We start from the raw sequence: 144,179 nt of genomic DNA, 5'->3' as shown, positions 1-144,179 counted from the left end.
CTAATAAATTTGCAAAAAATTCTATAAATTTCATTTTTTTTCTGTCAAGATGGGGTGCAGAGTGTACATTAATGAGGAAAAAAAACCTTTTTTGAATTTACCAAATGGCTGCAATGAAACAAAGAGTGAAAAACTTAGAGGGGTCTGAATACTTTCGGTACCCACTGTAAATCTCTATTATGTACTAGTGTACAGTGTTCTAGTTATATCCACTGTTCACAATGTGTTGCTTCTCTTAGGGGCACTTTGCACACTGCGACATCGCAGGTGCGATGTCGGTGGGGTCAAATTGAAAGTGACGCACATCCGGCATCGCATGCGACATCGCAGCGTGTAAAGCCTGGATGATACGATTAACGAGCGCAAAAGCGTCGTTATCGTATCATCGGTATAGCGTCGGCGTAATCCATAATTACGCTGACGCAATGGTCCGATGTTGTTCCTCGCTCCTGCGGCAGCACACATCGCTGTGTGTGAAGTCGCAGGAGCGAGGAACATCTCCTACCGGCCTCACTGCGGCTTCCGTAGGATATGCGGAAGGAAGGAGGTGGGCAGGATGTTTACATCCTGCTCATCTCCGCCCCTCCGCTCTGATTGGCCGCCTACCGTGTGACGTCGCAGTGACGCCGCACGACCCGCCCCCTTAACAAGGAGGCGGGTCGCCGGCCACAGGGACGTCGCACGGCAGGTGAGTGTGTGTGTGAAGCTGGCGTAGCGATAACTTTCGCTACGCCAGCTATCACCACATATCGCTGCTGCGACGGGGGCGGGCACTATCGCACTCGGCATCGCAGCATCGGCCTGCGATGTCGCAGTGTGCAAAGTGCCCCTAAGTCTATTAGTAAAGCACTGGTCCTGATAGTTTTAGTATTATACTCATTAAAGGGAACCTGTCAGGTCCCCTATGCCCTGCAACCTAGCAGCATTCACATCTGTATGACTAAATTGTCTGCGTAACCAGCCCTGATGTTATTCACTAAAATACATTTTTTAAAAAATGATTTATGAATGCTGCTGTTCCTATGCTAATTAGGGCCTTTACTAGTCGCAGGGGCGTTAGTTCCCCTGCCTAGTCAACCCTCTTTCCATGTTATTATGTCCCTGTTGGCGTGATAACATGATTTCCCCAATCCAACGCCACCAGTTCCTGGAAATCTTGCGCATGCCAGCGGCTTTGTTAACTCACATTGAGGGCTGCTTCTCACTTGCGAGTTTCTCGCAGTAGAGCAATGCGAGAAAAACTCGCATTGGAATCGGACACATGTTAGTGAATGATTCAGCTCTCATCTGCGATTTTTTTCTCAGTCCAAATCGGACCGAGAAAAAAATCGCAGCATGCTGCTTTTTTGCGAGTTTCTACTGCGAGTTTCTCCAATGCAAGTCTATGGGAGCATGTAAAAAATCGGATGTCACGGGACGGCATTCACACCATCTTAGTGACATCCGATTTTCTAAATACATTTCTCGCATGTTTCCTAAAACACTGGAAACGAGCGATGTCTCCCAATGTCTGTCAATCACTATTCCCTGTCAGTCGGTCTCTCCCTCTCGGTCTCTATTCTCTCTCTGTCGGTCCGTCACTATCTCTGTCCCTCTCTCACAGTCTGTCGGTCAGTTTCCACCCCTCTCTCATACTCACCGTTCCCCGATCCCCCGGTGCGGCGCTGCACGGCTTTCTCACTGCTCCGGCGGCTTTTACTATTTTGAAAAAGCCGGCCGCTCATTAAAGAATCTCGTATTCCCTGCTTTCCCCGCCCACAGGCGCCTATGATTGGTTGCAGTGAGACACGCCCCCACGCTGAGTGACAGGTGTCTCACTGCACCCAATCACAGCAGCCGGTGGGCGGGTCTATACTGTGCAGTGAAATAAATAAATAATTAAAAAAAATGGCGTGCGGTCCCCCCCAATTTTAATACCAGCCAGATAAAGCCATACGGCTGAAGGCTGGTATTCTCAGGATGGGGAGCTCCACGTTATGGGGAGCCCCCCACCCTAACAATATCAGCCAACAGCCGCCCAGAATTGCCGCATACATTATATGCGACAGTTCTGGGACTGTACCCGGCTCTTCCCGATTTACCCTGGTGCGTTGGCAAATCGGGGTAATAAGGAGTTATTGGCAGCCCATAGCTGCCAATAAGTCCTAGATTAATCATGTCAGGCGTCTATGAGACACCCTCCATGATTAATCTGTAAGTTACAGTAAATAAACACACACACCAGAAAAATCCTTTATTGGAAATAAAAAACACAAACACATTCCCTCATTACCAATTTATTAACCCCGACAAACCCTCCATGTCCGGCGTACTCCACGGACCTCCAGCGTCGCTTCCAGCATGAAGGTGACAGGAGCTGCAGAAGACACCGCCGCTCCGGTCACCTCCAAGCAGCAACTGAGGTGAGTAGCGCGATCTGCTGAGCTGTCACTGAGGTTACCCGCTGTCACTGGATCCAGTGACAGCGGGTAACCTCAGTGACACCTCAGCAGATCGCGCTACTCACCTCAGTTGCTGCTTGGAGGTGACCGGAGCGGCGGTGTCTTCTGCAGCTCCTGTCACCTTCATGCTGGAAGCGACGCTGGAGGTCCGTGGAGTACGCCGGACATGGAGGGCTTGTCGGGGTTAATAAATTGGTAATGAGGGAATGTGTTTGTGTTTTTTATTTCCAATAAAGGATTTTTCTGGTGTGTGTGTTTATTTACTGTAACTTACAGATTAATCATGGAGGGTGTCTCATAGACGCCTGACATGATTAATCTAGGACTTATTGGCAGCTATGGGCTGCCAATAACTCCTTATTACCCCGATTTGCCAACGCACCAGGGTAAATCGGGAAGAGCCGGGTACAGTCCCAGAACTGTCGCATATAATGTATGCGGCAATTCTGGGCGGCTGTTGGCTGATATTGTTAGGGTGGGGGGCTCCCCATAACGTGGAGCTCCCCATCCTGAGAATACCAGCCTTCAGCCGTATGGCTTTATCTGGCTGGTATTAAAATTGGGGGGGACCGCACGCCATTTTTTTAAATTATTTATTTATTTATTTCACTGCACAGTATAGACCCGCCCACCGGCTGCTGTGATTGGGTGCAGTGAGACACCTGTCACTCAGCGTGGGGGCGTGTCTCACTGCAACCAATCATAGGCGCCTGTGGGCGGGGAAAGCAGGGAATACGAGATTCTTTAATGAGCGGCCGGCTTTTTCAAAATAGTAAAAGCCGCCGGAGCAGTGAGAAAGCCGTGCAGCGCCGCGCCGGGGATCGGTGAGTATGAGAGAGGGCTGCTAACTTCAGTCACTCGGGGGATTAATGGTCACCGGTGAGCCCTTCACTGGTGACCGCTAATCAGGACGCGGCACAGACAGAGCCGCAGCATGACAATGAAGTCGGGTGAAGTTCACCCGAGTTCATTCTGACAGTGCGGCTCTGTCTGTGTCTGCTGTCATCTGCCATTCAGCTCTGCTACATGGCTGTCTGTGTCTGCTGTCAGCGGCCATGTAGCAGCGCTGAATGGCAGATGACATAGTAAAAAATACGCATTACACACGCATTACACACGCTAGTAAAATCTCAGAAATAGCATCGCACTTGCGTTGCACTCGCACCTAACGTGAACTAAAATCAGCCGAGTATTTTTCAGCCCAGTCGGACCGATTTTACTCGCATAGATGTGTTTCCACCCTGAGCCTCTGAAGCTTGGTATACGCCTTCAGGCTTCAAAGAGGCGCACTGTGCATGATCAGAAGTGCAGAAACCCTTTCCTATACGCTGCATCCAAAACGCTGTTATTCCTGGGCATGCACACTGACCTGTAATCCCTGGTGAAAGCACTCAGTGTAGAGCGCAAGATAAATATTAGTCACACCATAGTGCAATCTTTGGGAGACAGAATTATCAAAATCTATAGCAGCTGAAGAATTGGCTTTATATATTTACTTTTTATGCTGTACACCATACGGTATTAGTGATTAGGCACCTTTATTCTTTTGGTCACTACAATTACAGTGATACCATATGTGCCATGTCACATTAGCAGAGCCCTTGAGGTGCCAGAACAGCAGAACCCCCATAAGTGACCTGATTTTACAAACGACACCTCTCAATGAATTACTCTAGTTGTGCAGTGATCATATTAACATCACAGATGTGTCAGAGAATTTTATACCCTTGGGTGGTGAAAACAAAATTACATTTTTAAAACAAAAATTTAGTTTTAGCCCCATATTTTACATTTTTACAGGGGGAAATGGGTAAAAGTGACACCAAAATTCATCACACAATTTCTGCTCAACATGCTAATACCCCACATGTGACAGTACAGTACTGTCAGTACTTAGCCACAAAGTGAGACTCAGAAGGGAAGAAGCACTATTTTACTTTTTGGAGTACAGATTTTTCTAGAATAGTTTCCAGACTCCATATATACAGTTATATGATAAAGTATGGGCACCCCTATTAATGTTAACCTTTTTTCTTTATAACAATTTGGGTTTTTGCAACAGCTATTTCAGTTTCATATATCTAATAACTGATGGACTCAGTAATATTTCTGGATTGAAATGAGGTTTATTGTACTAACAGAAAATGTGCAATCCGCATTTAAACACAATTTGACCGGTGCAAAAGTATGGGCACCCTTAGCAATTTCTTGATTTGAACACTCCTAACTACTTTCTACTGACTTACTAAAGCACTAAGGGTATGTGCGCACGTTGCTTTTTACCTGCTTTTTACCTGCTTTTTTGCTGCTTTTTCTTCTGCGCTGTTTAATGCCAAAATGGATGTGTTCTTCTATTCAAGCAAAGTCTATGGGAATTTGGGTTTCTTGTTCACACTATTGTTGTTCAAAATGCTGCCTTTTTGTGGCAGAACTTTGGTCAAAAACTCAGCTTTGCAGTGCAAAACCCAAATGGCAAAAACAATTGACATGTTGCTTCTTTGAAAAACTGAGTTTTTGACCAAAGGTCTCCCACAAAAAGGCAGCATTTTGAACAACATAGTGTGAACAAGAAACCCAAATTCCCATAGACTTTGCTTGAATAGAAGAACACATCCATTTTGTCATTAAACAGCGCAGAAGAAAAAGCAGCAAAAAAGCAGGTAAAAAGCAGGTAAAAAGCAACGTGCGCACATACCCTAAATTGGTTTTGTAACCTCATTGAGCTTTGAACTTCATGGGCAGGTGTATCCAATCATGAGAAAAGGTTTTTAAGGTGGCCACTTGCAAGTTGTTCTCCTATTTGAATCTCCTATGAAGAGCAGCATCATGGGCTCCTCAAAACAACTCTCAAATGATCTGAAAACAAAGATTATTCAACACTAGAAGGTGGCCCGATTCTACGCATCGGGTATTCTAGAATTTACGTATTGTGTAGTTAATGTATGATTTTTGTTATATATATATATATATATATATATATATATATATATATAGATGTTGTTGTGTGTAGTTACCAAGTGTTTGTGTAGGGGCTGTACATGTTCTGGGTGTTGTCTGGGTGTAGCGGGGGGTGAGAGCGGTGTTGTTTGTGTGTTGCGTTGTGTGTCGTTATTTGTGGAGCGCTGTGTGTCTGTATCGTTGTGTATGTGTGTTGCGCGGTTTGTGTGTGTGTGTTTTGGGGGGAGGTATGTTTTGTGCAATGTGTGTGTTGTGCGGTATGTGCGTATATTTGTGTGTGCCGCGGTGTTTGTGTGTTGGGTGTTGTGTGTCTGCGGCATTGAGTGTGCGTGTGAGTCTGAGTGTGCGTGTGAGTCTGAGTGTGCGTGTGAGTCTGAGTGTGAGTCTGAGTCTGAGTGTGTGTGTGAGTGTGCATGTGAGTCTGAGTGTGAGTGTGCGTGTGAGTCTGAGTCTGAGTGTGCGTGTGAGTCTGAGTGTGAGTGTGAGTCTGAGTGTGAGTGTGCGTGTGAGTCTGAGTGTGAGTGTGCGTGTGAGTCTGAGTGTGCGTTTGAGTCTGAGTGTGAGTGTGCATGTGAGTCTGAGTGTGAGTGTTTGTGTGAGTCTGAGTGTGAGTGTGCGTCTGAGTGTTAGTGTGCGTGTGAGTCTGAGTGTGCGTGTGAGTCTGAGTGTGCTTGTGAGTCTGAGTGTGCGTGTGAGTCTGAGTCTGAGTGTGCGTGTGAGTCTGAGTGTGAGTCTGAGTGTGAGTGTGCGTGTGAGTCTGAGTGTGCGTTTGAGTCTGAGTGTGAGTGTGCATGTGAGTCTGAGTGTGAGTGTTTGTGTGAGTCTGAGTGTGAGAGTGCGTCTGAATGTGAGTGTGCGTCTGAGTGTGCGTGTGAGTCTGAGTCTGAGTGTGAGTGTGTGTCTGAGTGTGCGTGTGAGTCTGAGTGTGAGTCTGAGTGTGAGTCTGAGTGTGAGTCTGAGTGTGAGTCTGAGTGTGTGTCTGAGTCTGAGTGTGTGTCTGAGTCTGAGTGTGCGTGTGAGTGTGCGTGTGTGCGTGTGAGTGTGCGTGTGAGTGTGAGTGTGCGTCTGAGTCTGAGTGTGAGTGTGCGTCTGAGTCTGAGTGTGAGTGTGCGTGTGAGTCTGAGTGTGAGTCTGAGTCTGAGTGTGCGTCTGAGTGTGCGTCTGAGTGTGCGTCTGAGTGTGCGTCTGAGTCTGAGTGTGAGTGGCGGCCAATCCGTGCGGGGGGGCGGATCCGAGGCGAGGCGAGCGGCCAATCCATGCGGGGGGAGGAGCCGAGGCGAGGCGAGCGGCCAATCCGTGCGGGGGGGCGGGGCCATGGCGAGCCCAGCGGCCAATCAGCTTTGTGTCACCGTAAGGACACAATTTTGGAGCAAGACAGACAGACAGACAGACAGAATAAGGCAATTATATATATAGATAGTTGTTCAGGGGAAGGATACAAAAAGTATACAAAAAGTTGTCTCAGAGATTTAAACTGTCAGTTTCCACTGTGAGGAACATAGTAAGGAAATGGAAGAACACAGGTACAGTTCTTGTTAAGCCCAGAAGTGGCAGGCCAAGAAAAATATCAGAAAGGCAGAGAAGAAGAATGGTGAGAACAGTCAAGGACAATCCACAGACCACCTCCCAAGACCTGCAGCTTCATCTTGCTGCAGATGGTGTCAATGTGCATCGGTCAACAATACAGCGCACGTTGCACAAAGAGAAGCTGCATGGGAGAGTGATGCGAAAGAAGCCCTTTCTGCAAGCACGCCACAAACAGAGTCGCCTGAGGTATGCAAAAGCACATTTGGACAAGCCAGTTACATTTTGGAAGAAGGTCCTGTGGACTGATGAAACAAAGATTGAGTTGTTTGGTCATACAAAAAGGCGTTATGCATGGAGGAAAAAAAACACGGCATTCCAAGAAAAGCACTTGCTACCCACAGTAAAATTTGGTGGAGGTTCCATCATGCTTTGGGGCTGTGTGGCCAATGCCGGCACCGGGAATCTTGTTAAAGTTGAGGGTCGCATGGATTCAACTCAGTATCAGCAGATTATTGACAATAATGTGCAAGAATCAGTGACAAAGTTGAAGTTATACAGGGGATGGATATTTCAGCAAGACAATGATCCAAAACACCGCTCCAAATCTACTCAGGCATTCATGCAGAGGAACAATTACAATGTTCTGGAATGGCCATCCCAGTCCCCAGACCTGAATATCACTGAAAATCTGTGGGATGATTTGAAGCCTGCTGTCCATGCTCGGTGACCATCAAACTTAACTGAACTGGAATTGTTTTGTAAACAGGAATGGTCAAATATACCTTCATCCAGGATCCAGGAACTCATTAAAAGCTACAGAAAGCGACTAGAGGCTGTTATTTTTGCAAAAGGAGGATCTACAAAATATTAATGTCACTTTTATGTTGAGGTGCCCATACTTTTGCACCGGACAAATTTTGTTTAAATGCGGATTGCACATTTTCTGTTAGTACAATAAACCTCATTTCAATCCAGAAATATTACTCAGTCCATCAGTTATTAGATATATGAAACTGAAATAGCTGTTGCAAAAACCCAAATTGTTATAAAGAAAAAAGGTTAACATTAATAGGGGTGCCCAAACTTTTTCATATGACTGTAAAGCCTAAAGGTGCTAGAAGAGCAAAATTTCCCACAAGTGACTTTATTTTGGAAACTATACCCCTCTGGGAATTTAGCTACAATTTTGACTTCATGGGTGTTTTCCAGAAACAAAAACAAGCAGTGGAAGTTGCTGAGTGAAAATTGCAAATCGGCCATTTTAGTGCTATACTTCTGGAGAAACGCACCCTGTAAAGGGGGCACTACTCACTACAGTAATGCCAAAAGTGGACGCTAAATATGGTTTAGGTGCATTGTGGGACTCAGAATGGAGGGCGGCATTTGGATTTGGGAGTGCTGATTTTGCTGGATTTCTTTTGGGGGAGACATAGTGCCTTTTCAAAGTCTTCAAAGTCTTTGTGTTACCAATAATGTAAAAAAAAACCCTATATTTCCATTGACAGATGGCAGATCTGAGTGGGGACTTGTTTTTTTTTTTGTTGTTTTTTTTTGCGGATTGAGTTGAAGCTTTCATTGGGAATTTTTTCTATAATATTCGGATCACATTTATCCTGTGCTTTATGCTAAGCACTAACTTAGGGGTACTTTGCACGTTGCGACATCGCTTCTGCCATATCGTCGGGGTCAAATTGAAAGTGACGCACATCCGGCGCTGGTAACGATGTCGCATGTAAAGCCTAGATGCGCCGATAAACAATCGCAAAAGTGTCGTAAATCGGTGATCTGTGTAGCGTCGGACATTTTCAGAATGTCGCACCAATAGGAGATACGACGTTGTTCCTCATTCCTGCGGCAGCACACATCGCTGTGTGTGAAGCCGTAGGAGCGAGGAACATCTCCTTACCTGCCTCCACCGGCTATGCAGAAGGAATGAGGTGGGCGGGATGTTTACGTCCTGCTCATCTCCGCCCCTCCGCTTCTATTGGCCGCCTGCCGTGTGACGTCGCTGTGACGCCGCACGACCCGCCCCCTTAGGAAGGAGGCGGGTCGCCGGCCAGAGCGACGTCGCAGGGCAGGTAAGTGCGTGTGAAGCTGCCGTAGCGATAATGTTCGCTACGGTAGCTATCACAAGATATTGCATCTGCGACGGGGCCGGGTACTATCGCGCTCGGCATCGCTAGCATTGGCTAGCGATGTTGCAGCGTGCAAAGTACCCCTTAGGGGTTTCCATCTAAATCTCAGAATGTCGTGATTCAGGTGACACCCCCTAGTATTCCATTCACTATAATGAGGGAGCACAGTTACACTGGGCTCTTTTTAGTTTATGTTCAGCTGTATCCTTTTCAGAAGTGCACAAAACTTGTTAACTGTACTTTTATGCACCACTGAAAAGATGGACACTGCCGGATCATAGGTAGACACAGTCCAAAATACGGAATCTTCTGTCAATGAGTCTGTCTGATTCACATGTAAGCGCTCAGCGTAGAGCACAGGAAAAATGTTAGCCAAGCCTTACAGCAATCTTTGGGAAGTAGAATGAATAAATCAGCAGCAGGTCAAGAATCACTTTCATTTATTACGTCAATCAACGTGCGGTATAAGTGATCAGACAGTTCTATTCTTCAGGGAGATGTAAATGCAGTGATACCAGATTTTTTTAGGTTTTTTTATGTTTGGCTACTATCACACACTAAAAACGTTTTTTTTTTTACAAAAAAAAAGGGTTTGCATCAACATATGTTGAGAGCTATTATTTTTCTAGATTTCTGCCGACAGTTATGTGAGAGCTCGTTTATTGCATGACGAGATGACATTTCTATTGGTACCACTTTTGGGCACATAACATTTTTGGATAATTTTTTATTCCGATTTTTTGGCAGCAGAATGAACATGCAAAAGCAATTCAGTATCTTTTTTTTGTAACACCGTTTACTCCTTAGTAGAGGTAAAAAGACAGCTTTATTCTTCAGATCACTGCGATGAAAGCAATACCACGTTTATACAATATTTTTAATGTTTTGCCGCTAATCTAATATATAAAGCTGAATGTGTGTGTGTGTGTGTGTGTGTGTGTGTGTGTGTGTGTGTGTGTGTGTGTGTGTGTGTGTGTGCGCGCGCGCATGCATGTGCATGTCCGGGATTGGCATCTGCACCGTCGCAGCTACAGCCACAAAATTTTGCATACTCACACTTCTGGACCCCGAAAGCGTTATAGGCTATGTTTTGAGGGGAAATTTTAACCCCGCGCTTTACAGTTATTCACCAAAAAACCTGCCTCCATTAAAGCGAATGGAGCTGGGAGCCACAGTTCAGCCAGAACTTCAGAAGAATGCGCAGCCACGCCCTTAAATGGAATGTTGACGTGTCACAATGCAGCCAGGGAAAGAGACAGACAGGGAAAGAGGCAGACACAGACAGGGTAAGAAACAGACATAGACAGGGAAAGAGACAGACACAATGAGACAGACACAGACAAAGAGACAGACTGACAGGGAAAGAGACAGACAGGGAAACTGAGGGAAAGAGAGAGACAGGTTAAGAGACAGACACAGACAGGTAAAGAGACAGACACAAAGAGACAGAGACAGACACAGGGAAACAGACAGACAGGGAAAGAGAGGGAAAGAGACAGACAGGGAAAGAGACAGACAGGGAAAGAGAGGGAAAGAGACAGACAGGGAAAGAGACAGACAGGGAAAGTGACAGAGATCGATAGACAGACAGGGAAAGAGATAGATAGACAGACAGGGAAAGAGATTGAGACAGACGGAGAAAGAGACAGAGACAGTCAGAGACAGACAGGGAAAGAGACAGACAGACAAAGAGAGAGAGAGACAGAGAGATCTATACAGAGGGGGAGGGAGACAGACATTATAATTACATTTATATCTATTTGTTTTGTGTTTTTTGTGTGCAGAATACATTTTTGTTAATACATTCTATTTTGTTAACAGCAGTTATTAACCCGGTCGAAGCCGGGTAGTACAGCTAGTACACAATAAAAACATTTTTTAGAAAAAAAAAATGTTTGCATTGCTTTATTCTCAGAGCTATAACTTTTTTTTATATTTCTACTGATAAGTGGCGATACAGCTCTGTTTATAGCAGGACAAGATGATGTTTAAAGCAATATTATTTTTATTTATGTTAAACTTTTTGATTGCTTTTTTCAGTGGTATGATGAAAAAACATTTTTTACCAAATTTTTATTTATTTTTTAAGCTGTTCACTGAAGTGGTTAAATAATGTGACAGGTTTATAGAAAAGGTTATTCTGGATGTGGCAATACCAAATATGTGTACTTTTTTTGTTTTATTTTATTTTTATATAGATAAGTGTATTATTCTGTATAATGTTTTCGTTTGTTTTTTTGTGATTTTATTTTTTTAATATTTTACTCTTTTTTTTTTTTGCTTGTTTTTAATCTTTTTTTTTTTACTTAGTCCCTCTATGGAACTTTAACTTTTATTAGTTTGATTGCTGGTATGCATTGCCATGCAATAGCTTGGCAATGCATTATACTGCCAGTGTCAGATTAGCAATCGCATGTCAGACCTTGCTGCTGGCTGGGTCTAACAGGCCACCATACTTTTTTTAAAACTGTTTATTTTAAAGATTTTTATATCAATGCTAGAAAAAAATAAAAATACGACAATAACATAGATAATACGGGAAAGACACGAGAAAAGGAAAACCAAGAAATAGGCAAGGGGTGTCTGAGATATAGTGAAAAGGAGAGAAGCTGTTTCTTGAGCTTTCTATCTCTTAATCCGGCCACATAGAGATCCCACAATGCTGATACCCGATGGAATAAGTCCATTTGGTTGTTAATGCAGGTGGTTAGGTATTCCACTATTCTCGCCTCATTTGTCCTTATCCGTAGGTCTTGATATGGAAGAGCTCTGTTTCCAGCGCAATGCAATGAGACATTTTGCCGAGGTCACTATACAGTGTGCCCACCCATATCCTGTCCAACGCCATTATTTGAGAACGGCAGCAGCTATAGGCATAGAAGTGGTGTCTAGGTATAGTAAAGTAACCATGTGCTACGCAATGAAATCACCTATAGCACCACCTGGTGGAAAACAACGGAGTTAACATTTTTATCTTGAAAACGGAACGAGATAGAGAAAAAATGTGAATTAAAAAATTGTAGGGCATCATCAATTCAATACGAATCGACACCTTGCATACAGAAATGCTATATGAAACCCATGACCCCCCCCAAAACATTGAATGCTGGTCATGCATATGGCGCTCATTTAACTTTGATGCTCAAAGTGGCCACCGTCAGCTGCAATGCACATCTGGACTCTGGACAGCATACTGTATCTTGCTGCACATTGTGCAATATGGTAGGTGATACGTTTGCACAAGCATCTGTGATACGTCGTCGTAGGTTCTGCAATGTTGGTGGAGGGGTCGCATACACCTGCTGTTTGATGTGACCTCACAGAAAGAAGTCCAATGGGGTCAGGTTAGCCACCATACCCAATGACTTGTAGGAAGGTCTCCATGAGGTATCGCTTCACGTCCGCAGCCTTGTGAGTTTTACACGTTCTAATCATAGCATTTCTATATGCAAGGTATCGATTCGTATTGAATTGATGATGCCCTACAACTTTGTAATTCACTTTTTTTTCTCTATCTCATTCCGTTTTCGAGATAAAAATGCTAACTCCATTGTTTTCCACCAGGTGGCGCTATAGGTGGTGTCATTGCGTAGCGCATAGCTACTTTATTATACCTAGACACCACTTCTATGCCTATAGCTGCCGCCGTTCTCATGTTAATGGCGGTGGACAGAATATGGGTGGTCACACTGTATGTAGGAGTAACCTGGCCGAATCCCTACCCATATTCCCAGGGTGGGATATTTAGCAGATAAGTAAACGGATCTAATGGAACCCTCTGGCCCAGTACTTGGTATACAAGATTACGAACCTCAACCCATAATCGAGAGATAATCTCGCAATCCCAAAATATGTAGGGCAGAGTCCCCACTGCTCTTAGACATCTCCAGTATTGGTCTGATGAGAGTGCATTCATATTTTGAATTGGTTTTCTTTTTGTATATAGAGAGGTCTTAGCTGCCTTTGTCCATATAATTTGCCACACAGGCATGGGATTTCTCTACCCAGATATGATTCCTAATTGGTCATATAGAAGTATTTGGTTATATTATGTGAAAGAAGTATGTTATATATGTCTGAGATTAAACCTATCGTTGAGGTTACTTTTCTGCAAAGGCATTTGAATGGGGTTGGTCTTGAAAACATAGTAAATTTTATGGATGTCACAGTGAGGTGCCTAATATACGTAAAATAGGCTCAGGAGGGAATCTGAAACTTTTCCATCAGGGTCGGGAAGAATAGCACAGAATTAGTGAGTGCGTCTATTATGATTGCAAAAGAGAAGAGTCAGGCTTTAATATATGCTGTAGTTACCTTTCACATTGAGCTATCTTATCGCAATGGAGTAAAGAGAAATAGAGTCATTGGGGGTTTAGGGGAAGTGGAAGACTTTAGTGGCTAATATCCAGTTATTTTTTGTGAAGGCCATGGGTCCCAGCAGGTTGATATTTTAAAGTTGGGCCACAGGAAGGCGTTTGGATGAATTGTAGCCAACCAAATTTTTTCTATTTCTGATCACTTGCTATTTGTGTCTAGGGTAGTCCAGGTTGGAATACATCTAAGGTGGATTGCAAGGTAATATTTCCACATATCTGGGAAGGCAAATGTTCACTTTTCCATGGTATCCAACAAGACCAAATGGAAAATTTCATTGCGTTTATAGCTTCACAGGAACTTGTACAGATTGAAACCTCCTAATTGTTGATCTTGATATTGCAATTGGTAATGTCTAAGCAAATATAAGAATTTTGGAAGAACAGTCATTTTTAATGGCGGCTGCCCATCCAAAACAGGCAAGATGTAGCTTTGACCATTTAGATAGTAGAGCTTTTAGTATTTCAAAAAAAGCAGGGAAGTTGTGTCTATAAAGTGTATCATATGATTTTGTTAAGTATACACCTAAATATTTTAAATTATGATCTTTCCAAGCAAATTTAAACGTTTCTTGTAAGGGAGATAGAGCTGCAGGTGTTAAGTTAAGGGGTCAGGTATCATTTGATCTTGCTGCAATAATGACCCTCGGCTCTTCCATGATCATGTCACGGGAGTGCCTGAGGGGAGTGAGAAGGAGCCCACTCTCTTTCACAAACTTCTATATGACTGAGCGGCTAATGATAGAGGCATATTGAAGATAGCAAAGGGATAATATCAATGGGACCTGATCCATTCAGGTCCCTATGATGTTTCCGGTCAGAACTAGCGTTCTGCATCGGAATTCCTACACCTGCGGGACTCTGGAGGTTGCAATCCCCTCATACCCGCCAACTGTGAAAAACAACAGTGCTGCACAAAGCCCAGCAAGTGCCGACGTTTATCTACAGTGGGCGGTCATAAAGGGGTTAACAATGTATAAACTGACTTGCGGAGTGATTTTGAAATCAGCAACATGAAAATTTCTGTAGAGGTAAATATGGATTTTATTTCTTGATTTTCCCCATAGACTTGAATGGCATGACGAAAATCCATAGATGAAAAATGCATATGCATTTTTAGTGCCTTTTCACAGGGAAAATTAAGTAAAACCGCATGATTTTATTACGAAAATTTTATCAAAGCTAAGTAACTGGTAGTTTCTGAAGCCCGCTTTACACGTTGCAATTTCGCATACGATCTTGTATGCGATTTGCAACGCTCCCATCTTATGTGTGGCACGTTCAATTTGTTGAACGTGCCGCACATACGAGTAACCCCCGTCACACATACTTACCCGTCCATACGACCTCACTGTGGGAGGTGAACGTCCACTTCCTGGAGGCAGCCGGCCAATAGAAGTGGAGGGGCGGAGCTGAGCGGGACGTAAACATCCCGCCCACCTCCTTCCTTCCGCATTGTGGGCTGGGAGCTGCAGGACGCTGGTAAGATCTGTTCATCGTTCCCGTGGTGTCACACACTGCGATGTGTGCTACCCCGGGTACGATGAACAATCTGACGTGCAATTCTAGAGACAGGTATGATGTGTATGCGATGAACGTTTTAACGTTCAATCGCAATCGCACGTACCTGTCACACACTGCAATGTACTTACAATGCCGGATGTGCGTCACTTACGACGTGACCCCGCCGACACATTGTAAGATACATTGCAGCGTCTAAAGCGGGCTTAAAACAAAGCAGTTTTATTTATAATATGAAATAGCCAAAGGAGACAAAAGCCACAGCAGAAAAAAAAATCACAATGAAAACAATGTATAAAAAATGCACTCAAAATACTAAAAAAATGGAAGTAACTTGATTTAGCTAATTGGTGCAGAAATGCCAGAGAAACTCTGCAACATCAAAAAAGCCCCAAATATATAAGGTTGTCACGCTCGGATTGGTGAATGTCCTACAAATGGAGTGACAGATGCACATGGACCAACAACTGTTGGGCAAGATACACAGGTATCAATGGAGATGGTAAAGGAGAGAAGGACCTTGACAATAGGAAGTGGGGGATGGATCACCTCCTGACTCTAACCTGTGTCTGGTCCCCTCCCTTAACGTCTCTATATGAGTCCTTGTACTCGTCACTGTCACGTGCCTAGTCCATTACTGTCTCTCCATAGACCCTGGGATAGTGCAAGGCCAGTGAGTATGCTAGACATCACTACTACAGTAATAACACATACAGGAAAAGGAGGACAAAAGGATATACAAATAAACTTCACTGCTGCAGCCAGACACTGAGGCTGCTTCCGACTAGGCTCCAAAATGTAGCAATGCAACAGCTAAGCTTCAGCAGTGTAACACCAACAGCGCCTAGAAAATTTCCTCGCTCCACGGTGGTCAGAAACAGAATGAGATTCTGTTACTGGAATCAGGTGATGGATCATGTGACTATTTAAAGGTGATGAGAGTGGTCACAAACCAGCTGCACTTAAGGTGAACCAACCCGGAGCTATTAGCAAGGAAAATGTCATTAAAGGGGTATTCCCATCTCCAAGATCCTAATTCAATATGTAGTAGGTGTAGTCCTCTTTCCTACTGTAATAGAGTGTGTGTTGTATTTGTTCATGACTATTGTACTTGTTTTTATTATGTATACCCCTTTTCACTTGTAAAGCACTATAGAATAAATGACGCTATAATAATACATAATAATATCAGCAAAAACCTCTAATTAGAAATGTTGTATAGTTCTCCTGATTCACTATATTGCTTACCTCATATTCAGTACATTGCAGGACATTAGGCATCCATGGTTATGACCACTAGCAACTTATTAACTAACTGTGAGTATATGTGTGGTCGTAACCATGGATACCTAAGGTCCTGCAATGCCCTGAACATGAGGTACGCGATATAGTGAATCAGAAGAACTATACTACATTTCTAATTGGAGTTACAGTGTTTGCTAATATTAATATTATTACACATACTACATATTAGGATAGGATCATGGAGATGAGAATAACACTTTAACCCTTGCTGCACCAACAGAAAGCAAAACCCATTTAAAATCACAGAGCAATGTGAAGCTCCGGTCCCAGTGCTGTCACAAGTCTCTCAAGCATGAGAGACACTTGTGACAAAGGTGTACACTTGCGTGGCAGTATGTAAATTCATAAAAGGAGCATAGCGGTACAAAATGAAATTTGTTTTAAAACTCCTGATGATACAAGGTACCTTGTCTTCAATATATCTTATTAGTTGTTGGGACTTCATATGAATCCCTCATTGCTTCTATCTAAAAGCAAAGTGATAAGGAGCTCCAATTATATGGAACAATAGTAGGTATAAGACTATACCTTTATTCCACGGCTTACACACTTTTACACTGCTTATTAGTGTTGTACTTGACACACCAGAAAAGCCCACTCATCTAATTACCATTCACAAAGGTGACCCACCATAGCCAGTGAAAACCTAATTGGGTGTTTTTCAATGTGTCAAGGACAGGACCAGAAAGAAGAGGACAGCAAGAACTGAGAAAGCACTTAAACTGGATCTGTTGGGATTGGTAAGGATGAATATGATTTTTTTTTGAGAGGTTCAAGACTTTTTTTGGATAATTAGCTAAGAATCTTCAACTAAGGAGCAATAGTAGGGGCCATGCGGACCTAGGCCACAGTGTAGTTAGGGGATCCTGGCTCCTGAGACTAAGGGGTACTTTACACGTTGCGACATTGCTACCACTATATCGTCGGGGTCACGTCGTTAGTGACGCACATCCGGCGCCGGTAGCGACATCGCAACATGTAAATCCTAGGTGGAACAATGAATGAGAACAAAAGCGTACAATCTCGCTGATCTGTGTAACGTCGTTCATTTCCATAATGTCGATACGACCGTAGGTACGATGTTGTTTGTCGTTCCTGCAGGTCCATATGTCGCTGTGTGTAAACCCGCAGGAGCGACAAACATCTCCTTACCTGTGTCCCAACGGCAATGCGGAAGGGATAAGGTGGGCGGGATGTTATGTCCCGCTCATCTCCACTCCTCCGCTTCTATTGGCCGGCCAATTAGTGACGTTGCGGTGACGTCGCTGTGACGCCGAACGCACCTCCTCCTTGAAGGAGGGATTGTTCGGCAGTCACAGCGACGTCGCCGACCAGGTATGTGTGTGTGATGCTGCCGTAGCGATAATGTTCACTACGGCAGCAATCACCACATATCGCATGTGCGACGGGGGCGGGTACTATTGCGCTCGGCATCGCTAGCTGATGCTAGCGATGTCGCAACGTGAAAGTACCCCTAAAGCTAAAGGTTCCCTATACTAGTTAGACAAAAGTTGGCCGAACCTACTGATATTGGCGGGATCTGTCAACTGTCTAATATGTATGGTGGCCTTAAAACTCTCTACCAACAGATGATGTTGCGATAGAGAAATATCCGGTCTTCTGAATTTCAGTGGACGATCCTTTTGTTCCACTAAGCCATCATTGGAGTTTAGCAGCAACTCTCTTTTTGAGAACAATGGAGCAGTTGACCGAGCTGAGCGTTCCTGTGTATGGGAGAGACAAAAGAGTAGCCAACATTTATCTCATATGTATGGAAGCCTTAAAGGGGTTTTCCACTACTATTTTACCCCCTTTCAAGTGTTCTAACTTTTCCTAACAAGCAGTTTTCTAATATACTTTTATTACTTACGCTGCTCCTGGGAGCACATCTTTGTGTGGGTAACTGCTCTGCTACTTCCAATCAAGAAACCGGTGTCACTCATTGTAAGGTAAGCCAAGCCTGCTCCCATCAGTGACATGATCTTTTTATTTTGTCTGATTCCGGTTCCCAGATTGTATGAAACAGAGTCAAGTATAGGACCATACTATTTAACTGGTCCCTACTGGTCTCCTTTTCTTGGTGTCGTTCTTGACACACCACAAAAGCCTACTCATCAAATCACTGTCAGTTAAGGTATGCAGATGAGATCTGGCGCATAGACTGAAGATTACTGCACCAGGAGATTCCAAATAGTAGGGGTGAAAAATATCCCCTTCAAGAACCAAACTATTAACTATCATGAAAGGCACAAAGCATCCATATCAGCAAAAAGTACTTCACATCAAAACCGATATCCAATACAGTGAGACATTAGTTTGTAAATTGGCCAATGTACGTAAGCCCACAATCCTCATCACGGATCCTCACGCTTGCGGGTCCCTACACTGATAAATATCAAAAATAGCAACAAGAAGAGGAGATAAAAACTCCCCCAAAAATGTATTATAAAATGTACTCACAGCAAAAAAGGGCAACCAGTCCAGTTAGCCCAGGCCAACACATTTAATGCACAAACAGGATGCAGACAAGCCTCTCAACATGATGGACACTTCACAGGTGCAAGGTAAATTGCACACTAGTGGCGCGCATAGGGCACTGTTCACACTTGTATGCGCATGGTGTCCAGCCAGCAACCTATTACCACGCCCTTACTATTAGATAATAATAGTACTATTATCTAATAGTAAGGGCGTGGTAATAGGTGATGAACAGTGCCCTATGCACGCCACTAGTGTGCAATTTACCTTGCACCTGTGAAGTGTCCATCATGTTGAGAGGCTTGTCTGCATCCTGTTTGTGCATTAGATGTGTTGGCCTGGGCTAACTAGACTGGTTGCCCTTTTTTTCTGTAAGTACATTTTATAATACATTTTTGGGGGAGTTTTTATCTCCTCTTCTTGTTGCTATTTTTGATATTTAACAGTGAGACCAGTGAAAAATAAGATATACACACTATAGCACAGAGTCTAAAATAAAACAGGGCAAAGGGTTGAAAGTGAACATAGACCAAGAATTCCTTAAACGAGTGACCCTGCCAGGTTAACTCCTTAAAGATGACGTAAGTGGCTCTACAGATCCCCATCATCTCAACTAAACATCTCCAAAGTCTAATATTGCAATTTAAAAAGACATAAAAAGTAGGGTGCAAACGTTTTAAGCAGGTGTGGGAAAAATGCTGCAGAGTAAGAATGCTTTCATAAATAGAAGTGTTAATAGTTTATTCTTATTAATTATCAAAATGCAAAGTGAATGAACAAAATAAAATGTAAATCAAATCAATATTTAGTTTGACCATCCTTTGCCTTCAAAACAGCATCTATTCTTCTAGGTACTCTTACACAAAGTTTTGGAAGGAACTCAGCAGGGAGGTTGTGCCAAACATTTTGTCTAACTAACCACAGATCTTCTGTTGATGTAGGCTTGCACAAATCTTTCTTATCATTTGGTATAATAACAAACACACTCTGTTAATTTGAGATCAGGGCTATGTGGAGGCCATAACATCACTTCTAGGATTCCTTCTTTTTTTATGCTAAAGATAACTCTTAATAATATTGGCTGTATGTTTGGGGTCCTTGTTTTGCTGCAGAATACATTTGGAGTCAATTAGATGCCTCCCTGATGGTATTGCATGAAAAGTTATTCACACCCTGTTAGCTTGTCCGCATTTTTTTAACATTACACCCACAAACTTAAATGCATTTTATTGGAATTTTATATGATATATCAACAAAAAGTAGCAAGTATTTGTGAAGTATAAAGAAAATTACACATGGCTTTGTAAATATTTAAAAACTATCAATCTGAAAATTGTGATGTGCATTTATATTCAGCCCCCTGTAGTCTGTTACCTGTAAATAAATTCCTCAGTACCCTCCAGAAGTCATCAAATTATTAATTTTAGTTCACCTGTGTGTAATTACTTTTCAGTATAAGTACAGTTCTGTGAAGGCCTCAGAGGTTTGTATGATAATATTAGGGATCGAACAGCATCATGAAAACCATGGAACACACCATACAGGTCCGTGATAAAGTTGTAGAAAAGAGAAAAGCAGGGTTAGGTTATAAAAAAATAGCCCAAGCTCCTAACATCCCTCTGTTCAGCACTGTTCAATCCATAATACAAAACATGGAAGGAGTATGGCCCAACTGCAAACCTACCTTTGGCTGTCCATCTAAATTGACAACCCAAGCAAGGAGAGCACTAATGAGAGAAGCAGCCAAGAGGCCCATGGTCACTCTGAAGGAACTGCAGAGATCCACAGCTTAGGTGGAAGAATCAAGTCATAAGAAGTCCTGTATGTAATTAGCAGAATGCCATGTAGGGGACACATCTAGCATGTGGAAGGAGGTGCACAGGTCAAATGAGACCAAAAAACGTTTTAGGCGAAATGCAAAACGCTATGTATAGCAGAAAACTAACACTGCACATCAATCTGAATATACCATCCCCTCTAGAAAACATGGTGATGGCAGCATTATGCTGTGGGGAAGCTTTTCTTCAGCAGGGATAGAAATGCTGATCAGAGTTGATGGGAAAATAGCTAAATACAGGACAATTCTGGAGTGAAACATGAGAATGGGGAGCAGGTTCACCTTCCAGCAGGACAACAACCTTAAATAGTCTGCCAGAACTAAAATGTAATGGTTTAGCTCAAAGCCTATTCATGTGTTTAAATGGCCCAGCCAAAGTCTAGACCTAAATCCCATTGAGAATCTGTGACAAGACTTGAAAATTGCTGATCACAGATGCCTCCATGCAATCTCACTGAGCTAGAGCAATTTTCCAGAGAAGATTGGGAAAAACTTTCAGCCTCTAGATTTGCAAAGCTGGTAGAGACATACCCCCAAAAGACTTGCAGCAGGAACTTCAGCAAAAAGTGGTTCTGACTCAAGGTGGCTGAATACAACCATTTGACCAATAAGATCCAGCTACACCCATCTATTGTTTAAAGAAGTCTGTCCAAAAGTTGTCTTCATGGAAGTGTAAGTGGTGCGGGGCTTTATGGGCCCCGAACTGAATATATAAATGGTCTCAAGAAGACAATTATGAAAATAGTGTTGATGTGAAAAATGTCTTAATGCTTATTTTACGTATGTTGCCATCTAGTGGTCAATTTTTGGTACTGCTCCTTGGCAAGGTATTGGAGGTTGCCTAGTGACACAGGTATTGAGATGGTAAACAGTTAAGAATAATGGGAGGAGTTGGTTATAAGAATATAAGATATAGTTGGGCAGAGACAGAGGACAGTAGAGTAGTTAGAGTTAAGTTTGGAAAAGTGAGTGCGCAAGCCAGCTTTATACCAAAGGCCCAGAGACATAGTTTTTGTGGCAAGGCCTAAAACCTGTATTAGAGACTGCAACAGGACAGAACAACAGAGTACCTGTATCCCACTGTAATGCGTACCAGACTCCAACCCGGGCAACTTGGGTTGCGACTGTTTCCAGTAGTACTAGTCAGGCCTCTGGAGTTGGAGTTGTGGAGTCGGAGTTCATTTTGGTGGAGTCGGTATAAAATGGGCCGACTCAAATTCCTAAAATATATAATAAATTGGGTACAGTAGTTCAATGCAGAATCTGCTGAATATTTTTTCATAGTAATTTACGAAAGTTATGAAATGTCCTATAAATTGCTGTTCTATTCCTGATCTAAGGCTACATTCACACACAGTGATTTTGCAGCGTTTTTTTGAGGATACGTTTTTCAGCTGCAAAAGCAGATCAGCTTTTTAAAAAACTGCATCACCTGAAAGTTTTTTGAGCTCATATATAATGTTTTCAATAGCAAAAGCAGATTAAAAAAATATCGGACAATGCTTCAAACATGATAAGTACAATTAAACTGATGAATGAGAGTAAATGAACAACAGCTAGAAGAAAATTTAGGATTTAGTATGTTAGAGATGGAGCCACAGTGCTGTTCATGTAACTAAGGAACAAACAGATATGGGCGGCACAGTGGCTCAGTGGTTAGCACTGCAGCCTTGCAGCGGTGGGGTCCTGGGTTCAATTTCCACCAAGTACAACATCTGCAAGGAGTTTGTATGTTCTCCCTGTGTTTGCGTGGGTTTCCTCCGAGTTCTCTGGTTTCCTCCCACACTCCAAAAACATACTGATAGGGAATTTAGATTGTGAGCCCCGATGGGGACAGTGTTGCCAATGTATGTAAAGTGCTGTGGAATTAACAGCGCTATATAAATGAATAAATATATTATTATTATATTACAACAGAAGAACAGCAAAATTATACTTTAGGATTAGATGATCTTGTTGAAGCTGCTTCAAAACACTTTCATATTCATCACATACACTGTGTTGTACACACGCTGCAGCTGGCAATAAGAGATAGTCTGCAAGAGGGACATGCTGGAAATCTGATTGGAAAAGTGAGGAAATTGGTTATTGCCGCCAGAACCACTAAAATTGATTCCATCTTGAAGAGACGTGTTGGGAAAGGGGCAATTGGTGATCAAGCCACTCGGTGGGGCAGCACTTATTTAATTTAATGATTGAGCGATTGCTTGAACAAAAACCATTTCTGATACTTATAAATATGGCACACCCTCAGGTAACTCTAAATGAAGATCAATGGACACAGGTGGCTGAATTGAAGGAATTGCTTAATCACCCATTTACCATGACTAAAAAATTACAAGCTGAGGATTTAACTCCTGGCATTTTCATGAGGGAGTGGAAGAACTTGCTATCTTGCCTGTCCCAAAGAGGAGGTTTAATCGCAGATGGCATTTCTGCTTCAATGAAATGGAGAGACACACAGCTATTGGAAAATAAAATTCTTCTGGCAGCTGTTTATGTAGACCCAAGTCATCGTATACTGCTTGATGATCAACAGCTTACAAAAGGAAAAGAAGCTCTGACTGAGGTAGCATCTTTTAGGATGAGTGGCCTACAGGACTGCCAGGCACAAGAGGACTTGGGTCCTGACAGTGCTACTGCTGCCATATCTTCATCCTCATCAGATGAGGAGTTTAACTTTGACAAGTATTTGGATGACATGGAACAGGCAAAGCGTTGCCGCAAGGAAAAAGATTTCACTCCGTCTCCTATAGCAAGCAGATTGACCATATTTCAGCAAAATTTTTCACTTGCTCTCAAAGACATAGAAAACTTTAACCGTTCATCAAAACTGACTATGCATGAGGCAATTCCTTTATACCCGGAAATTGTTAGAGATGTTGCCCATGTGGTTACAGCTTTGCCTCTAACCCTAGTGTGGAGAGGTTGTTCTCTAGCCTTAAAATTATTAGGTCAGTTTTGAGGTCATCTATGAAGGAGGATCTGATGGAAGCAATTCTATTTCTTACAACAAATTCATAGACTGCACAAATGTTATTTAGTATGTTTTTGTTGAAAACTGTTTTTTTGCCACTTACATAGTTTATTACATATGTTATACACTGTGTGCAGAATTATTAGGCAAATGAGTATTTTGATCACATGATACTTTTTATAGATGTTGTCCTACTCCAAGCTGTATAGGCTTGAGAGCCAACTACCAATTAAGTAAATCAGGTGATGTGCATCTCTGTAATGAGGAGGGGTGTGGTGTAATGACATCAACACCCTATATAAGGTGCTTAATTATTAGGCAACTTCCTTTCCTTTGGCAAAATGGGTCAGAAGAGAGATTTGACGAACTCTGAAAAGTCCAAAATTGTGAGATGTCTTGCAGAGGGATGCAGCAGTCTTGAAATTGCCAAACTTTTGAAGCGTGATCACCGAATAATCAAGCGTTTCATGGCAACTAGCCAACAGGGTAGCAAGAAACATGTTGGGCAAAAAAGGCGCAAAATAACTGCCAATGAATTGAGGAAAATCAAGCGTGAAGCTGCCAAGATGCCATTTGCCACCAGTTTGGCCATATTACAGAGCTGCAACGTACTGGAGTATCAAAAAGTTCAAGGTATGCCATACTCAGGGACATGGCCAAGGTCAGGAAGGCTGAAAAACGACCACCTTTGAACAAGAAACATAAGATAAAACATCAAGACTGGGCCAAAAAATATCTTAAGACTGATTTTTCAAAGGTTTTATGGACTGATGAAATGAGAGTGACTCTTGATGGGCCAGATGGATGGGTCAGAGGCTGGATCAGTAAAGGGCAGAGAGCTCCACTCCGACTCAGACGCCAGGAAGGTGGACGTGGGGTACTGGTATGGGCTGGTATCATCAAAGATGAACTTAGGGACCTTTTCGGGTTGAGGATGGAGTGAATCTCAACTCCCAGACCTACTGCCAGTTTCTGGAAGACCACTTCTTCAAGCAGTGGTACAGGAAGAAGTTGGTATCGTTCTAGAAAAACATGATTTTCATGCAGGAAAATGCTCCATCACATGCATCCAACTACTCCACAGCGTGGCTGGCCAGTAGAGGTCTAAAAGATGAAAACATAATGACAAGGCCCCCTTGTTCACCTGATCTGAACCCCATAGAGAACCTGTGGTCCCTCATATAATGTGAGATCTACAGGGAGGGAAAACAGTACACCTCTCGGAACAGTGTCTGGGAGGCTGTGGTGGCTGCTGCACGCAATGTTGATCGTAAACAGATCAAGCAACTGACAGAATCTATGGATGGTAGGCTGTTGAGTGTCATCATAAAGAAAGGTGGCTATAGTGGTCACTAATTTTTTTGGGTTTTGTTTTTGCATGTCAGATATGTTTATTTCTAAATTTTGTGCAGTTATATTGGTTTACTTGGTGAAAATATACAAGTGAGATGGGAATATATTTGGTTTTTATTAAGGTGCCTAATAATTCTGCACAGTAATAGTTACCTGCACAAACAGATATTCCCCTAAGATAGCCAAATCTAAAAAAAAACCTACTCCATACAAGCATCTCTAGAAGTTCACAAATACTATATGACCCAGCTTTGCAGGACTCTATCGGCTCTTTTTCCACAACATCTTTCTCCACTAATGTGATAAATGAAGAGCGTCCAGCATCCTTAGCAGACCTACGGTCCCTTTTCCAAGCAATGCCCACTAAAAATGATATAGCTGCTCTGGCCAACCAGGTAGTGGCAGAATGTAAGCAAGAATTTGCCCAGCTACGGATGGACCTTTCCTCACTCACCCAAAGGGTGGATGTCCTTACAGACCAACAAACAACATCTCAAGCTGACATCCAATCTGTCCAAGCCACACTGCAGGTTCAATCCAAGCAGCTATTCTCTCTCCAACAGCACGTGGACGACTTAGAGAATAGAAATCGAAGAAATAACCTGCGTATCAGGGGTCTGCCGGAGTCAATTGCCCCTCCTAACATACCTTCAGTCCTTATTTCAATCTTTAATAATCTACTAAAAAGACCACCCGGGGCTCCCCTGGAACTTGACAGGGCCCACAGGGCATTACGCCCCCCGGACCCAGGGGACCCCCGCCCGAGAGACATTGTATGCAGGGTGCACTATTTTGCAGCAAAGGAAGCTATCCTTCAAGCAGCTCGAAAGAAACAGTCCCTAACGTACAATGGATCTACAATACGCATCATGCCGGATCTTTCGAGACACACCTTAGCTCAGAGGGCGGTTCTCAAACCCTTGTTGGATGTCATTAGAGAAAGGGGTCTCCCGTTTCGTTGGGGTTTTCCCTTTTCTCTGTCGGTACAAAAAAATTCAAGATGGTGGGTAATGCGGTCACCAGAAGACCTCCCATCCTTTACCTCAAACCTGGGTCTACCCCCAATCTCCATCTCTCAATGGCCCACCACCTTGCTCCAAACGTGGGTCCCAAGGGAACGCCCAGCCCCTCCCCATGCAAATCCATCCCCCGTTCATGCAAGGGGACTCCCCCCGAGAGAGACTCGGGGCCGGAGATTGGGCCGTCCGAGATAAATGTCAAGATATTGGGGACTACCCAATGTATCATAAACTTTAACTAGCTAAGTACATAGACTTTACTTTCTAACCTGCCGATTGCCCATGGCCCTTATTACTCAAACTTTTGATTATATGCGCCAGTGTTTATGGTAATCTCTAATGTTAACAGTATACTACGGAGCTATCAACGGTTATGTCTGATCTTTTTCTCCCCCAAGTAGGTCGGGACCCTCTGTCTTGCCCGGGTGAGGCGGACAAGCTCCCCCGGAACGTTTGTTCTCAGCTAGTGTATTGTGCGGGAGCTATACCCCTGCTGTTTTCTCTGCTTCAACTCCTATTCTTTCTACTCTTCATCTGCCTCTCACAGTTCACACTTCCTTCTCTCTCCCCAAATGGTGGCCGAGACGTGCTAGTCCGTCCTTATATCTCATGTACCTATAACACTTCAATCTTTTACAGATGGCCAACCTGACAATCGCCTCCTTCAATGCTAAGGGTCTTAACGTGCCGGAGAAGAGAGCACAGGTCCTCTACCACTTCCACAAGCACAAGGTGAAAATAGTATGTTTTCAAGAAACGCATTTCAAACAGGGGCACGCCCCTATCTTAAAGAACAAATACTACCAAACCTGGTTATTTTCAGATAACCCGGAATCCCGCTCAAAGGGAGTGGCGATTGCAATTCACAAGTCTCTTCCACACCAAATTATAAACTGCACATCAGACGGTACGGGACGGTATATTATCCTCTCACTGATAGCTGGAGACCAAACATTCACAATCATAAATGCTTACGCCCCAAACCAGAGACAAGATGACTTTCTGGCTAGCCTTGCCGACACTGCGACGCCCCTAATTAGAGGTACAGCAATTCTCTGTATTGACCTTAATGCTACTCTGGACCCTACATTAGATAACTCCAAGGGGAAGTCCAGCATTTCATACACCACCATCAAACGTATCAAAAAGGTTCTATTAAGCATCCAGCTGTTTGACACTTGGAGAATAACACATCCGTCAGATAGAGACTATAGTTTCTACTCGCACTCACAAGACTCCTACAGTCGTATAGACTACATCTTCATTCAGCACAATGCTCTCCCCTGGGTCCGACAGACTGGAATAGGCAGCATATTGTGGTCAGACCACGCCCCAGTATATTGTGAGGTAGAGGTTCCTTCCCTCCCAGCTCCTGCGGGAACATGGCGGCTTAATGAATCTTTGCTCATGGATGAGCTCTGTGTTTCTGATGTGCTGACCACGATCACTCAATTTTCAGAGGATCATTTGGCGGACGACACAGCCCCCCCGTTTAAGTGGGAGGCACTGAAGTGCGTCTTGAGGGGCACTTTCATCAAACATGGAGCCCGTATTAAAAAAGAAAAAGCCCAGAATCTAACAGAGGCCCTCCGCAGGGTCTCGGGGTTAGAGCTTGCTCATAAGCGAGCTTTATCAGCCACTACCTTACAGGCCCTCTTGCAGGCCAGATTACAGGTCAAGAAATTGTTGGATGCGTCATACCAGCGCCTGTTGCAAGTGGGAAAGGGGAAATTTTATGAATTCGGGGATAAGCCGGGCAGACTATTGGCAAATGCACTGAAGGAAGGGAAAGCCCACACTCTAATTCCCTGCATTAAAAATACAAGAGACGAGATGCTCTATGCTACTCCTGATATCTCTTCTGCCTTCCATGCTTACTATTCCAAATTATATAATCTGACCCCTCGGCTTCCTGAGATAGACCACGAGCCCCCTACAATGCCCTCTCCCTTTCAACCTCTTAATAAGTCTACAATTGAGGACCTCGAGAAGCCATTTCTACTTGAGGACATTCTGTCAGTAATCCGTGACACACCCGGTAACAAAAGTCCCGGCCCGGATGGATTCCCAGCCAAGTTTTATAAGACGTTTGCAGAACAGTTAGCACCCCTAATGCTCCTTTCTTTTAACGCTATATCAGATGAGATCCCATTCCCTCCCCACTCCACGACAGCTCATGTGGCTTTGCTCCGAAAACCTGGTAAAGACCCCACCGCATGTAGCAGCTTCAGACCAATATCGTTGCTCAATGTGGATTTGAAGATCTATGCTAAGCTTCTTGCAAACAGACTCAATCCCCTTTTGCCAGACCTGGTGCACTTGGACCAAGCAGGATTCGTTCCTGGTAGGGAAGCAAGGGACAACACCCTAAAAACCCTAGACCTGGTCCAATATGCTCACACCCAAAAAATCCCCATGATGATGTTATCGTTAGACGCCGAAAAGGCATTCGATAGAATTTCCTGGCATTCTATTTCTCAGACTCTGTCCCATGTTGGTTTTGGTCCAACCTTCTCATCTAAAATCTTGGCCTTATACTGCTCCCCGACCGCGCGTCTAATGATTAATGGTACCCTGTCGAGTCCCTTTGATATCCATAACGGGACTCGACAGGGATGCCCCCTATCCCCATTGCTCTATATCTTAGTCATGGAGCATCTGTTGTCGGCCATCCGGCTTAACCCCGACATACAGGGGATTAAAATTGCCACTCAAGAATATAAATGCGCCGCCTTTGCGGATGACCTACTTATTTATGTGCAAAACCCACTCACCTCCCTTCCATCCTTAATGCGTGAACTCAATCGTTTTAGCAAATGGTCCAATTTTAAAATCAACCTTGACAAATCTGAAGCCCTAAACATATCACTTTCCCAAGCAACAGTGGATGCTATAAAACCAAACTTCCCCTTCAAATGGCCACCACACGGCAGTATCGGCTACCTAGGTATCACTATCCCATCTGATGTAACCAGACTTTTCCAGCTTAATTTTCAAAATTTTCTCTCCAAGCTCGAGAGGGACCTGACTGTATAGCATAGAGGCACCCTCTCATGGTTCGGCAGGATCAGTGCCCTCAGGATGACAGCCCTGCCCAGACTGCTCTACTTACTCCAGACGGTCCCGGTATATGTCCCGGCGTCGTATTGGGTAAAGTTACAGAGCTTGTTTAATCAATTTGTCTGGTCCAAGGGACGGTCCCGACTCGGGAGGAATGTCCTAACTAGGACCAAGGGGGCGGGAGGGGTGGGGCTGCCTGACTGTCGGCGTTATTATCTGGCTGCTGCCCATGCCAGGGTCTTAGACCTCTTACATAACTCTGGATCGAAGCTCTGGGTTCGCCTGGCACACGACCTGTGCCCCTTATCTATTCTAACCCTGCCATGGAACTGGCCACTTCTTACCAAACATAAGATAGGAATGTCCTACACCACTAAACAAACATTACAATCAGTACACTCACTGCCACGGATTAAGCGCCTGCTCCAGACTCGGGGACCCCTCATGCCACTGACGGATAACCCTGACTTTTTACCAGGGGCATCGTCTAATAACTTTTTGGGAAGCTCAAAACAGAACCCCCTGAGACTGGGACAGGTGGCACCAGAAGGGGTTCTTCTCCCACTTCCGGACATTGTGGGGCAGAGAGACTTCAAGATGCGGTTCTACTTTGAATATGCCCAACTTAAACACTTCATAACCACACAGGGGCCAGACCTAGCTTGTCCCTCATCCCCAACCCCTTTTGAACTTATCTGTACAGGGACACCCGACACTAGACATGCAATATCAAGGATTTATGGGATCTTGACAGCAGCAGCAGAAACACCACTTCCTCGCTTCTGTACTGCTTGGGAGGCAGAGCTCGGCCAGACATTCTCCAGGGATCAATGGGAACGATGCTTCCGCCTGACCCACAAGTCAGCGGTCGCAACGAGAATGCAAGAGACTTGCTACAAAATTCTCTCCAGGTGGTACAAGGTCCCGTCATCCCTTCATAAGTGGTGCCCCGAAATCCCTGACACATGCTGGCGGTGCGGAGCACAGGGAGGTACCATGGCCCATATCTGGTGGTACTGTCCGAGCTTGGCGGCCTTCTGGAGCAAGGTGCTGGTGGGCATCCAGGAGGTCACAGGGATCTTAGTCCCCAGTCGCCCCGAGGCAGCCCTATTGTTTATGTTTAAAATACCAGAAAAGGTATATAAAAAATCTCTTACTGGACATCTCCTCCAGGCCGCCAAGACAGTAATCCCACGACATTGGAAAGACCCTACCCCCCGTCCATAGAGGAATGGGTGACAGAAGTAAACGTAATACACCGCATGGAGATGGTAATGGCTCAATCGCGGGGCCAGCTAGTGGAGGCCTCCTCTAAATGGTATCAGTGGGAATCTTTTCTCTCTGACCCAAGGTTTCTTGCCCTCGTTGACCCTCAGTAAACAAGACTCTCAGCTAGCCACACCTTCCATAGTCATTTTCATTCTTTTCAGGTTTACGCCCAACAGACGGGACGCCAGTCTCGGCCAACATACTCCTAGCCACATCTTTTCCCCTACGGTTCTCCCCCTCTTGTCTCCCCCACCCACTTCTGATCTACTCTTTTCCTTGTTCATCCTTCTTTACCTTCACTTTGGTTTCTTGTTCTCTATTAGTAAGTCATGTTGTTTGATTATTTCCTCAACGACAGCTGTAAAGATTACTGAGCCTGTGGCCTTTTGCCGCCGCGATGGCTCCTTGTTTATCAAATTTGTATTCAATGGTTTGCAATGTTGTTGTACTCTTTCCTTTGAAAACCAATAAAACTTTAAATTGGAAAAAAAAAAAAAACCTACTCCAACTTCAAAAAATATTAAGCTTTGATATTTATGAGTCTTTTGGGTTGATTGAGAACATAGTTGTTGATCAATAATAAAAATAATCCTCTAAAATACAACTTGCCTAATAATTTTGTACAGAGTGTATATATACAATATATAATCTATATTACATAGTGTATTACGTATTTGCAATTTATTAGTTTTTTGTATTCTAAAGTTGTATTCCAATAAATATATTTTATGTTCTATCTAAATATCTTGATTATTGTATCATAAAAATGATTAAATGTCTGATATTCACATTGTACTACAATACATTTTTCACTTAAATATAAGCAATATATGTGTGAGTTGGAGTCGGATTCAGAGTTTGAGTCGGTGCAAGGGAAATTGAGGAGTCGGAGTCCGAGTTGCAGGTTTGGCTTACCGACTCCACAGCCCTGGTACTAGTTCTATAGTGGAGGTCTGGCATTGACTTGGGCAAACAGGTCGGCACAGAGAAATCCAGTAGACAAGCTTAGTCCAACGGAGGTTGAAAACCGTTAGCTGTAGCAGGACACCAAGGATTGAAGACGACTGGCAGTGCGGAGACTCCATGACTTTAATGAGTTGATCCATGGTCAGGGGACTTATAGCTGCAATGCCCCTAAAATTCCACGGGGGAACACTATTCTCCTTAAGGAGACTTTGCAAGCCAGTCTGGCTGCCAGGTAAGGGGACTTATAGCTGCAATGCCCCTCTGGGAAATATTCAAATTGTCTCTCCAGTAAAGGAGACAAACTCTAGCACAGCGCCACCTATTGGAAGTAGCGATCCTAAAAGTCACAAGTGGATTTTCGACAATCCTTTGCAATATGACTCAGGATATATAAGCCAGATCAGAATCCCAATTTGCAGACACGGTGTTTCGGGGTGCTTGCCCCTCGTCAGTGCAAAGTATGGGGGTGTCTGATCTGGCTCATGAGAAAGCTATGTGGGGACCACGGGGGAACACTATTCTCCTTAAGGAGACTTTGCAAGCCAGTCTGGCTGCCAGGTAAGGGGACTTATAGCTGCAATGCCCCTAAAATTCCACGGGGGAACACTATTCTCCTTAAGGAGACTTTGCAAGCCAGTCTGGCTGCCAGGTAAGGGGACTTATAGCTGCAATGCCCCTCTGGGAAATATTCAAATTGTCTCTCCAGTAAAGGAGACAAACTCTAGCACAGCGCCACCTATTGGAAGTAGCGATCCTAAAAGTCACAAGTGGATTTTCGACAATCCTTTGCAATATGACTCAGGATATATAAGCCAGATCAGAATCCCAATTTGCAGACACGGTGTTTCGGGGTGCTTGCCCCTCGTCAGTGCAAAGTATGGGGGTGTCTGATCTGGCTCATGAGAAAGCTATGTGGGGACCACGGGGGAACACTATTCTCCTTAAGGAGACTTTGCAAGCCAGTCTGGCTGCCAGGTAAGGGGACTTATAGCTGCAATGCCCCTAAAATTCCACGGGGGAACACTATTCTCCTTAAGGAGACTTTGCAAGCCAGTCTGGCTGCCAGGTAAGGGGACTTATAGCTGCAATGCCCCTCTGGGAAATATTCAAATTGTCTCTCCAGTAAAGGAGACAAACTCTAGCACAGCGCCACCTATTGGAAGTAGCGATCCTAAAAGTCACAAGTGGATTTTCGACAATCCTTTGCAATATGACTCAGGATATATAAGCCAGATCAGAATCCCAATTTGCAGACACGGTGTTTCGGGGTGCTTGCCCCTCGTCAGTGCAAAGTATGGGGGTGTCTGATCTGGCTCATGAGAAAGCTATGTGGGGACCACGGGGGAACACTATTCTCCTTAAGGAGACTTTGCAAGCCAGTCTGGCTGCCAGGTAAGGGGACTTATAGCTGCAATGCCCCTAAAATTCCACGGGGGAACACTATTCTCCTTAAGGAGACTTTGCAAGCCAGTCTGGCTGCCAGGTAAGGGGACTTATAGCTGCAATGCCCCTCTGGGAAATATTCAAATTGTCTCTCCAGTAAAGGAGACAAACTCTAGCACAGCGCCACCTATTGGAAGTAGCGATCCTAAAAGTCACAAGTGGATTTTCGACAATCCTTTGCAATATGACTCAGGATATATAAGCCAGATCAGAATCCCAATTTGCAGACACGGTGTTTCGGGGTGCTTGCCCCTCGTCAGTGCAAAGTATGGGGGTGTCTGATCTGGCTCATGAGAAAGCTATGTGGGGACCACGGGGGAACACTATTCTCCTTAAGGAGACTTTGCAAGCCAGTCTGGCTGCCAGGTAAGGGGACTTATAGCTGCAATGCCCCTAAAATTCCACGGGGGAACACTATTCTCCTTAAGGAGACTTTGCAAGCCAGTCTGGCTGCCAGGTAAGGGGACTTATAGCTGCAATGCCCCTCTGGGAAATATTCAAATTGTCTCTCCAGTAAAGGAGACAAACTCTAGCACAGCGCCACCTATTGGAAGTAGCGATCCTAAAAGTCACAAGTGGATTTTCGACAATCCTTTGCAATATGACTCAGGATATATAAGCCAGATCAGAATCCCAATTTGCAGACACGGTGTTTCGGGGTGCTTGCCCCTCGTCAGTGCAAAGTATGGGGGTGTCTGATCTGGCTCATGAGAAAGCTATGTGGGGACCACGGGGGAACACTATTCTCCTTAAGGAGACTTTGCAAGCCAGTCTGGCTGCCAGGTAAGGGGACTTATAGCTGCAATGCCCCTAAAATTCCACGGGGGAACACTATTCTCCTTAAGGAGACTTTGCAAGCCAGTCTGGCTGCCAGGTAAGGGGACTTATAGCTGCAATGCCCCTCTGGGAAATATTCAAATTGTCTCTCCAGTAAAGGAGACAAACTCTAGCACAGCGCCACCTATTGGAAGTAGCGATCCTAAAAGTCACAAGTGGATTTTCGACAATCCTTTGCAATATGACTCAGGATATATAAGCCAGATCAGAATCCCAATTTGCAGACACGGTGTTTCGGGGTGCTTGCCCCTCGTCAGTGCAAAGTATGGGGGTGTCTGATCTGGCTCATGAGAAAGCTATGTGGGGACCACGGGGGAACACTATTCTCCTTAAGGAGACTTTGCAAGCCAGTCTGGCTGCCAGGTAAGGGGACTTATAGCTGCAATGCCCCTAAAATTCCACGGGGGAACACTATTCTCCTTAAGGAGACTTTGCAAGCCAGTCTGGCTGCCAGGTAAGGGGACTTATAGCTGCAATGCCCCTCTGGGAAATATTCAAATTGTCTCTCCAGTAAAGGAGACAAACTCTAGCACAGCGCCACCTATTGGAAGTAGCGATCCTAAAAGTCACAAGTGGATTTTCGACAATCCTTTGCAATATGACTCAGGATATATAAGCCAGATCAGAATCCCAATTTGCAGACACGGTGTTTCGGGGTGCTTGCCCCTCGTCAGTGCAAAGTATGGGGGTGTCTGATCTGGCTCATGAGAAAGCTATGTGGGGACCACGGGGGAACACTATTCTCCTTAAGGAGACTTTGCAAGCCAGTCTGGCTGCCAGGTAAGGGGACTTATAGCTGCAATGCCCCTAAAATTCCACGGGGGAACACTATTCTCCTTAAGGAGACTTTGCAAGCCAGTCTGGCTGCCAGGTAAGGGGACTTATAGCTGCAATGCCCCTCTGGGAAATATTCAAATTGTCTCTCCAGTAAAGGAGACAAACTCTAGCACAGCGCCACCTATTGGAAGTAGCGATCCTAAAAGTCACAAGTGGATTTTCGACAATCCTTTGCAATATGACTCAGGATATATAAGCCAGATCAGAATCCCAATTTGCAGACACGGTGTTTCGGGGTGCTTGCCCCTCGTCAGTGCAAAGTATGGGGGTGTCTGATCTGGCTCATGAGAAAGCTATGTGGGGACCACGGGGGAACACTATTCTCCTTAAGGAGACTTTGCAAGCCAGTCTGGCTGCCAGGTAAGGGGACTTATAGCTGCAATGCCCCTAAAATTCCACGGGGGAACACTATTCTCCTTAAGGAGACTTTGCAAGCCAGTCTGGCTGCCAGGTAAGGGGACTTATAGCTGCAATGCCCCTCTGGGAAATATTCAAATTGTCTCTCCAGTAAAGGAGACAAACTCTAGCACAGCGCCACCTATTGGAAGTAGCGATCCTAAAAGTCACAAGTGGATTTTCGACAATCCTTTGCAATATGACTCAGGATATATAAGCCAGATCAGAATCCCAATTTGCAGACACGGTGTTTCGGGGTGCTTGCCCCTCGTCAGTGCAAAGTATGGGGGTGTCTGATCTGGCTCATGAGAAAGCTATGTGGGGACCACGGGGGAACACTATTCTCCTTAAGGAGACTTTGCAAGCCAGTCTGGCTGCCAGGTAAGGGGACTTATAGCTGCAATGCCCCTAAAATTCCACGGGGGAACACTATTCTCCTTAAGGAGACTTTGCAAGCCAGTCTGGCTGCCAGGTAAGGGGACTTATAGCTGCAATGCCCCTCTGGGAAATATTCAAATTGTCTCTCCAGTAAAGGAGACAAACTCTAGCACAGCGCCACCTATTGGAAGTAGCGATCCTAAAAGTCACAAGTGGATTTTCGACAATCCTTTGCAATATGACTCAGGATATATAAGCCAGATCAGAATCCCAATTTGCAGACACGGTGTTTCGGGGTGCTTGCCCCTCGTCAGTGCAAAGTATGGGGGTGTCTGATCTGGCTCATGAGAAAGCTATGTGGGGACCACGGGGGAACACTATTCTCCTTAAGGAGACTTTGCAAGCCAGTCTGGCTGCCAGGTAAGGGGACTTATAGCTGCAATGCCCCTAAAATTCCACGGGGGAACACTATTCTCCTTAAGGAGACTTTGCAAGCCAGTCTGGCTGCCAGGTAAGGGGACTTATAGCTGCAATGCCCCTCTGGGAAATATTCAAATTGTCTCTCCAGTAAAGGAGACAAACTCTAGCACAGCGCCACCTATTGGAAGTAGCGATCCTAAAAGTCACAAGTGGATTTTCGACAATCCTTTGCAATATGACTCAGGATATATAAGCCAGATCAGAATCCCAATTTGCAGACACGGTGTTTCGGGGTGCTTGCCCCTCGTCAGTGCAAAGTATGGGGGTGTCTGATCTAGCTCATGAGAAAGCTATGTGGGGACCACGGGGGAACACTATTCTCCTTAAGGAGACTTTGCAAGCCAGTCTGGCTGCCAGGTAAGGGGACTTATAGCTGCAATGCCCCTAAAATTCCACGGGGGAACACTATTCTCCTTAAGGAGACTTTGCAAGCCAGTCTGGCTGCCAGGTAAGGGGACTTATAGCTGCAATGCCCCTCTGGGAAATATTCAAATTGTCTCTCCAGTAAAGGAGACAAACTCTAGCACAGCGCCACCTATTGGAAGTAGCGATCCTAAAAGTCACAAGTGGATTTTCGACAATCCTTTGCAATATGACTCAGGATATATAAGCCAGATCAGAATCCCAATTTGCAGACACGGTGTTTCGGGGTGCTTGCCCCTCGTCAGTGCAAAGTATGGGGGTGTCTGATCTGGCTCATGAGAAAGCTATGTGGGGACCACGGGGGAACACTATTCTCCTTAAGGAGACTTTGCAAGCCAGTCTGGCTGCCAGGTAAGGGGACTTATAGCTGCAATGCCCCTAAAATTCCACGGGGGAACACTATTCTCCTTAAGGAGACTTTGCAAGCCAGTCTGGCTGCCAGGTAAGGGGACTTATAGCTGCAATGCCCCTCTGGGAAATATTCAAATTGTCTCTCCAGTAAAGGAGACAAACTCTAGCACAGCGCCACCTATTGGAAGTAGCGATCCTAAAAGTCACAAGTGGATTTTCGACAATCCTTTGCAATATGACTCAGGATATATAAGCCAGATCAGAATCCCAATTTGCAGACACGGTGTTTCGGGGTGCTTGCCCCTCGTCAGTGCAAAGTATGGGGGTGTCTGATCTGGCTCATGAGAAAGCTATGTGGGGACCACGGGGGAACACTATTCTCCTTAAGGAGACTTTGCAAGCCAGTCTGGCTGCCAGGTAAGGGGACTTATAGCTGCAATGCCCCTAAAATTCCACGGGGGAACACTATTCTCCTTAAGGAGACTTTGCAAGCCAGTCTGGCTGCCAGGTAAGGGGACTTATAGCTAGCGGCAAGCACCCCGAAACACCGTGTCTGCAAATTGGGATTCTGATCTGGCTTATATATCCTGAGTCATATTGCAAAGGATTGTCGAAAATCCACTTGTGACTTTTAGGATCGCTACTTCCAATAGGTGGCGCTGTGCTAGAGTTTGTCTCCTTTACTGGAGAGACAATTTGAATATTTCCCAGAGGGGCATTGCAGCTATAAGTCCCCTTACCTGGCAGCCAGACTGGCTTGCAAAGTCTCCTTAAGGAGAATAGTGTTCCCCCGTGGAATTTTAGGGGCATTGCAGCTATAAGTCCCCTTACCTGGCAGCCAGACTGGCTTGCAAAGTCTCCTTAAGGAGAATAGTGTTCCCCCGTGGTCCCCACATAGCTTTCTCATGAGCCAGATCAGACACCCCCATACTTTGCACTGACGAGGGGCAAGCACCCCGAAACACCGTGTCTGCAAATTGGGATTCTGATCTGGCTTATATATCCTGAGTCATATTGCAAAGGATTGTCGAAAATCCACTTGTGACTTTTAGGATCGCTACTTCCAATAGGTGGCGCTGTGCTAGAGTTTGTCTCCTTTACTGGAGAGACAATTTGAATATTTCCCAGAGGGGCATTGCAGCTATAAGTCCCCTTACCTGGCAGCCAGACTGGCTTGCAAAGTCTCCTTAAGGAGAATAGTGTTCCCCCGTGGAATTTTAGGGGCATTGCAGCTATAAGTCCCCTTACCTGGCAGCCAGACTGGCTTGCAAAGTCTCCTTAAGGAGAATAGTGTTCCCCCGTGGTCCCCACATAGCTTTCTCATGAGCCAGATCAGACACCCCCATACTTTGCACTGACGAGGGGCAAGCACCCCGAAACACCGTGTCTGCAAATTGGGATTCTGATCTGGCTTATATATCCTGAGTCATATTGCAAAGGATTGTCGAAAATCCACTTGTGACTTTTAGGATCGCTACTTCCAATAGGTGGCGCTGTGCTAGAGTTTGTCTCCTTTACTGGAGAGACAATTTGAATATTTCCCAGAGGGGCATTGCAGCTATAAGTCCCCTTACCTGGCAGCCAGACTGGCTTGCAAAGTCTCCTTAAGGAGAATAGTGTTCCCCCGTGGAATTTTAGGGGCATTGCAGCTATAAGTCCCCTTACCTGGCAGCCAGACTGGCTTGCAAAGTCTCCTTAAGGAGAATAGTGTTCCCCCGTGGTCCCCACATAGCTTTCTCATGAGCCAGATCAGACACCCCCATACTTTGCACTGACGAGGGGCAAGCACCCCGAAACACCGTGTCTGCAAATTGGGATTCTGATCTGGCTTATATATCCTGAGTCATATTGCAAAGGATTGTCGAAAATCCACTTGTGACTTTTAGGATCGCTACTTCCAATAGGTGGCGCTGTGCTAGAGTTTGTCTCCTTTACTGGAGAGACAATTTGAATATTTCCCAGAGGGGCATTGCAGCTATAAGTCCCCTTACCTGGCAGCCAGACTGGCTTGCAAAGTCTCCTTAAGGAGAATAGTGTTCCCCCGTGGAATTTTAGGGGCATTGCAGCTATAAGTCCCCTTACCTGGCAGCCAGACTGGCTTGCAAAGTCTCCTTAAGGAGAATAGTGTTCCCCCGTGGTCCCCACATAGCTTTCTCATGAGCCAGATCAGACACCCCCATACTTTGCACTGACGAGGGGCAAGCACCCCGAAACACCGTGTCTGCAAATTGGGATTCTGATCTGGCTTATATATCCTGAGTCATATTGCAAAGGATTGTCGAAAATCCACTTGTGACTTTTAGGATCGCTACTTCCAATAGGTGGCGCTGTGCTAGAGTTTGTCTCCTTTACTGGAGAGACAATTTGAATATTTCCCAGAGGGGCATTGCAGCTATAAGTCCCCTTACCTGGCAGCCAGACTGGCTTGCAAAGTCTCCTTAAGGAGAATAGTGTTCCCCCGTGGAATTTTAGGGGCATTGCAGCTATAAGTCCCCTTACCTGGCAGCCAGACTGGCTTGCAAAGTCTCCTTAAGGAGAATAGTGTTCCCCCGTGGTCCCCACATAGCTTTCTCATGAGCCAGATCAGACACCCCCATACTTTGCACTGACGAGGGGCAAGCACCCCGAAACACCGTGTCTGCAAATTGGGATTCTGATCTGGCTTATATATCCTGAGTCATATTGCAAAGGATTGTCGAAAATCCACTTGTGACTTTTAGGATCGCTACTTCCAATAGGTGGCGCTGTGCTAGAGTTTGTCTCCTTTACTGGAGAGACAATTTGAATATTTCCCAGAGGGGCATTGCAGCTATAAGTCCCCTTACCTGGCAGCCAGACTGGCTTGCAAAGTCTCCTTAAGGAGAATAGTGTTCCCCCGTGGAATTTTAGGGGCATTGCAGCTATAAGTCCCCTTACCTGGCAGCCAGACTGGCTTGCAAAGTCTCCTTAAGGAGAATAGTGTTCCCCCGTGGTCCCCACATAGCTTTCTCATGAGCCAGATCAGACACCCCCATACTTTGCACTGACGAGGGGCAAGCACCCCGAAACACCGTGTCTGCAAATTGGGATTCTGATCTGGCTTATATATCCTGAGTCATATTGCAAAGGATTGTCGAAAATCCACTTGTGACTTTTAGGATCGCTACTTCCAATAGGTGGCGCTGTGCTAGAGTTTGTCTCCTTTACTGGAGAGACAATTTGAATATTTCCCAGAGGGGCATTGCAGCTATAAGTCCCCTTACCTGGCAGCCAGACTGGCTTGCAAAGTCTCCTTAAGGAGAATAGTGTTCCCCCGTGGAATTTTAGGGGCATTGCAGCTATAAGTCCCCTTACCTGGCAGCCAGACTGGCTTGCAAAGTCTCCTTAAGGAGAATAGTGTTCCCCCGTGGTCCCCACATAGCTTTCTCATGAGCCAGATCAGACACCCCCATACTTTGCACTGACGAGGGGCAAGCACCCCGAAACACCGTGTCTGCAAATTGGGATTCTGATCTGGCTTATATATCCTGAGTCATATTGCAAAGGATTGTCGAAAATCCACTTGTGACTTTTAGGATCGCTACTTCCAATAGGTGGCGCTGTGCTAGAGTTTGTCTCCTTTACTGGAGAGACAATTTGAATATTTCCCAGAGGGGCATTGCAGCTATAAGTCCCCTTACCTGGCAGCCAGACTGGCTTGCAAAGTCTCCTTAAGGAGAATAGTGTTCCCCCGTGGAATTTTAGGGGCATTGCAGCTATAAGTCCCCTTACCTGGCAGCCAGACTGGCTTGCAAAGTCTCCTTAAGGAGAATAGTGTTCCCCCGTGGTCCCCACATAGCTTTCTCATGAGCCAGATCAGACACCCCCATACTTTGCACTGACGAGGGGCAAGCACCCCGAAACACCGTGTCTGCAAATTGGGATTCTGATCTGGCTTATATATCCTGAGTCATATTGCAAAGGATTGTCGAAAATCCACTTGTGACTTTTAGGATCGCTACTTCCAATAGGTGGCGCTATGCTAGAGTTTGTCTCCTTTACTGGAGAGACAATTTGAATATTTCCCAGAGGGGCATTGCAGCTATAAGTCCCCTTACCTGGCAGCCAGACTGGCTTGCAAAGTCTCCTTAAGGAGAATAGTGTTCCCCCGTGGAATTTTAGGGGCATTGCAGCTATAAGTCCCCTTACCTGGCAGCCAGACTGGCTTGCAAAGTCTCCTTAAGGAGAATAGTGTTCCCCCGTGGTCCCCACATAGCTTTCTCATGAGCCAGATCAGACACCCCCATACTTTGCACTGACGAGGGGCAAGCACCCCGAAACACCGTGTCTGCAAATTGGGATTCTGATCTGGCTTATATATCCTGAGTCATATTGCAAAGGATTGTCGAAAATCCACTTGTGACTTTTAGGATCGCTACTTCCAATAGGTGGCGCTGTGCTAGAGTTTGTCTCCTTTACTGGAGAGACAATTTGAATATTTCCCAGAGGGGCATTGCAGCTATAAGTCCCCTTACCTGGCAGCCAGACTGGCTTGCAAAGTCTCCTTAAGGAGAATAGTGTTCCCCCGTGGAATTTTAGGGGCATTGCAGCTATAAGTCCCCTTACCTGGCAGCCAGACTGGCTTGCAAAGTCTCCTTAAGGAGAATAGTGTTCCCCCGTGGTCCCCACATAGCTTTCTCATGAGCCGGATCAGACACCCCCATACTTTGCACTGACGAGGGGCAAGCACCCCGAAACACCGTGTCTGCAAATTGGGATTCTGATCTGGCTTATATATCCTGAGTCATATTGCAAAGGATTGTCGAAAATCCACTTGTGACTTTTAGGATCGCTACTTCCAATAGGTGGCGCTGTGCTAGAGTTTGTCTCCTTTACTGGAGAGACAATTTGAATATTTCCCAGAGGGGCATTGCAGCTATAAGTCCCCTTACCTGGCAGCCAGACTGGCTTGCAAAGTCTCCTTAAGGAGAATAGTGTTCCCCCGTGGAATTTTAGGGGCATTGCAGCTATAAGTCCCCTTACCTGGCAGCCAGACTGGCTTGCAAAGTCTCCTTAAGGAGAATAGTGTTCCCCCGTGGTCCCCACATAGCTTTCTCATGAGCCAGATCAGACACCCCCATACTTTGCACTGACGAGGGGCAAGCACCCCGAAACACCGTGTCTGCAAATTGGGATTCTGATCTGGCTTATATATCCTGAGTCATATTGCAAAGGATTGTCGAAAATCCACTTGTGACTTTTAGGATCGCTACTTCCAATAGGTGGCGCTGTGCTAGAGTTTGTCTCCTTTACTGGAGAGACAATTTGAATATTTCCCAGAGGGGCATTGCAGCTATAAGTCCCCTTACCTGGCAGCCAGACTGGCTTGCAAAGTCTCCTTAAGGAGAATAGTGTTCCCCCGTGGAATTTTAGGGGCATTGCAGCTATAAGTCCCCTTACCTGGCAGCCAGACTGGCTTGCAAAGTCTCCTTAAGGAGAATAGTGTTCCCCCGTGGTCCCCACATAGCTTTCTCATGAGCCAGATCAGACACCCCCATACTTTGCACTGACGAGGGGCAAGCACCCCGAAACACCGTGTCTGCAAATTGGGATTCTGATCTGGCTTATATATCCTGAGTCATATTGCAAAGGATTGTCGAAAATCCACTTGTGACTTTTAGGATCGCTACTTCCAATAGGTGGCGCTGTGCTAGAGTTTGTCTCCTTTACTGGAGAGACAATTTGAATATTTCCCAGAGGGGCATTGCAGCTATAAGTCCCCTTACCTGGCAGCCAGACTGGCTTGCAAAGTCTCCTTAAGGAGAATAGTGTTCCCCCGTGGAATTTTAGGGGCATTGCAGCTATAAGTCCCCTTACCTGGCAGCCAGACTGGCTTGCAAAGTCTCCTTAAGGAGAATAGTGTTCCCCCGTGGTCCCCACATAGCTTTCTCATGAGCCAGATCAGACACCCCCATACTTTGCACTGACGAGGGGCAAGCACCCCGAAACACCGTGTCTGCAAATTGGGATTCTGATCTGGCTTATATATCCTGAGTCATATTGCAAAGGATTGTCGAAAATCCACTTGTGACTTTTAGGATCGCTACTTCCAATAGGTGGCGCTGTGCTAGAGTTTGTCTCCTTTACTGGAGAGACAATTTGAATATTTCCCAGAGGGGCATTGCAGCTATAAGTCCCCTTACCTGGCAGCCAGACTGGCTTGCAAAGTCTCCTTAAGGAGAATAGTGTTCCCCCGTGGAATTTTAGGGGCATTGCAGCTATAAGTCCCCTTACCTGGCAGCCAGACTGGCTTGCAAAGTCTCCTTAAGGAGAATAGTGTTCCCCCGTGGTCCCCACATAGCTTTCTCATGAGCCAGATCAGACACCCCCATACTTTGCACTGACGAGGGGCAAGCACCCCGAAACACCGTGTCTGCAAATTGGGATTCTGATCTGGCTTATATATCCTGAGTCATATTGCAAAGGATTGTCGAAAATCCACTTGTGACTTTTAGGATCGCTACTTCCAATAGGTGGCGCTGTGCTAGAGTTTGTCTCCTTTACTGGAGAGACAATTTGATCCATGGTGTCAGATAGCGAGGGAGAGGACAGTGGAACAGCAGCAATAGTACGAGGAATCATGCAGCAGTCTGCAGTAGAAGTGTTCTTTGAAGTCAAATGTTTCGTACCTACAATATTCAGGTATTGTGCCCACTGTAACTATGTTAAAGAAAAACTGTGCATAGCTATTAATAAATGACTGCTGAATAAGAACAATGCATCTGTGTCCATTAAAGGGAACCTGTAACCAAATTTTTGAGGTGTAAACCAAAACTAGCACCTTAAGCAGCACCTGTGCTACATTCCATAAAGGTGCATGTCATCCCTTGAGACACCCTGTACACCCCACAAATACCTTTTTATATTCTCCCATGCTCTATGTAAATCATTGGGTTTGGTCCAATGGGCGTCCTTGGTTGTGGCTCCTGTCCCTCCTCTCCGTGCTGATCGAGATCCACTTGTGGTGACTGACATGGATGACGCTTCCTGCGCCATCCATGTGACTGGGAAAAATCTTGTGCCTGTGCAGAGACATATTACCGGCTTGCGCAGGTGCACTACACTCTGCTCCAGGAAGAGGTGGATACATAGGTGCACATGAGCGAATTGGTGAAGTCTCTGCACAGGTGCAAGATTTTGTCCGCGTATGTGGATGACGCAGCAGACATCATCCACATACTCAGGCAAAATCTTGCGTCTCACCGGTTCGCGCATGCACACCTATGAAGTTGTTATGCAATGTTTGGTTCCAAACTCATTAGGTGCCATGGCAGCATAAAGGTCTGTTCACACTGCAGAGTCTGACAAGCAACTTGATGTCTCCTAGTTGTTCAGCCAGAGCTGGGCATCGGCTGTTTCTGCAGCGATTTCGGTCTTATTGTGATGACCCCATTTTGGTGAACTGTGGTGATCTTATTGTATTTTGTGGAAGTTTCCCGGTTGTCTGTTTACTTCCTCCCTTATATGTTATTTCCGCCGTGCAAGTATTATCGGTCCATCCTATCGTACCCCATGGATCCGGTCACTGGCCTTGCAAAGCAGCTGCAGGTTTTGACACTCCAGGGAGCGAGCTGAGAGGGGTGGTTCAGCTACAAGCCCAGTCTTCAACTACGGTGCAGGCTCGGTTGGTGGCTAGTGCTCCAGAACCCAAACTGCCTCTTCTAGAGCGTTTTTTTCTCATTCGCAGTCAGTTCGTCTCCTTTCATGAGGCCTGTAAGCTGTACTTCAGACTGTGTCCTCTCTCTTCTGGCAATGAAGCCCAGGGGTGGGAATCGTAGTTTCCCTGCTTAGTGGTGACCCACTTTTTTTGCCCTCCGATTCCCCTGTTTTTGATTCTGTGGATGTTTCCCCCCCCTCCCCGCTCAGCCTCTTTTATAATGACCCGATAAGGTGTCTTTGGCCAAGGCCAAGATCCGTTCACTGAAATGGGAATCAACGTATCCTGTACTCATAAGTCTGGTGGGGCATGCTTCTTCTGTGGTAAAAAAAGGACATTTCATCAATACGTGTCCTCCGGTACCTAAAAAAAGGCTGGTTGGTGGAAAACTGCTAGGCTCGGGAGGATTCCTACCTGTATCTACGCATCTCCTCCATGTTGGCCACTCAGTCTTTGTTACCTGCCAATGTAAATATAGAGGGTCAGGAGGTCACCATCAAGGTCTTTGTGGATAGTGGTGTGGGGGCGAATATTATTAATGAGCACTTTGCCCGCTCCGCTGGGCTAAGGGTGGATGTCCTACCCAATCGTATATGGATTGTGGCCATCAACTCGTCGCCTCTTTCCCAGTTTTTCAAGGAGTGCATCCGCTATTTGGAACTCCACATTGTGGTCCCCCATACTCAGCAGGTCACCTGCCAGGTGCTCAAGGACCTATCAGCACCACTTGTGTTGGGGTTCCCATAGCTCATCTTACACAACCCTGTAGTGGACTGGAAGATTCAGGATATTGTACAGTGGAGTTTGTACTGGGGACTGTTTCTGCAGTTACCCCCAGTATTCCTGAATCTTTGTCTAAAGGTCCCGTCACACACAACGAGATCGCTAACGAGATTGTTGCTGCAACACCGTTTCTGTGACGCAGTAACGATCTTGCCAGCGATCTCGTTATGTGTGACACCTAACAGCAATCTGGCCCCTGCTGTGAGATCGCTAGTGTCTTGCTAAATTCTACTAAAAAGGGGGCTGAAAGCCCGTACTTACGAAGCGCTCACTGATATCCTAATCAGGCACGAATACTAATATTCTTTATAGCAAGATACTATTTATTTTAATAGCACATGAATAGTTAATGGTACATAGGCATTTAGAATCTTATACAATAACAGAAATATGCATCAACATTACCGTTTGTTGTAGCAATCCTTTCACATCGGAGGGAACTCGAGTTAATGATAAAGGAATCAACATCATGGCATCTTGCATCACAGGAACAGTGCGTACACTTCAATGTCCTGGAAGGTTTCCCCTAACATTAAGTGAGTCCGGTGTATTTTTATAGGAAAACTTTGTAGGTTGTGTTTAAATGGTCACCAGCATGTGACAGCTGAGTCATGTTCATGTAACTTGACCACAAACTGCTGTGGGCACCAGCAGCTTCCTGCACATTTCCTGCACATCCTGCCAGTTGACCATAGTGTTAGTGAAATATTGCAATGAGCCGTAAATTTCATATGCAAGCTTCCTTAAACCTGTCTTTAAGCCAACCACAAGTTTCCGGTAAGTGGAACTGTAAATGTGACTTCCTCATTATCTTATTCCTTGGTCATAGTGAAATTGGATATCCAAAGGACATCTCTTTGATACTGAATTATTGATAGGTCAAATAATATCTGGGATCACTCCTATCTTTTGATTATGATCCCTATCTAATCAAATTCATACTTCAGTCATATCACATTGGTATCACAATCGGTCCTTGATCCCAGGGATTATTTTCCATCATCAGTATTCCACTAGAAGAAGATCACTCGGAATATACCATACCATGACCAAGAAATATTGTTTGCCACAAATTTTGTTTTCTTGGTTTGTTTAGATAAGCGTTGCACTTTCACTACTTTTGTACAGTATATTAAAACTAAAAGCAATATTATCTGAAAAGCTCCCTTGAACATCATGTGTTTTGGCATTTGCTCGATATTCAAAGGAATCATTACACATTACATTTCCCGATATGTTACTACAAGTTTCACTAGTCCCATTTATGAACATATTGGCATAAGGCCATAACATATCATGAATTGTCCTTTCCACTAAGCTGGGTTTAAAAGCATCTACAGTATTTATAGCTGTCCCAAAACTTATTTTTATATTCCCCATAGGGATGAATCCCAGGTTAGTCAGTCCAGTCTTATTTGTTGGTACCCAAATTCCTCCCTTAAAAGCCAGATATTGCAAATTAGTGACTGTTGCATTCAAATTGCCTTGCCACCATGGAAGATTGATCCATCCCACTACGGAAATGGGTACTGTAGTATTCTGTTACATCTCGTGGCTCTCCTGAGGCAAGGACTGAGGCAGTCTCCCATTCCTTGCCTGCCACGAGCGCTCCTGCTCAGCAGCGCCGAAGGTCTGCCAGACTGCGCAGTGTGCAGGAGCTACCTTCTCAGAGAGGCAGCAGAAGGGTGACACCTAGTGGTTCTCCTGTTACAAGGAGTGAAGCGGTCTCCCATTCCTGGCCTGCCGCAGACCCTCCTGCTCAGCGGCCCCGAAGGTCTGCGAGGTTGCGCAATGTGCAGAGGTTTACTGCTCAGGGAAGCAGTGAGACTCCCGTTATCTCTGCACATTGTGAGACCGAGGATCCCGCCTCTATTTCCCAGAGGCAGGAGGGTGAGCATGTGCAATGCGTGGTGGGTTCTGATTCGCCCACTGACGTCACACGGCTTGATGACAAGGCTGGTGACGTGGTGAATCCTGACTGGCCAGGCTGGGACGTCGTGGACCCTGATTGGGTCAAGTCTGTCATCTCCGCCTCGCGCCCGCCCTTGGGTGGAATGACACCTCCTTAAAAGCTCCTCCTGCCATCATGGCGGCGCGCGACCGTCCTTCTATGTTTGGATGTCTGGCAGCGTGCTGCCACGCCACTGCTCAGGCATTACTGTCTTCTGTGGGCTTGGCCCTTGCTGCTTTGGCAGTACCTCGTTTGCAGGCCGTGTTCCTACCTTGCTGCTCCGGCAGTACCCCCGTCAACAGGCCGTGTTCCTGTCCCAGGTGAGCTCCTCAAGTCTCCATCGGACTCACCTGGTTATTGAAAGCACACGTGCGTGGGCACCTCTGTGCTACCCTCGTGCCATATTCTCGTGACTTCCACTGGCACACGTGCGTGGGCACCTCTGTGCTTCCCCGTGCAACAGGTACACCGAGCCGTGAGATCTGTGCCATACAACCCTGACGGGTTAGGGCAGATCGGTGTACATAGATCGTCTGTGACATTCCAGACGATCGCTAGCAGCAACCCGCTCACTCTTCACCCACCATAGCGGCGGTCCCTTACACCGCACAGTGGACCTTGACCGGCGGAAGCAGTCCATTTCCCATCTTGGCACGCTTCCCCGGGTCCCCCTCGTAACAGTATTCTATAGACGAACACTTCGAGTGTCTTTATCAGCAAGATGATCAGAACAACTTTTCTACTTTAAGATTTCCTCCATCGGTACCGGGACATCCAGATAAGGGATACTGGTGGCTGTAAGCGAAGAATGTGTACAGATCCAGCAATCTGTGTGTTGAAAATGTGATGGTGCATCAGAAATTTATTCGCCATAGGTTCCTCCTGATGTAGACTTGTCCATCCAACGACCAAAGAGGCAAACATCAAACACAGGAATTTCTCCATCTCATCACTATCGAGCTCTTCCCAGTAACCGATACCATGGATTCCGCTTATTTACAACACCATCTGCAAATAAAGATACACTATTATTCTCGTAAATAACATTTTTCTTGTGGGACATATTCCAACTTCTCCACTCCTGGTCTCATTATCAGGAGAGTACGATCTTTTCCGACCGCTATTACCTCTGTCTCTGAGGGCGGTCCTTGGAGGTTTTGAATCCATATTTTTGCTCCTACATTTGTAATATTAGAGTATCCAAAACCTTTAGTACCCCGTATTGTTAATTCTGCCGGGGCAGTTCCTTCTCTTATTTCAGACAAGTTTATTGGAATTATTAACATCTGAGCCACCTTCTGGTGTTTCATCAATATCAAAGGTTCATTTCCCAAATTTAGCATCAGTACCTTGATTTCTCCCTGATAATCTGCATCTATTACCCCTCCCACCACTATGGCTCCTTTTAACACTAAACTAGGAGTGGCTATTTGACCATAATGATCCTTTGGTATCTGGCAACCCAATCCTGTTGAAATTGGTTTTACCTTACCTGGGGGTACCACGATAGTTTCCAATGTACTGAGGTCTAAACCTGCGGAATAAGGTGTCGCTCTTTCTGGTGTGCCCAAACAGCTGTACCTTGCCTTGTCAACTGTTGGACTGACTTGTCTGATGGTTGCTGCTTTATCTGCTTTTGAATTAAACAAACGTTCAAGTGAGTTAGTAGGGACATGAGCATCAACATGAAATACAGTGGTCTTGGTAGATTGAATAATCCCTTCAATGTCTTGCCACACTTCCCTGACCATCTCAAACACATTTTGCTGTTCCTCTCCCCAGTGGAACTCATATTTTTTCCTCGTTACTTTGTACAAATGAGCCAACATTTGTCCCAAATGAGGGATATGTTGTCTCCAAAAATCAAACAATCCAATATAAGACTGAGTCTCCTGTTTGGATTTAGGGACCGGAAAATTAATAATTTTCTGTCTGGCATTGGGCAAGATCTCTCTGTGCACCTTGTTCCACTGAATCCCTAGAAATGTTACCACCTGAGACGGTCCTTGAACCTTGGCATCACTGATTTCCCATCCTTTACTCCACATATGAGCAATTTTTACGGCAGCTTTTTCTGCCACATTCTGATAATGTTCCAATTTATCCTTCAACAGTCTGGTATTACATTCCATAACTGTTTTCAGGCCACCTAATTCTATCATCTTTTGTTCCATCTGGGAACTTTTCTTCTGCATCTTTAGATTACGCTCATGCATTACACTATATGCACTTGCCAAAATCCAGATGTGCCGTGCTAAAGACACTACATCACCTGCTTTCACAGGGACACTACCGAATACATTCACAACATCAGTAGCTTCACTACCCTTAAGCTTATCCTGCCATTGTTTGTGCCGTGCTAAAGACACTACATCACCTGTTTTCACAGGGGCACTACTGAGTACATTCACAACATCAGTAGCTTCACTACCCTTAAGCTTATCCTGCCATTGTTTGTGCCGTGCTAAAGACACTACATCACCTGTTTTCACAGGGGCACTACTGAGTACATTCACAACATCAGTAGCTTCACTACCCTTAAGCTTATCCTGCCATTGTTTGTGCCGTGCTAAAGACACTACATCACCTGCTTTCACAGGGGCACCACTGAGTACATTCACAACATCAGTAGCTTCACTACCCTTAAGCTTGTCCTGCCATTGTTCTACCAATCCACAAGACACTACATCACCTGTTTTCACAGGGGCACTACTGAGTACATTCACAACATCAGTAGCTTCACAACCCTTGAGCTTATTCTGCCATTGTTCTGCCAATCCACAATTGACCAATTCATGTGCTATAAGATTGTAGGGAGCCTCAATCCAGCTCGGGATCTCCACAACAACCTCCTTAACATTATCCTTACGTTTTCTGAACATTTTGACACTATGCAAAAAGATTGAAAAAATAGTTGGAATTTTGCCAAATATATGTTTTTAATTTCTAAATTACAAAAATTCGTTAATTACTTCTTATAGAAGTAATCCTGCCGACTACGCCAATTTATGTCTTGCTAAATTCTACTAAAAAGGGGGCTGAAAGCCCGTACTTACGAAGCGCTCACTGATATCCTAATCAGGCACGAATACTAATATTCTTTATAGCAAGATACTATTTATTTTAATAGCACATGAATAGTTAATGGTACATAGGCATTTAGAATCTTATACAATAACAGAAATATGCATCAACATTACCGTTTGTTGTAGCAATCCTTTCACATCGGAGGGAACTCGAGTTAATGATAAAGGAATCAACATCATGGCATCTTGCATCACAGGAACAGTGCGTACACTTCAATGTCCTGGAAGGTTTCCCCTAACATTAAGCGAGTCCGGTGTATTTTTATAGGAAAACTTTGTAGGTTGTGTTTAAATGGTCACCAGCATGTGACAGCTGAGTCATGTTCATGTAACTTGACCACAAACTGCTGTGGGCACCAGTAGCTTCCTGCACATTTCCTGCACATCCTGCCAGTTGACCATAGTGTTAGTGAAATATTGCAATGAGCCGTAAATTTCATATGCAAGCTTCCTTAAACCTGTCTTTAAGCCAACCACAAGTTTCCGGTAAGTGGAACTGTAAATGTGACTTCCTCATTATCTTATTCCTTGGTCATAGTGAAATTGGATATCCAAAGGACATCTCTTTGATACTGAATTATTGATAGGTCAAATAATATCTGGGATCACTCCTATCTTTTGATTATGATCCCTATCTAATCAAATTCATACTTCAGTCATATCACATTGGTATCACAGCTAGTCGTTGCCGAAGGGTCCGGACTATTTTCTTCAAGGGTGATGTCCTGCTGGGCAGGACGCATCGCTGTGTTTGACACCTACCAACGACCTCCTATACAGGTCGCTCATCGTTATACAGGTCGCTCATCGTTACTGCATCGTTGGTAAGGTCTGACTGTGTGACATCTCACCAGCGACTTACCAGCGATCCTTATCAGGTCGCATCGTTTTCGGGATCGCTGGTAAGTCGTTAAATGTGACGGGGGCTTAAGTTTAAGGACTTGTTCTCAGAGAAGGGTTGTCAGGAGTTACTGCTGCACAGACCATACGATTGTGTATTAGGCTGAACAACAAGGAGACATAAAGTTGGAATAGAACATCACATGACATAAATGCACTTGCGCGAGATGGGAATGTATCTGCGCATGCGTGACTTTTTTCCAAGTGACGTGGATGGCGCAGGAGCATCATCTACGTTAATCATCACAAGAGGATGGCGATCAGAACGGAGAGGAAGTACAAGAGCTGCAACTAAGGATGCCCATCGGACCGGACCCAAAGATTTACCTACAGCTTGGGAGACTGTAAAAAGATATTTGTCGTGTGTACAAGGGGAGTCAGGGGATAACATGCACCTTTATGGAATGCAGCACAGGCGCTGCTTAATGTGCTAGCTTTCATTTATACCTCAAAAATCTGGTGACAGGTTCCCTTTAATACCTGGCGAGAGACTCCTGGTTCAATTGAGTGACTGAACACATATGGCTTGCATACACAAAGTCCACACAACCTAAGGCTATGTGCGCACTTTGCGTTTTTTCATGCGTTTCCGCAGCGTTTTGAACTGCAGCGTTTTAATGCCAAAATGCCTGCGTTTTGATTTTCAAGCCAAGTCTATGGGAAATTGGGATTTCTTGTGCGCACAATGCTCTTAAAAACACAGCGTTTCAGTTGCAGAAAATTTGGCAAAAACTCAGCGTTTAAAGAAGCAACATGTCAATTGTTTTTGCCATTTTGGCAGCGTTTTGCTAACATTAGAGTCAATGAGAATTTGCAAAACGCATCCTAAATCAAAATCCTAGCATTTTACATGCTTTTTTTGATGCAGAAAACATGCTTTTTAGACAAAATAAACGCATGCGTTTTTTACTTCAAATTATGGGCATGATATGTCCCTTTACACACACACACATAGTCCGACAATTAAATTTATGAAAATCAATAATTTAGAGTTATTTTTTACATAAATATTATCACACTGTTATCATTTTAATAAAATAAGCTATTTTATGTTTCATTCATTTTCCCTTTTTTTCATAGTGTTTGTATGTTTAAACTTTATTTAGCAGTGTATTTGTATTAAAAACGCATGTGACTTTAACCCCTTCAGCCTCGGGGCACTTTCCGTTTTTGTTTTTTGCTCCCCTTCTTCCGAGAGCCGTAACTTTTTTATTTTTCCGTCAATCTTGCCATATGAGGGCTTGTTTTTTGCACGACAAGTTGTACTTTTAAATGAAACCATAAGTTTTACCATATGGTGTACTGGAAAACAGCAAAAAAAATCCAAATGTGGAAAAATTGCAAAAAAAGTGTGATGGCACAATAGTTTTTGGGATGTTTTATTCACGGTGTTCACTATTTGGTAAAACTGATGTGTGAGTATGATGCCTGAGGTTGGTGCGAGTTTGTAGACACCAAACATGTATAGGTTTACTTGTATCTAAGGGGTTAAAAAAATTCACAAGCTTGTCCAATAAAAGTGGCATACGTTTTGCGCCATTTTCCGAAACACGTAGCGTTATTTTTTGGGATCTATGGCTCAGTGATGGCTTATTTTTTGCGTCTCGAGCTGACGTTTCTAATGGTACCATTTTTGCGCAGATGCTATGTTTTGATCGCCTGTTATTGCATTTTGCGTAAAACTTGCGGTGACCAAAAAACGTAATTTTGGCGTTTGGAATTTTTTTGCCACTACGCCGTTTACCAATCGGATTAATTGATTTTATATTTTGATAGATCGGGCATTTCTGAACGCGGCGATACCAAATATGTGTATATTTATTTATTTTTTAACCCTTTAATTTTCAATGGGGGGAAAAGTGGGGTGATTTGAACTTTTAGTTTTTTTTTTTTTTTAAAACTTTTTTTTTTATTTTTTTTTTTATTTTACTAGTCCCCCTAGGGGGCTATAGCGATCAGCAATCCGATCGCTATTATCTATCTGCTGATCACAGCTATACAGCTGTAAACAGCAGATACAGTCACTTTCTTTTTCCCTCTGTTCCGTGCCGAGGGAAAACGAAAGTGAAACATCATAGCTGCAGGCGTCATCACATGACCCTGTGCTACGATGGCAACCACCGATAGTCACGTGATCACGCACGTGACTTCCGGTGGGGTCGGCGGTAAGTAAAAAACATGGCCGCGCGCATTTAGATCTTGCTGCCAGACTTTGGTAGCAAGATTTAAGGGGTTAATGGCCGCAGGTGGAAGCGATTTTACCCGCGGCTAGCAGGCACACATGTCAGCTGTTGAAAACAGCTGATATGTGTGCAGACCGCCGCCGCCTGCCCGCACAGCATTCCTCCAGCCGCAGCATTCCTCCGGCCTCTTGCGACCCCTCTCCACCACCCTGGTTAGCTACATTCAGAATTTAAGACGCACCTCTCACTTTCCTCCCAAATTTTTGGGACGAAAAGTGCGTCTTATAATACGAAAAATACAGTAATACCTTGCATTGATGGTGTAAACCTTTCTAGGGTAGTCCACTAGCAGCACGCCCTCCTTATTCCACAACACAGACGCCATCACCTTAGTGGCTGATTTTTGCACCCTGAACTTCTTTGGATGAGGAGAACCACTGTGCCTCCACTCTTTTGACTGCTCCTTGTTTTCAGGGTCATACAAATAAATCCAGGTCTCATCCATAGTGACCAGTCGATCTAGGAAGTTCTTATCAGTCTGGAAACGCTGACAAATGGACCGGGACGTTTTCACTCGCACGCTTCTCTGATCTGTTGTCAAATATTTGGGGACCCACTTTGCAGATCGCTTCCTCATGTCCAAATGTTCATGGATAATGACACAAACACTCACGGGAAACCCCCATGATGTCTGCTATTGCTATAGCTTAAATTATTAGATTCTCCAGTATGAGGTTGTGCACAGCATCAACGATCTCCACAACAACCACCACTCTCAATCGTCCAGGACGTTCCTCATCATTAGTGTTGAAGTGGCCCATTTTAAATTTGGCAACCCAGTTCTTAACTGGGGAATATGAAGGGCATTGATCCCCCAATGTCTGCGACAAATCACCATGAATATACTTTGCGGACTTTCCTTGCAGAAACAAGAATTTTATCACTCCTCTGCTCTCAGTTGCTGTGAATATCGCATTGGACTCCACCATTTTGTTTTCCCGTGTGTGTAGAGCATTGTTGCCATAAGAAACACACAAAATTTTGAATACATATATTAGACACATAAGGCTTGCATGTGATGTAACATTGATTACCATAGTAACAAAAATAGACCCCAAAGCCAAAGACTTATCAGCAGCCCCTCGTAGCGTTATACAGGGCTAGTTAGGCAGGGAATTTGGGCATACAGATATGAATGCTGCTGGGTTGAAGGGCATAGGGGACCATGTACAACATTAGTCTAATGTGTAAGGGGGCTTTATGCTCATCAGGAGACCACACAGAGGACTGGTACAGAAAGCCTATACATTTAGTAATGTTTTGTCATTTTATCTTTAAGAACAGACAAATGGAATTAATGTGTGAAGCTAATCTGTGCCCTGATGCAGACGGCGCAGAGGGGCTTTATGTTACTATCGGGTATATCTGGGTTCTGTCGTGTCAGTTTATAGAATAGAAAAAAGTTCTGGATGCTGCGCTTTTTCTTCTACTGTAAAACTAAAATCGGTACAAATGGAATATCTAAATGTAAGTAGAAGCCTTACATGGGACTGCAGTGGTTTTCTGCCATAAGGGAATCATTACTACATATTAGTGATGCATTTCCCTTCCTGCTCATTTTAATAAGTATATATTAGGGAATTGCTATTCATGCATGTTAGAACAGATTAGTGGCAAACACTTGTGACCGTGACAATTCTGTACACACGTTTGGTCAGGCATGGCCAGTGCACAGCGGCTCTCACAGTACTCGGGTGTACCAATATGGCCGCTTCTATATAAGCATGTCCATGAACATATGAATACGCATTTTCTTGACCTCGACTTCTCATAATTCTGAGTCTTGTGTACATAGAGCGTCTAAAAGGTTAATAAGACTTGAGTAAGTCAGTGCACATCTCCAGTAGCTCACAGCATCGACACCTCTGTGGGTGGACCAATATGGCCGCCACTGCTCGGCTGCCACGCGCGTGGCAGTCAGAGAGACGTGCTGCCGTTACGATGTGCGCGATGACGTCAGATGAATCGTTCGCTGTATCGGGAGGGGCCTAGTATAGAGCCTGGAGGTTGGAGTGAGACGGAAACGGAGGGGAAGCCGGGGCGGGCGGCTAAGTGGCAACAGGAGAGTGCGGTGCCGAAAGGCCTGCAAACTGACGGGATGGTGGAGAAGGCCGGCTGCGGGAGAGAGGCTATGGTGAGCGGGGGGCCATGCACTTACCGGGGTCTTACGGGGCTGGAGGTGGGGAGAGGTGAGGAGGGCGGGGGTCACTGCACACAACACACCGCTCCTTGGCGACACTCGCTGCCTGCACTGTGCGCCCTAACGTGGCCTATGTGCAGGAGTACGGAGCCGGCGGTGCACCGGGCGGGCAGGGCCCCTGTGGTCCAGGGCATCCGCTGCTGTATGGGCGGGTGCAGGCAGTGCCATGGAGCAGGCGTGGGCTCGGTGCCCCATGTGCCATCAGCCCTTGTGCAGGAAAGTTTCTCACTGTCCCCTCCTGCTTCCAGCACCTCTACCCAGGTGGAGACCCCGGAGTCTTCACACTATGGCTTCAATCAGTTCCCAATAGGATTCTGGCATATTAGGTAGAGCCAAGAGCTAACCTAGCGGAGCCCGTAAGCCCTCACATAGGATACTGTCCGATGACCCGTCCCATTAGAACCGTTTGGGGCAATCATGGCTTGGAATTTATGTGAATGATCTTTAACAATAGCTCACACCAAACCATTGTCTGAAAAGAATGTGATCTGTCAGGTCATGCACTGATCCTACGATCGGCCGATTACAGATCCTCATTTTCTCCTTTTTTGTTGCTTTTTTGCCTTTTTTTCAGGTACCTTGCTGGTTTGCCAGATTAGTCTGGCTTATTGTTGAGCCAGGCGCTCATACTGACGATCCAACACTTGATTATTGACCCCGCCTGTTCCTTGCCCCATATGTGTGGCCAGCGTGTCCCGTGCACACACATAAGTCTGACTTGTCATTAATTGAGTAGATGATGGAAATCTGTTGCATCGCAGGTGGCATGTGCTTCAGAACTTCTCTAAATCCTGTGAATTGCTGTAGGAAGAACACTCCAATATGGCTGACCGCATGCAACTCATCAATACGGAGACTTCATTATAAGTGGAGGCCCCTGTTGTTGCATCGGCGGCGTCCATTCACGGTTTATAGGGCTTGATGGTTTTGCCATTACTTTCCTCAGCAGAAAGTGTATGCTCTTGCATCATAATGTACTGGCCACAATTTTTTGTCTAGTTCTGCATTTTTATAAATATAACAAAACAGTTTCCAAGAATATGAAATAGTATTTGGTATTAATTTTTTTTTATTCCTCTTTGATTGTAGCCCTCGCTAATACCAAGTGGATTAAATCCTGCTCTTACGGGCAGTTCACAGATGCATTCGAAGCAGGGCATGAAATTGGAGGCTGTGATGGAGCACCTTCAAAAGGGGCAACTTCAAAAGCAGCAAGCTGCTCGTATGGAAGAACGGGAGAGGCAAATAAAAGAAACACATCTGCTGTATGCCCAACAGCTGGCATCACAGCAAGCAATGAAAGCTACACCTGGTCCTGCCACTCTGTCAGCTGCTAAGGCCCGCCCGCCCATGGCACCTCCACAGGTTGCTAGTGACCCTGATGAAGATGAGATGGAAGATGAGGATGAAAGTGATGGAGACTCCTATGAGGAAGATGGCAATCGCAGGGAAGGTCAGCCATCTATGTTGGCACAGAAGTATCTACAGGTTCAGAGGGAGCAGCAGGGAATAGTCACTCCTAATCCGCAAAGGAACCTTGGTCAGCGAAATCTTGCTGTGAAAGAGGAACCCCAAGATGAGAATTGTAATCCTTCACCCTCTAAACATCCAAAGCAAAACATAGAGGAGCACATTAAACCGGTAAGAAAACATTCTGATGTGTCTATTCCATGTGTCTGTAATATTTGTAAAAGAAAGGTCCATAACACAATATTAGGCTGGGACTGCACACAACCACTTCATATTTACCTTTTTTATTTAGAAATAACATGTAAATGCCTCAAAAAGACAGTGACAACTACAAGCAAGAATATTGGAGAAAAAGATTAATCAAGCCGCAAAAAAAGTGTCTCCCCACAGAATAGGTTATCTGTCACTTGTAGGAAAAGTGATAAATTGTGTCATCTCTGCAAACCCAATAATCAGTAGAATAGGATCTCTGGTCACTACCCCATTCTGGAGGTACACGCTCAGCCTCCATGCCTATCGGCTGAGAGATACTGATGCGCTTATCTGCCTGTCAGCCCCTAGACTGTGTGTGGAGTGGCCTCTTTAGAAGCCTCAATCTGGTTATCTGGGGAGTCCCACCGATCGGATGTTGCTCACCTCTCCTGTTTATAGGTGGCAAAAGTCAACTGGAAAAACCTCTTTAATGTCTATGATTCTTTTTATCTCATTCATTGTTTTTTGTTTATCAAACACCGCTCATCCCCCACATAACCTGCATTCATGGTGATCGTGCCTATCAATGTTTGTCTCTGAGAGAGCTGAGTGCTAAGGAGATCTCTCTGGTTTATAATAAAGCAGAAAATCTTCCATTAATTGTTCTTCCATTTACCTGAGGTTCCTGTTGTCAATGGGTCACATAGGCAGTGAGATCCTCCAACAACGATCTAATCTCTGTGATCAGCTTGTAGACATATTGCTACTACTATATTTGTTTATTTGTTTGTTTCTTTTACTTATATAGCATCATTTCCTCCTCACTTTACAGAGATCATCACTGTCCCCACTGGGGCTCCGTCTTAAGTCCCTATTAGTATGTCTTTGTGGTGTTGGGGAAACTGGAGCCTCCTACACGGGGACACCATACAAACTCCTCGCAGATATTGTCCTTTGTGGGATGTGAAAATCAGGACTCCGGCGCTAAAAACAAGTGTTAACCACTGAGCCACCGTGCTGCTTAAATTTTATCACTTGCTTTTCAGTGATGATTGAAAAGATTTGCTTAAGTGGTCTTCCTTTTATAGAAGTAGCTCTTCCCTGGCTTTTTGATGTAAAGCTGTGAATGTGACTTAACTCTAGGGTCTTCCAAGTCACGTGTAGTTACACTTTACGGTTATCAGTGACCACTGTGAAGTAACAAGACCTCTCACTTGTTTTTGATGAATTTCATTTTAAATGGAATTATTTTTGAAGCAGGTGTTCACCAGTAAGATATACTTAAGGCCAGAGTCACACTTGCGAGTGCCTCGCATTGAATCACCCGGCATGTAGTCACACTCTCAGGACAGGAGCATCTCAGCTGCATAGACATACATGCAACCGACCCGCTCCTGTCAGGAGAGTGCGAGTCCGTGCCGGATGATTCAATGAGAGACTCGCGCGAGTTACACGCGAGGCACTCGCCCAAGGGTGCTTTACACGCTGCGACATCGCTAACAATATATCGTCGGGGTCACGTCATTAGTGACGCACATCCGGCGCCGACAGCGACATTGCAGCGTGTAACACCAAGGAGCGAGGATCAACGATCGCAAAAACGTCAAAAATCGTTGACACGTCGCTCCTTTCCTTAATATCGTTGCTGCTGCAGGTACGATGTTGTTCGTCGTTCCTGTGGCAGCACACATTTCCTACCTGTGTCCACCGGAAAAGAAGAAAGGAGGTGGACGGGATCTTCCGCCCGCTCATCTCCGCCCCTCCTCTGCTATTGGATGGCGACCGTGTGACGACGCACAAACCCCTTAGAAAGGAGGCTGTTTGCCGGCCAGAGCGACGTCGCAGGGAAGGTAAGTCCATGTGACGGGTGTAAGCGATGTGCGCCACAGGCAGCGATTTGCCCGTGTCGCACCACCGACGGGGGCGGGTACACTCGCTAGCGATATCTGTACCTATATCGCACCGTGTCAAGTACCCTTAAGTGTATTCATCCAATGCATCTAAAGTGAAATATAGCAATTTGGAAAATTGCCTGGATTAGAAACCTCCTACTGTTTGTGTTTACAGCTCTAATGCAATCCTAAGTATCTTTATCGTTACAGGCTCCAAGCTAATCTTCTGTAGTCTGATCCTAGTCATACCTTACTCCCATTCAACTGGCTATTCTACTGCATTATGTAGGCTTGCTAATGATTTTGCTTAGTAGTATGGCTATATTCATTAGATTAATGCTGGCAGGAATCGCTGTCTATCTAATGTGTATAGGGAAAGGGGTGATGACTGGGCATATTGGTTTAGAGCATGTCTGATCTTTTCACTGTGGAGGTGTCTAGCAGTTGCTTATTCCCCTTTCTTACTGGAAACGTATGTAAATGCAGCTAAGCTAGGCACGGGTGGCAGGAATAGCTCCGAAAGAGGATATTACAGCAACGATGTAACCAGTTAATCTATACATTTAAATTCCACTCTTGTGTTATTTGTTCATTAAATCTACATACACAATTTAATTTCAATGGACAGTGGTATTAGCTAATACCATTGTTGGTAGCTGAATTGTCCAACATATTGCACGTTGTGCATGCATTCATCTACGGAGGATGACCCATTGTGGTAGACGTAGTTCACAAGTTCAGGAATGACTAAAATGCAAGGTACAGTAGCAGTCTTTCACTAACTAAAAGTATCATTTCTACTACTCTATGAATCAAAATGAGCCTTTGTATAATGAAAAGTTCTGTCCCTGCAGTATACTACAGTACGTCTGTGTAAGTAAAACCTATCTATAGTGTGATGGCGCCACTGCCATCCCTCCCACCCAACCCCCTTCCTCTTTGGCTGCATGAAGACTCCTACTATAAAAAAAATAACTAAAAGGGGTTGTTCAACAGTTACAACATACCACCTATCCACAGGAGCTCTGTTCTTGTGATCGGGGGTCTCGGCAGTAGAACCAACAGCAATCAAACACCACCTATCCTACGGATGTGTGGTAAGTTGTAAAAGTGGGACAATCACTTTAACCCCATGGCTATGTGAAGGGGGGAGATGCTCTATAAGGGTATATTGGTGCCCAGTAGAGAACGCCATTCACATCTATGAAGCTGATTACTTGCAGAAAAACAATCTACTGCATTTACATTTCCCCTGAAGCTGAATAATGGACTAGCACTAGACCTATTGCGAAACAAAATCTTCCATAACAAAGGCGGTAAATGCTGTGAAGGAGCAGTTGGCTGCCCTTAGGGGTTTAGGCTTAATTTATCTCACAGTAACAAAGTGCTTATATATTTATATAGTTATGTATGGTGATATCTTGGAATATAACCTTTTATTCCCTCTGATGTAACAGTGATCGCTAAATTGAGATGGGAATCCTGTAAATAATAAGCACTGCCATGTGGAGAAGGCGGATTCCTCCGTGCTCATTGGGATCCCCTAATATGTATCATGCCAAAATGGTGTCCACTTTAGAAAAAAAGTTTTGATGTTGGGGGTCTTTTTGATGCAGACAAAGCGGGTGCCATCTATATTATCTCAATGGTCATCAGTGCTGAGCTGGTAGAGCCAGAAAGGCACGGGCAGAGTTTATTCTGTCGCTGATCAACCTACCTGGGTATTATTTATTCAGTACTATTACTTTTACATCTCAAGGGTATTTCAAACCACTGTCGAAGATTGCTAAGCTATAAAATTGGGGTTTTGTGTCCCTCGTACCGTTTTCACCACCTCATCAAGGTGCCACGCATACTAAGCATGGAATCGATTAGTAAAGGCCTCCTGTGATCATAGTCATCATATATGGTGTAGACGACATTTTAGTATACGTGTCTTTGAGATACGTTCTTTTTCTAATAAATCTGTGATGTGACGAGCTAAAGTAGCTCTATGCGTGTCGTCCTTTGTCACTATTCCATGCCAAATACTTGCATTAATATGCTGTGTACCTAGGAAAATGGCTTGAGCTCCATGTTTTCACAATACACTTCCAGATAATGAAATTCTGTCCTTCCAATATCATGTGTTTGACTGCGGAGGTCAGTTCATGCTGTGCTCGGATTAATCATCATTGCAGGACCGAGCAATACAAACCACATTCTTTTCAAGGGAATCTATTTTGAACAAATGGGCAACTCTTTGTCTGCTTGCTTTATTGAGAGAAATGGTAAATAAGGGGTTAAGTTTTGGTATTTATTATCGGCTCCTCCTTCATTACAAGCTGCCACATGTTGGGTATGCAACCCCTAGACACTTTAATGGATTGAGAGACCAGTTTAGCCTGACCAACTGGCCACAGCAAAGCATAATTCTCCATGCTTTCATACAATCTGGTTTAACTTCTTATTTCAAAACAATCTCTTCTGACCTCCCAGAAGATTGCGGTGTGGCCAGATCTCCCGTATACTCAGTGTATATACAGTACATGTGTAATAGCTATATAAAGACACAAAATAAATATATAAAGATAGAAAAAGGGGCACGCCATTCTATAAAAAAAATGTCCTTTATTAGGTACTCTGTAAAAACGTGGTTACAGGAGGATGCTTGTAGCTCTGTGGACAACGGCAGTATAACATATCCAATACTTGATAACTACAATAACATCTAGGGATTGTTCACATGCTGCTTTTTTGTTGCTATTTCTGCACAGAACACGCTTCTTTAGGCTACTTTCACACATCAGCTTTTTACCATCAGGCATTATCCGGCAAAAAAACGGATGAAACGAATCCGGCGCAGCATCCTTTTTATTCCCATTGATTTGTATTAGCGCCGGATTGTGCCTGATGGCCTTGCGTTGCATCCGGCTTTTGCCGGATCCGTCGTAATTTGCTAATGCGGCGGCCGGATGGAATGTCTCTTGTAATATTTTTTGTCTCTGACAAAAAAAACGCAGCGCGCCGGATCCGTCGTGATACGGCATGATTTACAATGGAAGCCTATGGACGGCGGATCTGAATGCCGTTTTTGTAAACTGAGCATGCTCCAATTGAAAAAAAAAACAAACTGATCCAGCAAAAAAAAAAAAGGACGAAACTAATGCAAAAACGGATGCACCGCATCCGTTTTTTGACGGATCAGGTATACCTGATCTGTAAAAAAAAAAGGATCAGGCGCATCCGTTTTTGCATATTGTGCGCCGGATCCGTTGCATCAGGCACACGCCGGATTGTGCCTGATGCCAAAAAACTGATCTGTGAAAGTAGCCTTAGTTTTTCTTTGCAGATTTGTATCGGTTTCAAATCTGCCCCATGTGAATTCTTTTTGCGTTTTCACCTATTTAACTGAATGTGTAAAAACGGGCAGATTTTATTCATTTTTTCCTGGTCAACTTTTTTTTTTTTTTTTTTTTCTTTTTTTTTTCTGGTACAGAAATGTCTGCTGCAAATACTTGTGCACATAGCCTTATATGGTTTCACCTTGGAATTTTTCAGGTTTTGCTTGAAATACTGGAGATGAATGTTAAGATCCGTTGATGTTGCTCCATTCACACTCCAGTTGTGTTCTACTGGATCTGTTATATGTTAGACATCATTGATACCAGAGGGTCATTTGGGGTTTGGTGTCATTTTTCAGCGTTTTAGTGGGAGGCACAGCTCTGTGGAGAATGTAACGGGCACTTTTTTTTTTTTTCTTATGAGTCACAGTTGCCTTTTTTGTTAGTCCTAAAACCTTATGCTTAAGTCTCTAACAATATTATGGTGTTGACCAGTTTCATACATCTGTGTCTTGCGGCCTGAGTATACATGCATATATGCTTGTGAGACTGATGTGTTAGGCCCTGTGCGCACTAGAAAAAGGATTAAAAAAAACCCCCCAAAAACGCATGCATTTTTTCCGTGTTTAGTGCGTTTTTTTTTTCCCGCAGGTTGTTCCTGCGTTATTTTACCATTATCTATGGCAAAAAATGCAGGTACTTGCAGAAAAGTGACATGCACATTTTTTCCTCAAGAAATTCTGCAGAAAGAATTTTCTTGAGGGGGAAAAAAAACGCAGTGTGCGCACAGCTTTTTTTTTTTTTTTTTTTTTTTGTTTTTTTTTTTTTTTTTTTTCCCCCCCCCATAGGTTTTGCTGGGGAATTTCTGCAGAAAGGTTACAACCATTTTCTCAAGAAATTTCTGCAGTAAAAACGCAGTGTGCGCACAGGGCCTTAGGGTTAGGAGACCTGTGGCCAGGCCCTAAAACTCAAAGAAATGTGGATTTTGGAATCTCTCCTTTTAAAACACCACACCAGCATTTTTTTGTTTTTTATTTGCCCACTGCAGTGGTGCTTTAAAGGGAACCAATCACTAGGATTTTCGTATATAACCTAAAGCCAGTGCTATACTGGCACTATCAGGCTGATTCTCTACATACCTGTAGTGGTCAGCTCGGATGTTTTAGGTTTTGAAATCCCAGAAAGTAAAGTTTATAAAATCACCAGATTCTTGACTGACAGCAGCTGAGGATCAGATAATAGCTGGGGGGGGGTGGTATTCGTACTTATCCCCTCCCCCTGTTATAATTAGCATAAGTATTATACAAACTATTTAATTTTTCACTAGCAGGACCTGTGAGATCATACCCATGTGATCAGAATGGGCGGGCCCTCAGCCAACAGAAAATGTTGCTTCCTGGTATCCTTTTTGTTGGCTGAGGCCCTGCCCCTTCGGTCACATGGGTACTTTTTTGGATTTCAAAACCTAAACATCCGAGCTGATCACAACAGGTATGTAGAGAATCAGCCTGATAGTGCCAGTATAGCCCTGGCTTTAGGTTATTTAAAAAAACCCTGGTGATTGCTTCCCTTTAAGTGTAAGTCGTCTGCCCCTGCTCGTATACTCATCTGCGCCGTCTTCATCTTTTTCCAGCATCACTTGGTCTCTGGCGATATCTGACCTACCAGCCGCTCTAGTGTTTAATGGAGGTCACCAATAATACAAGTTTATGGGAGCCTCATTCTGGCTCTCATGGACTTGTAATAAGTGCTTGTGATGTAACTTCTGGGCTCTAGTTGATGCTGTAGGACCAACAGTGCCGAAAAACGATGAAGGTGATTATATGACGGGGCTAGGGATTTACAATTAAAGCACCACTCCAGCACTGGAAAAAAAACACGCTGTAGTGTTGCTTTAGGCTACTTTTCCAATATCAGTATTGAGGTTTTGGCAGTGCAGAATTTCTGCACCTTAGTTTACTAGCGTTCTTACACTGCGTTTTATTTGTCTGTTTGGTGTGATATGGTTTATTTTTGTGACATCCTGGTATTGACATTCTTGGATGCAGACTACATGCTTTTTTTCATGCGCTTCTACCGCAGGTGACTTTATGCAGTGTAAAAATGAAGCACAATGAACATTAGGTTTCTATAGATGATGTCCATTTGCTTGAATGGTAAAACACTGCATTTTTTACACAACAAATATATATGCAGTGTCAAAAATGTGATTAAAAACTGACCATGGGCATGTACTCTTATTGAAAATAGTAACCGGAATACTTTGTAATGCTAGAAAAGTGGCGTGCGTATAGCCATGAGCCTGCAATGTGTAGAAGGCTTCAGCACATGGGTTTTGTGCCTGTTACCTATGGGACATTCTTCATCAGCACTCAGCTGGCTATACCTTCTAATTTCAAGGCTTTTGGCCAAATATAGTTTATGACTAGTGCATTTGCTCCTTGATTCCCAGGGGGGGTGCAGCTGCTGAACCACTTGGGACTTTGAGACATGAAGATGTCAGTAATTTACAAGGCATTGTGTCTGGGAGGAGGGGAGGTGATTGTGGGACAAGTGAAGGGACAACAGGGTTGGCTTGACCTCTGATCTCTGACAAGGGTGGATGTTGGTCATCAAAAGGCTGATTAGCTGCCGTCATTATGTATAGTGGCTGGTGCATGTAAGCCAATGTGCTGCCTGTTAAAGTGTATTTACGATGTGCTAAAACCCGACATCTGAAGGTCTGTTAGTGCAATCGTGTCACATCATTATAGAAATGTTAGAATTCCGCTAGTGCAATGTAAAAGAATTGGTAATTTATATCTGTGGCACTGGTACAGTAAGAATATATGTGCACAGTCTATTTTTCAAGAGGTTTTGGAGCACAAACTGAGCTGAATTTCTCCAAATCCTCCCTCAATAACTTGGAGGTTCTGTTCTGCTCTGAAAATTTACTTGCGTCTCATACCTGTTGAAGTAAAAAAAAAAAAACAAAAAAAAACCCACTGCTTTCTGATGTTTTTTTTTTTAAATTTTGTTAGTGATGCACATAGCTTCATTTAAAACACATTCTGGTCAATGTAATGTCGAAAAATGAGGCGACAGGTTCCCTTTTTAAAGTGACCCAATCACCAGGATTTTCGTATATAACCTAAAGTCAGGGCTATACTGGCACTATCAGGCCATTTCTCCATATAGCTGTAGTGGTCAGCTCCGATGTTTAGGTTTTGAAATCCAAAAAAGTAAAGTTTATAAAATTTAGCTGCTTCTTGAGTGACAGTTGCACTGGAGCAAATAATATATTCATAGTTATCCCCTCCCTCTGTTAGAATTAGCATAAGTATTATACAAACGATTCACTGTCTGTTGCAGGACCTGTGTGAGGTCATACCCATGTGACCAGAGGGGGCGGGGCCTCAGCCAACAAAGCTGGATCTCAGGTTACATGGGTATGACCTCACACAGGTCCTTCCTAGTGAAAAGTTAAATCGATGGTATAATGCTAATTCTAACAGGGGGAGGGGATAACTATGAATATATTATCTGCTCCATTGCAGCTGTCACTCAACAAGCAGCTAATTTTATAAACTTTTTTTGGATTTCAAAACCTGAACATCCGAGCTGACCCGTACAGGTATCCATAGAATCAGCCTGAGAGTGCCGGTATAGCACTGGCTTTAGGTTATATACGAAAATCCTGGTGATTGGTTCCGTTTAAAGGGGTGGTTCACTTCTCAGCATTAGTGGCCACATTGTGACCTCTGAGATCCGGTGATATCATATCAACTTCCAGTTGACCCAATGTCACCGCGGCCGGCCCCAATCTTCCTGAGTGACTGGGCTGTGGGCGGTATTTCACCACTCATCACAGCCCAGCATCACTCCTGTTTGTGGCTCTCTGCAGTAAAAGAGAGAGCGTGTGAGATGTTGGGCTGTGACAAGCGGTGAAACTCCGCCAACAGCTCAGTCACTCATGGAGACTAGCATTAAGGAATAACGTTTGGAACTCCATTCTATGTCTGAACTGGGTGCAAAAAACCTAAAAAAAAACAAAAACATCACTATGGGGAGATAAGGTATGCACACCAGTGACTATGGAAGGGGAATACAAGGAATAGCAGAAACTGCTGTGTGAATACTGACATGAAAAATTCAATAGCTATTTGTAAGAATGAAATGTGAAAAATGGAACCTGCATTACTGCCATGAATATATGAATAAAGAGAAATTTAGCTACTGAATTGATCAATGCAGAAGAGCCCCAACACTACGCCAAAGTATTTCTCTACGTTGGGGTCCCTAGCTTGTGTGTGTCCTCTCATGCAGTTAAAAAACTTACCGTGTATGGGACGCTGAGACCCAGGCTATATATGCGTATAATGTGGATTGGCAATAGGTGTGTATGGGGAGGGTTCACAAACGAAAAACTACTAACATTAAGGAATAACGTTTGGAACTCCATTCTATGTCTGAACTGGGTGCAAAAAACCTATCCACATTATACGCATATATAGCCTGGGTCTCAGCGTCCCATACACGGTAAGTTTTTTAACTGCATGAGAGGACACACACAAGCTAGGGACCCCAACGTAGAGAAATACTTTGGCGTAGTGTTGGGGCTCTTCTGCATTGATCAATTCAGTAGCTAAATTTCTCTTTATTCATATATTCATGGCAGTAATGCAGGTTCCATTTTTCACATTTCATTCTTACAAATAGCTATTGAATTTTTCATGTCAGTATTCACACAGCAGTTTCTGCTATTCCTTGTATTCCCCTTCCATAGTCACTGGTGTGCATACCTTATCTCCCCATACTCATGGAGACTAGGGCCGGCCTCTGTGATGTCGGGCCAACTGGAAGTTGATGTGACATCACTGGATCTCAGAGATCATGGATCCCGGGGTCACGCGAAGGGGATGAGTGGACCGCAATAGCGATCTAGGCAGAATGTACTACACAAGGTGTTTGACAAAAGCCTTATGAGTTTTACAGCAATGTCGCCACTACTCTTGAGTAGGGAACCACCCCTCTAAGTGGGTGATTTTGATCCGCTACTCTGATCAAAACTTGACATCTCTCCTCCATTTTTCATTTTTGTTCTGCAGACATACAGCAAAAAAGGACCATGTGAACAGCTTTATAAACTAGAATGTGCAATCTATGAAAAAAACAATGTCTGCATGAGGCATGAAGAATAGGTATTTGCGTTTCTTTTGGGCTTTGCCCGAACCTGCCCAGTATACAGAAACCATCTCTGTATTGTTTTAAAACTGGCTGTTAATGTCTTTGGCTCATTTTTCAGCTGCCATCTGACCAACATAATGAATGCATTCCATTCAGTGCATTTTGACTGACTGCTCGCCACACACTTTTTTTTACTAAGCCCCGCACTTTTTGAATATTGTCTTAGACCCTGAAAGTCTCAATTTTTAAATTATTTTTTTTATCAAAAAATGTGCAACATTTTACGCAGTTCCATGTTAGGCTGCTTTCACACCTCCGGTTTCTGCAATGCGGCACACTCCGGCACTTTGCAGGAAAATCGCAACCGTTTTTTTTTTTTTTGCTGCCGGTTGCGATTTTCCTGCATAGACTTTAATTAGTGCCGCATTGTGCCGCATGGCCTTGCGTTCCGTTCGTTTTTTTGCCGCATGCGGCAGATTTAGCAGATGCGGCGGCCGGATGGAACGTTGCCTGGCACGTTTTTTCGTGCTGCAAAAAAAAACGCATTGCGCCGCATTCGGCCTTTGGGGCGCATTTTTCAATGCATGCCTATGGCGGCCGGATGCGGCGCGATGCGGCAATAACTGCATCCGGCCGCCGCATGCGGTTTTTGCCACTGCGCATGCTCAGTAGCATGCCGCAAGCGGCAAAAAACGGACTGGCCGCAAAGGAAAAACTTATGCAAAGGATGCGGTGTGTTCACCGCATCCGTTGCATAGCTTGCACAGCCGGATTGAGCCGCACAGCTCTAGCCGGATGTGTGAAAGCAGCCTCAGTAATCTGATGGTTATTTTTTCATAAATGTTGGTTAAATTTGTTATAGGATGGATTCATTCTTTTTACTACAGATCTTCTGCTTGTTAACTCACCCTAAGGATACGCTTACACGAGCTTAAGAATCGGACGAGTGCAATGCGAGAAAATCTCTCATTGTACTCGGACCAATGTTATTCAATGAGGCAGAGCAGTTGGTCAGTTTTTTTTTTTTTTTTTTTTTTTCTCATCCAGATTCTGGATGAGAGAAAAGTCGCAACATGCTGTAGCTAAAATTGTGCGAGACTAGCCAATACAAGTTAATGGGTGCGAGAAAAAAACAGACAGCACACGGACCATCCTAATGACGTCCATTTTTATGAGTACATTACTATCATGTAGCACAGAACACTGTAAATGGTCCTGTAAATGACTAATAGCTGCTGAGAAAAAAACAGAGCACACAGATGACAAGTGAGAAAAAATTGTCGTCCTCTCCTTGATGAGAATGGGGCAGTTTCTCATATGTTCGTGTGACTCTCCAGCCTTAAGTGGATTCCCCTGCAAATGTTCACATGATGATATATGGCAAAATCATTTGTAGATTTAGTTTTTTTGTTTTTTTTTTTTGTTTTTTTTTGGATGTCACTTTTAGGCTGGGATAATTTATTGCTTTTTTTTTATCATTATTATATGTTAACGAAGGCCAGAATGGCCATACAGGAAGGGTATGCACACCCAACATCTTTTCCAATCTGGTGAACAGGCTAAATTTTTAAGACACTAATGTTGCCTAATGTGTTGAATTCCTTTGGTCATTTTCTGATTGCTTTTTTTTTTTTTTTTGCTTTTTTTTTATTTATTTTTTTTTAATTGAGATTTTTGGGGTTTATTTTATGCCTTTTTCTGGATTTAAGAAAAAAAAATATTTTAAGAAATTAAAAACCACTGTTTTGTATATTTCTTTCACGCTGTAGAATCCAAGGCATATCTAACCTATTTCCCTGAAAAAGAAAGCTATTCCAAAATAAGTCTTGGCGTGATTTTTCCAGATTTTTTGTGGATGTTGGAAATAGAAGACCTATTCCAAAAATAAGCCCTAATTAGAATTCATAAAGTTTATTGAAAGTGTCCAGGCAGCTTTACTTATAAAATCAATTGGCAATAGAATGCAGCAGGACATATTGACCATTCAATAAAGGAAAGCAGACATTCCCCACGAGACTCAAAACAATATGGGTTGGCAAGTGCCAGGCTCACACAACCCTTAGGGTACTTTCACACTTTAGCGATGCAGCAGCGATCCGACCAGCGATCTGACCTGGTCAGGATCGCTGCTGCATCGCTACATGGCCGCTGGTGAGCTGTCAAACAGGCAGAACTCACCAGCGACCAGTGAACAGCCAGCAGCGACGTGCAAGCGACGCTGCGCTTGCACGGAGCCGCCGTCTGGAAGCTGCGGAGACTGGTAACTAAGGTAAACATCGGGTATGGTTACCCGATGTTTACATTAGTTACCAGCGCACACCGCTTAGCTTTGCTCTCCTAGCTACAGTACACATCGGGTTAATAAACCCGATGTGTAATGCAGCTACATGTGCAGAGAGCACTGAGCCGCGCACACTGCTTAGCGCTGGCTCCTTGCTCTCCTAGCTACAGTACACATCAGGTTAATTAACCCGATGTGTAATGCAGCTACATGTGCAGAGAGCCGGAGCCGGCAGCACAGGCAGCGTGAGAGCTGCGGAGGCTGGTAACTAAGGTAAATATCGGGTAACCACCTTGGTTACCCGATGTTTACCCTGGTTACAGCTTACCGCAGGCTGCCAGATGCCGGCTCCTGCTCCCTGCTCGCTTCATTTCGTCGCTCTCTCGCTGTCACACACAGCGATCTGTGTGTCACAGTGGGAGAGCGCCTTTGAAGAAAACGAACCAGGGCTGTGTGTAACGAGCAGCGATCTCGCAGCAGGGGCCAGATCGCTGCTCAGTGTCACACACAGCGAGATCGCTAATGAGGTCACTGCTGCGTCACAAAAAGCGTGACTCAGCAGCGATCTCGGCAGCGAGCTCGCTGTGTGTGAAGCACCCCTTAGGCTATGTGGCCACGGGAGCTCGCACCTGTATATATATATATGCAGGTATGTCTGCAGGTTTCCTGCAGCAGGTCCCCGGAGTCCGCAGCTATACATAGCTGCGGGATTCCAGCGAAATAGCTGTGGAAAACCTGCGGACATTTATGCAACTTGCCTGCAGACTTCCCAGCCTCTATCTCCATAGTGGAGGGCCGGGACTTCCGCAGGTAATTCCGCAGGAATAATTGACATGCAGTTATGTGCGGCTGCTAGACAGCATGGACACTCCCCATGTCCCATAGGATAACATGGGGAGTGTCTGTTCTTGCTGAAAACTGCGGATCTATCTAGAAAAAGCCAGATAAATCTGCAGGTTTTCCGCGGCAAAATCCGCAGGTGCGAGCTCCCGTGGGCACATAGCCTTATTGTTTTGGGTCTTTTGCGTGCTATACTTTTGGGGGTGTCTGCTCTTCTTGGTGAAGTATGTCCACCATATACTACTGTACAGTACTGTATGTAAACAGATGAGCAAGAAATATACCGTACTACTATAGTTTTTTGATTTCCCAGACAACAAGGGCATAAAGAACTATTCCATTGAGTACAAGAAAGGAATTTTTGAGAACTATCCAGGTAAAAATCGTACTGCTTTCCGCAAACAGAATGTTGGACATCCGAATGGTCCAAAAACGACAGCGTACGATAACCTTAGTCAGCAAAGAAATGCTAAGAAGCGCAAGTGTGGATCAGATCAACGACAGTAGTTTCCTGAATTGGAAAACCTGATATGAGAATGAGGTGTCGGGAGACGAATAAGTGTTTGTGGGGTTTTTTTTTTCTATGTTCAGAATAAATATAAATAGTTAGCCCCTGAAACTAAGCCCCAATTCATCTTTTGTCTTATTTTTGGAGAAACTCAGTGTTCCCATTCCCTGACAGTAGATTTTTTTTTGAGAATTTTATTACTATTATACAATGTTTTTAAGACTATGCCCTACCCTACAGACAGCACTTCACAAAGTCAGGGGCATATGGGTGCACCTCATTGCAAGAATCTGTTGGCCCATTTTGACAAGCCTAATAATTGGGAAAGAGCGTTTGAAGGATAGCCTTCCTAAACAGGCCTGCAGACACTCAACAGATGAGAAAATGCTAATTCATGGTTGATTTGTAAGCTTGGTATTGTTAGGCTATCTGCCCACGCTGCGGATTTCTCGCGGATTTTGCCGCGGATTTATCGCGGATTTCCTGAAAATCTGCAGCAGCGGCACTTCCCAGCCATTTCAATGGCATTTTGGAAATGCTGTGTCCATGCTGCGGATTTTTCTGCGGCGGATTTGCCGCGGATTTTGATCCGGAAAAATCTGCAGCATGTCAATTATTGTTGCGGATTTTGGTGCGGATTTTGGGTATAGAATGGGGGAAAAAAAAAATCCGCGGCAAAAAAAAGGGTGCGGATTTGCCGCGAAAGTCGCGGATTTTCATGCAGAAAAATCCGCAGGTACATTCTACCGTGGACACATAGCCTAAGCCTATCGTCCTGTGTAAACAGGTGATGTGCTGTTAACCTGACAGTCTGTGGGCACATAGCGATCATAAGGAGGCAAGTAAATAAAATAAAAACTGATCGGCCTATCGACTGTTGTTTTAATGGCCTGGTTTGCACCTTGTTAAGCTGACATTACACTCTGTGTGGTTTGTAGTCTGTAATAGTGTTGGTTTGAAAGATCTACTGCAAAATATTAATAAAAATTATGCATATTTTCTTGAGACACCTGAGCTTTGATCAATAATTTGCTGTTTTGATTGTCACTATAAAGGGATCGTTATGTTTTATGTTCAGACATGGCGTAGTTTATGCTGACTGTAGGCATCTGACATTGATTGTCCCGGCCTGGTTAACACTGCAGAGCGGCCCCAGGTCTCCTGAGCTGCGCTCAACAGCCTCATATATGCCCATGAGATGGCGTTTGGGTCCGAAGCCTTGTTTGCCAGTTTGTGGACTGTGACTGTTGGATGTGTGAAACCAGCTTCAGAACGTGTTCCCACATAGTGTATTTTCTGTGCCTTATGTTTGTTCTTTTATTTTCTTGCTTTATTTTTTTGAGGGTAGGAAAATCTGCTGTGCTTAACACTGCATTAACACATCTGAGCTGAACTCAATAGCCTCTCGGGTGTAAATAAAGCTATCAAATTCAGGTCTGGAGGCCTGTGGCCATTCCATGCATAAATTCAGCCTTTGGAGTACGACAAACGGATGTGGCAATCCGGCCTAACCATTCAAGTAAACTGGATGAGAAAATGGCCTTTCATGCAAATGTTTCAGAGAGTTTACCCTTCGCATGGTAGATTTGCTCAGATAATTACTCACCCTAATCCATGATGTATAGGACATGAAATGTGAAAACATAAATGGTTCTGGCTACGGTTTAGTTACCTCATGAATAGGCTTTTTAATAGTAAGCAAGACTGACTGACCAAATATTGAAATTAACGTCGCCTTTGTGTAAAGAGGTGTTTACAAATGTCAGCAATGTCAGCGTCCTACTTCAATAAATCTCAGCCGAAAAACTCCTCTGTCTCCAGCTATTTACATTGACCAGATTTTTCAGTTAGGCTGCTTTGACACATCCGGTTTGAGCAGTGCGGCTCAATCCGGCTGTGAAACCTATGCAATGGATGCAGCGAAAACACCGCATCCTTTGCATAAGTTTTTACATGCGGCCCGTCCGTTTTTTTCCGGTTGCGGCACGCTACTGAGCATGCGCAGTGGAAGAAACCGCATGCGGCAGCCGGATGCGTTTTTTCCGCATCGCGCCGCATCCGGCGTCCATAAACATGCATTGAAAAATGCGCCGCAGCGGCTGGATGCGGCGCGATGCGTTTTTTTTTGCCGGAGCAAAAAACGTTGCAGGCAACGTTCCATCCGGCTGCGGCATCGGCTAAATCTGCTGCATGCGGCAAAAACCGGACCGAACGCAAGCCCATGCGGCATAATACGGCACTAATGTAAGTCTATGAAAAAAAAACAAACGCAACCGGCGGCAAAAAAAAAACGGTTGCGGTTTTTCTGAAGAGCGCCATGTTGTGCCGCAGAGCAAAAACCGGATGTGTGAAAGTAGCCTAAAACTCTTGTGTGAATTGGACTTGATAAAGCTGTTATCTGTGTGAGTACAGCAGCTGGACCCCACTGATTTCTAGAATGAGAGGTTCCCAGTCTCTGGCTCGGATAGGTGGATTTGCCCTAAAATAAGATAGTGTTAGCACATTTTTCAGGCAAAACAAATTATATAGGGCTTTTTTTTCAGGGTAGGGCCTATTTTTGAGGAGACATGGGTTTGGGAGTAAGTTTACACCTGAAGAAGGAAAAGGCAGACTCCTCTATAGGAGAATCAGTTACTAAACTCCAGACATCTGCATCGCTCCCATGTCCTCCTGCGATATACACACACACGCATGCATCACACACACGTACTGCTTTTGGCCCTGTGGTGGAACAAACACCTGGTGATACCGTGCTGCTTCCGGGTGGCAGGGGGACCTGGGACGCTGTGCAACATAATGAGGACCTGTGGTGGAACCCATCGATACGTTTCAGTACAGGTCTTTGATGCGTTCCACCAGGTCCCCGGGTCAGTACATTACAACAACTGTAGGTTTTTTTTTTTTTTCCTCCTTTCTTTTTAGCCACACGCACACACCCGCACACCCGCACACACCTGCAGGTCCCCTATGCGTTCCACCCTCAAATCCGGTTCTGGGTCTGGTGAGTATGATTGCAGGGTCGGTCTTCTCTCTCTCTTTTGGGGGTGTCTGCTTTCTTTAATGAAGTGTCCTACAGTATTCGCTTTTTTTTTTTTTAGCTGCATGGACACTTCATTATTGAACTGCTACAGGGCTTATTTTCCCCCTCACCCATGACAGCACCACGTGAGAGAGGGATCCGCCCAGCGAGGACGGGAAACCATTCTGAATAAAAGGGCGGTACCTCTCCCCTTCGTCAGTTAGTTTCCTGTCCTTGATGGTGGACCCCTGTTCTGAAAACTGGCGGGTCATTATTAATCTCCTTTCAGGGTAGTACAAAGGGTCAGGGGGTGCCCAAAAAGAACTATTGCTAGGTGGATTAGGGAGGCCATTTCTTTGACCTACTCCTATAGTGGAGCGCCCGTTCCGGAGACCATTCGGGCCCATTCCACCAGAGCGGTGTCTACCTCCTGGGCTGCATGTGCACAGATATCTATTGAACAAATTTGTAGGGCCGCTACCTGGTCCTCACAGTCTACTTTTTTCCGGCACTATCGGTTGGACCTATCCTCCTCGGCTGCTCTTTCGTTTGGTAGACGGGTGCTTGAGGCGGTGTTCCCTCCATAAATAGGTTTCTCTGGAAATATCTCACGTGGTGCTGTCATGGGTGAGGGGAAAACACCACGGTTACTTACCGGTAGCCGATTTTTCCAGAACCCATGACAGCACCCATATAATCCCTCCCTTTCTCCTCCTTGGTGTGCACTTCTGGGTGTGCTTGTGTGTTTAGTGTTGATGGAGTAAGTTCTAACAATTGTTGGAAGTCCTCTCATTCTCGGTAATCAACTGACGAAGGGGAGAGGTACCGCCCTTTTATTCAGAATGGTTTCCTGTCCTCGCTGGGCAGATCCCTCTCTCACGTGGTGCTGTCATGAGTTCTGGAAAAAACGGCTACCGGTAAGTAACAGTGGTGTTTTCGATGTAGTTATATTTAAGCCTTACTCCGAAAATGCTTGAAAATTCCTGCTAGGGCTTAATTTTGGGGAAACTGTAGTCACTCTACGATAACCTCTCATCAATGTTTCCCAGTATTGCTCTTAAGGCCGTTTACATGGCATTAAAAAAAAAAACAAAAAAAAAACTAGGCTTTACCATACACAACAAATGTTCCCGACAACGCCTACATACATCAGCTCACCCAAAGGAAGAGGATGGAAAAGTATGTGGGGTTTTTAGTTCACTATTAAAGCCAATTTTGATGTATCCCTCTTATGTAGGCTTATTGTTTCAATCATATCATCACTTTCATTTTCCAATGACTTTGTAAAAGTCTGTTTAAAATGTGTATATATTTTAAAGAACCTTCAGGTTTGTTACAAATTGTGCTTTGGGGGGTGTCCAGGTGCTAAGACCCACATTGGATGTTAGAAAGAAGAGCACCAAGCACTGACTGCCCTTCCCGTCTACTCCTGTTGGCTTTCCTCGCCTGAAGACATGCCATAAGTGTTTCCAGCTTAAGTGTTTAGGATTTATTTCTGCCTTCCATTTAGTGTCTTGGGTTGTGCTTATTCTTTTCCTTTCCTAACGCTTCATGTACAAAGAATAGAAAAGCCGTGTTTTCTGTGCTCCCAGTGCTACTTGCCGCTTCCGCTGGTGGTCTACGACGGCTCTGTAACTTAATATAAATGTCAGATTTAATGTGACAGCGTTGCTATCATTAGTACAATTGTAAATATTCTGGTGGCTCACTAGTGCGCATTCCTTGTTTGGTGCAGAATGGAAGGTGATTGAGGAGAGGGGGCTGGGAAATTTCCAGACATCTGAGATCCTTTCTAAGTAGATAGACCAGGTGGTATGGTGGTAATCCCAGCTGTGTCCTCATCGCCTTTAATTGCTATAAACATCTCACACTTCCCTTGATCTGTTGTGGATTTGGAATTGTATAGTTTGCCTGCAAAGTGGTATTTGCATCGCATGCTTGCATATTGCCTCTCATTCTACTTGGTAGGAGGTAGTTTAGAGAGCATTCAAAACTACAGGTGGCACATAGTCACATCGACGTTTTTATTTATAACTGTCTTCATGATTAGAAACCTAAACATTTTGAATGCTATTGGATTTTCTTCTGTGGAATTATATCCACTCATTGTGGAGAAATATCTAGAGCATGTCAATGCTTCAAGCATCACCAAAGATTTCCCCCGCTGCAGTCCAAAGTATGGAAACGCCACTGTATTTCTGCAATAAGTGGTCAGTTTTAGGACCCCTAGAGTTTATGTAAAATTACATTACAAGGTGACCTTTAGTAGTCCATTCACTTATTGTGCAAACCCTTAGTCGTTGAGTAATGGTGTAAATGCACTATTTTATTTATTTGCTTTTAAAGGGGTTGTCCAGTTTAATTCCACAAGTCTGCAGTTCTCTAAATTAGGTGGCTGCAAGTATGCAATATGCAGACTTCCGGACAGAATCTGACTTGATGGGCGCTCAGTGCAAGTGTATTGAGCGAGGCTGCCCCACCTATTTTTAATGTGGCAGGGATGATACATATTGCATACTCACGGCCACCTGACCGAAGTTCCTGACTCGGACATAAAAAAATAATCTTTATTTTTATATAGCGCTAACATATTCCGCAGCGCTTTACATACATCAGGAACGCTGTCCCCATTGAGGCTCACAATCTAAATTCCCTATCAGTATGCCTTTTGAATATGGGAGGAAACCGGAGTACCCGGAGAAAACCCACATAAACACTGGGAGAACATACAAACTCCTTGCAGATGTTGGTGGGATTGGAACCCAGTACCCCAGCGCTGCAAGACTGCAGTGCTAACCACTGAGCCACTGTGCCGCCCGCAGCAAATTCTAAAGCTATATGAGAACACTGCAGATTTGGTGCTTAATATTTATGCACCAAAGCTGCACCTTGTGGCAGAAAAACGCACCAAAATCACATGCGGTTTTGGTGCGTTTTTTTTTTTTTTTGCATGCAACAAGTAAGACTGTTTAAAAAAAAAAACTTTGTTTCCTTTTTCAACCGTTCTTTGGTTTAATTTTACATGGTCCTGCTCCTGATGACATCACATCCTATTTTAGCCATGCGTTTTGTGTAAAAAAAAAAAAAAAGCTGGAAAGCCACACCAAAAACTGTGTGAACACACCTGCAGATTTGAAGTGTTTTTCATTACACCATTGAAGCCAATGGGTGAAAAAACGCTGCAAATCCGAACCAATAAATGACATGCTGCAGATTATTTCTGCATCAAAATCTGCAAGGAAAAAAAACGCAGCTTTGGCACAGCACTTCAGAAATCTGAGACTTTTCTGGCTTCAGGAGAGACATGCACATTTTAAGAAAGAAAAAAAAATGCATAAACTGCAGTGTGTGCACAGGGCCTAAGGCTATGTGCGCACGTTGCGTAAATACATGCAGTTACGCTGCGCTTTGTAGCGCAGCGTAACTGCATGCGTCCTGCGTCCCCTGCACAGTCTATAAAGATTGTGCAGGGGCAGTGCGCACGTGGCGTTTTAGAGCGCAGCGCTTCGGCTATCGCCGAAGCGCTGCGTAAAAAGAAGTGACATGTCACTTCTTCCGTGCGCTTTGCCGGCAGCTCCTGCTCTGTCTATGGGAGGAGCTGCAGGCAGAGCGCATGGAATCGGCGCTCACTACGGACATTTCTGCAGCGATTTAAAGCGCACATGTGCCCTTCAGATCGCTGCAGAAAGTTCTGCAGTGAACTGTACGCAACGTGCGCACATAGCCTTATAGTGCATGTGATGTGAGGATTCAGCAGTCATATAGAGGGATTGCAGACTTTGGGTTTAGACCACACAACCCCTTTTAAGCCTCTATTTCAGTTTAGAGCAGCATTCACAGTTCAGCTAGGTGGCATTGCAAATGGTCAACTAGCTTGGCTTAGTTCATGCAAATTACCAATTTACAGAGGTTTTCTGCAAAACCACATTAGGGCTTCCATAATGAAGAACATAAAAAGTAGCCCTGAATAAAGCTGGCCACAACTCTGGAATTGTATGATGGAATTAATATATAAATGATAAAAAATTGGGTTATTCATTTAGAAATGTGTAGTAAAATAAAAGCAGTAACTGCTTATTTTGATCTGCTGACATGTCCTCTTTAACTTCTTCACGACCTTTGACGGATCTATTCGTCATGGAGCGTGTCACGTTAAGCCCTGCCGCGGGCAGGCGGCGACTATCGGCACACATCAGCTGTTTTCAACAGCTGACGTGTGGCTGCATGTTGCGAGTGGAATCGCTTCCACTCTCAACATTTAACCCCTTAAATCTCGCTGCCAAAGCGAGATCTATATGCACGCGGCCATGATTTTTACTTACCGCCGCCCCCACCGGAAGTCACGTGCTTGATCACGTGACTTTCGGTGGTTGCCATGGTAGCACAGGGTCATGTGATGACGCCTGCAGCTATGACGTTTCACTTTCGTTTTCACCTGGCCCCGAGCCGAATGAAACAGGAAGTGACCGTATCTGCTGTTTACAGCTGTGTAGCTGTGATCAGCAGATAGATCAGAGCGATCGGATTGCTGATCGCTATAGCCCCCTAGGGGGACTAGTGAAATAAAAAAAAAGTTTAAAAAAAAACCCCCCATAAAGTTCAAATCACCCCCCCCCTCACCCCATTGAAAATTAAAGGGTTAAAAAAATAAATAAATATACACATTTGGTATCGTTGCGTTCAGAAATGCCCGATCAAAATATAAAATCAATTATTCTGATTGGAATTTTTTTGCCGCTACGCCGTTTACCAAACGCCAAAATTACGTTTTTTTGTCGCCGCATGTTTTACGCAAAATGCAATAACAGGCGATCAAAAGGTAGCATCTGCGCAAAAATGGTTCCATTAAACATGTCAGCTCGAGACGCAAAAAATAAGCAGTCACTGAGCCATAGATCCAGAAAAATGAGAACGCTACATGTTTTGAAAAATGGCGCAAAACGTGCGCCACTTTTATTGGACAAACTTGTGATTTTTTTTTTAACCCCTTAGATACAAGTAAACCTATACATGTTTGGTGTCTCCAAACTCGCACCGACCTGAGGAATCATACCCACACATCAGTTTTACCATATAGTGAACACCGTGAATAAAACATCCCAAAAACTATTGTGCGATCACACTTTTTTTGCAGTTTTTCCACACTTGGAATTTTTTTGCTGTTTTCCAGTACACTATATGGTAAAACCTATGGTTTTATTTAAAAGAACAACTCGTCCCGCAAAAAACAAGCCCTCATATGGCAAGATTGACAGAAAAATAAAAAAGTTACGGCTCTCGGAAGAAGGGGAGCAAAAAACAAAAACGCTAAAAACGGAAAGTGCCCTGGGGTTAAAGGGGGATCTGTCAGTAGGATGAACCCTCCTTAGCCTTCTATATGGGCATATAGGTCATTAGAAGTTGAATAAAGTGATACCTTTTATATTTCTTTTGTCCTGATGAAGACTGATATGTCTTTGAAACGCGTTGACCTGCAGAAATAAAGAAAAAAGGATTTCATCACACACCTTTTGGTTTTCATGTGGTTTCTAGCGCAGCATTAAACCTTTTATTCCCATTGTTTTAAAGTCATAACTTGTGATCCTTTGTCTTATTACTATGAAATCAATATTTTTCTATATGTCCACCGACAGGATTCTGCTCTCATTGAGAGAATCTGCTTACAGAGTTTATTTTAAATGAATGGAAGCGTTATGAGTGTGAGACATGTAATGACTGACTGCTCTCCTGATCTACATGTCACACTGGTAATGCTCCCTTTCATATGAAGTAGGGTATAGGTGCAGATCCTCTGGGAGATCTATGTCCGGCCCATATCTTAAAAGCTCATTTACATATTAAAAAAAAAAGTTTTTCTTTGAAATAAGACATTGGATTGCAGTGATCAAAGTATCAATTTATTCAGTTTTCTATGACCTACATGCAGGGCTGTGGAGTCGGTAAACCAAACCTTCGACTCCGACTCCTCAATTTCTCTTGCACCGACTCAGACTCCTACATATATTGCTTATAGTTAGGTGTTAGTTATAATATATTGTAATACATGAACATGTGTATGTGAACATCAGACATTTAATAATTTTTATGATACAATAATCAAGATATTTGGATAACATAAAATATATTTATTGGAATATAACTTTAGAACAAACTGTAATAAATTGTAAATATGTAATATACAGTAGATTACATATATATCGTGTATGTACATGTATGTATGTGTATATATATGTATGTGTGTGTGTGTGTGTGTGTGTGTGTGTGTGTGTATATATATATATATATATATATATATAATATATTTTTACATATTGTATTACATATTTACAATTTATTAGTTTTTTGTGTTCTAAAGTTGTATTTCAATAAATATATCTTGTTCTATCCAAATATCTTGATTAATGTATCATAAAAATAATTAAATGTCTAAAGTTCACATTGTACTACAATACATTTTTCCCTTAAATATAAGCATTATACTAAATGTTATTATTTAGTAAAATATTCAGCACATTCTGAACTGCACTACTGTCCCCAATTTATTATATATTTTAGGAGTCTGAGTCGGTGCATTTTATACCGACTCCACCAAAATGAGCTCCGACTCCACAGCCCGCCTACATGCTCATATAGACTGCTTATGTGGGATGATCCTGTTGACAGGTTCCCTTTTTAAGTATTTTTTGCTATTTGGTTTGTTTTTAAGTGACAATATATCAGTGAAAGTAACACTCAGAATATATGGTAATTTCCTTTATTCTAATTATGTAGCTTGTTTCTAGTGCTGAAGGCCATAAATGACCATTACAGATATTAATGAACTACTAAGTCCCTTCAGATGGGACTAGAATAATTTACTGGAGGGGTCTCTAGAGCTCATGCCTTGATCAATTTGAATGGGGGTTGTAAAAGAAAAGGCTGCAGATCTTGATGGACATGGGATTTCTTTCATCCTCTGCAGTATATTTTCTTCTGGTCATTAATGATCACATACCTGAGAGATGGCTTCCTCACAGCACAAACAAAAGCTGCTTTAAAAGGATCTGTCAGTAAGCAAATACATACTAAAAAGGGAAAAATAAGACACCTTCTCCTTTTTCCTTTAGATCTTGCATCATATGTAAAAAAGTTGGAGAACTATATGAAAGGTTAAATGACAATGTTAGTCTGAACTTTGATCTTTTACAAAGAATTGCTCACATTTTGCCCCTTGGTAATTCAGGTTTACCATGGGCTGCAGGGGCCTATAAGGCGGACTACAGCCTGATGAAATATTTTACTATCCTCTTTTAATAAATCTGTAGGCTTGTCTTGTCACTTTTTTGGTTTGATTGCTCATATTTTTTTTCCAGCTCATTTAATACCTTTTTGTTCTAATATACTTTTGAAGCCTAGATTTTAAGTCTCATCCGAGGGCTCCCCGACGCACAGCCATATTGTAACCCTAATTTGTGTTGATGCTCCCTGGCCCATGCAGGATAATGCCTGTTTAGCACGCAGACCATGCTGATAATAAACAGTTTTGAATGGTTTGATATGACATTTGGATGCCTCTCGCCTCCCTTAGATGTGCATGGAGTTGTGTGGCATTCATCATCCAGTTTCGCAGGGCATTGTTCACAAAAGTGGTCATCAGTCTGTGATCTATCCAAAGGATATCCGCTTCTATGCTTTTCTGTGACTTTTCCAGTCTCTCTGTATCTCTGTAGAACCTGCTAATGACACTCTGTGACACTCTAAATTCAATGGCCACTAAGTTCTGTCTGAGAACATCTGCTTGAAGTCTCACAATGGCGAATTACTACTGATCAATTGTTAGGTGTCGTCTTGGTCTCATGATGTAAAAATGTGAACAGTATGATGAGGACTGTTCCAATACCAATTCAAATTGAACCACGAAATGTATTGGGCGATTCATGGATCAAACTCTTGTGAATTTTGCCACTAAGCTCCTTGTTGAACAGCAAGTTGTGCAAAAAGTACTGAAACCTGGAACAGTTGGACATGTGCATCCAAAAGTTCAGACCGTCACATTAGAAGGTTAGTGTGCATTATAGGATCCTCCTGAATTTTCACCCTAAAGCCAAATAGTCCTAACTTTGTGTTTTTTGTTTTTTTTAATTTATTTATTTTATTTATTTACTTACTCACTCAATACTACTGTTCACCTGAATTGGGAGATATTTTTCTTTTGTTCCTGAGAAACAGCCCCCCCCCCCCATCCTGAATGTAAATTTAGTCTTGTTGGCCAACTTTTCTTTAAGGGAGTCTGGAAGACCACACCCAATTGGTGACAAGACTAGAATTGCATACAGAAAAATGGAGATCATATCTTAAGAATAAAAAACTGAAGATTCAGGACAACATTTGCATTTAGACTAGGTAAATAACTTTCATTTTTATGGCAAATGCCTGGTCTGTAAAGGAAGTCAGTAAAAATGTACCGACTGCAGCTTGTGGACAAATATCCCTAACCTCTTGTATTTTTTTTTTTTTTTCTAACTTGAACTCTAAATTCCTAAATCAGTATAAACAGGTGTGTGTATGGTTTTTCTGTCCCCTGCCCCCCATCTTTCCCTATTTATGGAGCTGTTTGAGGGTTTACTGTTTGTTTGGGGAGCTGTAGTTTTTTTTTTTGTTTTTTTGATTAAAAATCTATTATTCTGCCATATTCCAGTAATATAAAGGAGGGTAGATTTGATCTGTGCTGTGACCACTTTTTTTTTTTTTTTTTTCCATGAGCGAACCCAAAAAACGCCAGTTTATGCATTTTTTTTCTTTACGACATTTCATAATTTCATGATTTGACTTCTGCAGGTGCAGTGTTACCTAGTTATGATTTATTTTATAATTTTGTATTGCAGAAGTTTTTTTTTTTTGTTCTAAATATATTTAACAACCTATTACCTTTTTTCTTTCATGCAATCATTTGATCGCTTGTACTATTATTGCAAATATTGCAAAAATTGAAGATTTCCTATAAGATTATTAAGATTGCCGCAGTGAGTGCCTTCAGTAGGCCCTCAAATGCCATTGTAAGCGATCAGCACTCCTCAATCATGGCACGCAGATCCCAACAATATAAATTCTGATGTAATATAGTGGCAGCGTCCTCTCAATGTTTAAACTTCCATGGACTGAGCTAGACCCTGTCGCTACAGTTAGAGGAATGTGCTGCTTGTGCAACGCATTGTGGACTGGGGAGTATAGAGCAGGGCTCTTTTCCTGAGTCCACACCATACGCTGGACCATGCCACCCGATATCGAGAAGGTATGCCATTTTAAATTATCTTCTATCCACTGGATAGCTAATAATAAGAATAGGTAATGACTTCAATGTAGCTCCTACAGTTTAGAACCCCACTGATCTCCAGGATTGGGGCCTTTTGTACCCCACCCTCTCCCCAACCTTTAGACGGAAGCTAGCGCAAGTTGTTAGGAGTGTAAGTCGCTCCCACTACATACTGCACCATTCGAGTTCTATGGGACAGATGAAGAGAGCTGGGCACTGACATGATAATATTTTAGCGTGACCAAAGGGGTTTTATATTTAATTTTACAAATTAGCTGTGCAAATTGGTTCTTTGATTTGGGCTCTGTTTTATCTTGGAGGGGTTAAATCAAGCAGGTATGAATGTTTTTCTGTACTTAAACCAGGGCTGTGGAGTCGGAGTCGTGGAGTCAGAGTCGGAGTCGGAGCTCATTTTGGTGGAGTCGGAGTCGGTATAAAATGCACCGACTCCGACTCCTAAAATATATAATAAATTGGGGACAGGAGTGCAATGCAGAATGTGCTGAATATTTTACTAAATAATATTTAGTATAATGCTTATATTTAAGTGAAAAATTTATTGTAGTACAATGTGAACATCAGACATTTAATTGTTTTTATGATACAATAATCAAGATATTTGGATAGAACATAAAATATTTATTGGAATACAACTTTAGAACACAATAAACTAATAAATTGTAAATATGTAAAATATATATATATATATATATATATATATATATATATATATATATATATATACATACACAGTGTATATACACACACAAGATATATATGTAATCTACTGTATATTACATAGTGTATTACATATTTACAATTTATTACAGTTTTTTGTGTTCTAAAGTTGTATTCCAATAAATATATTTTATGTTCTATCCAAATATCTTGATTATTGTATCATAAAAATTATTAAATGTCTGATGTTCACATACACATATTCATGTACTACAATAAATTTTTCACCTAACTATAAGCAATATATGTAGGAGTCTGAGCCCGAGCCCGAGCCCGAGCCCGAGCCCGAGCCCGAGCCCGAGCCCGAGCCCGAGCCCGAGTCCGAGTCCGAGTCCGAGTCCGAGCCCGAGCCCGAGTCCGAGCCCGAGTCCGAGCCCGAGTCCGAGCCCGAGCCCGAGCCCGAGTCCGAGTCCGAGTCCGAGTCCGAGTCCGAGTCCGAGTCCGAGTCCGAGTCCGAGTCCGAGTCCGAGTCCGAGTCCGAGTCCGAGTCCGAGTCCGAGTCCGAGTCCGAGTCCGAGTCCGAGTCCGAGTCCGAGTCCGAGTCCGAGTCCGAGTCCGAGTCCGAGTCCGAGTCCGAGTCCGAGTCCGAGCCCGAGTCCGAGTCCGAGTCCGAGTCCGAGCCCGAGTCCGAGTCCGAGTCCGAGCCCGAGCCCGAGTCGAAGGTTTGGCTTACCGACTCCACAGCCCTGACTTAAACATCAGACTTAGGGTACTTTCACACTTCCGTTTTTTTTTGGTGCAATCTGCTGTCTTGGGAATCAGCGGAATCCGTTAACGGATTCCGCTGTTTCCCATAGACTTGCATTGATGACGGATTGTGCCAAAAGTTCCTGCGTGGCTTCCGTTGGCCGACGCTCCGTTGCTTCCGCTCAGCGGAAGCAACGCTGAATGTAACATTATTTGCTTGCGTCAAAATGACGCTGACCAGCGGATTCTGTTGCTTCCGTTAATTTATAATGGCTCCCTATAGTAGCGGATTCCGTTGCAAAGTGCTTTACAACGGAATCAGCTGCTGGATTTTGCTAATTTCTACTGAGCATGCCCAGAATGAAAAAAAAAAAAGAAAAAACCCCCAACAAAACAGAGCCGACGCATTCTTTTAGACGGACGCCAAACGGATGCAACAGGTCCGTTATTTCACAGGAATCAGCTAACTTATTCCTGTGAAATAACGGATCCGTTGACACCACAAAAAATAACGGATGCGTCAAAACGACGCAGCAACGGACCCAGCGGATTTCGCCCAATGGAAGTGTGAAATTAGCCTTAGTCTTTATGGGGTGTGTCGGTGCCAGTTTTCATGGTCAACTATGTTAGTTTGTAGAAATTAATAGAGCACTAGTAACAAGGTATAGTCCCTTTTCAGTTAATATTGATGATGTAATACAAAAATTGTGTTTTAGCCCATGACGCAAATCAAAGAACCATGTATAGAAGTTTTGTGTTATTCCGTCATATTATTGTTCGGTATGTCTTCTGATTCCCTTCCATAATTTTATAATAAGCTTATGGGTGGGATGCAATTAGCATTCTGGCATGCACGGCACATTGTATACCACCCTCTAAGGTGCTAACACACACAGTCCTCTCTTTTGAAGTTCTAGTGTCAGCCCTGTTCACCTAATATAGAAGGGAAGGTATACAGCATCTTTTAAAGTCTAATCCCATAAGCTGACTCAATGATTTTGCTCAATAAATGAGGATCGCTGACTGGAGCTAATTAAGGTAAAGATTGGCCAAATCAGCATGGGTGTGTCGGAGTTAATATGCATGGTTTCCAGATCCTGCAGATTAAAACAGTCACCTAATTTACAGCCAATAAATCTATACGCAGGTTTGTTTTTCTGCCTTTTTTCCCCGTATTATTTGGTAGTATGCTTGTAAATATGGAAAACGGGCAGGTTAGTGTGCATTTGTTTGCCCAAGCTTATGGGTCTGTGAAAAACATTGAACTGACATAATGAAGGTGGAGAAACTATTTTTTCAACATGTCCAAGAAAAAAAGGATACCAGTCTGATCCAGTGATGCGATGAATCGGACCTTATTCTTATAGAAGTGGGGCTTGTGAGGCAAAGTACCAAAGAGCCTTGTGCACTGAGGCAATATGGCTGCCTTACATGGGAGCTGCATGGCCAACTGTATAAGATGTGTGCCTCCGATGTAATATGCCAAAAGAGGAAACTCCTTCGTTTTTTGCCGCGGATTTCCTGCGGTTTTGCTGCATGTTTCGTTCATAACATCTCTGCAGTGATTCACCAGCAAAACCTATGGGAAAAAAAATGCTGTGCGCACTATGCGGATTTTGACAGCTTTATGTTTTGCTGCGTGTCAACAATTGCATGTCACTTCTTTTCCGCACGTCGCTGCGGGATTTCACTCCATTGACTGCCATGTAATCGTGAAATCCCGCAGGGAATAACACAGGCAGCAAATTCTGTGCGGTTCATTGCGTTTTCCTGCGTTATTCCCTCCGGTATTTCGCGGTTTACCTGCGGTAATCATCACTGCCTGCGGTTTGCAGGGAAGTGATGTCATTATGACAGGAAGAGGAAGCGGAGCAGAGAGTAAACACACACAGATCACAGACACAGAACACACACACATCGCACTCACACATATAGAATATACCGTAATGCATGAATATACCGTATTTTTCGGACCATAAGACGCACTTTTTTCCCCCCAAATGTTGGGGGAAAGTTGGGGGTGCGTCTTGTGGTCTGACTGTAGCTGCGGGGAATGAGGTGCTGCAGTGGAGCGGGTCATCTGGGGCACGTGTGCCCGCTCATTACATATGCACGCCCATCCTCCTGCCCATCTCTCAGCGCAGAAGCCGGCGCTGATAGGTGGGCGGGAGGATGAGCGGGGACGCGCGCATAGTAAAGAGCCGTCCCCCATGATCACCCCTGGCAATTACAGCCTGGAGTGATCATGTGTGGCTGTATTCACTGCTCCCTGCATGTCATTACCAGCGCCGGGTGCAGTGAATCAGTGTACTCACCCGTCCCCGTGTGTGGAGCCGTCTTCCTGTCTGTGCCGGTCAGCTGATCTGTGCTGATCAGCTGACCGGCACAGACAGGAAAACATCGCGATGCTGCAGGGGAACGGCTCCACACACACAGGTCAGTGGTGCAGAAAGGAAGATGATCGGCTGCAGGGAGTGAGGAAAAGGTGAGTATAAACGTTTATTTTTTTTCTCTGTGCTATAGGATACAGGCCATATACCAGGATGGTATATGAGCACGATGGGGGCATATAGCAGGATGGATGGGGGGTATGTGAACAGGATGGGGCTATGTGCAACCTACAATAGCCCTCAGTCCAGTAGACCACTGTGCAACCAGCTCTGTCCTCACCTATTGTACCATCACCCATTCCCTGTAGACTGTGAGCCCTCGCGGGCAGGGTCCTCTCTCCTCCTATACCAGTCTGTCTTGTACTGTTAATGATTGTTGTACATATACCCTCTCTCACTTGTAAAGCGCCATGGAATAAATGGTGCTATAATAATAAATAATAATAATAATAATAATGTCAACTAGATGAGGGTATGTGAGCAGGATGGATGGAGGGTAGGTGAGCAGGATCATATACAAGGCAGGAAGTTCATTACAAGGATTGGGGTACCTTAGTAGAGAATTTGGGGACATTACCCCCCATAACAGTGTCAGCAGCAGATCCTCGCCCCATAACAGTGTGTCATGACCACATTTTTTTGCTTAAAGTTTTATTTTCCTATTTTCCTCCTCTAAAACCAGGGTGCGTCTTATAGTCCGAAAAATACGATACATACAAATCAAACAGACATAAAGAAAAAAAAACACGTGGGCTCTGCTGTATTTTTTACTGTCCAGCCGAGGTAAGCACACAGCGGCGGCCTGGTATTCTCAGGATGGGGAGGACGAGGGGCAGGGTTAATGCCCCCTCCCCTCCCCCTCCCGCAGCCGAGAATATCAGCCCACAGCTGCCCCGGGACTGTCGCATCCATTATGCGGCAGTCCCGGAGTGTCCCTGGCTCTTCCAGATGCCGTGGCTATCCAGGTAATAATGAGTTAAATGACAGCGGATCGCCGCCATTTAAGTCCAGGCTTGATCATGGCAGCGTCTATGAGACAGCTGACATTATAAACCCGTAAGTAAAGTGAAAAAAACACACACCGAAAAATCCTTTATTTTAAATAACACAAAAAAGCCCCTGGTTCACCCCTTTTTATTAACCCCCCCGAAACACACAGCTCCGGCGTAATCCACGTCCTGCGATACTTGCATCCAGCCGCGACTGACACTGCTGAATGCAGCCTCGCAACGAGACAGACTGCAGAGAGGTAATTACCGGTCATTTCCCACGGCCGGTAATGTGAACACACTACCACTCGGGAGAAATGCAGGGTGTTCTCACAGGGACTCTGTCTATCTATCTACCTATCTATCCTTCTATCTATTCTTCTATATGTCTATTTATCTATTTATCTGTCTGCTATCGATCTCAGAAGGAAATTTTTTTTTTTCTTCAATGTGTTAATTGCATTGAATGCATTAAAGCACATGTACCAACCCTCATGCGGCAAAACCGCGGCAATACTGCTGCAAACTGCATGTGGTTTTCGGGTGCGGTTTGCCGCGGTTTTGTACCGCGGGTGCGGTAATCTTTCAGACTGCGGAATTTACTTAAGAAAATTCCGTTTTCCAGTGCGCACAGGGCCTTATGATGTCATGTATATAAACCCTTCATAACATTTCCAACCAGTTCAATAGTGGTGAATCAAGGGTAAAAACCAATCCTCTGTTTTCTTGATTCATTCATACTTGTATTATTCCAAGGATCGTCCTAGAGAGACTTGTAAGTCGCTGAGCAGTGAAATATAAGATTGTTAGCCGGCAGGGTGCAGCCTTTTGTTCACACTGGAATTCCCATCCGTATAGGGAATGTAGGGAGTGATTTTATTTCCCCATTTCCTTTGGGCAGTAAACAAGCACTGAAATTTGGCCCAGCTCTCCCAACCCCCATCGCTCTTTACTGGGCTAATAAAATTGTTTGTTAATGCCTGAAGGGAAGTGACTGGTGAACAAAATGTTTAGTAGATCCAGCAGTCCATTGACTGGCACTAGAGCTGAAAGAGGATTAGTAGCTGCAATTTAAAGCTGATCCCTTCTCAAGTCTGGCGGCAATGCTGTGATATAATGGGAATCCTAATTGAACAACTCTTAACTGTTTTCTATGGGACTGTCCGGATAATGTCTTTTATGCTTTAATGAGGCCACATGCACACTTTGAGTATTTAGTGAGCGTTTTAAATGCGGAAAATATATATAATTTTTCTCATTATCTTATCTCTGTAGGCTGTGTTCGGACAGGCATATATCATGGTCCTTATGTATACCGCAATCGTCCGGACTACACAGTTTTTGTCTCCTATGAACCCATGAAGCTGTACGTTTTTTTTCAGGAGAACTGTAGTCAGTCCGGATATTGGGGTCCGTACATGGACTCTGACGAACGCCCATGAACCCAGCATTACTACAGTTGTATGCAAATTATCTGTCCCACAATGTTGCCTAAAAAGTCACTTTCTTTGAAAAAAGATGTGCAAAACTTAAGTGGTCAGTTTTTTTTCAGGAAGACAGAATTTTATTTTTTAACCAAATCAATAAATGGATTCACAAGACATGGAAAACGTAAAGGAAGGACTTGAGCCATTCCTCCTGCTGAATCTAAACCTGACATTCTCTAGCATCTGCACCAAAAACTACGGTGACCTTTTAACACATTTTCTGCAGAAATCCGCTGTCAATAGGAAAATAGTAAACTCCAGACAAGTGCTGTATCTTTTACTGTAGTCGCTTTCTTTCTTTCTTGCATTTTGCTGGCCTGAGGATTTCTTGAATATTAATAGCAGCATGGTGTAGGTGAGGTTTTTGGCAATTTTGTGGTGTGATCTCCATTATTTGTTTCTCCCTTGTTAAAATACTGTACAATAAAAAAAATTTAATTGTGGTGTACGCCTCCAAAACACACAAATATTCTACATGTGATCGTTTTTATTAGCTAAACAAAAAATTACATATGCAAGCTTTTAGATCACAGACGCTAATTAATCAGGTATGTTGCTGAAAAAATACAACCAAAAATTGCATGTTAAAGGGAACCTGTCAAGTGAAGAAAAAATGCTATTAACCTGCAAATACGGTGTAAATCTATAGGTCAATAGTGTTTGGAACCTGCCCACTGTCTGTACATCAAACCCAGCTGCTGGGAGGAAATTAACCTTATTGCTTTATTCCTCCCGCCAACGTTGTGGTGTCTGTCATCGTGGCGGCGCTTGCACAGGTTGTCACCATTGTGGATGGAGAGCGGCGGCGGCAATCGTACCAAACCCCCCTACCCCACGCACTGACTGAGCTGGTTCTGTTGCTGAGCAGCTATCAGTCAGTGCCAGGGTGGATAAAAATCTTGATTTTTTTGAAAAAAATCAAAAAAATCAGATTTTTTTGATTTAAATCAGATTTTTTTGATTTAAATCATTTGATTTAAATCAGATTTTTTAATCAAGTTGTACACAAGCAAAACTTTGTCTTTTTGCAAATCTAATTGTTTTACACAAATAAAAATATTAAAACAGTTGATTATGAAACCTAATAATTTTTATTTGCACTATTAAACACTCAGAATTGAACTACAGAGAGTAAGTACTTTTTAACAATAGCCTATCTCTAACGTTTGAAGTACCGTATATGCCGGCGTATAAGACGACTGGGCGTATAAGACGACCCCCAACTTCTGCCCTAAAAATATAGAATTTGGGATATACTGACTGTATAAGACTACCCCGCTCCCAAATGAAAAAAAGTCTGCTTTGATTGCAACATGTTAATTTTAATTCCGCGAGAGCCGTACAATATGTTTTTAAAGGGCCATTGACAGATCAATCGCTCCAATGTTCACTTAGTACAGCAAGGAATGCTCCTCCCTGCTGTATAAAGCCACAACTGGACTGAAACAATGGTACTACACTCTGCTACAAACAGACAAACACACACAACTCTGCTACAAACAGACAAACACACACAACTCTGCTACAAGCAGACAAACACACACAACTCTGCTACAAGCAGACAAACACACACAACTCTGCTACATACAGACAAACACATACAACTCTGCTACATACAGACAAACACATACAACTCTGCTACATACAGACAAACACATACAACTCTGCTACATACAGACAAACACGTACAACTCTGCTACATACAGACAAACACGTACAACTCTGCTACATACAGACAAACACATACAACTCTGCTACATACAGACAAATACACACAACTCTGCTGCTCTGTGGGGCCTGCACCCGCGGCTCGGCGGGTACAGCACCCGCGGCATCGGCGGGGGGGGGATTGGCAGGGCATACATCTGGGGGGTTAGAAGCAGCTCACCGGGTCCCATAATGGGCACAAGTCCCCCTGTGTCAGATATGGCCCCTAGGCTGCTGCCCAAAGTAAAATAAAACCCTCTTTCCTTATCTCCTGTCTGGCTCCGTGCTTCTGTTCTTCCACTTCCTGGTTGTCAGTGCGGTCATGTGATCGGCACAGCAGCCTGAGATCTCTGTGTGCCTGATCACAGTGGAAGCAGGGACACAGGGAGAAACGCTGCAGGGGTAAGTAAAGCTTTTTTATTTTAGAAGGAGCAGCAGCCTGGGGGCCAAATCTAACACATGGGGGACATGTGCGATCACACTGGGACGCAGGCTCATAGAATATGCACCGCTGCTCCAGCCCCTCACTGCGTGCGATTTCAGCACCACCGGAGATGGACAGCGGCTGTGCATATTATATGAGCGGGTGCAGGAGATCAAAGGATGCAGGCCGCAGCGTTCCCCTGTGCTCCAGAGCTGCTGCCCCCACCTCCCCTGGACGCTGCAGTGTACATACACACCCCCCCCCCCCCCCCCCGTATATCCGGCGTATAAGACGACCCCCCACTGTAGCCATTATTTTAAGGGGGTAAAAAGTCGTCTTATACGCCAGTATATACGGTAAGCAAACATCTTCAGTGAATACATCAGTCCTTTAAGCCTACTGTTTATTTAGGACTTTTAATAGGAAAACCAGTTGTCCTGCTTTAGCAGTTCCTAAGCGGTTTCGGACTGTTGTGTGCACAAAACCAAATGAAGAAAACAATCTCTCTACTCCTGCGGATGAAGCAGATGCAGTCAGTAGCTGAGTAGCTAGATTTATTATCTTTGCTGGAAGAACAAGTGATTGCGACCAGTCCAGTGGTTTTAGTTCATTAACGACGTTATCTGCAAACATGTATTTTTGAAATGGTGCAGATTCACACTTCCATTTCAGCACAGTTGCCACAATGTCATGGTTAGTATTGGCGAGCCACTCCATTGCAGAGTTGATTTCCGCCTCAGATAATTTTTTCCCTCTGTAGATGGGATGCAAGATATTGGCTAAATAGTGTTCTTCTTTTAATGCTTGGTCCTTGCGGTGCTGTATTGCAACCTTTACATTGTTTGAGAGGTTCAAGAGATCTAGAGAACCTTCTAAATCTTTCCAAACTTCTGTGGCATCAGCTATGGTTGCGGTATCTTTCTGCATTTTATCCAACGCAATCGATATTGGCTTTAACCTTTCCAAAAGGTCCTCGGCATTTCTCTTCACACCAAGATTTAATACTTTGCTTCGTATATTAGCATCAATTTTATCCCTATGTGTTTCGCAAATGGACAGTAATTTTGACCAGTTGTTAATAAACAGTTCCAAGCAGTCAGCCAAGGTATTCCATCTAACATCTTGTGGTAGAACCAACTTCAGTCCTCCCATTTCCTTGTAGGTTGCATGTGCAAAATGATTATTGCGGAAATATTTAACAATTTCTACAACATGTTCCTTGACACCCAAAATATGCAGGTCTTTTGCCAAAAGATGCAACAAATGGGCAGAACAACCGTATGTAATGACATTTGTGTCATCCTGTGCCAGTTCCGCTCGCATTTTTGCCACATTGCTTGCGTTATCAGTAACTAAGCTCCTTACTTTACATCCAAACTGTTCTTGGCATTGGTGAATTGAGTTCTTAGCAATTTCAAGTAAATATTCAGCAGTATGTGAATTTCCAGATGTCGATTGTGTCTGTAAGGTAAGTTTCACCATCTTCTGTTGTGACACAAGTGCAAATTATGGGGTCGTTGTGGATGTTGCTCCAACCATCCAAGCTCATGTTAACAACCTTGTCTTTCAAATATTTTGTACAAGCCGCTCTTTCTATGTCGTATACAGCCTGAAGATGTTTTCCTGAGATATCAAATCTACTTGGTGGTTTGTAGCCTGGTCTAATTCCTTCGATCATTTGTACAAACAATGGGTGCTCAACTAGTCGGAAAGAAGAATTGGTTGCAAATATGAATTTAGCAATTAATTCATCAAAATGTTCTTTCTGGCTCGTCGTAGTCTTTAAGATGAATTTTTCTACACTTTGTTGCACGCAAAGTTTTTTTTTGGGCTGCTTTGTTGAAGTTGTACCCAGATATTGATTGTCACGTGCAGCACAAGCCATATTTGACCCTGAAAGCACAGAAATTAAAAATATAAATCGACTGCGTATTTGAAGAAATATAACGAAAATATTGAAACAAACTTTTTGAACAATGTAATGGTCCTCGTCCTATAAGGGCTGTCTCAAAAGTTATGCTACTCAAGTTTTCCGGTGAGGTTGCTGTAATACTGGTAACTAATATCAGAGCCTCAGCAACTGAAAAAAATTGTCACAAAAGTTTTAAAAATGTTTTTTTTTTTTTTTAAAATGGTCAATTTGGCAGACTTCAAAAGTGAATTGCAGCCTACAATAAAAAAAAATAAGCGTATACACACTTTATTTTTACGTAAAGGACATGTGCATCTTTATTTTTTAAGGTGCAGCCAGTCACAGTGTGCACATGTCCTCCCCCCGCAGCTCTCTTACCTCCGATGTCAGCGCTGCGGGGATCCGTGGCTTCGTTCTGCCCGTCCGCGAGCGCGCCTCCATTCATTTCAATGGAGCGTGCGACCCGCTGACGTCACGCCGCTGGATCACTGCGAGGAGGCCGCAACCGGAGGACGGGAGGCGGACGGTCAAAACGAAGCCACGGATCTCAGCGCTGCGGGGATCGGAGGTAAGAGCGCTGCGGGGGGGGACATGTGCACCTTAAAAAAATAAAGGTGCACATGTCCTTTAGCGTTAATTTTCTGTGAAATATTGCCTTAACATAAATTTAAATTCTATACTCCAGAACTACCAGTGCTAGAAATTTTTCTTTTCATAGACTTTAACCATCCCAGTAAAATGTCTGTTAAAAAAATAGGTTGTAAATTAATTGCCAGACTTACCACTAGTACTAGGCTCCTGGTGCATAAGAAGCTGTGGGGGTTCATTGACATTAGTTGTATCACTATCAACATCTTCATTTCCCTTCTGGTTGCAGTTTTCATAATGTGATTTCAAACGGCAAACAAGTCCTTGGATATCCTTTTGACAGTATTTGCACTTTGCTCTTGCACCTTTCTTTCCAAGATCTGCTGCTGGCATCTCAACAAAATGAACCCAAATAGGGTCTCTCTTACGACCTGCTGCCATGGCTCACACAGATCACTTATGAAGTTTGATTGTTACTACAGCCTGAGCCAAGCACTGCTGATGTTACTACAGCCTGAGCCAAGTACTGCTGACTATCCAACAAGTTTGGGCATGTCAACTGAATGCAGGGAAAAAGAAACTAAACCAAAACTGAAACCAAGCTAGAAGTGTGGAATTAAAGGGGCAGTATGAACAAAATGTGGAGGCTATTAATAGTTTATACAATTAAGACATGCTGCTTTTAAACACCTACCTATTGCCATATAGTAAAACAAAAAAGATTTTTACTTACTTTGGGGTCCCCCCCTCACCCTGGCGTTAGATCGTTGCCCCTAGTTTCGTCCGTGTAACTATGGGCGCACATGCACACTGCTCTCACTTCTCATTTTAATCGTGATTTATATTAAAAAAAAACCTTTTGATTTAAATCAGTGATTTAAATCATGATTAAAATCATGATTTAAATCGATCCGATTTAAATAGAAAAAAATCTTTTGATTTAAATCGTGATTTAAATCATGATTTAAATCGGCGTGATTTTAAATCAATCCACCCTGGTCAGTGCGGGGAGCGCGGTTATAGAGCGATGACTGAACCGGCGTCACCACGATGACCATAACCTGAATTTTGCCAGGATGGATGAAGTTCGTTTTCTCCCATCAGCGGGATTTGATGTGCAGGCGTCAGGCAGGTTCTGTATGCTATTAACCTGGAGATTAACCCAATATCTGTAAGTTAATAGCGGTTTGGTTTTTTTTTTTTTTTCATATGACAGGTTCCCTTTAAGTTTTTTTTCTTTTTTGGCTTATGCATTACAAATGTTGTGAATGTAACGGTATGTTCACACAGGGTGTTTTGGCAATGTGTTTTGTTTTTTTTTTTGAGAAAAAAAGTACATTACACATGGATTTTATGCGTCTGTTATTTTTTTTTTTTGTCATTTGAAGGAGTGTTTTTGAAGCATTTTTCAGTGTTAGAATTTCACATTTTTGAAAACGCATTGATGATTTACAAATGCATGACATAAAAAACACCATAGCATGTGGATTACAATGAGCAAGTTCCATTTATTATGTTGAGACTGTAAGGCTGCGTGCCCCATGGTCAGTCTTTGCGTTTTGGATGTAGCCTGCTTCAGCTGTGTCCTAAACACTGCGTTTCACAGTGCAAGCATAGTGGATGGGATTTCTAGAAAATCCTGTGCCCACTGTGCTTTTTTTTTCCCCGCAGCAAACACTGAGCTGAGGTGCGTCTTTCCAGACCGCAGCATGTCAATTGTTTGCGGATTCACATGCGTCCTCCATAGGGAGAACACATGCAGGAGGCCACAGCGCACTGAATCCTGATCCTGGGCACATACCCTGAGAGTATGTTCCCATGTTGCAGATTTGTTTGCAGATTTTCTGCACCTAAAACTACATGTCTTGGCAGGAAAACGCATTGTAAAAACGTTAGAAATTAATACGTTAAAAGACGGGTAACTAGACTTAAACTATGTGCCCACGGGCGCTCGTACCAGCGGATGTATCAGCAGGTACAAGCGCATGTTTCCCGCAGCTGCCCGCCGGTGTCCGCAACTATTTTTAGCTGCTAGATTACAGCGGAATATCTGCGGGAAACCTGCGGACATTCATGCGGCTTACCTGCGGACGTCCCGGCCTCTATCTCCATAGCGGAGGGCCGGGACATCAGCAGGTAATTCCGCATGAATAATTGACATGCAATTATACATGCGGATGCCTACATCCGCAGCATGTTTGGCAGCCGCACTTTCTGCAGCGTGGACACAGCACTCCCCATGTCCCATAGGATAACATGGGGAGTGACTGTACATTCTAAAACCTGCGGATTTATCTGGAAAATCCAGAAAAATCCGAAGGTTTTCCGCGGCAAAATACACAGAAACAAGCTCCTGTGGGCACATAGCCTTACAGGGAAGGGTGAGAGGTTGGAAAAGTTGGCTTTATTTAGCTTAGAAAAAAAGACGTCTCTGAGGAGATCTCGTATGTATAGGTACATGTGTGGTCAATATAAAAGACTGGCACATGACTTATTTCTTCCAAAGACAGTACTAAGGACCAGGAAGAATTAACTGCAAGTGGAAGAAAGCGATTCAAGTAGCTAAATAGGAAAGGGTTCTTTACAGTTAGAGCAGTCAGACTGTAAAATGCCCTACCACAAGCGGTAGTAATGGCAGATACTATAACAGCTTTCAAAAAAGGGCTGGATGATTTCCTCAGTACACACAACATTGTCGGTTATAAATGACTTGGTGACTAAATGTAGAACTGGTGGAGGAAGGTGGAACTAGATTTTTTTCCCCCTTCTAACCGAACGTGTAGTTTTTGTTTTGTATTTGTTTTTTTGCATTCTGATCAGAAAAACACTGGTAAAAATCGCAGAAACAAATGACAAGTCAGTTGTTTGCATACATTTTTCAGGGGTAAAAATGCTGCACTTTAATAGTTGAAGACCAGGCCATTTACCCCCAGTCCTAAACAGGCATATTTTTCCAGTTTGTTTTTTTTTTTTTATTTTGTACAGGCTGTAAAATTATTTGATTTGCATATTATAGTAATGTTTCTTTTCTTTTTTTGTGATGTGGGCTTTATTTTTATGCCAGTCATATTTTTATTGTTACTACAGTACCAAGAAACTGAGCTTTCTGAAATCTCATGCACACGCTGCTTATTTTTCCTTGTACATTTTAACCATTAGGCTATGTGCCCACGCTACAGGATTTATCGCGGATTTGACGCGGATTTTGACGCGGATTTAGCGCGGATTTGCCGAAAATCTGCAGCACAGCTACTCCCCAGCCATTTCAATGGCATTTTGGAAATGCTGTGCCCATGCTGCGGATTTTTCCGCTGCGGATTTTGCCGCGGATTTTGATGCGGAACAAACTGCAGCATGTCAATTGTTTGGTGCGGATTTGGTGCGGATTTTCTGTTTTGAATGGGGAAAAAAAAAAAATAAAATCCGCATCAAAATCCGCGGCAAATCCGCGGTAAATCCGCGGTAAATCCGCGGCAAATCCGCGGGTGCGGATTTGCCGCGAAAGTTGCGGATTTTCAGGCAAAAAAATCCGCAGGGACCTTTTACTGTGGACACATAGCCTTAGCCTTGTGTGCACTAGATGGAATTTCCCGCGGATTTCCTGCGGATTTGCTGCATGTTTCGCTGCAGAAAATGTTCATAATATCTCTGCAGTGATTCACCAGCAAATCCTATGGGGAAAAAAAATGCTGTGCGCACTGGGCGGATTTTGACAGCTGCATGTTTTGCTGCGGGATTCCCGCAGCAAAAACAATTGCATGTCACTTCTTTTTCGCACTTGGCTGCGGGACTGGCTACCGGAGGAATCGCCAGTAATGCCAGGCCTGGATTCAGTTACCTGCACTGAACTCCGGAGCTCCCACCTTATCTCCGGACTGCAGCTTAGACTAAACTGCGAGCGCCGAGTGATTGTTTCCCCGGCAATTGCAGTTTAGTTCAGGCCGGGCTGATCTCCGGAGCTCAGGTGACAGCTGTAGAGAGGCCGGGCTGCACTCCAGAGCTGTCACCTGACCTCCGGAGAGCAGCCCGGCCTGAACTAAACGGCAATCAATCACTCGGCGCTCGCAGTTTAGTCTAGGCTGCACTCCGGAGCTCAGGTGGGAGCTCCGGAGTTCAGTGCAGCTAACCGTGGCCAGGCCTGGTATTATTGGAGATTCCTGCAGTAGCCAGTCCGACGCTGGCTGCGGCATTTTCGCACAAAATCCGCAGCAAAATGCAACAAACCGCATGCGGATTTGGAAACTGATTTCAGTGCGGTGTTTTCCCACAGGTGCGGAAATCTTGCTGAGCCTCCGGAATTTTCTTAAAAAAATTTCTTTTCTTTTTTTAGTGCGCACGGGCCTTAAAGCGTTTTTTTTTGTTTGTTTTCAAATTTGAGCTTGATAATTCAGTGTGTTTGACGCATTTTACACCTATTCAAATGTGTTGGAAAAACCCAGGATTGAGACGTGTCAAACATGCATATTTTACACAATGTTTTTCCATAGTTTTATGCAGCGTAAACTGACTAGATGTTCATTTTTAAAATCTACAACATATCAATACCTCTTGTGGTGAATATATCTTTTATTGCTGGATTTTCCTCATAGACTTAAATGAGGTAATGAATATCCATGAGTAAAAAAACAGGTGTTTTTAGTGCATTTCTGTAGAGGAAAAGGCCTAAACACATGTTACTCGCAGATGAAGTTATCAGCACATCTTTAGCAGAGCTAAGTAACAGGAGGCATTACAGAGCAGTTTTATTTAAAACATGACATGATAAAAACTCAAGCAGCCTAATGTAGTTAATTAGTGCGGAAAATTAAAAGGAACCTGTCACCAGTTTTTTGCCCTATAAGCTGCGGCCACCACCAGTGGGCTCTTATATACAGCATTCTAACATGCTGTATATAGGAGCCCAAGCCACTGTGTGGAACATAAAAAAACACATTAATACTTAACTAAACCGGTCGCTGCAGCGGATGTGGGTCAAATGGGAGTCTTCGTCCTCCGGTGCCTCCTCTTTCGGCCATCTTTGTCCTCAATCTTCTGAAGTCGTGGTGCATGACGCTTTCGTCACACACACTCTCCGGCATTCAGGTCCTGAGCAGGCACACTTTGATCTGCCCTTAGCAGAGCAGATTAAAGTATTGTATTGCGCATGCGCGGGACAGGCGAGTGTGTGTGATGTAGACGCGTCATGCACACAGGCTTCAGAAGGAGGACAAAGATAGCCGAAAGAGGAGGCGCCGGCACCGGAGGACGAAGTCGCCTATTTGAGCCACATCCACCGCAGCGACTGATTTAGGTGAGCATTGTAAAGTGTTTTTTTATGTTCTACACAGTGGCCTGGGCTCCTATATACAGCATGTTAGAATGCTGTATATAAGAGCCTAGTGGTGGTGGCCGCAGCTTATAGGGCAAAAAACTGGTGACAGGTTCCCTTTAACATCAAAAACTCACCAAATACTCATCATAGGAACTTAAAGGGGCTTCCACTACTTTGACATTGATGACCTAATCTTAGAATAGGTCATCAATGTCTGATCGGCCGAGATCTGACTCCCAGCACCCCCACCGATTTAGCTGTTGTCAGTCCCGGCAGCAGGCAGCCTGAAATGCTCCATCTGATAGCAGCCCGGTACTTCACATCCGCCTCCCATTCTAATCAGTAGGAGGCAGATGTGCAATACTCGGCCTGGCCGCTATCAAAAGATGGAGCAGCTCCAGAACTGATCACTTCCTGCTGCCGCCGCTTGGACAAAGCAGCTGATTGGCCGTGGTCCGACACCCCCGCCAATCAGACATTGATGACCTATCCTAGGCATAGGCCTTTAATGTCAAAGTAGTGGACAACCTCTTTAATTTTGCTGCTTTTGAACCTCATGTTTGCATGCTGAAATTTATTTTATTTTTTTCTCTTCTCATCTCTCATCAGGAGAACACCTCTTGGTCTGACCATGGAGATGGACATAGCAGAGAAGCATCTCGGGATTTTGCAAAGGTAATTTTACTAAAAATAATACAGTACAGATTCTACCTCAACGACATGGAGAGATGGATTTGGATTGATCGATTTCCTATAGCCAATTCCTTTCCTCTCCACGAGATAAGCCATGGCCAGAAGTCTGGCGGCAGCATTCTGAGAGCGAACACAAGCGCTCAACTGAGTGTTCTTGTGGAACGGTCACTCAGGTGAGATAGCTGTTGACCAAATAATCGATTAGCTGACATCTGTTTAATAGGGAGCCTTTCTAAAGGGGTTCACTAGTATAAGAAAAACATGGCTTTGTTCTTCCAAAAATAGTGACACACCTGTCCAGTATATTATTGCAGCACAAGAAGTTACAGTATTCACAAAAAAAATTAAGTCAAAATTAGAAAAAGATGGCTAATTTTTATTAATCAAGCCTCAGGTTTGGCTTTGCTTGTAAGACATGTGCTAATTTGTTTTTTACCTTCCAGCTTTATGAGCTTGACAGTGATCCTAAACGGAAAGAATTTCTCGATGATCTCTTTGTGTTCATGCAAAAGAAAGGTGAGCTAATAGCAGCTGCTGTCATTGTTTCCCCTTTTCTCGAAAATGATTTGATAGTTTTTCGCTGTTTTTGTATTTTAATGTGACCAGATGTTACTTTAATGCCTAGTTTGGCTGTATGAAACACAACATAGCAATTTTAAGCAGTAGGGAGACCTTGTTTTTGGCTTTTTTTTGTCTCCACTCAGAACACGGAATGCTCAAAGTACAATGTTAATGCTGTTCTTCCTATAGGTTTCCAAAGGGTTACAAGAAAGAAAAAAAAGTTCAGAAATAGTTGGTAAACATTATTTTTAGACCCATCTGGCAACGGAAGACAAAGACTTGGGCATTTGAATTTAAACTGCCCGATTATCGCACGAGGTTAGCACTATTGTCTACAGCACCAGGTTCACCAAGGGCAACATTTGCATGGAGTTTGTATGTTCTCCCAGTGTTTGTTTGGGTTTCCACCCACACAACCAAAGACATATTGATAGGGAATTTATATTGTGATCCCCAACAGGGACAGTGATTAATGATGCCTGCAGACGTTGTCATTATATAAGCTAACATTGTGGGGAAGTAGGAAAGCCCCCATTCACATTGGATGGTCAACCTGTCGTAATTTCAAACAGGGCCCTAATGATTGCAGCACTTGGGAGTTAAAACAGATCGGGAAGGGAGGTGGGGGGGGTATCATCACTTTGTCCTGCAAGTGATGATACTAGTGCATGCTGCAATATGCAATTTTTTTTTTTATCTCTCTCCATCACATGTGAACTCTGAGTTACTGACCTCAGTCCAGGTTCACATGTGCATGTTCTGGATCACCATGCATGGACCAGTTGCAGGGTTTTTGACCTGAACTAAACAAGCTCATGCCCCTCTATATAAAGTTGTGGCGTTTGGGTCAAGAGATCAGTGGCCAGTATGTGCAGCGTGGGCTGAGTTTGGACCAAGAAAACGCTGATGTGTGAAGCTCTCATTTCAGTGTTCTGTCCAGGTACAATCCGTTTGGTACATGGACTAAAAAAAAAAAAAATTTTAACTGGCCATTAATTTTACCTTGCATTAATGATTGGCCTGTATAATGGGCACCATGGACTGAGGGTTTGTTTAAACAAGCAGATAATCGAATGAACAATGCAATTTTTAACTCGCGTCTAGCAAACGCTGTCAGACAAGTGTCTATACAGGTCGAGAATTTCTAATGAAATGATTTAATAGTGATAGTTGAATAGCGATTGAACATAATGCACTGAGAGCACAGATAATCTGAAGTGTAGCGAAATGTTCCACTCTCCAATTCCATAAGTGAAGGTGTTTATTTCTAATACATGAATTCATAAAGTATTGTGGAAAGAAAATGTGATCGAATTAATATGCTTACTCAGTGTCATGGTTCATGGACAGTAGCGTTTGCAATAACGATGAACAATATGACATGAATATGTGCTCATTCACATGCTTCAGCTGCTACTGAAGAATTGTCTGAGCATTACTAACCAATCGCTGAGAGCCATACCTATCGAGGATTTCAATGTAGTGAACGATCTCCATTTACATTAAACAATTTTCAAAAGGTTAGTGAGAATCTTTAATTTGCACAAACAATTTAATGCGCAATGAACAAGCATTTTTGGGCATACAGTAGAACCTTGGATTACGAGCATAATTGGTTCCGGGAGTGTGCGCTTAAACCAAGTTACTCTGATATCAAAGCAAATTTTCTGATAAGAAATAATTGAAAACACAGACCATTCGTTCCACAATCCAAAGAATATTGACTGTGTTTATAATGTGCAATACAGGGTAATATTGTGGTACCGTGTTAGCCAGAAAAATCAATTGATATACTATGTCCCAAGAATGACAACAGTATTTTAGGAGTGATACCTTTATGGGCTAACCAGAAAAATCATATTAGCAAGCATTCAGAGCACACAGGCTCCTTCTTTGTAATTTACCTGAAGAAGGAACCTGTGTGCTCTGAAAGCTTGCTAATATGAGTTTTCTGGTTAGCCTATAAAGGTATCACTCCTAATATACTTTTGTCATTCTTGGGACATAGTATTCAAATTACTGTATTTATACAAACTTATTAAAGTAATACAAAATGTACTGTATTCATATCAAATTATTACCGTGCACTAATACAAGATACTGTACAGTAAAAAGCATATAAAATTGCACGTTAGTTTACAATAGAATTGTTTGTGTGTGGGAGGTACAATATAGAGAGAGAAAATTATGTGTAAATATGACAACCTTTATTCTAGTACAGTACACAAGAAAACACCCCCAAAATCTATTCTCAAAATAAGGGCAGAACTAAGCCAAATGTGGGGTAGGAATACTGCACAGGCAATTAGATTACAAGATTACAGTACAAGTAATGTGCTGCACTGGTTAGCAAAAAGAAAGTACAATACTGTATCCACAAATGCAAATTGATAGATATGCTATATATACTGTATTGTACAATGGTATATTGTGTACTGTATGCAGTACATATGTACAGGAAGTTGCCTCCAGAGCGGGTCAGAGCGCGGTAAAAGGACAGAACCATAAGTGTGCTTTGTGAGTATTTGCTCTTATTGCAAAGCATTGCTCTTAAACCAAGTTACAAATTTTTACAAAGCTTTGCTTGTCTTGCAAAACGCTCTCAAACCAAGTTACTCTTAATCCAAGATTCCACTGTGTTGTACAGTCGCTTAGCCCATTTACCTTACACAATTGACGTGAACAATGGGTCGTTACCGTTAGAATTTGCAGGATTATCATTAGTGATGAGCAAGCACTACCATGCTCGAGTGCTCAGTACTCGTAACAAGCAGCTGATTCTCAAACTGGAGCGACTGGAGTACCCAAGTATAATGGCAGTCAATGGGGGACTGGAGTATTTTTCGGGGAAATGCATCCATCTGCTCGTTACGACTACTGAGCGCCTGTTCACGGTAGCGCTTGATCATTACTAATTATCATCCAGTGTAAATGCACCTTTAAAGTGGTGGTTCTCTATTAGTTAATGAATGTTCCCTGATGCAGATTGTTATACAGAAACAAACCACACCATACTCTTTCTTGGGTCCACTGCTGAGTCAACACCGCTGCCCCTGGTGTCTGACGCTGGCTGCGAAGCTGACTTCATGCTGATAGCACAACAGCCAATCTGTGAGTGTGGAGACTGAGCACACTGATTTTTCTTCTGCACTGTCGATGTCAGCTCCTGAGTTAATGCCAAACACTGGGAGTAATGACGCAGACATTAATTTACTGTACGAGAATCACCCCTTTAAGACACTACACCCACACTGCTTTGTCGGGGCAATATTATATCCCTGTCACTTGATAACACTTAAAGTATTTTCAATTTTATTTATTTTACTCGTCGCCTTATTTGTGGTTTCCTTGTTGGTGTTTGCTTCATACTATGTCATTGTCTACAATTTGTAGCTTGATCTACTGCTAGTATATCATTGGCACATTTAGACTGGTTGACTCTGGGCACCAAACACAGCTGCTTTCAGGATCTGAATATATATATGTATGTATGTATATGTATGTGTTAAAATCACCCCTCTTGCTCCATTTTAAATTAAAACAATTTAAAAAAAAAATTGGTAGCTCTGCTTTCAGAAATCTCTAATATATCAAAATAGAAAAAAAAATCCAATCCCTCAACAAAAAAATTAAACCAAATTTTTTTTTTATAATGTCATCACAACATTGCAATAGGATTCATCAGGCAATGAAAATGTGTGTACCCCAAAAATGGGATCCGTTATAATGTCAGCACAGGGCGCAAAAAAAAAAAAGCCCTTAGACAACCCCATATCTCGAAAAATAAAAAAACGTTATGGGTCTCGGAAATTAACACAGGCAAAATAAACCCCACAACGTTTTGTCTACAAATTTTGGAATTTTTCTTTTCACCTCTTAATTAACCCCTTCAGCCCCCAGCCTGTTTTCACCTTAAAGACCCGGCCATTTTTTGCAATTTTGACCAGTGTCACTTTGACAGGTTATAACTCTGGAACACTTCAACGGATCCTGGCGATTCTGAGATTGTTTTTTCGTGACATATTGCACTTCATGTCAGTGGTAAATTTAGGCCGATATGTTTTGCGTTTATTTGTGAAAATTTCGGAAATTTGGCGAAAATTTCTTCAGCGCTCTATTGGGAGACCCAGACGATTGGGGTATAGCTACTGCCTCCGGAGGCCACACAAAGCACTACACTAAAAAGTGCAAGGCCCCTCCCTTTCTGGCTATACCCCCCCGTGGTATCACGGGTTCTCCAGTTTTCAAGCTTTGTGCGAAGGAGGTCAGACATCCATGCATAGCTCCACAGATTTTAGTCAGCAGTAGCTGCTGACTATTTCGGATGGAAGAAAAGAGGGCCCATATAGGGCTCCCAGCATGCTCCCTTCTCACTCGTTGATGGTGTTGTAAGGTTGAGGTACCTATTGCTGGTACGGAGGCTGGAGCCCACATGCTGCTTTCCTTCCACATCCCCCTGGGGGGCTCTGAGGAAGTGGGATCCTGCCGGCCTCAAAGCTCTGACGCCGGGCTCCATCCACAGACCCATTTGAACCTGCTGGATACGGAGCTGGAGTACCGTTCAGGGACATGAAGAGACTTGCAGTCCAGACAGGCCATGGGCAATCTTCCTGTCCAACCTCATTTGGAACGGGGGGGTCCCAGGAGGACTCTCTGTATGATAAGGCAGCTCTCCAGGACTTTGATCCTGACATCGCTATCGATCCGGATACACCGGATGGTAACGCCATACGGAATGATCCTATAGCGTCCATCAATGGAAGGTTGGATCTTTCTCCCTCAGCTCCCCCAGTGGAGGAGTCAGCTTCACAGCAGGAGAAGTCCCTTTTCAGTATCTCAAACGGATATTGAGTATTTTTCTGGCCACGCTGACTTCAGAGAAGCAGTCCAGAAACACCACGCTTACCAGATAAGCGTCTTCTCCAAACGTTTTTAAGATACACGTTATCCCTTTTCCCCTGACGTGGTCAAGCGCTGGACCTAGGGTCCAAAGGTGGATTCTCCAATCTCCAGGCTTGCGTCTAGAGCCATAGTTGCACTGGAGATGGGGCTTCAATTAAAGATGCCATTCACAGACAGATGGACTCTGGTTGAAATCTGTCTAGGAGGCTATCGGCGTGTCGGTTGCTCCGGCATTCAAAGCCGTATAGGCAACCTAACCTTTTCAGCTGTTCTTGCGCAGCTGGCCTTGAGCACATGTACATCTGTACCGCAGAGGCGTCCGTAACCCCGTAATGTCTGCACTGCGACTTACCCTATTAATGCTGTCCTAAATGTACAGTCGAGGTTTCGGTCCTTCCCAAGCTCGGGCAGGTCCCAATTGTCCTCGTGCAAAAGGGCTACAAAACCTCAGACGGGCTCAGATTCCGGCCGGGCTCAATCACGCCCAAGGAAGGCAGCCGGAGGAACCGCTACCAAGGCGGTCTCCTCATGTCTCTCAGCTCTCTCTCTCTCTCCGCATCCGCGGTTGATGGCAGACTCCCCCGCCTTTGGCGACAGTTAGCTGTCACAGGTCACAGACCGGTGGGTGACGGACATTGTGCTCACGTGCACAGGACAGTGTTCTGTTCTCGTCCTCCGACTCCATCCTTCAGAACGGCCCCACCTCCCCTCCGAGCAGATGCCCTGCTGCAGGCGGTGGACGCTCTAAGAGCAGAAGGAGTGGTGATCCCTGTCCCCCCTCAGGAACGAGGGCGAGGGTTTGTACTCCAATCTCTTTGTGGCTCCAAAAAAGGACGGCTCCTTCCGTCCTGTTCTGGACCTAAAACTGCTCAACAAGCGTGCGAACGCCAGGCGGTTCCGGATGGAATCCCTCCGATCCGTCATTACCTCAATGTCTCGAGGAGACTTCCTTGCCTCAACAGACATCAAAGATGCCTATCTCCACGTGCCAATTGCTACGGAGCACCAACGTTTTCTACGTTTTGTGATAGGAGACGACCATCTTCAGTTCGTAGCCCTGCCATTCGGTCTGGCGACAGCCCCACGGGTGTTCACCAAGGTCATGGCAGCAGTGGTAGCAGTCTTGCACTCTCAGGGACACCCGGTGATCCCTTACTTGGACGATCTACTCGTCAAAGCACCCTCTCAAGAGGCATGACAACGCAGCCTGAATGTTACGCTGGAGACTCTCCAGACTTTCGGGTGGATCATCAATTTGGCAAGGTCAAATCTGTCTCCGACTCAATCACTGACGTATCTCGGCATGGAGTTTCACACTCTATCAGCGATAGTGAAGCTTCCGCTGAACAAGCAGCGTTTACTGCAAACGGAGGTGCAGTCTCTCCTTCAAGGCCAGTCGCACCCCTTAAGGCACCTCATGCACTTACTAGGGAAGATGGTGGCAGCCATGGTGGCAGTTCCCTTTGCGCAGTTTCATCTGCGCCAACTGCAAGGGGACATGCTCCGCCAATGGGACGGGCAGTCAACCTCCCTGGACAGGAAAGTCTCCCTTTCCCAGACGGTCAAGGACTCTCTGCAATGGTGGCTTATTCCCACCTCATTGTCACAGTGAAGATCCTTCCTACCCCCATCCTGGGCAGTGGTCACGACAGATACGAGTCTGTCAGGGTGGGGAGCAGTTTGTCTCCGCCACAGGGCTCAGGGGACGTGGACTCAGCAGGAGTCCACCCTTCAGATCAATGTTCTGGAAATCGGGGCAGGGTATTTTACCCTACTAGCTTTCCAGCAGTGGCTAGAAAGAGAGCAGATCCGAATCCAGTCGGACAACTCCACAGCGGTGGCATACATCAACCACCAAGGAGGGACGCGCAGTCGGCAAGCCTTCCAGGAAGTCCGGCGAATCCTCATTTGGGTGGAGGACACAGCATCCACCATATCCGCAGTTCACATCCCGGGCGTAGAAAACTGGGAAGCAGACTTCCTCAGTCGCCAGGGTATGGATGCAGGGGAATGGTCCCTTCACCCGGACGTGTTTCAGGAAATCTGTCGCCGCTGGGGGGTGCCGGACGTCGACCTAATGGCGTCTCGGCACAACAACAAGGTCCCGGCATTTATGGCACGATCGCGCGATCACAGAGCTCTGGCGGCAGACGCCTTAGTGCAAGATTGGTCGCAGTTCCGGCTCACATATGTGTTTCCACCTCTGGCACTCTTGCCCAGAGTACTGCGCAAAAAATCAGATCCGATTGCAGCCGCGTCATACTCGTCGCCCCAGACTGGCCGAGGAGATCGTGGTACCCGGATCTGTGGCATCTCACGGTCGACCGACCGTGGTCACTACCAGGCCGGCCAGACTTACTGTACCAAGGGCCGTTTTTCCATCGGAATTCTGCGGCCCTGAACCTGACTGTGTGGCCATTGAGTCCTGGATCCTAGCGTCTTCAGGATTATCCCAAGGGGTCGTTGCCACCATGAAACAGGCTAGGAAGTCCACCTCTGCTACGATCTACCACAGAACGTGGAAGATTTTCTTAACCTGGTGCTCGGCTCAGGGAGTGTCTCCCTGGCCATTTGCATTGCCTACTTTTCTTTCCTTCCTGCAATCGGGGTTAGAAAAGGGCTTGTCGCTCGGCTCCCTTAAGGGGGAAGTCTCGGCACTATCCGTGTTTTTTCAGAAGCGTCTAGCACGTCTTTCTAAGGTGCGCACGTTCCTACAGGGGGTCTGTCATATCGTACCCCCGTACAAGCGGCCGTTAGATCCATGGGATCTCAACAGGGTATTAGTTGCTCTCCAGAAGCCGCCTTTCGAGCCTCTGAAGGAAGTTTCCTTTCTCGCCTGTCACAGAAGGTGGCGTTTCTCGTTGCGATCACATCGCTTCGGCGAGTGTCTGAGCTGGCAGCTCTGTCATCCAAGGCTCCCTTCCTGGTGTTCCACCAGGACAAGGTAGTGCTGCGCCCCATTCCGGAGTTTCTCCCTAAGGTCGTATCCTCATTTCATCTTAATCAGGATATATCCTTGCCTTCCTTTTGTCCTCATCCGGTTCACCGGTATGAAAAGGACTTACGTTTGTTAGATCTGGTGAGAGCACTCAGAATCTACATTTCCCGCACGGCGCCCATGCGCCGTTCCGATGCACTTTTTGTCCTTGTCGCTTGTCCGCGCAAGGGGTTGCAGGCTTCTAAAGCCACCCTGGCTCGATGGATCAAAGAACCAATTCTAGAGGCCTACCGTTCTGCGGGGCTTCCGGTTCCTTCAGGGCTAAAAGCCCACTCAACCAGAGCCGTGGGTGCGTCCTGGGCATTACGACACCAGGCTTCGGCTCAACAAGTGTGCCAGGCAGCTACCTGGTACAGTCTGCACACTTTCACCAAGCATTATCAGGTGCATACCTATGCTTCGGCGGATGCCAGCTTAGGTAGAAGAGTCCTGCAGGCGGCAGTGACACCCCCGTAGGGGAGGGCTGTTTTGCAGCCCTAACATGAGGTATTTCTTTACCCACCCAGGGACAGCTTTTGGACGTCCCAATCGTCTGGGTCTCCCAATAGAGCGCTGAAGAAGAAGGGAATTTTGTTACTTACCGTAAATTCCTTTTCTTCTAGCTCTTATTGGGAGACCCAGCACCCGCCCTGTTGTCCTTCGGGATGTTTTTGTTGTTTGCGGGTACACATGTTGTTCATGTTGAACGGTTTTTTCAGTTCTCCGATGTTACTCGGAGTTAATTTGTTTAAACCAGTTATTGGCTTTCCTCCTTCTTGCTTTGGCACTAAAACTGGAGAACCCGTGATACCACGGGGGGGTATAGCCAGAAGGGGAGGGGCCTTGCACTTTTTAGTGTAGTGCTTTGTGTGGCCTCCGGAGGCAGTAGCTATACCCCAATCGTCTGGGTCTCCCAATAAGAGCTAGAAGAAAAGGAATTTACGGTAAGTAACAAAATTCCCTTCTTTGAAAATTTTGCAATTTTATGCCCATAAATCTGAGAGATATGTCACACAAAAAAGTTACTAAATAACATTTCCCACATGTCTACTTTACACCAGCGCAATTTTTGAAAAAAAAAATTCCGTTAGGAAGTTAGAAGGGTTCAAAGTTCATCACCAATTTCTCATTTTTCCAACAAAATTTACAAAAAAAAATTTTTTAGGTACCACATCACATTTGGAGTGATTTGAGAAACCTAGGCGACAGAAAATACCCAAAAGTGACCCCATTCTAAAATCTGCACCCCTCACTCTGCTCAAAACCACATCCAAGAAGTTTATTAACCCTTTAGGAGCTTCACAGCAACCAAAGCAATGTAGACGAAAAAATGAAAATTTTACTTTTTTAACACAAAAATGTTACTTTAGCCATAAAAATTAGTATTTTCACAAGGGTATCAGGAAAAATGCATCATAAAATGTATCGTGCATTTTCTGCTGAGTACGCAGATACCCCATATGTGGTGGTAATCAAATGTTTGGGCACACAGCAGGACTCGGAAGGCAAGGCGCGCCATTTGAATTTTTGAGTGCAAAATTAGCTGCACTCATTAGCGGACGCCATGTCGGGTTTGAAGACTCCCCGAGGTGCCTAAACAATGGAGCTCCCCCATAAGTGACCCCATTTTGGAAACTAGAGCCCTCAAATATTTTTTCTAGATGTTTGATGTGCACTTTGAACCCCTGGGGGCTTCACTGAAGTTTATAACGTTGAGCCGTGAAAAGAAAAAAAATTTTTTTTACCACAAAACTGTTGCTTCAACCAGGTAGCTTTTTTTTATCACAAGGGTATCAGGAAAAAATGCACCATAAAATGTATTGTGCATTTTCTCCTGAGTACGCAGATACCCCATATGTGGTGGAAATCAAATGTTTGGGCGCACGGCAGGACTCTGAAGGCAAGGAGCGCCATTTCACAGCAAAATTGGTTGGAATTATTAGCGGACGCCATGTTGCGTTTGGAGACCCCCCTGAAGTGCCTAAACAATGGAGCTCCCCCACAATTGACCCCATTTTGGAAACTAGACCCCTCATGGTATTTATCTAGCTGTTTAGTGAGCACTTTGAACCCCTGGAGGCTTCACAAACGTTTGTAATGTTCAGCCGTGAAAATATTTTATTCTTTTTTTTACCACAAAATTGTTTTTTCAAACAGGTAGCTTTTTTTTCCACAAGGGTATCAGAAAAAATGCACCATAAAATGTATTGTGCAATTTCTCCTGAGTACGACGATACCTCATATGTGGTGGAAATCAATTGTTTGGGCGTACGGCGGGGCTCCGAAGAGAAGGAGCGCCATTTCACAGTAAAATTGATTGGAATTATTAGCAGACGCCATGTTTCATTTGGAGACCCCCTGAGGTGCCTAAACAATGGAGCTCCCCCACATGTGATCCCATTTTGGAAACTAGACCCCCCCCCATACAAAAAAAATTAGTTTGGCGAAATAAAAAATACAGACATCAGTAAAAAAAAAAAAAAGAGCGCCTGCCACTAAGACCAGTGCCAAACGTGAGAGCAATGCACGAGTCTCGCATCGCATCATCCACTGCAGTCTGGAAGCGAGCAACTGCGCTGGATAATGCGATGCAAGAGGGCGCGGCAGCGGATGGAGGGGCAGCAGATGAGAAAGGGCGCAGCGGATGGTGGCTGGGAAAAGGCGCAGCGGATGGAGGAGCGGCAGAGGATGGGAAAAGGCGCAGCGGATGGAGGAGTGGCAGAGGATGGGAAAAGGCGCAGCGGATGGAGGAGTGGCAGAGGATGGGAAAAGGCGCAGCGGATGGAGGATCGGCAGAGGATGGGAAAAGGCGCAGCGGATGGAGGAGCGGCAGATGAGAAAAGGCGCAGCGGATGGAGGGGCGGCAGATGAGAAAAGGCGCAGCGGATGGAGGAGCGGCAGATGAGAAAAGGCGCAGCGGCTGGAGGAGCGGCAGATGAGAAAAGGCGCAGCGGATGGAGGAGCGGCAGATGAGAAAAGGCGAAGCGGATGGAGGAGCGGCAGATGAGAAAAGGCGAAGCGGATGGAGGAGCGGCAGATGAGAAAAGGCGCAGCGGATGGAGGATGGGAAAGGGCGCAGCGGATGGAGGAGCGGCGGAGGATGGGGGGGTGGGAGGTGAGATTGGGGATAGCTACCTTACAGGATTGATCTAGGCAGCAGGATCACAGCAGACAGAAAAGGCAGCAGATGAAGGAGGGTGAAAAGGATGGGAGAGAGCACGCAGCAGATCAGGGAGGGGGGCAGAGTCTGATGGGAGAGAGCGATGGCACATGGAGGGGGGGAAGGCAGCACATGGAGGGAGGGGGGGGGAGGAGGCAGCACATGGAGGGAGGGGGGGAAGGCAGCACATGGAGGGAGGGGGGGAGAGGAGGCAGCACATGGAGGGAGGGAGGGAGGGGGGGAGAGGAGGCAGCACATGGAGGGAGGGGGGGAGAGGAGGCAGCACATGGAGGGGGGGGGGAGAGGAGGCAGCACATGGAGGGGGGGGGGAGAGGAGGCAGCACATGGAGGGAGGGAGGGGGGGGAGAGGAGGCAGCACATGGAGGGAGGGAGGGGGGGAGAGGAGGCAGCACATGGAGGGAGGGAGGGGGGGAGAGGAGGCAGCACATGGAGGGAGGGAGGGGGGGAGAGGAGGCAGCACATGGAGGGAGGGAGGGGGGAGAGGAGGCAGCACATGGAGGGAGGGAGGGGGGGAGAGGAGGCAGCACATGGGAGGGAGGGGGGGGGAGAGGAGGCAGCACATGGAGGGAGGGAGGGGGGGAGAGGAGGCAGCACATGGAGGGAGGGAGGGGGGGAGAGGAGGCAGCACATGGGAGGGAGGGAGGGGGGGAGAGGAGGCAGCACATGGAGGGAGGGAGGGGGGGAGAGGAGGCAGCACATGGAGGGAGGGAGGGGGGGAGAGGAGGCAGCACATGGAGGGAGGGAGGGGGGGAGAGGAGGCAGCACATGGAGGGAGGGAGGGGGGGAGAGGAGGCAGCACATGGAGGGAGGGAGGGGGGGAGAGGAGGCAGCACATGGAGGGAGGGAGGGGGGGAGAGGAGGCAGCACATGGAGGGAGGGAGGGGGGGAGGGAGGGGGGGAGAGGAGGCAGCACATGGAGGGAGGGAGGGGGGGAGAGGAGGCAGCACATGGAGGGAGGGAGGGAGGGGGGGAGAGGAGGCAGCACATGGAGGGAGGGAGGGAGGGGGGGAGAGGAGGCAGCACATGGAGGGAGGGAGGGGGGGGGGAGAGGAGGCAGCACATGGAGGGAGGGAGGGAGGGGGGGAGAGGAGGCAGCACATGGAGGGAGGGGGGGAGAGGAGGCAGCACATGGAGGGAGGGGGGGAGAGGAGGCAGCACATGGAGGGAGGGGGGGAGAGGAGGCAGCACATGGAGGGAGGGGGGGAGAGGAGGCAGCACATGGAGGGAGGGAGGGAGGGGGGGAGAGGAGGCAGCACATGGAGGGAGGGAGGGAGGGGGGGAGAGGAGGCAGCACATGGAGGGAGGGAGGGAGGGGGGGAGAGGAGGCAGCACATGGAGGGAGGGAGGGAGGGGGGGAGAGGAGGCAGCACATGGAGGGAGGGGGGAGAGGAGGCAGCACATGGAGGGAGGGGAGAGAGGAGGCAGCACATGGAGGGAGGGGAGCGAGGAGGCAGCACATGGAGGGAGGGGGGAGAGGAGGCAGCACATGGAGGGAGGGGGGGAGAGGAGGCAGCACATGGAGGGAGGGGGGGAGAGGAGGCAGCACATGGAGGGAGGGGGGGAGAGGAGGCAGCACATGGAGGGAGGGGGGAGAGGAGGCAGCACATGGAGGGGAATCAGCACATGGAGGGGAATCAGCACATGGAGGGGAATCAGCACATGGAAGGCGGCAGCCGATCGGGTGCAGCGGCGGCTGAAAAAGGTGGGTGCGACTGAAAGGGGACAGCGGCGTGTAAAGCGGCGTGGCGGGCAGGGACAGTGGCGGGAATAGCGGCGTGGCGGGCAGGGACAGTGGCGGGAATAGCGGCGTGGCGGGCAGGGACAGCGGCGGGAATAGCGGCGTGGCGGGCAGGGACAGCGGCGGGAATAGCGGCGTGGCGGGCAGGGACAGCGGCGGGAATAGCGGCGTGGCGGGCAGGGACAGCGGCGGGAATAGCGGCGTGGCGGGCAGGGACAGCGGCGGGAATAGCGGCGTGGCGGGCAGGGACAGTGGTGGGAATAGCGGCGTGGCGGGCAGGGACAGCGGCGGGAATAGCGGCGTGGCGGGCAGGGACAGCGGCGGGAATAGCGGCGTGGCGGGCAGGGACAGCGGCGGGAATAGCGGCGTGGCGGGCAGGGACAGCGGCGGGAACAGCGGCGTGGCGGGCAGCAGCGGTGAATCGGCGGGCAGCAGCGGTGGATCGGCGGGCAGCAGCGGTGGATCGGCGGGCAGCAGCGGTGGATCGGCGGGGAGCAGCGGTGGATCGGGGTGGGTGGGGGGCTATAACTTACCGATGGGCACCTACAGCGACCGCTCTCATCAGCTTTCACGGACGGAGTGAAGCTGAGGGTAGCGGCACAAGATCCACAGTGATTGGGAGAGATCGGTCACAAGGCCGGTCTCTCCAATCAGAGCTGGGGGCGGGTGAAACAAAGTTCACCCAGCTCCAGCCAGTCATCAGTGCTACAGCAGCACTGATTATGGCTGAATTTCAATGTGTCAGCCATTTTCAATGGCTGACACATTACAGTGACTGTAATTGGCTGAGCGGCGTTTGTCAGCCAATCACAGCCTCTGTAGGTTCGGGGAGGAGGCACCACCCCTCCTGAGGTCAGGCAGAGGTCCCCTCCTTCCCGAATCTACCGTTTAAGTAAACAAATTTCACTCCCCGGGGCTCCGTGACCGCGATTTCGCCAGGACGTACTGAGTACGTCATGGGTCGTTTAGCACCATGTCACCATGACGTACTCAGTACGTCCAAGGTCGTTAAGGGGTTAAAAAAACCCCCAAAAACCTCATAAAACTATACAGGTTTGGTACCCAAGTACTTCATACTGACCTGGGGAATTATATTGCTATGTCCGTTTTACCATATAGTGAACATTGTAAATAAAAAAACAAAAAACAATTTGTGTATTGCACTTTTTTGTTTTTTGGTTTGGTTTTTTTGCAATTTAAACACTTGGAATTTTTTTCCTAGTTTTCCAGTACACTATACGGTAAAATGAATGGCGGTCATGCAAACGTACAACTTGTCCCGCAAGAAACAAGCCCACATACTGCAATACTGACAGAAAAATAAGAAATTAAAGAAACAAACAAGACAATTCAATTACATTAAACTTTGCTAAGGGGTGCTTCACACATAGCGAGATCGCTACCGAAATCGCTGCTGAGTCACAGTTTTGGTGACGCAACAGTGACCTCATTAGCGATCTCGCTGTGTGTGACACTGAGCAGCGATCTGGCCCCTGCTGCGAGATCGCTGCTCGTTACACACAGCCCTGGTTTGTTTTCTTCAAAGCCGCTCTCCCGCTGTGACACACAGATCGCTGTGTGTGACAGCGAGAGAGCGACGAAATGAAGCGAGCAGGGAGCAGGAGCCGGCATCTGGCAGCTGTGGTAAGCTGTAACCAGGGTAAACATCGGGTAACCAAGGTGGTTACCCGATATTTACCTTAGTTACCAGCCTCCGCAGCTCTCACGCTGCCTGTGCTGCTGGCTCCGGCTCTCTGCACATGTAGCTGCAGTACACATCGGGTTAATTAACCCGATGTGTACTGTAGCTAGGAGAGCAAGGAGCAGCGCTAAGCAGTGTGCGCGGCTCCCTGCTCTCTGCACATGTAGCTGCAGTACACATCGGGTTAATTAACCCGATGTGTACTGTAGCTAGGAGAGCAAGGAGCAGCGCTAAGCAGTGTGCGCGGCTCCCTGCTCTCTGCACATGTAGCTGCAGTACACATCGGGTTAATTAACCCGATGTGTACTGTAGCTAGGAGAGCAAGGAGCAGCGCTAAGCAGTGTGCGCGGCTCCCTGCTCTCTGCACATGTAGCTGCAGTACACATCGGGTTAATTAACCCGATGTGTACTGTAGCTAGGAGAGCAAGGAGCCAGCGCTAAGCAGTGTGCGCGGCTCCCTGCTCTCGCGGTTATGATCGCTGCTTCGGCTGCTGTGTTTGACAGCTAAGCAGCGATCATAACAGCGACTTACAAGGTCGCTGTTACGTCACAAAAAATGGTGACGTAACAGCGACCTCGTTGTCGCTGTCGCTTAGTGTGAACCAGCCCTAAAAGGCAGTGGTATTTACCAGCCAAGGTCATAGAAACAAATGCACAGACAGGATGCAACAGCCCCCCTTAACTAAAGGAGGTAACACAAGTGAAAATAGTGACAAAACAGCCAGTCACATCCTACCAGCCAATGGAGGGGGTGATTACCCAGTTTAAGAATTACACAGATGCATGGGGCACTAGTCGCACACATGTAAAGCCCAGCCAACAGCTTATTACATGCCCCAGTGGGCTTCCCAGCACTTTCTCGGTGCACCACATATGTACAGGATCTTAATTTTTAAGAATAAATAAAAGCTTTTAAGTAGAGGAGGAAAAAACAGAAAATTGACCGGGGGTGAAGGGGTTAAGTGGTGTATCCCAGTTTTTGTAGCCGATATGAAACTGCAGCATTCACGTCACTTTTTATTTAATTGATTCCCTTGTTGGTAAATGTTAAGATACGTTTTTATTTACAGCTTTTTTCACATTCTGTAGTGACGTGACTGAAACTGTCTGATGGCTCTCAGAAAATGGACTCGTCCTTTTTAGATGTTTATTGACCTCCTAATTTAGCTGGTTGCCCACTCTGCTACTACTGCTTCCCCCTCCCTCCTGAACAGATCTTGAAATCTGATAAGCCTTGAAGGACCTGTCACTATCATTTATTGAGGAAGCTGTTTGTGCTTGGGGGAGGGGAGATGCCATATGAAGCCAGCAGGGTTTGGCGAGTTAAAGATAGGGGGTGGAATCTGTCATTTGGATGTGATTAATGAACCCATTAGCTCCTGTTGGGTGTGATATGCATCTAAGCTTTGATTTCCTTCCCGGAAATTGAAAAAGGTATATTGTAAAACACTGAGTCAGTGCAATGATGTAGCTAGTGAAGTTCACCACGTATACTAATCCTCTAGGTATTATTATATCATTATATGACCAACAGTAAAGGGTGGAGGAAATCCATATGAGGGCAAATTAGAGCTGCGGTGTTGGAATAAGATCCACAAAATTTTTCCTGCTTCGCGTTTTTATTTTGAAGCATATATTCTACATACTACCCATTTTTTTCATCAGGATGTCATGATGGGTTTGTTTTGGTGAAGTTTTTTTTTGCAATTAGAAAACAATTTTACTCATTAGGACCTATTTACACCATTGACTATTTTCTTTCTGTATGTTTTCCCATCTGATTTTAGTTTGTAAAAGCATTTGCAAATTTGATGCCTCATTAACCCTGTTATACTCCATTATCAAAATATCACAAAAAAATCTAACCAAAAACACCAATAGCGCATAAATTCACAAAAATATTAATTTTACAGTAAAAAGAAATAATTATATGTCTGTCACTGAACAATGCAGGTCTAAATCAGGAGAAAAACCATGAGGGGAGCCATCAGAACCCATAGGAGCAAATAATCACAAGGGAGTAGTCACATATGTCAACCGGGTAACAGGAAAAGGTAGAACAATTATAATGCCATTTGGTAATTTCAAGCAATTCCAAAAACCCATATAGACATATGCAGCACAATTAGGTGGTTAAGAGTATGTGGTGGATGATCATGAGATCAATGACTTACACCTAACTGTATCACCTTTGCAACAGTGTTATAATTGTTCTACCTTTTCCTGTTACCTTGTTCACGTATTCCCTTGCGATGATTTAGACCTGCATTGTTCAGTGACATACAGTTAATGATTTCTTTTTAATGTAACATTAATAAATATTTTTGTGATTAATACGGTATGATTTATTGGTGTTTTTCATTACTCCAGCCCCGTGCAACGGACGCGATCACGGAGGAGTCTGTGCCTTAGAGGCAGAGAAGGATACAAGGGCGGGCCAGAGGGATGCGCTACCACTCTGATAGTTTTTGAGACAGGCAGGGCTATCATACGCCCTATTAGAAGACACCTGGCGTATAGGACTGCCCCGACTTTTGAGAAGATTTTCAGGGGTTAAAAAGTTGTCTTATATGCTGGAAAATACGGTAGTTTAATTATGATCATCTTATAAACTGTGCAGATTTTTCATCTACATACCTAATTTTTTATAACTTCCCTACCCCAAAACAAAAAAAATAAATATATAATATATAGCCATATCTAGAATGTGGGATCCACATTTTAACCCCTTAACAATGAGTAGTTTCCCTGCCTTTTGATGTGGACTCGCGCGCTAAGCCCACATTTTTCCCTGTTGATGGAGGATGAACCATTCAGGCTTTATCTGCCGTTAACAGCCACTGTTAAATCTGTCAATCTCTGACAGCGGTATTTAACGCGTGCTGGCAGTGGGGTGCACAGTTCTAAGCCATTATCGTTGTGATCCTGGGACTCGAGATGTCATGACATCCAGGGGTCAGCTGATGGCCCCTATGTCTGTCATCATAGTGCTCCTGTGAAAGCAAGCTCGTGGCCGGCGTTCATAGGAGACTGATTTCTTCTATTTACAGCAATGCTGTACAGTGTGAAGTAGAAAAAAATTGCTTTACAAAATTTTACCACATTAAGAAAAAAAAATGCCCAAATAGGTGTATCACTGCATTTGTAATTGTCTGATCTATCAAAGTATAAAATAATCTGATCGGTAAAATGCGTACCAAGAAAAACACATCAAAAATGTTGGAATGTTTTTTTTCACAACTTATATGAAACAAACTATACATGGTTGGTGTCTACGAAATTGTACTGACTTGAAGAATCATACTATTAAAGCAGTTTTATGGTAAAATGATTGCTGTAAATAAAAAACAATTGCAGAATGTCATACTTTTGCTATTCCGCAATACTTGGATTTATTACCCTGCTTATCATTACATCATATGAAAAAGTGAATGGTGTCTTTCAAAAGTACAACTCATTGTGCAAAAAAAAAAAGAAAACAAGCCCTCACACTGGTACGTCAACAAAAAAATAAAAATGTTATGGTTCAGACTAATGGGAGCAAAAAATTAAACTTCAAAAATGAAAAATCGCCCGGTCCTTAACGGGGTTAAACAGGATATTCGGAAGTTAGACAGTTAAACGGCAACTAGATTATTTCAAGTAATGGATGGATGTCTCGTGATGAGAGGTTGAAAAAATAAAATTTGTTTAGCTTAGAATAAAGACGTCTCAGAGGAGATCTAATTTATATGTATAAATACATGTGCGGTCAATACAAAGGCCTGGCACATGACTTATTCCTTACAAAGACAATACTAAAGACTGCAGGACACGCATTACGAGTAAAGTCCCCGTCACACATGGTGCGATCGTTAGCGAGATCGCTGAAATGTCACAGATTTTGTGACGTATCAGCGACCTCGCCAGTGATATCGCGGTGTGTGGCAAGCAGCAGCGAGTGGGCCCCTGCTGTGAGAACGCTGATCATGACACAAAAATCAACCATTTTTTGCTCGTTGGTCTCCCGCTGTGCATCACGCATTGACGTTTGACGGTGGGAGACCCAACGAGCGCCAGTTCTGAGTGTGCAGGGAGCCGTCGGTACACGGGTCACTGGTCGATTGTCGCTGTGGAGATCTGCCTGATTGACAGCTCAACAGCGACCATGTAGCGACGTTCCAGCGATCCCTGCCAGGTCGGATTGCTGGTGGGATCGCTGGTATGTAGCTATGTGTAACGGGACCCTTACAGTAGATTCAAGCAGCTAAACAAGAGATAGTAGTGGCTATAACAGCTTAAAAAAAAAAGACTTGATACTTTGCTCAGCAAATATGGCATTTTGTGGTATAGATAATTTACAAACAAATAATGAGTAATGTGAAGAAAGGGTGAAGTGGATGGACCCAAGTCTTTTCTTCAACCTAAGTTTTTATGTATATATACACCTACACATTCCCCGTCCGTCCGAGCAAATTTAATGGCCTTCATTGATTTGCATAAATGCTAATCTTCCTTTCAGGCGATTACATTTGTGATTTGTCTACATCACATGTCAATAAAGTTAGTTTTATTCACCACAAATGCAGCACAAATGTTTTTGTTGCGTTTTTGCAGTTTATTATCCATCAGTAAAAAAACACTCCAAAAATTTGGAAGAATTTTATGTTCTTGAGACTTAAAAAAAACTGTTAGGAAAAGACAAACTGCATGCAATTTTTGGAAGCTCGTCGCTTTTGTTAGTACTGTAAAGCACAGCTTCTTTTTAGTCCAAAGAAATGCTGCAAAAACATCATGTGTGAACATGCCCTAAGCCTCTATTGATGTACAGTGGGATTGTCGTGTATTTTCTTCTACTTGCCAGAGCAATAGAGACATGATGGTAAAGCACTATTCTCTCCGGCATACAGAGTGGAAGGTGGCCCACATTTGGGTGCGGCTCTGGTTTGTGTAGGCCTGTTATAGGCCCACATATTGGTCCTGGCAGGCAGTAACGCCATCCACAGACCCCACATGTGTGACTGAATCACCCCAAGTCACTCATTTTCTCCGTGGCATCTCGGACGTCAACATTTTCTCTACGTTTGGAAAGTTGTCTGCTTTTTTTGCCACTTCTAACCCTGTGCAGTTTTATCTCCTCAAGGGAAAAGAGCAGTCTATTGTAATTACTAGTGATTCCTGTCAGATATCACCAGGGATCCCATAATGGAGACAACATGTTAAGCCCTCGTTTGTCTGCGTCGTCTTGCAGTGATGAGAGCTAATGCAATCCTCTCACAGTCCATTTTATTTTTTGCCTATAGTTAAGTTGAGTAATGTATTAAATCCTGTCTTCACCACTTCCTATATCATGTCTAAATGGACGGTGTAGAGTACTAGGCTAGATATTCCTAGTGACGCCAACCCACAGCTGTGATTGTCACCCAGCCTCACCTCCCCCACAAGCCTCAGGTCTGGAAATAATGAGGGACAGAACAGACATAAGGGAGTCCATGAATCCCTCCCCCCAACCCTCCATCTTTACTGCAGGAATGACTTGCTACCACCTCAATGATTGATGACTGTCATAGGACACTCCCCATGATTAGTGTCACACGGGTCACATAGGTTCATTACACAAGGGACTTCTGGGGACTGGGAGAATGTGATAGTTACAGATAGTAATAAAATGAAGCTGGAGTGATCTTTGTGACAGATGTCAGTATGCATATTTAAAGATGGAAATGTTCAGAACAGACACGGGGTTTAGCATCTGCTTTTCATGTACAAAGCCTGTACATTGGCTGCCATCTATTCACTAACACTATCGGGTGTCTGACTCAGCAAGTGACATTATTGAAGATATGGTGTATACTATAAAACTTTGTATGAAGTCATACACTTCTTGGCTGGCTTTTAGCTGAAAAGATAAGGCTGGTTTCACACTACGTCTTTTTAACATCCGTTGAAAACGTTATTTTAGCGGAAGTACGGATCCTGCTTTTACAGCAAATAACGTATGCAAACGCATCTGTTATTTTGCAGGATCCTGCACTGGATGTTTAGGGGCGGGCATTGGAGTCATGTGATCGGGAGTGAGGGGAACTAGACTGGGAGGAGGCTTCTGACAGCTGCAGACGCTGGTAACCAAGGTAAACATCGGCCTTGGATACCCGATATTTATCTTGGTTACGAGTGTCTGCAGCTGCTAGGAGCAGGGCTGCCTGCACGCGTAACCAACGTAAACATCGGTAACTAAGAGAAGTGGTTACCCGATATTTACCTTGGTTAGGAGTGTCCGCAGCTCTCAGGTGGGGGAGAGAGGAAGGGGAGGAAGGGGGAAAGACAGAGAGAGAGAGGGTGAGGGAGGGAGTAGAGAGATAGACAGATCACGCGAGACTGGTTCTGGGCATGCTCAGTACTTTCTGGGCATGCTCAGTACAAAAGCAGGATCCTGTCTATCAGCACGCCAGCGTTCACCTGCGTTCACGTGCTGTTTAGTCAGGATCCGGTGACTTGCAGTATTTTGACGCAGCTCAAAAACGCTACAAGTAGCGTTTTTGAAACATGTTAAAAAACTGCAAGTCACCGGATCCGCACTATAACGCAGGCAAACGCAGGTGAACGGATCTTAACGCGAGTCCATTGCAAATGCATTGAAATGAAAACGCATTTGCACTGGATCCGTACTTCCGCTAAAATAACGTTTTCAACGGATGTTAAAAAGACGTAGTGTGAAACCAGCCTAAGCAGCGCCCCTGTGCCGCCAGTCATCTTATAATAGTCTGACACTGCTTATCAAGTCTAATCAGCTGATATCTTTAAATTGTGAGCCCTGATGGGGGCAGAGTTGCCATTGAATGTAAAGCGCTGTGGCATTAATGGCACTATATAAGTGAATAAATATTATTTGTGATACTATGTCATTTATGTGCTTTCCATGTCGATATGTGGAGTAACTAATGCCTATAGCGGAATAGTGTTTTGTGCATTAGACACTAACCGCTGTTGTTTTCTTTCCCTTCTTTGATTGAACCAGGCACCCCAATCAGTCGCATACCCATCATGGCCAAGCAGTTGCTGGACCTGTATATGCTGTACAAGCTTGTGACTGAAAAAGGAGGCCTTGTCGAGGTCATCAATAAGAAAATCTGGAGAGAGATTACAAAGGGACTGAATTTACCAACCTCCATTACCAGTGCTGCCTTCACCCTGCGTACACAGTGAGTGCCAAGACACCCCTCTGCCTGTCAGCACTGCAAAGACTTGGACACTTAGGGCATGTTACCTGATTTTATTTTTTTTTTTTTAAATATGGAAAAAAGTTGGCAAAATATTTGAGGTCACATGCACACATTTGAGTATTTGGTGAGTTTTTACCTCAGTATTTGGAAGCCAAAAAAAAGGAGTGGGTGATAAATGCAACAATGGTGACATGTTTCTATTATTCTATTCTTCTGATTGTTCCACCCCTGGTTTTGGCTACAAATACTGAGGTAAAAACTTGCCCAATACTCAGTGTGCGCGAGGCCTAACTATTTATTGCATGGTGAAGTACGTTTTCATCATAGGTTGTTAAGGAAAGTATGAATTCCAGTTCAGGAGCTGAAACTGCTTCATACCAGGCATATGCTGGCTGTGTTGCATGAGCAGCATCTGCCTGTGAAGTTATGCTCACGGTTTTCTTTTCCTCAGGCAGGCAAAAAAAAGACAAGATTTTGAAGTAGAAATTACTTGAGGAAACATTGTTTGGGTTTTTTTTATCCTGCAGTGTTTTTGCTAGCATTTTGCTGCCGTTTTAAGTGTATTTAGACAGTTTTCAGACTTTTTTTTTCCAAAGCTATTAACAAAAAACTGACTGTAAATATAAAAAAAAAAGTCGACGGTCCGGGCTTCAAAGAAATGGCGCCCAGAGTCGGTGCATGTGCAGATTGAGCTCAATCGCGAGCCAAGATCTTATCTGTGCACATGCCATCTTCGGGCACCATTTTCCTTATGTCCGCTGCTGGTACATCAATGGGTCAAAGTCGGCGCGTATACAGATGAGATCTCTACTCGTCATTGAGCCGGGAGCTCAATCTGCGCATGTGTTGAATCTGCGTTATTTCTTTTGAAGCTTGCTCCGCCTACAGCTTTTTTTTTTTTAATTTATTTCTTCTTCTATTTAGTCACTAGGGATGGCTCCTGCTTTGCCAGGACACCTGCTGTACCGCCCGTTTCTGCCTTGCAAGGCCCGCTGTATCACCCTACTCCTGCCACTGCTGTGGAGTGAGGACAATGCATCCTGTAATCCCGCTCTACTGCATGCCCCCACCTCCGTTAAGCCACAACCAGTTTATAAGACGCACCTCCATTTTCCTCCCAAATTTTTGGGAGGAAAAGTGCGTCTTATAATCCAAAAAATATGGTAGGTTGAGTAGTGATGAACGAATGCTCAATGTTTGGGATATGTGCACCGAATACCTAGTACTATTCCAGTTTTCGTCATGATTAACAAATCAATGCAAGTCAACGGGAAACACGACCACATTTTTTTCTTTTTTTAAAATTTCCCAGAAAAATGCTTGCGTTTCCTATTGACTTGCATTAGGCTCGTTATTTGTGACGAATACTGGAATAGTACTAGATATTCAGTACAAATAACCCGAACCCAAATATTTAGTACTTGCTCATCACTAGTTGAGTCTCCACATGTTTACTCCTACGTCTGTATCAAGTTAATAACCAATTATCTGTCCCCACAGATGTGGGCCAAGATTTGCAGAATATAACATATTAAATTTAGCATTTTCTAAATTCTTAAGCTACAAGACTTGTGTTACATTATTATTTTGATTAGCTGAAGTCGGTACATTCTCACTGACTTCATTTACAGACCAGTCATTTTCCATAAATATGAAAGTTAATTACTTAAATGCCAATGTTGTCACGAATCTCCAATTTTTCATTTGGTTCCTGTGTTTTTTTTTCTTGAGATAGGGCCTCATTTTTTCTGTATGTAAATCTAGTGTTGTTACCAACTGGGCATGGTCTTCAAGACTTCCTTAGTTGTCTAACAAGACTAAATTTACATCCAGAAAGAGGGGGAGGTGACCATGTTTATCCCACATCAGTTTGTCAGTTTGGGGGTTTTGGGAGAGGGTGCTACTAACCGGCCTCTTCCTATAAATCGCAGCAACTTTTTGCTATGTCATTAGGAATTAATTTTAAATGGCTTACTTATTGTTGATGACTGTAAAACCATACCGCCATTGGCGATTAATTTCTAATGAAACAGCGGAAAGTCACTGCGTATATTAAGAAGCAAGAGTAAATAATTTTTACAGCTGTCCGAATAATCCGAACCAATGTCTATACCCAATATGTGCCCAGTGAGATGCGGAGGAGGATAATCCTGCATTAATTTTTTTGTTTATGTTGTCAGATACATGAAGTACCTTTATCTCTATGAGTGTGAGAAGAAATCACTCAGCTCTCCAGCAGAGTTGCAAGCTGCAATAGATGGGAACCGAAGAGAAGGAAGACGTCCCAGCTATGGCACTACCTCTTTTAACTACTCCCCAACTCCAGCAGGGCCCACTGCTCTCTTGGCAGCTCAGAAACTTCCAGTGCCCATCCTTGGCGTGCACCCAACATCACGCATGTCACCAGTTACTCCACTGAAGAAAGGTCAGTGCTGCAGGCAGATATGTTCTGTTCTTTCTGCATTCATTCATTCATTCTTGCATGTTGTTTTAAAAAGGTTCAGTGTCATATATATATATATATATATATCTTTTTTTTTATTTTTTTCTTTTCTCCAGTTAAATATAGTTTTATGTTGAATAGACTGTGTAGCACACTGACACAAAATGGATCTCCTAACTCGAAGGGATTTACATGTCACCACATCTGATGCAAATGCACTGGAGCTTAATGTTTGAGTTTAGGAAGTGGGGTGGTGACATGCAAATGATGTCTTCTTCTTGCTCATGACAAATAATGCATCAGAAGCCTTGATTTAGAGCCTGGATGTATCATAAATTATCACCATACAGCATTTTTTTTTTGTCTTTGAGGGTATACTCCCATTAGGGCATTTCCACTGCTAACCTCGTCCAGAAAAATCCACAGTGGTAAATACCACAGCAGTTATTACTGTGAAAATGGCATAGTTAAGCCACTGTAATATTTGCAGCATAAATTGGCATGTGGCTGTCAATCTGCTCTGTGAATATTCCCTGCAGCGTTGCAGAACGTTTCTTAACTCATGAAGCACAATGCTAGTGCTGTAAACTACAACTGCTTCTCCATCTGGAAATCTGCTTCGCTGGAGCCCCATGGGAGCGTATCCTTACAGTCAAATACCCAATAAAAGGAATCCACTGCGAGTTTGTGTGTCCTTTGATCTTCCACATCATAATCTGGCTTGTTTATTCTGTCTGGTTGCATCACCATTTTTACTCCATGGACTCATAGGTTGGGATAGTGAGGTTCAATAGGGTAAAATTTAGAATAAACAGTTTTGTACTTTTTGGTTTTTTTGCTGCATCCGTTCTTTACAAAAGGAGAAACTGAATGCACAGGGCCTATTCCACTTTCCCAACAAGATGACTAAACCCCTTTTACATCTGGGTTTGTGATGATTCTACTATAGAGACATTACCAACATGTTTGTCTATCCAAAAAGAGGACTAAATAATTTTGACACTTTTTTTTATATTTTAAAGGGAACCTGTTAGCTGTTTCATGCTGCCTCTACCACAGGCTACATGAATCTGGCATTGGCTGTTACTGCAACTGAGTATAAACTGAGTATATTTTACTCTGAACAATGTGCAATTTGAGAGAACGTACTTTAGATAAGCTAGTAGCAGGTATCCCAAAGCTTTGCGCCCCTCACCTTTACCACCACCACTCTTTTTGACTTACAAGTCTCCCTTTATGAAGACACTAGTCAAATGAGTAAAAAAAAAAAACAAAAAGCCAGCACCAAATGTGCACTACAGCACTAAACATTCCAAACTGTACTTATTATAAAAAATGTTTTGAGATTTTTGGCAAAAAATTGCAATTTCTTGAGCTGCTTCGCCACGTCACGGCAAATCTCATTTGAAGCAGTCCTACACTAAAATATTTTTATAAAATGTGCCATACGGCCTCACATATGAATAGTAGAACTGCTCTTAGCAGCACTCACCTGGTCTATTTCAATCCCGTACCCATGACTGAGTCAAATGAGTGTATTGAGGCTGGGAGAAGCCACTGGCGATCTACTAAGATACAATGGCCCAATCCATCAAAGCTGTAAAAGCAGAAATCTGGCTTAAAGCACTCTGAAAATCTGCAAAAATGCTACTTACCACCTAGTTATGCAGACGTTTTTCAACTTTTGGCATTTTCACACTAGTTTCAGCCAACTCCGCTAAAATGGTTGGAGCTGGGGTTGAATGGGGCGACGCAGCCATCTAATTCCTGATGAGCTTTTGGCCTACCTAGCACCATAAGGTTGGGCGCACATGATCAGGACACGCTGGCAGCGTGTCCTCTCCTGCAGAGCCACAAGTACCACAGGATACCGGAGCAGCCCGGACCCACAATCACGTCTCCACAGCATAAATTGATGTGCTACGGCTCAGAAAGCTGCATGTCAGTGTACGCTGTGGAGAGAAGCAGAGTGTGCATGGGATTTCTATATATCCCATCCACTGTGCTTATACTGTACAACGCAGCGTTTTGCACGCAGTGAAAATACGCTGTGTCCAAAGCGTTGCTATTACTGATCATGGGTACATACCCTAAATCTTAGTCCAGTCTCTGTGCCACTATATAAGATGTGCCTGATCCGTTAAGCCTACACTTCCCAATGAATCGGGCACCTCTGACTCCACTACGCCCGACGCTTCGTGTGTTGTGCTGATCTAGGGCAGCGTGAATCAGCTGGCACAGTCACTGTTTAATAGTATGCAGGGGTAAATGTCAGAGGACTCCAGGTCTATTTTTAACATAAGCAGCTTGAATCTGGAAATATAGGTATAAACCCGCAATCTAGCCTGTGAGGTTTTTTTTTTTTGTACGCTCTCGCTTTTGAGCTTAGTACATGATTGCTTTTTGTCCTTTCCTTTAGTTCCCCCTACTGGTGATCAGGAGAACAACATGACAAAATTCTCGTTGCCTTACATAATAGCAAAGAATATCAAGGATGAGTTGGATATGAGTTGGAACATGGCTCTAGGGAACCCTTATCATGCTTTATTCTTATCAAGCAAGTTCCCGATTTATTTTTTTTTAAACCTATTGTATCACATTAGCTCATGAATTATAGCCAGTTGCACCTTTATATATACTAGTGTTAAAATATCACTGTTAAGTTATGGTGTGTAGATTTATATCACATATATAGTATATATCCATTGAGCTTTACAGTGAAGTGATATTTTTGTTGAGTTTTGATATTTTATCCTACCTTTTTATGTGTAGTTCTTATGGGGTGTATAATGCAAAATCACAAAGGATAAGCAGATGCATTGGGTTTTCTGTTTTCTGTACAACTTAAAGGGAACCTGACACCAGGTTTTTCCCCTTATGAACTGCGACCACCACCACTGATCTCTTATATACAGTATTTTTGAATGCTGTATATAAGAGCCCAAGCCGCTCTGTATAACGTAAAAAACACCCTTACAATACTCACCTGTGGGGGTCTGGTCCGATGGGTTTCGCTGCTGTTTGGCACCTCCTCAGTCTTGTGCGATCTCAGTCTTCCTGCCCTGCTGCGTGTGAAGGACGTGTCCTGCATCATTCACAGAGGTTGCCATTGCGCTCCTGCGCAGGTGCTCTTTGATCTGCTCCGCTGAGGACAGAGCATTGTACTGTAATGTGCAGCCGCGAGAAATGGTCAAAGACCGCCCGTGGATGTGAACTACAATACTTTGATCTGCCCTCAGCCAGGCAGATCAAAGTGCGCATGTGCAGGACCGCAATAGCGTCCTGTGTGTGAATGACGCAGGGCGCATCATGCACACAGGGCTAGGCAGGAGGACGGCAATCCCACAAGATAAAGGAGGCGCCGGACCTAGAGAACAGAGACACCCACTGGACCGGACCCCATCCCCCAGGTGAGTATAATAAAGGTGTTTTTTTACATTATACAGAGCGGCCTGGGCACTTATATACAGTATACTGGAATGCTGTATATAAGGGCTCACTGGTGGTGGCCGCAGCTTATAGGGGACAAGTCTGGTGACAGGTTCCCTTTTAAACATGGACTCTTAAGAGACTTCCATGTAAATTTATAGAATAAAGAAAACCTTTTCCATTTGAAACTGAAGGAAAAAAGATGCAACTAGTCAAAATTATTGTATTACAAAATGCTAAATGTTGCGATTTTTGTGGAACAAAACACCAAAAACATGTTTAAAAAAAATACTATTTAAGGCCAAACTTTTTAATGGCACAGTGCAGTCAATCGGTCACCTGGGTACATCAGAAGTCCGTCGCCATCCTGATTGCTATGGATGCATTAGGGCCTTCAGCCAGTGTTTATATTACTGGCATGTGGGCAGTAGGGGGACTTGAAATGGAGCAAGGGATAAGCAGTGGAGGTTTTATAAGGGTAATCACTGCAGTTTACATCAGAAAGGAGAATGGCTGAGCAGGTATATGTCCAAGTGCAGTCAGTGAATAATAAGCTTGGTTCTATCTAGTGCATTCAGCAGTGATGTAATGGGAAGCTTGTGAGCCCCAATGCAAAATCTCCTACCGGTCCCCTAACTGTTACGGGCTTTTAATAGTATTGGTCTTCTTGTGTGGGATAATTAAATTTTTTCCCCCTCCTCCCTTACTGCTAAGTCTGGGTGTAACTGCAACCCCTGCATCCATGATTTCTGAGCCTCCAGATGCCAAATTGAAAAATACTGTAGAAGAATAAGATAAAAATTGTACTCTCCTTGTTCCTAGTTCGTCCTTTCGGGTCTGTCACATGCAAATGGTTTGTACAGGCAGGAGATGCCCCCCCCCCCCCCCAAATCTCCATTCGTAGCTGTGCATTCACTGTAAGGGAGTGGTAGTCTGCATGTCATTGACTTTGTCCTTTTAATTGCCTCAGTGATTATTAAGAGCCATAAGCCAAAATATAACTGTGGTAACATTTGTCCATTTCAGGTGATAGCCCTGTAAGCTTGTTGCCAAACCGCGTCCCTTTGGCCTCTGGGGCTTTGAGTATGCAGCAGACTCCTACAGGACTGCGGACCTCTTCAGTGGAGCTGCTGAAGGAGAGGCTGGAGTCTGGGGAGCCTCCAGAGAAGCGGGCATCTCGACCCTTAGTAGAAGAGCAGCAGAGGCTCATGCAACAAGCTCTTCAGCACAACTTACTGAACATGGCCCGACAGATACCAATGAAACTGAAGATCAATGGGAAGGGTAAGTGAAATTTCCTGCACCCCGGTGATTCCTAATATTGGAAATTTGTACTGATGAAACTATTGGGCTTGAGAAATATTGAATCCATGTTCAATCATTTTCCCAGCAGCACAGGATCGGCAGGACACTTCACTCAACCTGGGCACTGGCAGCATCAACATGTCCATTGAAATAAATGGCACAATGTACACAGGTGAGTTGGAGCCTTATGTGGAGCAGTTTATATTGACATCGCTGAATCTCCTATCAGTAAAAAAAAAATAAAAAAAAAAAATTAGCATACACATTTGCAGATATCTTTATATAACAATCAGAAAAGACAGTAGGTTCATAAAACTTTATAATCTAGACTTTAATGGTAAGATGGAAAATGCTTCTGTCCTAAAAACAAAAAACTGGGTGTACATGCCCTGTCTTAAAGAAGTTTTTCACTACTGACTTGTAGGGTTTCCCTAAATGAATTAATAATGTTGATTCCCTACTGTCCAGCCTTATTGCATGTGAAAGCTTCCGTCAAATGTTCCTTTCTTCTGCAGTGATTCTGCAGGAGAATTCAAGCTTTGCATGCCGGCTATTGAATTAAGTTTGTCTTTGTTAGGCCGGTTTCACACATCCGGCTTTTCGCCGGTTTGCCGGATCCGGCGCTCTCCCATACAGTGACTACAGTACAGTGACAGCGCAACAAGCACAGGTCACATGCTGTCATGTGACCGGCGCATGTGACCCGGAAGTTACAGCGCTGTCACTGTACTGTATTGTCTGTACGGGAGAGCGCCGGATCCGGCAAACGGCGAAAAGCCGGATGTGTGAAACCGGCCTTATGCATGATTAGCTTGTTTGTTCCTCCAGAGGGAGTTTGGCTCATTGTAGCCGCTTTATGGCTAACATTGGGGATTCAGACCAAGGAACCTTCTATTACATCCTTGGTTATTCTCAGCAGGGTATTATAGTGTGTCCAGAGGATGGCACAAAAACCATTACTTAGTTACAGCAAAGATGGAACTGCAGCTGTATATTGCCTACGCCAAAAACTACTACCCCAACAGGATACAGCCAAGTCCCCACTAGGTGGAGGCATCACAGGTGCAGGAGGAGCAAATCGCACGCAAATCACACACACTCTTCCAAAACATGAAGGGGGCGATTGCTGGATGGTAAAACTGCACACTGATGGCTTGTATAGAGCGCTGTTTACACATGCAGATGCACCGTCACAAGCCCGCAGCCTATTAGGCGACGCCCATACTACTAGATCAGGCGGGCTGCCAAGCCGTACTTCATCTGTGCACCATACAGGGACAGGAACTGTAATATGCAAGGCCTAACAAAAAGGGGCCTGGCTGTATCCTGTACAAAAAAATAGCTTTTTATTTAGTTTTATGGCCATAAGACGGAAGCCTACAACCTTCGTCACGGGAACCTCATGCTTGTAGGTCCCTACACTATATATAATATAAAAAATTATAGTGTGTCCAGAGCATAGCACAAGCATCATGCCCACAATAAACGTTGGCTGTGATATCCCAGCGTTACGCCCAACTACAGTACGTTGGACCAAAGTTCACCCATCACCCCTCCACCACACGCCCCCAAAAAAGTTTTAAGTATAAAAAAACCCAGCATTTTAGGCCATAAAAAAAACACAAAGTAGCATGGTTGCAGAAATGCTCCTAGTATTTAATCAAATTTTCCGCTTTCAGCTGACCTCACGCCACTGTATTTTAACATGAATGGCATAAAAAGCAGTTAAATGCTGCATGTAGAGCCAGCCTAAAATGTATTAACACAACTGTTTTTCCATCCATGTGCCCAACAGACTGCACACAGTCCCTAATAGTACAATTCACATGAGCGCTTTTCCACAGAGCGTGTTTGAGCCTCGCAACGGTCGTGTGAGTACACCCGTCTGATGTTTCCATTACCATACATTGTCCTAGAAGGGCAGAGTGCATGTATTTGTATGGCAGTTATATAATATTACATTTTCCCTGCAGCTCTTTACAGCTACCCGTCGTTTGTCCCAATGACAACAATGGTTAGTCATTGGCTTCTGAAACAAGACTGATTGTGATGAGTTGTACACTGGGCCACCTACAATAAGGCGGCTTATCGTGAAGAGCAACCCTTACCTTGAAATGGCCTTTTAGTGTAGGATTTGAATAAATTGGAAAAAAAACCCAAACCTTTTACAAAGCAGTTTTTTGCATGCATCTTATAAATCTTGTGTATCTGTATTTTCTCTTATAGGCATTTTATATGCTCAGAAGCCTGTTCCTTTAATTGCTGGCTACACTGGGCAAAGTGGGGGAAGTGGCAGCAGCAATACCTCCCAAGCGTCTCAAAGCCCCACTTCCTCCAGGGGAACCCCGGGAGCTGAGCCCTCCACCAGCTGGTCCCTCTGAATAGGAAGGAATAAGAGCATGATGATACTACTTACCTCCTCTGCGAGAAAGCGTTACACAACCGTACCTACCTCAGCTTACAGGAAGACTTCAACTCTGCTTACCTCACCTTGACGAAAGGTTTCACAACCGATTTTTACCTCATTCTCTGATGGCATTACATAAATTCATCAATGGGCAGGAAGAATACTAGGCGAAGACCCAGTGATTAGCCTGCCTTAGAGCGCCAGCTCTTACCTACTGTACCAATTTGGGAGCATACATTTGCAGTAGACCTGCATCACTCTCTGTCGCCTCCCTAAGTTTTGTTAACATGAGAGGTAAACTAGAATCGCTGCATCATGAAGGTCTTGATTGATCGATGGCAGCAATCCTTTTCTTGCGCATTCACACATGTACACGGGGACATTTGTTATACCCCTGTCCTGTATCATTTCAGCACCAGGATCTCTGTCCCTCGGCTGTCGGTGCTGAATATGAAAAAGTGCTTAAGACAGTAATCCTTTTTGTGGGACAGTTGGCTAAGACGTGTTAGGTTTTAGCGTAGTTCAATCTTGTGTTTAGGAGCAAATTTTAAACGATCCTCTGTCTTTGAGAGTGCTCATGTTTTAATGCCTGGTATCTTCTGATGTGATGTGGTGTTGGCTTGACACTATATAGCTTGTTACCTCATGTCCCTATTTCATTTAAAAAATTATCACCTATACAATCAACTTTAGGGTCTTAGCAGGAGCTGATATTTTAGGATAGCGATAAATATTTGTGATTTATTTTTTTTACACCTCCCTCCTGTTGTGCTAAACTAGATCACAAATGGCACCAAATGTAAATCGGCCCAGATACACTAGTGGCCAAATTGTGGAAACTTTTTGGAAGAAAAAGTACAGTTATAATGTTTTATCTCTCTGAACACCAGATTTTTTTTTTTTTAAATACAATAAAATATTATATGTAAATGGAAAGATCATTTCATATTGACTGTAATACGACAGTTTCTGAAATAATTCATAGCAAAAAAGCAGTTATAGACAAGAAAAGTGTAACACAGAAAAAAATATTACGTCTGAACATGTTAGTACTAAAGGATCATTTACACGGACTGACCAATGGCACTAAAAGCCTGCCGATTGGTGAACCTCCATCGACGGGAGGTCGTTTAGTAGACAAGACCTTGAAGAATGCGCACTGAACCATATGTAGTAGGTCGCTTAGTGCAGCCATTGTTCTCCACAATGCGAGTCCTGTTTACACAGGACAAAATACCTCCGAGAACTACAATCTTTTGTTTTTTCACTCTTTTGACGAGCATTTGGCGAACAGCAGCCTGTTTATACTGAAAGATGATCATGAAACGAGCGTTCTTAAGAACACATACCACAATTATCTTTCATTGAAAATGTAGCTTTAGGTGAAAAACCTTTAACCTTATTTAGAGCCATAAAATTCCTTTCCAGGGAGTGACTATTATTTTTATGTTCTTCAGGTGTTATAATGTGAAAACAAGATTTCGATATTGCTTCTATTGTGTATTTTTTTTTCTTTTTTTAATTGCTTCTGACTAATAAGTTTCTTTTAATCAGCTCCATAGATTTTTAATGGGGTTAAGGCTAGGGTTATTTTCTTAGCCATTCTAGGCATGTAATATTATCCCTAAACCTCTTTTTATGCACTGCAACAACATAACATCAAATGTAAAGACTTCATCACCCTGGAAAAGATCACATGCTGAGGCCTTTAGTTTGGGCTCAATTATTTTATGTATTTATTTTTTAACATGTGCAGTCCCATTGAATCACACAAATTTTGCCTGCACCTTTTTGCTTTTATACACTGGAGATCAAAATTAGAAAACTGTGTGATCACTTGCTTTTTTCAGAAATAATGTAATCTACATTGAATATTTGAAGGTTGTTTTGTAAGGGGTACGCATGCCCCTAGAACAGTATTTTATAAAACATCCAAAGTTTATCAATATAACACCTTTATTTTGCCCAAAACGTGATGAGAATTAGACATCAGCAATGATTGTAACACAGAGATTGTAACTAAAATTTTCTGAATGTAACAGTCACCAATCAGTAGGAAGTGTACAGGCCTTTGCTGTGAATGACTTCAGAACATCACTAGTCTCTCTCACTGCTCTAGTGTGATTTTGGTCCACTCTTCTTCTAGTCTCTTCCACAGTTCTTTGACTCTTGTGGGTTTCTTGGCCATAACTTTGTCACCAAGGATTTTCCAGAGGTTTTCTATTGGGTTTAGATCAGGCCTCTGGGCTGGCCATTTCATTGTTTCAATGTTTTCTGATTCAAGAAACCGCTTTACTGATTTGCTTTGTGAAAGGGGGCATTGTCCTGCATGAAAATTGCTGGCTGATTGAGTGATCAACGCAAGTAAGGAACCACCTATTGTTGAAGAAAGTTCTGATACACACTTGCATTCACTCTGAAATGTAGCTGTATTAGAGGTCCAACTGCTGCTGCAGAAAACATTCCCCAAGCCATGACACTTCCTCCACCACCTTTTCACTGACTTCTTAACACACTTTGGGTTCAGGCTTTCCCCAGTTTGTTGACGAACATGTTTCCCATCAGACCCAAATTAATTAAACTTGCTTTCATCACTAAAATGAACTGTGGACAACTTCTTCTCTGTCCACACAACATGCTCCTTTTTGATTTTTTTTTTTTCTGCTAATGAGGTTTGGTCACTGCAGAGTGGGCTTTCTGTCCAAATGCTCTTAAACGTTGTGACACCGTATATTGAGACATATCCTTACCCTGTTCAGTGCTGAACTGGTGAGCAATTCCAGCTGCAGTGTTGAAACGATTGCCTATGGAGAGTCTTTGTTATTCTGTCCTCTCTTCCATTTGTCTTTTGAGGGCGACCAGCCTTCTTATGGGACTTGAAAAAGTTTGTGATGTTGTAAAGATGCAATATTCTTGAAATCATAGACTTGGAATGACCAACTTCTCTTGCTATAGCTGATAGGGTCACCCCTTTGGCCTTCATCTGGACAACCTGCTGCTGGAGGGTTCGTCACATTGGAACGGCACACCATTTTTGCAAAGTCAGTGCAAACTGGAAAGTTAGGCTGATGGTTAATTAGGGTTTGTCAGATAATTAAGAAAATTAGCACCAGGTGCCACATTAACGCCAATAACTTGCACATATCCGAAACTGTTCTCTAATTTTGATCAGTGTTTTTTCATTTATCTCATTTTACATTTTTATGTGCTTTTGAAAAACTAACTTTTATGAAATAAGCTTAATACTGCTCCTTTACTCATGTTGGGATATAATCCCATAGGACGACACAATGACCTTAACATTTAGGAAATTGTGTGTTCTCTAATTTTGATCTCCAGTGTATGTCATGTGCATATACCCTCTAGGCGCTGAGCATGTGCAATTTTTGGAGCAGAACTGAGTGGAAACTGCTAAAACTCCAAGTTTTTGAGTAGTTTTGAGCTTTTGAGGATTATTTTGGTGTTTTCGCTCAGTTTCTGCTCTAAAAACTCCTCGAATAATTCAATGTTCTGTGCAGATACTATCGGGATTAGTCCCCACGATGAGTTTTTGGTGATATTTTCACTTATATTTTTCCTGCATAAAAAAAGAAAATCGGCAAAGTGGATGGGATTTATAGAAATTCCATGGTCACTGTGCTCCCCCCCCCCCCCCCCCCTTTTTTTTTTTCTTTCTCTATCTAATCTGACTTGCTTTGTGTGTTTGAAATCCGCAGCATGTCAATTTCTCTTGTGGGTATACACTAAGTTTTATATGTAGATTTTGCCCATAAAATTGCATTTGATGTGGATACGCACTAAAAACGCATGTAGACCGCACATGATCAATAATGTTTTTGTCAAAGCCAAAAACAGTATCAAAAACAAAACAGCTTTGTTTAAAATGTAAATCATAAAGAGACACAGCGCAGCTTCAAAATGCACTCAAATATGCAATAAGAAAAACACACAAAAAACTTAATTTACTTAATAGGCGCAGAAAGTTTGCTGAAAATTTGCAACATCAATAAGTCACCAAATAGTCGAGGCAATGTAGCCGTAGATGATGATCACATGTGGCATGTTAGCAGCGTTTTTTGTGTGTTTTTCTTCTGAACGCTGCAGCGTTTTTGAAAATCTGCAGCATGTCAATTCTTACATCGGTTTTGCAGCACTTTCATTTGAAAGTAATGAGAATCTGCAAAATCGCTGACTAAATCGGACGTACAATATTTGTTTTTTGATCCGACAGCACACTGAGCCATGTCAGAAACTGGTTTTGAGGTTCAAAGTGTTTTTGTGGTTGTTTTTTTTTTCTCTCTAAAGGTTTCCACAATTTTGACCACTATTGTCTTGAATTGAAAGTTGAACTTTCGACTTTACATATCAAGTCTGAGGATGATTTTTACAGTGAAATTTTACAAAATTGCAATCAAATGATCTTTTATTAGCAAGGTCTCAGTTTCGTGGTGACCTGCTCTGCTTGGTATAAATTGCCACGGAGCTCTGGGCAAATCGTACCCAAGATTGATGAATTTCAAATCACATACTAGGTGATTCTTCTCACGCTCAGGAATCCTTCTCTTATCAGTTTTATTTATAAATTTCATTTTTCTTTATTTAACACTTATAGTAATACAGTTCACATTTATTCTGGAATTTAACTTGATATCAAAATATTCAATGCAGGAGTTCAAACAATGTAGATAAATTAATATGCTAGAAGATGTAAAAAAAAAAAAATGTAAAAAATTAAAAAAACAAAAAAACTTTTAGCTTTTTTATGTGAAAGATATATTTGCTAGATTTCCAAAATATGGGTCCTCTGTGTATGATCAGCTGGCAGTTTAGTTTGAAGTTAGTGTTATGTTGGGTAAGCCGGATCTATACGCTGCATGTATACAATGTCCAAGTGGTCCCAGAAAGCACTGTGGGGGATGGGAGGGGTGGGTTTGGATAGCACATTCTCACAGATGCCATCTTTATGACAATCTTGTTGCCTGAGAAGGCACGTTGCATCTTCAATCATGTTTGTGAACATTTTTGCTTCTTTTTATCGGATTTTGTTATCCTAATGGACATTTATGAAAATAAATACCAAGGGAAGGGGTATGGGTAGTCCATGATTTGGAAAGGATAGCTGAAGGAGTATGTTAGGTAAGTTTTCCATGATTAGCCATTGTAAGAGATTGATCCTATAGCAGATTTATACATGCGTGTTTTGCGGTGTGTGCGGATCATAATGGACGGACCGGCTGTGCATCTCCTGATGCAAACTTCATATATTCCTATGAGACTGTTAAGTTTGAGTCAGTCGATCTGCAGCTGGGCCGTGTATTGTCGTAGGTACACGGACTGCAAAAATTGTGTATATAAACCTGCGGATGCATGTGGCAACTCTTAGATTTTCAAGGCTTTTTGTGGGAGGGGGGGCAAAAATGTGCCTAATGCTTTCTATCAACTCCTCCCGTCAGTCCTTTAGGTCTTCTCCTTCCAAAAGCATTTTGCCTTTCTCTCTGTAAAGTAACTTGAATGGATAAACAATTGTCCCAAAGACTACATGAAGGCATCCCAGTCAATGGGTGTTCTCCACTTTCTCCACTCATTACGGTCACTGTAATCCATGGTGTGTCTACCTCACGTGTCAGCACACTAGCTGTCATTTGGTGAAGAGAAGAATATTTTCCTGTTACTTCAGTTAATTTAGGATGAGACCTATTAGTTACTCTGTAACAGGTACAGAAGTTTCACTTTTCTGCTGCTAATTTTAGGAATGTAAAGTAGTGACAGACACCAGCAGTTGTGTAGTTCTACAGAGAAATCTACTTTTTTTTGGCTTGTGCATATTTTACCTTTTTGGAAATGTTTTATTTTACTTCTGAAGTGTAGATTGTTTTATTTCCTTTTTATGTATAAAATTACTTGAAGCACCAGGCGCTTGATATGTGAATTTCACTGAAGAGTTTCCATTTTCTCTCATTCTGAGTTGGTTGGAAACCTACCGGAGTATAACCGACAACTAATCGTCATCCAAAATTGTATGATCTGATGAATAGCGTTGATTTTTATGAAAGATGAGGCATTTTGAGCAGCTGGTGCTTTTTTTATTTTTATGTTTTATTAAACATACCTCAGATACCAGATAACCTCTCAGTCATGGAGATGAGACACTGAATTTATCCAGAAGAGTTGCAGTCGGACCTACTGACAATCCTCATGAAAAGGAAAATGGGTGTAGTGTGTCCATTGGAAGTTTTGAGCCATGGAGACAATTCTCATTCTGTAGGCCTGACTTGCAAACCTAATTCATTACCTCAGTAAAAAGTTTTATTATATTTTTAAATTGTTTTAAATATTTCAGCCTTTTAAGTGCCAGAGCTTGACTGACCTCACTTTGGCTTTAAAAAGGATTATTTTATTTTATTTTTTTGTAATATTTGTGTGGTCTTGTGTATTTTTTTTTCCTGTGTATATTTTTTATTGTTAAACCAAAGAACCTCGGGGAAGGGGTGGGTTGGGTATGTGTTTTAATCACTATTTGCAGCCTTAGAAGTAAAGTCTGAATTCCAGGCATGCACTGGGTGTCAGAAAAGTGGGTGGGTGGGAATAAGGGGAGCAAAAATTTGCCGCTGGTACAAAGATGACATTTGTTCAGGAAATTTTTATTGATTTTTTTTTTTTTTTTTTTTTTGCAGTAAAGTCACTATTAAATGAGGGAAAAAAAAGCTCAGTCTTTGTGTCTTCATTTGCTTACATCAGACATTAATTTTTATGAATGCTACAGAAAATATAAATATAATTTATATATTATACACGCACACACCTAAAACATTGTTAGATTATATAGTCCGGGCCAGGACAAATCTTCAGCAAGCACTATAGCATGTCGCATCCTTACGTATCCTGTATGTTCAATCTATTTTTATTTTGAGAGTAAGAATTTTACAAATATAAGAACAAGTACCAATGAAAGTTGTGTAGTTGGACAAGCAGGACCAGAATAAATTAACAAAATATAGAAAATGGGCAGTATTTTCAAATATTACTTCTAGGATCTAAGGGGAAAATTCTTGTGGAAAGTGACATACCAGGTCTGGCATGCCAGTATGAGGAGACTAAAACACCTTCCTTAGGCTACTTTCACACATCAGTTTTTTTCCATCAGGCCCAATCCGGAAAGAAAACAGATAAAACGGATCCGGCACCGGATCAGTTTTTTCCCCATTGATTTGTATTAGTGCTGGATTGTGCCTGATGGCCTTGCGTTGCATCCGTCTCTTGCCGGATCCGTTGTAATTGACTAATACGGCGGCCGGATAAAACGTCTCTTGTAACGTTTTTTTGTCTCTGACAAAAAACCGCATTCGGCGCTGTGCGGCATGGTGCATAATGAAAGTCTATGCACGCTGAATCCGGTGGCATGCATCAAATGCCGGAAGCATGTACCGGACTTGGTTTATACTTCTGAGCATGCCCAGAAGGGATATAAATTCATTGCTTGTCAGAAAATCTCTCTCTCTCTGGCCTAAGAAAATCGGTGCGAGTGGAGTGTGATAAAACATCGCATTCCACTCGGACCAATTCTAGTCTGTGTGTCAGCGCACATGAGCGATTATTTTCTCAGTCCTAATCGGACCGAGAAAACAATCGCAGCATGCTGCGGGTGCAATGCGAGACTCTTTTCTCTCGCCCCCATTCAAGTGAATGGGGCGAGAGAAAAATCACACTGCACTCATGGTACACCGGTATACCGCGCGTGCAGAGCGAGGATGGCAATAGCTGGCTACGGAGGAGAAAGGGAGAGAAATCCCACCTTCCCCCTCCTCTGTGCTGGCCCGCCCCTCCTGAGAGCTTGGCCGCCCCCCGCAGCTGTGGTCCGCTCGCACGTTCGGACCGCAGACCCAGGGACACTCGCATGACACTCGGCTCCTGCTGTACTGCCAGCGTCAGCCGAGTGTGATGCGAGCATGGCAGTAGTGCCCCGTGTGGCCCCAGCCTCTCACTCTCACACTCACTGACTCACTCTCAGCCACTCACCGATCACGGGCACGGCGTTGCACGGCTGTCACACTGCTGGTGGCTTCTCCTGATTTGAAAATGCCGGCCGCCCATTATTCAATCTTGTATTCACTGCTTTCCCCGCCCACCGGCGCCTATGATTGGTTGCAGTCAGACACGCCCCCACGCTGAGTGACAGCTGTCTCATTGCAACCAATCATAGCCGCCGGTGGGCGGGTCTATATCTTGCAGTAAAATAAATAAATAAAAAAAAAAACCGCGTGCGGTCCCCCTCAATTTTGATACCAGCCAAGATAAAGCCACACAGCTGAAGGCTGGTATTCAGGATGGGGAGCCCCACGTTATGGGGAGCCCCCCAGCCTAACAATATCAGCCAGCAGCCGCCCGGAATTGCCGCATCCATTAGATGCGACAGTCCCGGGACTCTACCCGGCTCATCCCGAATTGCCCTGGTGCGGTGGCAATCGAGGTAATAAGGGGTTAATCATGGCAGGCGTCTGAGACACCCCCAATGATTAAACCTGTAAGTGAAAGTAAATAAACACACCCGAAAAAATACTTTATTTGGAATAACAGACAAAAAAACACCCTCTTTCACCATTTTATTAAAATCCCCAAATACCCCTCCAGGTCCGACGTAATCCACGAGGTCCCGCTGCGATTTTCAGCTCTGCTACATGAAGCTGACAGGAGCGGCAGTAGAACACCGCCGCTCCTAGGAGCTCCACGCAGCAACTGAAGGGAGTCGCGCTGTCAGAGGTGACGTCACTGAGGTAGTGCCAGTGTATGTGCAGTGCCGGTGTATGTGCAGTGACGGGGAGTGCCGGTGTATGTGCAGTGACGGTGCGTGCGGGAGTGCCGGTGTATGTGCAGTGACGGTGCGTGCGGGAGTGCCAGTGTATGTGCAGTGATGATGGGTGGGGAGTGCCGGGGTATGTGCAGTGATGGTGCTTGCGGGAGTGCCGGTGTATGTGCAGTGACGGTGCGTGCGGGAGTGCCAGTGTATGTGCAGTGATGATGGGTGGGGAGTGCCGGGGTATGTGCAGTGATGGTGCTTGCGGGAGTGCCGGTGTATGTGCAGTGATGATGGGTGCGGGAGTGCCGGTGTATGTGCAGTGATGATGGGTGGGGAGTGCCAGTGTATGTGCAGTGATGATGGGTGGGGAGTGCCGGGGTATGTGCAGTGATGGTGCTTGCGGGAGTGCCGGTGTATGTGCAGTGATGATGGGTGCGGGAGTGCCGGTGTATGTGCAGTGATGATGGGTGGGGAGTGCCGGGGTATGTGCAGTGATGGTGCTTGCGGGAGTGCCGGGGTATGTGCAGTGATGGTGCTTGCGGGAGTGCCGGTGTATGTGCAGTGATGATGGGTGCGGGAGTGCCGGTGTATGTGCAGTGATGATGGCTGTGGGAGTGCCGGTGTATGTGCAGTGATGGTGCTTGCGGGAGTGCCGGTGTATGTGCAGTGATGGTGCATGTGCAGTGATGGTGCATGCGGGAGTGCCAGTGTATGTGCAGTGATGATGCGTGTCGGGGTGTGTGCGGTGATGGTGCGTGCGGGAGTGCCGGGATGTGCAATGATGATAGGGTCTCCCTCGCTCTCAGCTGAGCAAAAAAAAAAAAACGGATCCGTTTTTTACTGGATCCGTCGCATCAGTTGTTACACACTCTGAGACGGATCCGTTGCATCAGGCACAAACCGGATTGTGCCTGATTGCAAAAAAACTGATGTGTGAAAGTAGCCTTACTCCAATGGGAAAATTTAATATGAAAATTGCCTCTGCAGAGAGGAGGACTTTTGAACTTTAGCGCCACCCATTGGAAGTAGCAATCCTAAAAGTCAAATATCTACCCTTTAAACGAGCCTCGTCATTTTGACTTGGGGTATATAAGCCAAACCAGAATCTCAATTTGCAGACAGTGTTTCAGGGCATTGCCCGTCATCAGTACAAAGTATGAGATCTGGTTTGGCTAGGTGAGAGGCTAAGACTGAGATCTAAGGGGGAAGTTTTCGCCTTATGAAGCGTGACACACCAGGTTTGGCATGCCAGTATGAGGAGACTTAAACGCCTTGCATGCTACTATGATAAATTTAATATGCAAATTGCCTCTTCAGGTGTTAATGCTAGTGATTACATCAGCTACCCAAATTATTTCACAACTGGTAGCCCAGCCTTAAGATATATGTGCAATATTTATTAAGAAAAGCATGGAAGCAAACTAGTCACCGCTAATATGCAAATTGTATACTTGCAATTTCCTGATGACTGCTCGAAGCAGCAAGCAGAGCCAAATCTTACTGTGTATATTTTACACTTAGGAGTTGGCATGCTTCTAATGCTTGCCGAAAATATTTCATGAAAAACCCCTAAGGCTATGTTCCATGATGAGCTTTTGGTGAGTTTCATGTTGCACAATTTTTGCACCTATTATGTGAAGTAGATTACTTGTTTGTTTTTTGTTTTTTTTCTTCATTTTTTCATGCAGCAAAACTTTGATACAGTAATTACATACATTTTTGAGGGGTTTCCGCAGCGGAAACGCACTATAAACGCAGGTGCATTTTTAACTTGCAGTTCTATGGGGAATATCTGCACATAAAAAGCAGGGTACCCTCAAGAAAATGGACTTGTGGATTTAAAACACGCACAGTTTATGCTGTGTAAAAAAAAAAAAACAGTGGGCAGGAGATTTCTAAAAATCCCATCCACTTTGCTGGAACTAGAAGACACTGAGTTTGCAATGAAATAGCGAAAATACGCAACAAAAACTCATCTTGGGCACACAGCCTTAAAGCAGGGACAAACTGATAAGGAATACAAGTCACCAGAATATCAGATGAAGTGCAGTGCTCGGTAAACAGCAGGAAGAATTAGAACAATCCACTATCTGCAGTAGATTAAAAAACTAATGAAAAAAATTATATTAATACTTCATGTTGCTTGAAACGCGTCGATGTTAGCCGTGCCTTGGCATTACATGAAATTTAAATTTCAATTTTTTCATTTAAAGTAGTTTTTTAATCTACTACGGATCCTGGATTAATTGCTCTAATCCCACACAGATTTATAAGCCAATTTCTGACTTAGAAAACCCCTGAAGGCAGAAATATTGTGCACTTTCTTATAGATTAAGTAGAGGATCCAACTAATCTGGTGGATTGTGCAGTAACACATCAATATGACATTGTAAGTGTACTTTGTGGGTACTGGCACTGAGATCCAGATGGTATCTGGAGATTTGCAGGTAATGCTCCATGGGGGGAAAAGGGCATGTACATTTTCTCCAGAAGGAAGAAAATTGTAATGTTAACTGAACCAGATTCCCACCTGTATGCATCTCTATCAGGGTACTGGTTGTCAGAATGTCATGCGTTTAATGCGTCTTTGTGGGTACAATGGTTTTCATTGAAGAGTACTTGGTAGTGTATGGCGACTTACAGGCAAGTCTGCATATACCACTTGGATCTCGTCAATAAGAAACATTAGTTTTACCCACCCAGTTCTGCGTCACAGGCATCTTTTCTAGGCAACCAGTCCCCTGCTTTGTCATGATGGGGAGCAAAGACCTCAAAATAGCTGTCTCAAATGGGTGGTGTGACCAATGTAACAGTTCCTATCTTCTGCAGGAGATCCAACGTACATTCCAAAACACCAGGGAAAGAGGAGTTGCAACCTATGGAATTATTTTACTGGGCAGATTTCTCAGTAAAATGTAACTTTGAAACTACCAAATCATATTAAAGAAGCACTGGCATGGAATATTAACAAACGTATTACATGTACATTTGCCTACTGATCAGTCTTCAACGGTTTCCAGTTCTCTTCTCATGTGACTGCGAATCCTTCTAGCCAGAGTATGTGTGAACTGGAAGTTGCTTTTAAAATATAAGTCTATATAGCCTCAAAAGGAGGCAGTCACACAGGTTTAGGGCATAACAAAATGGTGGGAGTGCTCCTATTAACAACTTGACAGAAGATGACATACCGGTAGATACAAAGTCTTGGTCCCATGTGCAAAAAAATTCTGCTCCCCCTCCCCCCCCCGAATGTGTTCACACTATAATACATAATGGGAATCTGCACTGATTTGTGTTGCTTATTTAATGCATTTTCCTCCTCCTCTTCTTTTTTTTTTTTTTTTTTTTTTTTTTTTTTTTTTTACTGTGCAGTTAGAGAAGAAAAGCTGTGGTTCTACATTTAAAAATGCATGTATATTTTTCCCCT

General features: G+C 44.2%; 1 protein-coding gene across 2 annotated transcripts; it reads left to right on the top strand.

Moving 5' to 3' along the window:
- The first annotated feature begins 54,991 nt into the window (after window positions 1-54,991).
- Window positions 54,992-138,445, top strand: ARID3B (AT-rich interaction domain 3B). 2 transcript variants are annotated; one of them, XM_075345619.1, is made up of 9 exons: window positions 54,992-55,136; window positions 56,292-56,843; window positions 100,028-100,093; window positions 100,555-100,627; window positions 122,170-122,353; window positions 124,555-124,799; window positions 129,273-129,530; window positions 129,640-129,723; window positions 131,778-138,445. In XM_075345619.1, the coding sequence occupies exons 1-9, from the start codon at window positions 55,101-55,103 to the stop codon at window positions 131,930-131,932; spliced, it is 1,653 nt and encodes a 550-aa protein (XP_075201734.1). In that variant the 5' UTR covers window positions 54,992-55,100; the 3' UTR covers window positions 131,933-138,445. The 2 variants fall into 2 exon arrangements, with proteins under 2 accessions (XP_075201734.1, XP_075201733.1); XM_075345618.1 differs by having other exon boundaries at window positions 129,637-129,723.
- Window positions 138,446-144,179: the final 5,734 nt, after the last annotated feature.

This window comes from Anomaloglossus baeobatrachus, chromosome 4, assembly GCF_048569485.1.
Source record: "Anomaloglossus baeobatrachus isolate aAnoBae1 chromosome 4, aAnoBae1.hap1, whole genome shotgun sequence".
Taxonomy (NCBI): Eukaryota; Metazoa; Chordata; class Amphibia; order Anura; family Aromobatidae; genus Anomaloglossus; species Anomaloglossus baeobatrachus.
Note: the sequence above shows the minus strand (reverse complement) of the source record. Positions and strands in the feature narration are given on the sequence as shown.

What these genes read in the sequence shown, in the direction of transcription:
- ARID3B (XM_075345618.1), top strand. Translation starts at nt 55,101, where the DNA reads ATGGTGGAGAAGGCCGGCTGCGGGAGAGAGGCTATG. An exon ending in GCTGCGGGAGAGAGGCTATG is followed by an intron (nt 55,137 to 56,291) that starts GTGAGCGGGGGG and finishes CTTTGATTGTAG; the next exon opens with CCCTCGCTAATACCAAGTGG. An exon ending in CATCTCGGGATTTTGCAAAG is followed by an intron (nt 100,094 to 100,554) that starts GTAATTTTACTA and finishes TTTACCTTCCAG; the next exon opens with CTTTATGAGCTTGACAGTGA.